Raw genomic sequence first — 135,587 nt, 5'->3', positions numbered from 1 at the left:
CTACTAGTACCTTTAGCAACATTGAAAATGACAGCCTGCACTTTTTCTGATTGACAGTGACAGTGATCACAGGAAAAACTGGGAACAAAACATATTAGTCAATACCAAAGATGGAGGGACGTGATGAATAACAACTTGAACAGCTCAATAGTGTGGGAACACACCCAGCAGAGGAAAACAAAGTGAAGCAGAGTTAGTGCAGCAGATCTACCTCTTGGCGCTTGTGGAGAGCTTGGCAGCTGTCTTGCTTGAGATTTTGGCCTCCTTCTTCTTAGGCTGGGTCTGGTCCCGCTGCTCAGGGCCCGGCTGCTCCGGTGGAGCTGCCTCCCTCTGCTCGGCATCAGAGCTTCCCCCACTGGTGTTGGGGCTATCGTCCGGCCTCGGCTGCACCTCACTGGACATGCTGACACTGCCCACACACATCCGAAAACACACACACAGTTAGAGACGAGGGATTCATTTAAATTGGTTTTCATTTAGCATATGATTTCGGCGTCCTATTAATTATGAAAACAAGATAATTGAGATAAAATAATTCTTAAAAAGTTCCAAAAATGTAGGCTATTTACCCTGTTAAATAATAGTATATCTCCAGATCAACCAAAATAATAATGATTATGAGTTTTACGATAATCAAGCAGCCTTTTGCAAAAGACAATGACACACTCATCTAAAGGTTTTTCTGCACCTTTATTGCTGGGTTGCTCATCTGTAGACTGATAGCTAGAATTCCATTCTAGATTCGTCAGTTAACATTTTTCTTCCTGATTAATTGATGAATTACTTTAAAAGCACTATATATTCTATGGATAAAATTATAAAATAACATCTCCTTGGAAATTGAGCAAACTCAATCAGCTGATAAGGATGATGGTTGAAAGACCCAGAAAACGCTCATAATCAGACCAAGAGTTGGATTGTTTGTTGGTCAAGAATGAACTTTTGTTCTCAATTTATGAATTATTTTGTGTTTATGTCAGAAAATAGTGAAATGTCTGTGTCCTACAACAACAATGAAACACCCCCGCATTCCAAATATCGCGATAGACCATACTATCCTCCTACTGCAAAGACGACTCATCCAAATCCCTTGGCTCACCATTTTCTCCAGCTTTAAACCTGAAATATTGCAAAATTGGCGGGCTGTCATTCTTCTTAGAAACTACGTCTATGTCTGCAAGACAATGCTGTAACAGCTACTCCATAAACAATACTGTGAAAAATAATGCAAATGACAGCAAATACGGCAATATTCGATAATACTGAATATTGGCCCAACCCTAACTGAAGTGTCCTTGGGCAAGAGACTGAACCCCAAATTTGCTGTTCCATTGTTGTGTGTGCGTGTGTGTGTGTGTATAGCTGTGCATAGAAACATTGTGGGGCTTTGCCATATAGCTACTGCTGAACAGATACACCCTGCGAGAGGTGATATGAATGTAGTCAATACACCAGAACTACCAGCACTATATAAATCCAAGTCCTTTTACTATTTGTGTCTTTGTCATTTAGATAAATGTTGGGGTTTTCCATGAATGAAGAAAAAGCTTCATTAAATGAAGTCATTGTTTGGTCTTTTAAACGTCAGAACATAATGAAAAACAGCAAATTCTCCCATTTGAGAGAACTGAACCATTAGTTGAAGAGAAATTAATACTATGTTTATGAGACTGCTTAAGGCTACAGTGATTCTGAGGCAGGCTATTGAATGTACAAGCCCTGTAATGGGCAAAGAAGCTGACTCTGCAGGGATAACTGGGGAGGATAACTGCACTGTTCTGGAAGAACACAGACATACATTGTGCAGGGATGTGAATAAAGGAACTGACTGCTTTAGAGAGACTGACTCACATTGTTAAAGGAAAGACAAGAAATTCACCAGTCTATGGAGCCCTTATACTTTAGTATAGACAAGAATCATTTTCAAATGAACTTAAAGTTATAGGCCTACACTCTATTCAGTTTTTGTTTTTTTAACACATATTTTTCCTTTTGGGAGAGGGACTGATGCTACGTGTGTTTCTCAATTTGTATATATATATATATATATATATATATATATATATATTATATATATATATATATATATATATCTATATATATACATAGCATATATATATATATATATATATATATATATTTATGTGATTTGGCCTTATAATGTCAGGTAGGACTTATTTTAGATGGGTGGGTTAGGTGGATGGATGGATAGGTGGTGACTGTCAACTGTCTTTGTCCAGAAAGCTACATAGTGGTGCTTTAAGAAAGACCAAATAAGTTTGCAATTAGTAGCCTAGTCAACAAAAAAATCGTTAAATGGTTGCAGCTCTATTGGGTATCTCCCTGCAGAGATATTCAGAGCCACAGAGGGAGAAAGGTTAAAGGGATAGTTCGAGTTTTTTGAAGTACACTTGAACTGATATAGATTTTTTTAGGTGGGCCTTGTTTTAGGTGGTTAAAATTCGCTCGCATCTGGACTCCATTCACTGCAGTACAAAGCTGAGCGTCTGGGCTGGAGCAGCTCTCTGCTTCTCCAAACTGAGGCTGCGCTGATCGTCAATTACAGCGGGGAACAGACCGACTATAGATATGTACTTTATATGATCCCACTTCAATAAACTCTAACTATCCCTTTAAATACAGACCTCCGATCAGCTCTTTCAACGTCTGCTGGTTCGCAAGCATCCAGTCTCAATACTAAAAGACACCTACAAGGTCATTTTCACTAAATCCAATTCCTCTGTCACTGTGCATGTGTGCATGTGTGTGTGTGTGTGAGTGTGTGAGTGCATGTGTGTCGAACTCAAGGTGAATGCCTCTATTTACATTACCTGCTTCGGTATGAAAAATGTATGATACAGATGAATGAGTGTGAGGGCTTTTTTGCTGCACAGCTGAGCTGAAATGAATATCAAATTGGACAGAAGTAAAGACAGATTGTTCAATAAACATGACAGCGGCTTTGGCAAGCTTACTCGGCTTTTGACATTTGACAAACAGCCACTGCATGCAGGCTATCTGATGCAATTAACTGCATTTGGTGGTGAGCTGATATGGGAGATAATTGGGGGATTAGATGGGTTAGGGTGATAGGGGGGCATCATTTCAAAAGGTTATAACAGGTACATGCTCTGATGAATGGAATCCTCTAAGGGTAAGCTGTTATTATTATGATGTGAATACCAAAAGGATGTGCGACCTGATGTCGGGGGAGAACACAGACGACAGTAAAACTTGCTGACTGAGCAGCAAATATACTGCTCTTGCCACAAGAGTCTGGGCATTTGCTTATTTCCCTTCAGGCGTAAAACTGTTACAACATCCTCAACCATTACTATGAGCATAGGTGAAGCTTTCCAAACTGAGCAGGCCTATAGAAAATCACACCTCAGAGAGAACCCACGTTTCCAACACATGTCTTCCCCTCATGTGTGTGTCCCTGTGTGTGTGTGTTATATGTCCAGTTCACTTTTGACGGACAAAAAGGTAAACACTCGTCGAAAATGACCTTTTCTGACCTCAAGTTGAATGTTTTAAACAAACCAGCTCTTAAATAGCGTCATCTTAACTTTTACATATAGTTCTTTTCACCTTTATGCACAGGAATTCCAGTGGTAAAGGTTGTGACTATCATGCAAGCTATTAAGTTACAGAAGTTTCCATTTTACTGGACTTAGGTGCTGTTTGGTGCAATGGGTGTACGCCGAATGAAACGGTGGCTGTTGAGGATTTTAAAAGGTGTTTAACAGCATCCAGGTGAAGTATGTGTACGCGACTAAAGAGGACTAGGTTTTAAATTGCTAATATTCTGGACGGGTTTCGGGGAGACGCTCTCGATATTCAGCACCGTGCTAAAGAGGCACGTATCGGGCTTGTTGAGGAGCCCCCCGAGCACTCTCCGCCCCGGTCCCCCCCATGCTCAACATGAAGACAGCCTCGGCACGAGACATCTTGATGCAGATAGGACGTCATGAAGCTCAACGGCACACTTGTCCGACCCAATGTCGGAGCTCTCACTGACCACTGCCTAATCTGCTCCAGTACAAAAGACAGAATGGACGCCCCCCTCTCTCCCCCCAACCACCTCCACCGCCCCCTCCCTCCAGAAGATAACGTAATAAACCTTTGTTCAATTCGTAGAGTTGATTTTACAGATGGACACCGGCGACTCACCTTTATAAGCAGGCTGGACGCACGGCGGCAGGAGAGATATGTTGTAATTTCCACTGTATATTCCGTATTCTGTAGCACTGCTCGTCTGCTGCTTCCCGTTCGTTGCTTTGACTGACTGACTGCTGGAGAATGTGCCAAACCGAGGCCGTCAAGAGGCGGCTGGAGCTACACGCGTCGTTTCCGTTGTTAGCTGACAAAATAAAAGCCTAAACGAGCGCGCCCCCACTTGTTTGTTTTTCGAGAGAAGCGCGATTGAGGTGACACATTACAAATAAAGACAGACTACAGAAGAGAACACTAAAGCATTTTGACAATCTGCAAAAGGCTGCAGTGTTTTAAACTCCCTTTTACCTCACTAAACTATTATTTGCTATTTGCTCAATGGAAAACTTAGGTATATGGCAAAAGTAATTTAATTTCTAATGCAGATTATATATCTTTTGAATGACATTTTCACAACTGAATTTGTCATTTCTCGTTATGAATACCGACAAATAAGACCGACATTCAACTGTTTGGTTGTCTGAATAGTTGCCTATTTGATAATCGCGAATTTGTATTTATTTATATTTTAGTGCAACAAATAGCATATCATAACACACTCTAGTATCATATACTGTCATCAAACGCATGTCTTTTATGTTTAGGCAGTGAATCCTTAGTTCCGATGTTTTCTTTTGTTTGCCGTAACTTGACAGATCAGACCGCCTCCGTGCGCGCCCCCACGCGTGTCCGTGCAGATTGTGCTCTCTGAAGCGTTATGGCAAGCCTTGGTGGTAGTGTAGAGACGACAAAGGATGTGCGAAAGAGAGGAACACAGTGAGGGCTGTCAATCCATTTTGTTTGAAAAGTCTGCAACATAATAGACTCAATTTCCTGCATGTTTAGAATTTAAAAACTCACATGGACGGAGTCCTATTCAGTAATGGAGCTGTTGGTGATGTCTGTGCTTGGTGACCTACAACTGTACGAAGACAAGCTGCTCTATTCATGTAAACAGTCATGAACAATATTTAATTTACTTTAATTAATAACATTATTACATTAATTTAATAATACCTCAGGAAGACTTAAAGATTTCGATTAACCTTATATAAATAACTTAATGAAGCCGATATGTCCTCCACATTGTATCATTCAAGTTATCTCTTGTCACAGGTGTCGTGTAAACTAATTCATAAACATTTTCGACACGCTAAGGATCCATGGTACCATGGTTTGTGGCGAACAAGTGATAAGCAAACAAGTCACCACTGCGGAACCATTAATTTCCTCGATGTTTCTCTACGTGGAGTACAGTGACGGACGTCCGCCACTCGGACATGCGCCGTTGAAAACAAACGTATACTGCACGGCGGGGGCGGCTCGATTTTTATGCTAAGCAGTTAGATTTTTTTGTCGTTTCTTGTCTTTACTAAACGTCCGACACATTATTTAACTATGGAGACTATTTTAGAGCAGCAGCGTCGCTATCATGAAGAGAAAGAGAGGCTAATGGATGCTAAAACAAAAGAAATGTTGCACAAGAAGTCCACGGTAGGCTGTTCGCTCTATGTTAGCATAAGCATTACTGCTAATCAGAACCAGAAATATCTGCAAATTAACTTTAAAATGTATATTGTTTCTTTTGCTGACAGCTACGAGATCAGATCAACTCCGACCACCGAACAAGAGCGATGTTGGACGTAAGTATGACTTTTGGTTTGTTTAAACAAGTGGAAATGGCAGGCTAAAATTAGCTCTTCATGAAGGCACATAGGTAACCATTCCTCAAGCAACAATGAACATGTTGGCTCAATGATATCATTTCTGAGTCAAAATTTCTGCCGTTGTTTACCTTAGCCACTCACTGATGTCAAAGTGTTACAAATCTAACATTACATTTGTGTAGTTGGGACTATTATCCAAAGAAACTTACAATAACTGCCTTTAACCATATGTATACTAGAGGTGGTTAATCAGCCCAATTTCCCGATACGATTCCGATTATTGAAGTCTCGATTGGATTACAAATTGATTTTCGATTAGTAATGATTTTCGATTCGATTTTCGATTATTAACTATTATTGATCTTCCATTTAACATCAGTCAGCTGCTGAATTATTTTACTTCTCTTTTGAGTAACACCTCACAGCACCTTCAATATTGTATAGTGTAACTGTAATATCAAAATTATTATTTTTTATTGTGTTTTTAAATGTAGTCTTTCACTGTTAAAAGAAAGTTGCCAAGCTCAGCAGCCGGAATCATGTTAGAAGCATTGTCGGTGATGAGAACCAGGTCAAGTTTCTATATTCCCCACTCGTCTGCCATTGCTTTGAGAAACTCACACATAGCTTTCGTCTGAAGTACGTAGGACATTAGCTTCCATTAACTGCTGACATAATGAGCTGTAACAGTCACATATGAGACTGTAGACTGTCTGGATGTCCAGGCATCGCACGTTATTGCTACCCGATGAGCAGAGTTGAGGGACTCTTGCACGGAAAGTTTTGTATCCTTGTAAAGATTTTGAATCGTTTTAAGCGTGAAAAAGCTCCGGGATGGAATAACATATCTTGGCTCCAGACTGTGGACCATGTAGCGGAAGCCAGTAAGATGAGGACTTCGGTTTGTATTATAGTTTTAAAAATAAAAATTTTAATCGATCTTTGGAAATTCAATAGTCGACACATAATCACATAATAGTCAATATTATAATAGATTTTTTTTCACCACCCCTAATGTATACAACTCAAGAATTCCAACAATCGGCCAAGTCAAACTTGAAAAATCTACTCCATCAACTATGCTGAACTTGTTCAATTGCTGTAGAAATTATGGACGATAGAGAGTTGTGTGCTGAATGTTCCAGCCGACCCCACTAAAGCCATGACACTATGAGTAAAAGACCTGCAAGGGTACTTGTGAATTTATTTACATTATGTTCTATTATCTTATGAGATATTACATTAACCTGTAGATTTTGCAGGGGGAATTCTTAGTGGCACTTTATCCTCAAGAGTGTTAGTTGCAGAGAAATGTTGCTACATTTTTCATCTTTAGTTCCTAAGCAGCTCCTTAACACCACCGAAATATGACCAATATACAACGGTGCCAGTTGGCAACCAGTCCAGATATAAAAGCTAAAATTGTGAACATGTATATCTATTTTGTAGAACACTCAGACACTACACAAGTGCTCTTCAATAAAACGTTGTAGCAAAACAGCAACATGCTGTTAGATGCCCTTCTCCTGTTTAGAGAGAAGCGCAGTAGTCAGTTTGGTCTGTTCGATGAAACATTTTCTCCATGTCAAAGTAAGGTAAGCAGGTCTGAGTTCAGTAAGTTATACAAATGTGTTTAATGTTCAATGTGAAAACAAATAAAGGCTGACAGTCTGTCTATCTTTTGACAGAGGTATATGGAAGTGAGCGCAAATCTCCGAGATTCCTATGAAGACAAAGATGGGTAAGGCTGTGCTCCTCTAACCTGATCATGGTACTTTGACTTGTTAAACACAACACCTGTTTAGTATTAACCGTTTTTTTATCAACTTGGTGATACATGAACAGGATATTGAAACCATTATTTTTAGGTAAAAATGCTAAATACTTGCGCTACCTGATTTTATGTTTGTTGTGGATAATGCATTGAGAATCGTGACCTAACATGTGACCTTGAACAAGAAAATCTTTTTCATTCTGACAGAATGAGAAGGGATGAACTTGCTGCCATCTCAGGACCAAATGAGTTTGCGGAGTTCTACAACAGACTGAAACAGATAAAGGAGTTTCACAGAAAGCATCCGAATGAGGTAGTTAAACTATCACTTATTGACAGTAAACGGTCAAATTAGAATGTCTAACAGAATAACAACAATAATGCTGTCACTTTTTTTTTTTTCTTTTTTTTTTTTTGTAGATTTCCATTCCCATGTCTGCAGAGTTTGAGGAGCTGATGAAGGCCAGAGACAACCCCAGCGAGGAGGCTCAGAGTAGGTCTAATTGCACTTTAAACATTTACAGTGTCTTCTAAATAGGCTGTCTTACAATGCACAATAACCTAGGCAGTCAATCTTTGTCATGGCATACCTCAGCATACCTCACTCTGAAGCATCCTGATGGATATTCTAAACTGGGGGGTTTATCAGCTGCCCCCTTTTAAAACCAAGATTTTCCAGACCAGCAGTGAAAGTTTTAAGAATAGAACCATTTAAGCCATTTCAGCCTTGATATCTCTAAGATAAGACCAATTCATTTGCTCAGATAAGTTGTCGGTATCACTGAAAACTGTGGTCAAATACCTGAAATACCTGCTATTAGAGATCATACATTTAGCCTGTATGACATTCTAGCAGGACAATATATAAGAAAATCATAGAATCAAATGGAACATTGTCATTTGAGTGAAAATTATGTATGGTATGATAAAATTGAATTTTCTTTTTGTGTAGAAAACTATTTTGTTAACAACATGGGCCTCTTTTTCAAACTTTGTGAAAGTCAACCATTATGAATGTGATGATACACAAGTCATGTAGTTGTCAACACAGTGATGGAGCAACATTATCATTCACTTTGAGTCACGTTTCAATTTACCCTATTATGTCTGTTTTCCACCAACTCCTGAGGCAATTATATCGCTCTTTAGCTGATCACTGCTTGACCATATTCACTATATATTGGTGAAATAAGTGTAAAAAAAAAAAGGGGAGAGCTGTAGAATGAGGATATCTGTATGTTGATCACTACGAGAGACCCCTTTCACATTCGTCACATTTTTTGTCATTTTTATTTCATACGCTGTTACAAAAATACTGTTTATAGCTGCTTTAATGTAAGATTTTACATGCAAAAATGATCTCCTCATTTAATAGTTGATTAAGGTCTCTGTAGAACTTGTGGTTCTCACTTGTGAGCAGAATATCCATGCCAGGATCTTGCTGGAATAGTGACTTTGTGATTTCCCTCCAGTTTACTGCTGAGGATCCTTTCAAATACCAGTTTGCTCTGTCACAGGTTAAATGACCTCCATATGGATCTGCCCTGGTTAAAAGTAGACTAGTTAAGACTGGTGCTCTCTGACTAATTTGGTAAACTGTTAGACAAGCGTCAGGTCTGTATTGGACATTTAAGTGAAATCTGTTTGTCTTCCACAGACTTAGTGGAGTTCACTGATGAGGAAGGATACGGCCGCTACCTCGACCTCCATGATTGCTACCTAAAGTACATCAACCTGAAGGGAGCTGAGGTAATGATCCTGTTAAAGGCTGCGTAATTCAAACTGAACCTTCAAGCTGAATGAGTCTTTTATTAACCACAATCTATACTCTTCCTCTACAGAAACTGGAGTACATTACCTACCTGTCTTCATTCGACCAGCTGTTTGACATCCCCAAGGACAGGAAGAATGCTGAATACAAAAAGTAGGTCCATTAGGATCATTTCCATCACGACTCTCTGCTAACATCCATATAAAACATAAACGCTTAAAGTAGGACATGCACCAATCAGTGACTCGTGTCAAGTGGTTGTAACACAATGATCGTTGTTTTTTATGAATAAATAGATGAATAAAACCTATAAATGTGCAGATTGTTTATGTCCTGTGCTATTGTACCAACATGTGACATGAATGGTGGTTTGTGCAGGTATTTGGAGATGCTGCTGGAGTACCTGCAGGACTACACAGACCGGGTCAAACCTCTGTTGGACCAGAATGATCTCTATGGCAAAGTGTTGTTAGACTTTGAGAAGAAGTGGGACGTGGGGACATTTCCAGGCTGGCCCGTAAGTTCTCTTGCTACGTTATTTATATAGTATGATAGTTGGTATTTTAGATGTACATTGCATGTAACCTGTGTGTAACCTGTTTTTATTGCAGAAAGAGACGAGCAGTGCTTTGACACATGCTGGAGCTCATCTGGACCTCTCTGCTTTCTCCTCCTGGGAGGTAACACTCTCAGTGCTCATGCTTAAAGGTTCTATAGTTTAATATTGATAGTAAATCTGCTCATTCATACTTCTACTGATGTGTTTTTCTTATTCCTTTCCACAGGAGTTGGCCTCTTTGGGTCTGGACAGATTGAAGTCTGCCCTCATGGCATTGGGACTGAAATGTGGAGGGTGAGCAAGTTTGCATGCAGAAACAATAACGGACGTCTTTTGGAAATAATAATGAAGCTATCACAAAACCCACACAATCCAATTGAAGCTTAGGTTAAAAGAATGGGAAACTCAACTGTAAAAGCTGTGGGTAGAGATTCTCTAAATCCACAGTTCAGGTCAGATCTTGATATTTTGTTTTGTTTTTAATATGGTGAGGTGGTTGCAGTTCCAGAAGATGGGATAACGACATTAGACCGTGGATGTAAAATCGAAACTTCATGCTAGCTTTCAGAATTGTTAATTCCATTCAATTCAAAATATTTTATTTGTCCCTGGGGGGCAATGCAAGGCCCGTGGAGTAGTTGTACACAGAAACAAACAAGTCACACACCCCCTACTTAATTACTTTACTTAGTGCTCTATCACAGAAAGTCCCATTATTGTTCCCAAGCAGTAGTCCCTGTCCACTGAGAAGTTTTTGCTCTTGAGGCACTCTGTTCTGATGGTCCCCCAGTTCACAGCTGAAGGGTTTTTTTTGTTGTTCTTTATGCTTATTTATAAAATGCATTGTTTTTCTAGTCGAAAGTGAAATGAGCTTATCCTTATAACATTGACACTTTTTAGCTCTTAGTTGCTGAAGTATTAGTATTAGTGTACATATAGTAATATGTTTGCTGGCTTAAGAGCAGGCTGTTCTGTCTCAAGATGTTGCCTGAATAGGGGTGCCACAATTCTCCATATCCACAGCCTAATTTGACTTTTGATTTTAGATCATTTTCAGCATTGACGTCATGCTTTTGTTAGACTTTCATGCCCTACAATTGTCATTTACATTTTTATGAGGTGCACTGGAATTCACCATGGCGTCCCTGACAAAGTCCCGTGCCATAGAAAGTGATGTATATTTAGATAGTTTGACACCTGCACCTGAATATACCACGAAGTGCCTCTGCGCGTGTTAAATTCCGACAAAGGCAGACAACACAGGAGAGAGGCATAAATAAATGTATGGAGAGAAAAGACACCAAAGCACAACAGGGTCACTCAGCAGAGTTTTTTTATTCTCTGTAACTGTCAGTGTGGCGATGAATCGTTTGAGATTTACCCACCTAACGGAACATTCTGCCATCATTTGGTGCTTGTCTTACCAAACATTTATAGTATTTATAGAAGCTGTGTACTAGAGAAAATGAGACGCATTATGTATCTTAGGGATGCACCGATCCACATTTTTTCTCTTCTGATCTGATCCCGATACCTGAATTTGGATATCTGCCGATACCGATACCATTCGGATACCAGAGCTCTGTTTGCTTTAATATTGTTATTACTGTTGATTTTATATGAGGCTGAAATAAACTCCTCTCTACAGGAGAGTATGACATTGGGCAGACATCTGAAGTCTACATATCTGTAGTAAAGCTCAGGGGTGGAGCTCCTTTTAACTTCTCAGCTAACTTGGTTGCCACTCGGTTGTATAGTTAAGGTAGCGCATTCTTTAATAAGTATCTCCTGGATGGTAAACTATACCGTGGCTGCAAACGTTCAATCAGGCTGCGAAATCCGGCGTTTTCCACCACTGATAACGGTTGGTAGTCGATTACGAATCCCTTTGGCTTTCACTTTGTCTGCTGGGAGTTTACTTGCTTTTGGAATGACGCCAGAAGTGATTCCTGACGGCTCCTTTCGTCTTTCTGCCGCCTGGCTAAAAATTCCTCGTGCTCTTTCATGTGGTGCTTTTTTAAATGTTTAATTGCGTTAGTGGTGTTGTACATCGCGAGGGAGCTTCCGCCTCTCTGAATAACGGCTGTGCAAACATTATATTTTGCTGTCTTGCTTGGCGGTGTTTCCAGTGTAAAACATTTCCACAAAGCGGACATGTTGGCCACAGTGCTGCTCAATGCTAGCCTGCTAGCTGGCTGCAAACTGTGGAATGGATTTCCTGAATATCGGCATGTCTCATTGAACTCCAGCAGTTAATATCGCCACAATGTCAATGACAGGGCAACAAGCCACATTTAAACCACATTCATCCATGGATAGGAATGCTGTAAATCTTGCATTATACTTTGTTCTCAACGTAACTAACAATTAATTGATCAATAGAAATTACTTGCAGTTGAGTCCTGATGCAGATCAAAATCCAAACTTTGGTAAGCCCTGCAAAAAAGTGATTTTTCTGAAACATCTCTGAATTACCTTCGTACCAGTTGCTTGTTTGTTGTCCGGAAGTGCAGCTGCAGGCTACCAGTAAGCTAGCTGTGTCCTCCAGTTTTTGAATCGTTGATGCTGCATTTGATTTCAGTAGTTGAAATTGAAGGCTTGTTTTAATCCATTCTCGACTTAAAATAGAAATTCGTGACACCTCTACACCTAAGTTTACTGGACACTATTGCATCCCCCATGCTGCCATCTCCAATCCATAGATACCACAAGCCAAGTAGCAATTATTATTTAGTCTGATATTGGTTCTTTTGGACAGCTCAGGTTTTGTTTCTTATACTGTGTTGATGGCCGAGTTTGACACCAAATCTTTTACCACTTGTCATTTAATTTTCTGACTTTGTGTGTGCATAAAAAAACACAGCTGTCATTAAGACTGCAGGCAAGGACTCGGGATTGTAATAAATATTGTTAATGTGTATTAACTGCACCGTCAGAATGTGCACGACAATTTCTCACTAAGGTAGGACAACTGACTGACTTAATGTATACTGGGCAGGACTCTGGAGGAGAGAGCCCAGAGACTCTTCAGCACAAAAGGCAAATCCCTGGAATCACTGGACCCTTCACTGTTTGCCAAGAATCCCAAAGCCAAAGGCCCTAAAAAGTAAGTGGGTGTTTAAAATTCAGTGTAATGCTGACAGTGTCTTATGATAGGGCTCATTACATAATTCATAACAATTTCCATCCATCACTTTTGCAGAGACACAGAGCGTAACAAGGAAATTGCCTTCCTAGAGGCTCAAGTCTATGAATATGTGGAGATCCTTGGGGTGAGTCAGTATATTATCAGGCTAACTCTGCTGTTGGAGTCAGAAATGAAGGCTTAGCGCCAAGTGTTACCTAGCTAACTGGTGAGAGATGTATGATGTTAATGACAGCTGCTGATGTTGTCATGGTAACAGGAGCAGAGGCAGTTGACTCACGAGAACGTCCAGAGGAAACAGGCCCGGACCGGAGAGGAGCGCGAGGAAGAGGAGGAGGAGCAGCTCAGTGAGAGTGAGAGCGAAGATGAAGATAATGAGATCATCTACAACCCCAAGAACCTGCCGCTGGGTTGGGACGGCAAGGTGAGGACAACATGTACAAGACTATCAGTAGCTCTGCACAATATAACACAAATACAACATGTACAATATGAGGAAGAAAATAAACATTTGGAGTGACCTCCGGGACGAGCCCTTTTTATCTCCAGACGTAAATCGTGATTCCTGTCTGTTTCCTAAACCCTGCAGTCACACATTTGCGTAACAACAACTAGTTAATCAAAGGACTAGGTGGCTACCACCCTCCACAAAAATCAGACTTGTTTCCTACATCAGATCTGAAATATGGCATGTCGGTACTTTTCATTCATATGTGATCAGATTGCACTTTTTTGTGTCTAGACAAGACAAAACCAACATATCTACATGGCTAGTTGAGGTAACGACATAGGCATCAGCACACAGTTGTGGAGCACACAGTTTATCTCAGTGTGACTGCTGTTCTGTGTTTTCTTCCATACCACTACGCCAGAAATGTGGTTTGGATTCGATTTACAAAAAATGGATTTCATGTGGTTATATGTGAATTGAAAACGGTGTTTAACGAGCTCAGAGGGTTGCTATAAAAGGTCATGAATATGATCAGGTGGGGTTTTTTAGTTGTATTTTGAGTGTTTTAACACCTGCCTAAAATCTTAATTTTGCTGACTTCAAGTGGTGTACCCTGATGAGGATGATGTCATCAGGGTTATCTCTGGTTAGGCTCAGAGAACACAAATGTGTAACAAAGAAGCTGCGTTGCGTTGTCAGGACATGGAGCTTGAAAGATATCTTGCAGGAAGGTTCTAGAAAAATCACGAAATGAATTGCATCATGGGGTGTGAAGGTTCCAGTATAAATTGGAGCCTCACTCACATCAGAGACTAAATGTGGTAATGTCCACAGGATCTGTCATTTCCACACTTTCCATTCATTGTTAATGTATCCAACTTTGCAATGCATTCTGGTAGCGTTGCGTTTCGAGAGACGGGGTGTTGCCCTTGCCCACTCCTTATTTGCATAAAATTGAGGTCTAGGTAATATGATGCAAGTCAGGGGCGGCCAGATCAACTCCTGTAAAACTACAAAGAATAACTATTGTGGAGTTAAAATGACAGGTTTGGAAACATGTTTTTGTTAAACTATTTTCCTAATATAAGAGAGTTTCTAGACGAAACAGAATGTTGGCCTGTTTGAAATCCAGGAGCAGACAGCCCAAGAGTGCCGTTTACCCCAGCAGCTGCAGCCAGAAGGTGATGCAGGAAGTGTCCTAGAGTGCTGCTGGGGAGCAGTGTAGCCACTTACTTCAAAAAGCACCCCAGTGGACCATAAAAGTCATGCTAGCTCTGTATCTGCTGGTTTGATTCTGACATTTGAATGTCTCTAGAGTTTTAAATCACTGGGCCTCTTTGGGCCTCTATCTACCAGATATATTTAAGATACTGTAAAATTCTGGCATTACACTCTTCTGTTTGTATTCTCAGCACATGTCTGAACTGTTTTTTTTTATGTTGTTTTCTTCCGTCCAGCCGATTCCATACTGGCTCTATAAGCTCCACGGGCTGAACATCAACTACAACTGTGAGATCTGTGGAAACTACACCTACAGGGGACCCAAAGCCTTCCAGAGGCACTTTGCAGTATGTTTTGATTTGATATAACGAGTGTCTATTATAAAGGCATTGTTATTACATTGAATCTTCTGACAGATTTTCCACTGTCAGCTCATCAGACTTAACAAAATACATCAACATTGTACAGAAATTATAACATGAAGTGTGTACGTGTGCAGCTGTAGTATACTTTGTGCTGTATTTCTGTAGGAATGGAGGCATGCTCATGGTATGCGCTGTCTTGGAATCCCCAACACTGCTCACTTCGCCAACGTCACACAGATTGAGGACGCTGTCTCTTGTAAGAGTCTTGGGCTTGTTATGGACATCTGGATTTTGAAGAAGTTTTAGAAGTTGGTCGAACTCAATGCTTCTTGTTTATTTGTCACTGCAGTGTGGGCAAAGCTGAAGTCCCAGAAGGCATCAGAGCGCTGGCAGCCAGACACAGAGGTAAGTCCACATGGATGGTACCAGGATAACGGATTGGTGAATAATGTCTTCTTAGTTAGAATTTACTCAAAACTTGCTAAATTGTGTTTTCAGGAAGAGTACGAGGACTCGAGTGGCAATGTGGTCAACAAGAAGACCTATGAGGATCTGAAGAGACAAGGCTTGTTGTAGATTGAGGAGAGTGTGAGTGAGTCACACAGAAGACATGGAAAAACATCTGATGAGCATCCTTTAAGATTAGCTATATTTTTTATCACCCACTTTTCTTTTTATTTGTATGTAGTAATGTTTTACAGGCTGTGCCCCACCCTCCATTCCTGCCTTTGATAACTTTGTAATGTGGCGAAGATTGATCATTATAATAAACTGAGTACTTTTGTCACCATGCTGCTTGTGTTCATCTTCTGTTTGCTCACTGTGAGTTTCTATCAGTGTTGGAACTTTACAGCAGCCCTGCACCGACGTGTGTGTGTGTGTGTGTGTGTGCTTTGATTTATTGTTGTAGTTGACTCGTAAGCACATTTTAACTCTCTCTTTATGTTGGCCAGTTTACTTCTGTGCTTTTATGGCAGCATTAAACGCAAGTAATGCATTAAAATGTGCATTTCTCATAATAGGAAAAACCTGCTGTTGCCATAGAGCCTTGTTTGTCAAAATATGACCAAATATAATGCAATGTGGAAAATTTGAAGGTGGTGAATAATGGATTTAGATTTATGTTTTTAAATGTAATTGTTCCTGCAGGGCTTCTCACAGACATCACAGGACTGATGCCAAGAATGTGAAGCTGGTCTTGCAAAAGAGAAAGATATTAAATACTTGTAAGCATTTTCCACTTTTTCTAGGATACATGATTCAGCATCACTTGATAGTAACTGATTTATTGCAACTTATGCAGAGTTAACGCCAAACATGAGGGTGTAATAACCCTTCTCACAGCTGGAAGTGTCCTGAATATTTATCAGATTGCCTTAGAAAACAGCTTATAAATGAAATAAGTTTCATTTAAGACAAGATGCTGAAAACTCACTTCTAGTATGATTTAAGACTGATAAGTGGGGTTGTATGATAAACAGCCCAAATTACAAAGATGAATGAAAGAAACAGTTCACCCAAAAATAACTATTCAGTTTATATCTACTCACCCCCATGCTAGTGAAAGTTTGTTGCAGTTTGGTAGTCCATAAAGCGTTTGTGGAGCTTTAACAGCAAACCAGCATATCAGGCATTCTCCTAAACAACTGAAGAAGATGGTGACTTGTTTTAAAACATAAAAAGACAACAAAAATGAAAACAAAACTAGACAATTGCTCCATACAGCTTTTCTTGTGCTCCAGAAGCCTGAGATCACAAATGAATCTGGAAAGAAGTTATTTATTTACACCCCTTTTTTTTAACTGAATTCTTTACTGTAGCTGCTAAGCTAAAAAAAAGTTAGCACACACCTGTTGGAAGTGGTGACCATGCCTCCAAGGTTCATCCAGGATATAAATAAAAAATAACTTCTTTTTTTACACTTAAAGGCAAATAACCAGCAACTTCAATTTGTAGAGAGAATGCTGCAACACTGTTTTGCTGTGAAACTCAAGAAATTATTTGTGACTAGGATACTTCACCTGACTCTCTGTTGGCATGGGGGTGAGTAGATAATGACTGAATGAATGTAAATTTTTCGGGGCCAAGGTTTTCATATCCTCGCTTTTGGGAAGCTGGAATCATTAAATGTTTGGTATTTCATACTGCAGATACCATAAAGGATCAATCAAAATTAAATACATTTTTGCCAGTCGTTATACTGGATATCATTTCTCAAGTACTTGCTCTCAAGAGTTTGGAATGATTTTCACGAGGTTTTGCAATGAGATCAAGTAAATGTTAGAAAGCTGTCAGACAGATGATCTGGATATTGAATATTTCAGGTATTGAACATTAGCACAATATGCGGCAAACACCTTTATTTTTCATGTATTATATCAAACTCATCATCACTCTTTATCACAATACAGGGAGCTTGCAGATGAAGTGACAGGCTCATTACCTGCTCCCACAGCTGCTGTAGTAGAAGAGAATCGAAAGGAGCTCCTTGTCTGTGTGATTCAGTCAGTTTCCGGTTAGTCTGGAGTGGAATGACTGATTGGTTTCATGTCTAATTTTGAAGCAGGAAGTCAATGGCACCTTTTACTTAAAGAGGACTCATTTTTTCTGCTGGCTATATTCAACAATAATGACTGTATTACTTGCAAGCAGTCGCTGCATAAATTAAATAGGATGACGTGACTTTCATGCGACAGAAGCTCTGATGTGTTTGTTATGTATGACTCCAACTAAGCTCTGTCACATGATTAATATCAACAGAGGGAGCTGAAATGATATTGGGGAGCTCTGCACGGATTCAGCCAGCACAGTCTCTAACCTGAACATGACGACAGTATGCATGGTGGAGTCTTCATATATTTGTTATTTGTTAATATATTTGTACAACACACAGGGATGTACAGTGAAAAAGTTGTAGTCCCTTTATGCTACACAAAACTACCTTTTATGGTGGTGTTGAGGATCACTTCAGGAGTTTCAGCCTGAGGAAAGAAGCTGCTCCGTAGTCTGGTGGCATGGCAGCAAATACTTGTGCATCTTTTGGCAGATGGCAGCAGGGTGACAACGTTACAACCACAGATAGTCTTCCTCAGGTGAAGATGAGTGTCGAACACTATTCAGACACTGTGGTGTGATGACATGTGATTCATCATTTGTAGCAGACAATATAAACATGAGAACAATATACTTATTAACTCTTTCATTGAGGGTAGTCACACAATTTAAATACAGGTATCATTTATATATTTAGGATAATGATGGGTCAATACAGAATATAGTACTGGCCTTTATAAAGCTATTCAATTTCAAACATGTGGTTTCATAGAGTCAGTTAAAATCCCTTAAGTAATTTCAACATTAAACACAATCCCTAAGTTTTTTGTTTTACAGCTCATCAAAGCCTGCAGGTGGTGCTGCTTTACCATGATTTTCTTTTTAAAACATATGATAGATAGATGATGTTTCAGTGTAACACGGACAAAAGAGAACATGCATTTGAGAAGCGCCATTTTGTTAGATTAGATTAGATTAGATAGATTTTATTTATACCACAACAGGGAAATTTAGACAGGTAAAAAAAAAAAAAACAAAGTAAAACAAATGCGCACTAAGAAGGAAAAATTCATCGAAAAAATAAGATATTTACAAAAAACAAAGTGAGTGGAAAGTGATTGTTCAGGTAGTGCTTGAGTTACACAGTCGGATGGCTGTAGGAACGGTTCGAAATACACAGCGGCTTTCGGGGGAGCCCTATTTTCCAGTGCGCACCACTACTAAACATCTCACACACACACACACACACAGTGACGGACTGGGAACAAAAGACGGCCCTGGCATTTTCACCCACCAGCGGCCCACCAGCAGCGGCGGGGGGGCGGGGTACGTAAATAACACGAACTTTTGATAGTTCGCCACCGGGCGCATCGCCGGACACAGGCGTTTTAGAGAATAACTCCACAATATTTGCGCTTTTCCCACTTTCAGCCAATAAAGCCTTATGCTTCTTCTCTCTCTTGTTTCTGCTCCACCCTTTTCTACTCGGTTTTCTCCCTCCTCAATCCATTTTATTGCATTCCGTGTTGTTGACCTGCTCGCACTACCTATCATTCAATTGTCATTTGACCTATCATCTCATCAGGTCAACGATCGCGAGAAAGTCCACTGACGACCGAAAAACATCCAAAAAAACCTTATAATAGATTAGAGATTAGATAAATTTAGGCTATTTGTCCTTTACAGGAAAAATAAAAAACGTCATTATTATTATTTAGTTTAGTAGGCCTATTATTTGTCAGAGTTAACAGGCCGTTTTGTTTGTTTGTTTGCTTTTTTCCCTCTTTTTTGTGGCCGCCTTCAGCTCCGCTTTATTTTTTATTATTTTCATTTATTCATTTATTGATTTGGCCAATGGCCAGTCCGTCCCTGCCTATATCGGTCTGGACATGGAACAACAGGCGATTATAAGCAAGAGAAAAAAAAAAAAAAAACTGTGACGGCTGCGCAGAGGCCGGCGGCCGTCCTGCTGCACCGGCCGTTCTGGTATTCTCCAGAACGTCCAGATGGCCAGTCCGCCCCTGTTCCTGTCCCTGTCCGTGCTGCGACATTGTTAATGAATGAAAACAGTAAGAACAAAAAAATAACAGTTGCTACAGCTACAATATAACCCCTGTTGTAGTAACGACTGTGCTTCTCCTTCAAGTCACAATATCTGCTGTGAAATAGTAAAGTTATTTTTTTCACCATGCACCATAGTGATGTAACGTTGATTCAGGAAGTGTCTTATTAAGGTCCAGCTGGATTAAAAAGCTGGAAATGTAACTTTAACTTAGTTTCAGATGCAGGTTTCTCAGATTTGGAAACAGTGCCATCACCAACTAAAAACACAACCATCCCTTTCGTCAAAGGGCAATTTACTCAAGAGATGTCAACACTGTATGTGACGTCACTGGTCACAAACTCTCTGGCTGTCACCCGTTTCCGTAGTGTAGTGGTTATCACGTTCGCTTCACACGCGCGCACGGAAACAACGTTTTTTTGTTTAGTACATCTTTAATTGTGATGAAACACACTATACTGTACGTTGAGATTATTAAAAGGAGAAAAATATAGCGACACTTGCCACTTTACAAGGACAGATGACTCCTCTGAAAGACCTATTGTCTTGTTGCCTCAAATATATGGTACCTTATAAAAAAAACTTGTGACATACTCATATGTGTACACCAAATGCCAAATGTTATTGGTAGCTTATATTTCTCTGCATATTTAGCATTTTTAATACGAAAATATAATTAAGAACCTTATATGTATTAGTTCAATGGTGATCAGAGAAACAGATAATACAAATCAACATTGAATACAAATCAGGAATTATGACTTATTTAGGAGAAATAAAATTATCAAAATTATTCAGGCTGAGAGATTTTAAGGGCTTTCAGGTCTGTTCCTTTTTATTAAGTCTTTTTATTGTGTCTTTCACAGTAAGATGGTTTCTGGCACAATTTTGAACTGAGTTAAAAAAAATGGTACCGGGTTCTAACCACAAATAGAATACAATCCATCCTCATTTGGTTTACATGAACGTCCTCAGTACTTATCAGCTGGGCTGATGCACCACCATCTTGTGTGAAGTTTAACATCACAGCTTGTAGTGGAAGCACTGGAAAGGGTTGAATGTTATTAACAACAATGTGCCTTAGATTGAATGTTTTTTGTGTTCAACCATGACATTTTGACCAGGGGGTGGCGCAAGAGACACAGGCAGATAGGGATGAAAAATATTAGAATCTGAGTATTGGTTGAGATATTTTGCTGGTCTGGACTGAGGTGAAATTACCGACAGAGATTATTATTGCATGCTTAACTGAATCCTGAGGCCTCCCTGCTACCAAAGTGAAACAATATCAGTGCCAGCAGCCATGTATGGGAAGTACAGCTAATTGATGATGAAATAATGCATTATTAAGCTCTCAGTATTCACCCAAAGTTGGATGACATTACCTCACTAACTATGCAGTGAAAAGAGCAATCCTTGTGTTCTATGAGTAAAACCACTTCCTCCCTGTCACTGATATGTTGTTCAGAGTTTGTCTGACAAAAATTGATTCTGCTGTAGACACGAGCAGCATCTCACCCCTGAGAGGCACAGCACAGTCTGTTCAGCTCTGTTCAGTAGTCCCGGGGTGCTCCTGCTGCAGCTGGACAAAAACTGATCTTAGATTGACCAGGAAAGGTAATTTTTGACCTTGGATTTTATAGTTTTGATCAAATAATCTTTATTCAGCTTTGAATCACATTTCACAGTCTATGAGGGGCAAATTGTTCAGTTGTGATATACAGTATGCGTTGGGGATCTTCTGTTTAATGTCAAGTGCTTAGATGGGTTACAAGTTTACTTACATGGAATGGTCAAAAAGTCTACATCCCTCAGGGAATTCCTACTTTATATACCTTCTTCTTTCCCACTCAAATGTCTTTTGCATTATACTGTAGATCTTTTATTTGTAACTTGTTCACCAGATCAGTGACTGTAATAACAATCTCTAAAATCAGAAAATACTATGTGACTTAAACTGTATAAACAAGTGTCTAAAGCTCTACTGGTGGCTTTGTTAGGCTGTTCTTAAGCACAGTGCCAAGCTATCATCCACATACTGTTGAAAGCCACTACACTGCTGGAATGGATGTTTACCATGGGCACCATCTTAAGTAAATTTGTTAGCATATGCTAACATTTGCTTATAAACACAAGTCCAGCTGAGGATGATGGGAATGTCATTTGTGTTGCAGGTATGCCAGTATTGGGCAAATTAAAATATTAAACTAATGATGCACTAGATAAAAAGTTAAAGGATCACCAATATCTGTACATAGTGGCAACAGTTGGAGCAACAGCTAATTGTTGCTGTTCAGGCACATACCTTTGGCATGTTTACTACAGTCGTGGTCATAGTATTTTATTATGTTGTGTTTCAGCAGTCGTTTTAGTCTCTTGCAAGGGTCCATATTCTGAAGTTTTTCTCACACGGAGAATTCTAAGAGAAACACTTCGTAACAATCACAAACTGTAGATAAGCTTTGATTAGCTGCTCCAAGTGCGACAATTGTAAATGGGCTGCCAGCAGCCAGGTACTAACTGTCATTTTCATAGGCACAAACATTTAAGCGTAGCCTTAGGTTGTTTTCACAGTAGGTACGATTGTTTTGTACCATTGCCAAGCCCACTCTCCCTCGTCTGTCAGCTTTTACATTAGTAAGTGCCTTGAGTACGCTCGCATGTGTCCACCTAGTTGGTTTGCAATCCGCCAATAAACACAAAGAAGAACAAGCCAACACCTGTATAGCGGTCGTGTTTTTATGGATCCCATTCAACTTCTCATGCAACCCACCTTGGAAATATGTTTTCAGTGTTTTTTTTTAAACTGTTTTGCACGTAAAATATTAACTTATTCAGCCTCTCTCCCAGTCTTCTGCTTCTCCTCTTGGGGTCACTTATCCTCTGGAGTCACTCTTCACAGTGAAAGTGTCTCCGGGCTCATAAAGGTAGAGGGATCAGGAGGGCTGCTGCCGGGCTCCCGGCCGCTGCTCCGTGATCCGATCTTTCCCCTCTACCTAACAAACCCAGAGACACTGCAGCTGGTGTATTTTATGACATTTCTTTTTTTTATGACAATGACAGTTAAGCTTGTTCTATATTGGTAAAAGACAGAAACCTAAAACCTGAATTTTTCTGTATAGTACGGAAAATAGGAGTAAAAAAATCTATCTTCACGTTTTATGAGTTTATTTTGTTTACTTATTAGACCTAGAAGTGCACTCGCTTTTATATCTCCCAGCTGACACTATGGGGGCTATCAGACCTGGCCTGTTAACGCACGTATTACAAGAAGTCTTTAACGTAATGTTAACACTGTTGTTTCTTCACACTGAATGTTTTAACCTAAAAATCTGGCCATAGCTTACAAATTGCTCCTTTAAACAAACCCCAAGGTTAGCTACATGTAATTCGGCAGCGACAAACTGTAAATTAGTACCAACTCTTTTCCTCACGGTTCACTGGTTGACTACCAAATTTAATCTGGTCATGTGTGCACACAATCAATAAGGAAATATTTTGAACATTTTCTGGCATAGTCATTTTGGTTTTATCCTCCAAAAATGGTTTAGTTCATGTGGCTAAACTTGGATTATGTAAAAGCTGTTGAATGTTGCCCTGTTGGACTTTGCTGTATAGATGGCATTACTGTATGTTCATCAATCCCAGCCTCGGCGAGTGCAATGTTACCATAACTGAAAGCAATGATGGCCAAAACTTTGAAAACAAGACCCAAGTTGTAATAAACCAGAAATATCCCTTAAGTTACTGTAGAGGTTTATACAGATTTCATCTTCTTTGGACAACTAAAACTAACTAAAATATACTTGTGTGATTTTAGTTTAAAAGCCCTGAATGGCTTATTATTGCACAGTGTGGACTAAAGTGAACCACATACACAATGTAAACAAAGGAACCTAACATAACCCTAACTCACTGTGATTCAGCACACCCAAAATTTAGGCCAGCTGGAGCAGCTCTCAGCAGCTTCTACCTCTGACTCATCTTTTTGTATTCTGCTCACACTGATTAATTCACCAACCACACACAAATGTAGCTTCGACACAAGACTCTGCCTGAAGGCCATGACAGAAGTACCACCTTTCCAAGATCCAGAGGTGTTGCTGATGTCTAATCTTTCTTGGAAGTCACTTGTCTTGTACAGTGACACCATTGATTCACCAACAATAAACAGACACACATTTTAATTTGTCCTCAAACAAATACAGGAAAAAACAGTCTGTCATCATAAGAAAATAAGAAAAAAACCCTACAGAGCAGAGTTACTGTACGTAGCCGTACTTCCTTGATGTGGCAAACAGATACTGAACAGAGTTGTTATCAGGAAACCATGATTAGCTATCCATCATTATGACCTTGTAGATTCAAAACATCAGGGACATATCAACCTGTACAAAAATGTTAGTGGTTAAAAACTGCAACGGTAGAGTGAACATTTAGGGAAAATCTGATCATAGGGGCTAAAACCTGGAGAAAAACAGATAGGTGGGTGAACATAAAGATATTGTCTTTTAACAGCATAGACTTAAGGTCATTTCTAGGCAAGGGGAATGAAGCCATGTTCACATCAGCCACTTGTCCTTCTCCTTGTTGAAGTTCTCAGCCCACTGGCGTGTAAGCTCCAAGTAGTGGTCTGGTTGGTTGGGTTGGTAGTCCAGGTACAATCGGGTCACAGTTTTTTTGGGTACAGCCTTCTCTATCTGCGTGCCTTCATGCCACTGGTTAAAGGACGTAATGGTGACGATTTCTGGCCTGACAGACAATGCTGCCTGCAAAGACGTCTCGTAGTAGCGTCCGTTAACCCTGTTCCTGGTGTTGTGGTTGTTCCATGGCCGAACAGCTGTATCCACGTACCCTGGACCAACACTGGGAATAAATAGCAAATTGTTTGCATCGCAGAAGGACTTGATGGCTTTCCAGTTCTGGTGGGATGAGCCAAAGGAGAAACCGTTGGAGGCAAAGTAAGTGTAGATTCCATCAAACCCGCTAGCTTGGATGTCGTGCTTGTGGCGCTCTTCAACTATTAGGGCGACGAAAACGCCGTCGTATGGTGTGCCTCTGATGCTGTGAGAGCCTTTAGTCGTCAGAAGCTCTGCCCAGGACTCTGGTGGCGTAAGGTAGGAGTCATAGACATAAAACAGAGGCAGGACTCGCCCTGTGCTGGACCTGAATCTGTAGAAGGCGCCATGCTTTCCGTATCTGAGAAACATAAGATGAGATGAGGCTGAGTCCTTAAAGCAATATGCACAAAAAAGTATTTTTAAGATACTGCATGAAGATTTTCTGTGATTAGGGTTGCATATACTTCTGCTGCACATGCTAGCTTCTACCGGCCTAATTACTCTTTGTGCTCCTCCTTGTTCCAAGGATAATTGGTAGCTGGCTTTGCTTCGTGGTGTGCTGCCAATGGGTCTTTTTTACTTCTTACTACCACTAAAGGTCGCCAAATGCAGAAGATTAGAAATGTATCAATCCTACACATAGGGGTTTGTTACACATAGAGAAACAGTGTTATCAATTACACATGACCAGGAACAGATAAACAATAAGCATCACTATGAAGTAGTTTTAAATATAGATATCATAATTGGTAGGATATGTGATCATCTCAAATATGGCGACTATCCAACCAGCATATGATTTCACCTTCAAGCTGCAATAATCTGTTTTTTGTTGGGGTTTTTTTGCTTCTTGTGGGCCACAACAAACTGGTATTATTGTATTTTAAAGTTGAACTGGCTAGCATGTCAGAGGAAAGTTGCCTGTAGAGACATCTAGTAAACAAAAAGCAACATTGGGATGCATCTGAAGTTGTGTTTCTGGTGACATGATTAATGTATTCACTCTCATTCTACCTCTTTTTGGCTTTTTAACTGCTAAATGTCTGTGTTTGGTGCTATGCAAACAACATGTATGGGGTTTGGGGAAGCTTGTTTTCTAAAAACAGCTTCCTGTTGTAAGCGGAAATGGGGTTAATGAGTGCAGTGGGTCTCAACCAAAACAATATATTTGAGGGCTGTAAAACCAAAACATTAACATGAACATTAACAATAAAGATGCTGAAATGCTTTGTAGAGCTGAAGGGCCCCACAGGATCCAGTGATAATGCCACAACAAACTCAATTCAAACCGAGTCATTTTAATTACTGTTAATCTAGAAGACATCAATTTTTGCAGCTTTTAGGTCTGTGGCTAAAAGATATTAACTGCAGTAAAAGGCTGCAATCTCTGGATATATCATCATTTTAAATAAGCACAGAAGTGACTACGAGTTTAGCTAAGGAGCCACATGTCAGTGATGGAAAGCCCTGACATTAAGTTCAATTACCATATTTATTAGTACGACTCACAGTCAGTGTGTGGCCAGGCTACAAGCCCAGGCTACCAATCTTTTAGTAAGCAGTATTTACTCAGATTGTTAATTTATCGTCTCAATCTGATTGACGCTAAAATGCCATCAAATGGCACTTTTAACACACCAAATATTTCACAGGTTGAGTTTGAGTCAAACTTTTGGAATATAATTATGCTCTTCTGAAACCATCATCCCTTTTTCTCCCTACATATTTGTTTCATTTCATACAGATGGTTAGCACAGTTTGTTTCCAAAAATACTGGCAGCAATATAAAGTAAACTTCTAAAATCTGGATCTTTACTTACTATCTTTATAAATACAGCTTCAGTGAGCCTATATTCGTGATCCAAGTCACAGCATAAGATCATGGGCTTCTTTTTATTATCAGACTACTACTGAATATCTGATTAGATGAAACACTGTCTGATTAGCCTCGCTCTTAAAGCTAACATATTTTATATGTAGCTGTAGCTATGGAAAAAAGTCAATTATTTAATGTTTTGAGGTAGACCAAGAGTCAGCTACTCTTTGACAGACATTCAGACTGCTTGAAGTAAAAAAAAAAAGGTAGCTGCTGATCCATTACAGCAGGATCACAGGGGAGACATCTATATTTAACAACCACCTTCCCTTATCAGACTTCACGTTTAAACCAGATTGCCAGACTTCTAACGTCAGCAGCCACTGATATGGATAGAAGAGTTCGACCCTGTGGTCAATGAAAGGAAACAGGTCTAGCACAGAGGAAAGTGGCGGCAGAGAAATACAGCTTACTTGTCAATTATGTATTTGATGTTGTCATGCATGCTCTGGTCCGTCCGTCCTTTGTATGGCTGTATGTGAAAGGCCACCTGTGCAAAACACAGTTGAACACTAATGTTAACAGAAAGATTATAAAAGGCACAAGACAAATACAAGCCTGAAAGACAAGGGGTCTGTTGCTCATTATACCAGTGTGTTATCTGTTCTGATGGACAGCCAGTACGAAGGCAACATCTAATTAGTAATCTGTGGACCTCGCTAATTATTTGGTCTGTGAAGCACAGTGTTGATTGAAGTGTAATTTTGTGCCTACTCTGGAGGGGCTTCGGTACAGTGGTTGCATATTTTTGTGTGAATACTCAAATATCAAATTGCTCAACATTGTTACAGCAGCATGTTCATTTAAGGAGCAATCAAAGCTAATCTAATGTCAATTTGAGGGAAAACAGTCCAAGGTTTTAATGAGGAGCCGTGCTTGCAATATTTTATATGTAGCTGTTCTATTTACAATCAGGCAAAAATGATGAGTATTTATATCATATCGGGTATCATATTGCGCTCTGGGCTTAACTCAGGGTTTCCTGTATCATGAAGCCAGCCTGCCCGCATCAGAAAAACGACCATATAGGTTGACTATGATAGCAGCTTAATATGAATCATATTTACATTTCCAGTTAAGCAGTGGACTCTAGTGGCCATAATAAATATAATGGCAGCAAAGGAGGAAGTGAGGGTGACAGAACATGTGACGAAATATTTGTTCATGAAAATCTTGATATTGTTTCGACATGGCTGGCTGGCTTGCTAGTCTTGAACTTAAACATACCACAAAATACATGAATTGTTTGTCAATCAAAAGCAATGTTATGCACATGCATAACTTTAGCTTTCTGTCTAATGTGAGAAATGAAATAGTTTGTCCATTCAGTAATCAATGTACCTTAAAAAGCAGGATCAGAATGTGAGAGGAGGAGGGGAGAATGCCTTTTGGTCGAGGTGTCAGAAAGCCACATGTGGAGCAATTCTCCACATGGGGGGTTACAAGAAGGTAAATAAGATGACATTCACTGTCATAATAAAACATCAAAGGGTCACTTGCCTGGGAAGGGATGATTGATGACTATTGTAAATGAAGCTAACCTCCTCAGTGTTTTGTATCTAAGTCAGTTACATTTGGAGAGCTGGGGGAACGTTCTGGACCTTCCTTCCATGTGGCATCTAATAAAGAGATCTGATTCATACGCTGAAGTCTAAAATTCTTCGGAGACTTAGCAACTCTCAACCTCACAAGGAGAATTTTCCACTACACTAATCATGGAGCCAAAGGGCTGTGAGCTGAGCATACTACTTCATCCCCCCTTTTGTTAAGCCATATCTAAGGTTTGTCCTGTTTACTGGAGTAGTGAAGAATGTTTTCAAAGTTTTCCAAAGATTGTTCCAGCTATTAGTCAAACTCTATTGTGCTGCAAGAAGTCACTGCTTGTTAAAACGTCATGTTTTGACGCTGTTATTCCATCACTGTAGTTCATAATATTATGAGCTGTTTGTTTTTATGACAGAAATTATCTGTTTATTATCTCTCAGAATTACAGTGGCTTGCAAAAGTATTCACCCCCCTTGAATTATTCCACATTTTGTCACGTTTTAACCACAAATGTAAATGTATTTTATTGGGACTTTATGTGATAGACCACACTTTTGAGATTTTTATTTGTAAAGAAAAGTGTAAAACCATGTATCATTTTCCTTCTATTTCACAATTATGCACCACTTTGTGTTGGTCTATCACAGTATTATGGTAGAAAAAATGATGTCTCAATGGAAGCAGACACAAGACTACTGGTAAGTTAAAACTTGGCATGGAGACTGAATCCTGATTCTACAATAGAGGGACACCCTCTGGAATTAAGTCCATAAAAATGAACTTTTTTAAAGTGTCTCCATTTTAGAACAACTAATGTTCCCAATGGACACCTTCAAGTATGCATAAAACATCATAGTTCACTTAATGCCTTGGAAAAGGGGCACACTTCACACATTGCTGTAGAGCTTCTGTCTCCCTGTGTTAAATGTTCAATTATACCTTGTTAGATGTAAAAATATGTCCACAAAGTACTTTAATAGCAAATTTCCTTTTTTCCCCTTTTCTTTAATTGTTTTATGTTTTTAAGAGACACTTTTTTAAGTGGCATAAACATAAAATGTATTCAATCAAATGTTATATGAGCCTAACTTATCATTTAAAATCACTTGGAGCATAAGTTATCGTAGTCAGCAGGGCAGAAGGAGGTGCGTGTTTGAATATCAGTTGGAAATTACTTTAACCAAAGAGCTAGATAATGCTTAACTTATACATTCCTCCCACTGATATAGCAATGCATGTAAGGGAGGTGTGGGTGGTCAACAGTCATCTATTGTTAACTTGACAACTCACTGGGGCTCTGTACTGTGCAATATCCCCTATACTACGCGTACTGTTTTGATCCAGTCACGTTTTAAGGATTTTAATTAAATCTCTCTTGCGACTGAACCCCATCCACATATTTACTCTGAAATATGTCACATTTCTAGAGTTAAGACAATCACTTCTAGTTTTCAAACTGTTAAGTTGAACTTTGATCTACTTGCTAATTTTAACATCTAACTTCATGTCCATATGCCTCAAAATTGTAACAGTTACAATTGACTGTTTAAAAACAGGATCAAAATCAACCAGCACTCTATCTAGCCTACATGAACTTGAATGCCATATGACCACAGATTCAGGTGGGTTATGCTAGTAGCAGCTAGCTGGCTAACCAGGCTACATTAGCTGCTAGTAGTAGCTAATGTAGCCTAGAGCCTCTAGCCTGCAGCAGGAACAAGGAGCAGCTACAAAGGTTTGGTCCAAACCAAAGACTCTCTTCCATGTTCAGACTTCTTCTGTCTTCAGCCTCACCTGAGGCTGTCTCAACTGACATCACTTGAAGATTTTTATCAGACATTACACAGTTTGTTCTGGAAACAGTGAGATTTACTTTATGCAACTTTGCTGTAGTCTCTCTTCTGCATCGTTTACAACAGATTGCACCTTTATTCTTCTTTTGTTTTATTTTCTTCTGCTATCTTTGCAATCATAAATGTTGCATTACTACCAGCAACACCCGTTACCACATATTACTCTCTACAGTTGGCAGAAAAGGGATCATGCCAACGTCATGATCACATCTGTGTCCTCATGCTATTGTGCACGATTATTTTAAAATCCGATTTCAGTGCAGTTATTTTTGCCCTGGTGTCTTTTCCTTCTTACCGGCACAGACGGACTGAATGTGCTCATATTCTTGCATGTACAGCGCAAGATTCTTGTGTATCCCTGACATATTTGGTATAAAAATAATCGTCCATTGGAGAGGTACCATGGTCCATGAGCCATCAGTCATCAAAGAGAAAAGGCAGACAATCAGTGTCCTATTGCTGTGGTATAAAGATAGAAAGAGACAGAATTTGAGACCAAACCTAAATTTAGCCTGCAGGATGCTGAGGAATTCTTGAAAATGGAGCTGAAGGGGAGGAAGAGGAGGATGAGGAGGAGGATGAGGAGGAGAGAACAAGTGTAGCAGATGCTCTCCATCCCCAAAGGCTTGTCCTGTACTGTCACTTCATCTGTCAACACATCTGACACAAGGTGACGTCTATTCCAATGACCCAAGTGTCTCAGAAATCCTTTTTAGCCACCTCCATTTAAAACTTCAAAGAGTATCTAAAAACAATTTATTCAGAGAAACTAAATTGATAATCAAAAAATGAAAACCACCAAAACTTGGGCTGTACGAATTGACATAAAACACAGTTTTGCTCTTTGTCAGGGGCTTAGAGCTGAATGATGGATGCCCAGCTGTCATCAAGGATAAACTATGGTGTGCTTGTTTGCTTCAGTCACAAAGTAAAAAAGGTCTACTGCAGCAAAACGGAAAACAGTAAAGCACTGACAGGGCTGTCGAGGCACAAATACCGAGTGCTCGACGCCCACTCTATCATTCAAAAGAGGCTGCAAGGTCTACCTAAACAGTTTCCATGGTAACGCAGCCATGTTTGGTGCCCGGGATCTGGCTTGTCATCCATCTCGACTGGTTGGAAATCATGAAAGGCCAGCGAGGTAAGATGCTGCTCAATCTGTTCCTGTTTGGCTGAATAGAGCGTGGATGGATGCGAATGAGAATTGCTTTGTGTGCTCAGATTCCCTCAGGCTTTGATGCTGACAGACTCTCATATTTACACTCCGAGCCTCAGGTGTACAGGCGCTGCCGCAGTTTCTACCAATGTTTTGCTTTTCTTCAGTTGATGACAAACACTAACCTGAAGCAATGTTATATCATAATGTTGGTATACGCTACACATTAAATCAGTCAATTATGTGAGCAGAGATGGTGAATTCAAGGGTGTGGATGCAAAATACCAAAGAATGGCCTCAAAGTCTGTGCAACTTTGCTTCTTGAGATCTCAAAATGAAAAAAGTGTGCAATGTTGCCTAAGTTAACACATTTTTGTTATACATTTAAAGTGAATGTTGTCATAATGGGAATCTTATTACGTTACTTTGTTCTCACACAAAAGAAATGGCTATTAACTTCCACAATGGGGGTGTCATGGCTGTTGTGTGAGATTTGAAACGTGTAATTATGGAAGTTTGGGGAAAAAAACTCTTTGGCATAGATTTATATTTTCAAACTGGGAGAGGCTGTTTAACTCCTGTTTGAACTCCTAAAGAACCACAATGAGGTTTTATCTTGGTCATTCATATTCATAATCATATTTATACTACTGATAGATTATCTCACAAATATCAGCCACATGTTTAATATAATGTTAGCAGACAACTACCCGCCTTACACATCATGTAGACACAGAGCAATATTAGACCAACGACCAATATTTTCTAATTTGGCTCTGTTTTGATCTTCACTCCTGAGAGACGTAGACCTTTTAGTTGCTAAAAGCTCCACTATGTTTACCAGCGGGCTGCTGACTTTAACTTTCTGCCGATTAGAGCTGGGCATGACATGTACAGAGTTTAACAGAGCTTTTTTTGCTGAAAGTAGCTGCCTGCTGTTCCTTCAAATCAATGTTGGTGAGAGCAGTGACACCGAACCGAAATAGCGCATTTGCAGCCAAACCAAAACAATGTGCTATAGGAGGCTAAATGTCTGTGGGGCTGAGGATAACTGCAGTGCTGGCTGATAATTATCTGTGTGTTTGTCACTGCAAACAACATCTCCCACATTACACAGTCATTTGACTGACAGCTCATAAATATAGTGGTTTGTGCAGCTTTAATGCTTTTATTGCAAGACTTGAGTACAGTTGCTGCTCATGGGGATGCAGTGGCTGGTAGCTCCGTCAATCTTAGCCACATTTTTTTTTCGACTTTATCCCCGAAACACGTATGACAGAGATACATTCAACAGCACTGGAGAAGGTTGTGCAGATTTTGGATTAAGTGCAGTGGACTTTGAGTTGATCACTGCCCTCAGCATCCTTTAAACCAACCTGACCAGCTGGACCGAGGAGAGTCGGGATAAGAGTTATGCTACACCAGCTTGGACTAAAAGCTACTCCTGGCTTAAAAAAATAAATAAATAAAAAAAATAAAAAAAATTGAAAACAACGAATGGGACTCAACAACACAGTGCAACAATGTGAAATCATGGACTGTTGTGCCCACATTTTTTGCACTCCAGGGGAGGACCATGTTCCAATCTGACAGAGCACAGGAATACAGCATGACGAGGAGCGGCAGACTCTGTGTCATTGATGCTCAGTGCCCAAAAGCAGTCAAAGCTGATGGACAGTGTTTACCTGATGTCAAACTTTTAAGACAAAGAGGCTGACCATATTATCATCACCGCCTTGTTGCTGTTGTCTACATTCAACCTGACGCAAATGTAAAAAATGCACTACAGAATTATTTCCTGGATGTATACATGTTCATATGTATATAAAGAACCGCTTATGTGTTCTATGTTAGTGTAGCGTGTTACAAAATCATTTTGTCATGTTACCATCTGTTGTATATTGTCAAATAAATCACCTGGCCACCTGGTTTTCATTTACCTTGCTGTTACCTTAAATCAAATGTACTTCCAAGTGCATGTTTGAGTGTTTACTATTAAAGGAAGAAAGGATTTTCAGTCTATTCTCATCTTTGGATGTAATTACACAATTGTTTTTAAGAGAACATCTTTATCTTTCAAACAAGAAAGCTTCCTTATAATGGTAAGAGGTTGCAGAGTTTTAGTTCCTCTATTCCTTTTTTGCTGCTAGCAGCCTGACATTAACATTTCACTGAGCAATCAGGGTCAATCTATGTTTAATTAGTGAGGACAGAGCACTGGAGGGGATTATAGATCAGCCCATGTCCTCCTGCATGTCAAATGTGATGGCTCCCTTTTCTATCAGCGACACCAGTAGTCTGGGTTGGATTGCATTTGGAACAACAATCCCTCTTCACGCGTCATTTTGATGTTGAATACCTACAAAGGAACTCATCCTGTGTTAAAAGCACTTTATCATGACATGCAAGGCACACATATATGACTTTTGTTGAGGAAATACACACATACGCAAACACACACGACCGGTCACAAACACAGACTTCAGCCTGGGTTTTGTCAGCAGCAGCTCTGGTGCACCGAAACACTGGAGCATTAGGCCTCAGGTCGGCTGTGAGATACACACTGTTGTGTAAGTCTGACTGAGACACACAGAAAGACCCAGTTCTCAGTCTAAGACTTCCATATAAGGAGCAGCAAAGTAGACTGAGGGAAAGCTCTTCTGTCCTCTGAGTGCTGAATCTACAGCCTGTCTGTGCTCAGCTTGTTTTGCCACTGCTGTCTGAAGCACCTTCACCCTCTCTTGGCTTGATGATATCTGACCCTCTCAGCACTTAAGTAGATATAAGTTTGTTAGATGGAGTGGTGCAGTGAAAAATAACAAACTACCCATAAGCACCTCTAGTCTTTAAAGCAGCTATGGGCTCAGGCCTCTGAAAGTGACACATTTTCTTCTCTCTGCAATGTCCATATTACTGTAAATGTCAGGTTTGAGGTCAGAGCATCAGAATTATAGATGCCACTTGAACCCACTGGGGAGGGAACCAAATTCCTCACTGTCAGGAGCTTAAGTGGACCAGAATGCAATGCAGCTGCAGGACATGCTGCATTTTAACTAAAGGGCATGACACATTTTTTCTCAACTGGAGAAAATGCAGTCTAAAGGACCCATCACACTGGCATTTAAGTTAAAGTTAAATCTGTGTGAATCTTTTACTGTGAGTTCACAGCTCAATCACAATAATGAATGTTGACAATGTATGTATGTTATTGCAAACCACAGACATGTTAATACGTCTTTAGGTCCAATTTAAACTCCATGTTGCGACAACTCTGTACTTATAGTCTTGTTAGGTTAGAATACAAAAACCACTTATGTTAGATAAGCCTGGTGTTTTTTCATTTAAAACACCAGGTTTTTGTTGCCATAAACATGGCTGGAAATGTCTTGATGTTTCGTTAGAAACACCTTTTTGTTGTTTTTTAAACAAAATGGCTGGAAAATGACTGAAGGTCATATAAAAAATATCTGGTTTGCTGCCACTAACATAGCTGAAGATGTTCCCAAATCATATCTGGTTTTGTTGCCACAAACAGTCTGGCTTTTCGCCCGTCTCCTGACATGAAAGTCAGTTCATATACATGTAATGTAAACTTGCTATTGTACAAATGTCACCATGATTAATATGTCACACACAAGTTTGAATGTATCTGTTGTGTGCAGAAATGTTTACTGTCAGAATGTTTCCTCAGGTGACTGGGCTGGAGTTTCAGCTACACTGAACACTTTGCAATGTTGACCAGTAGCTTCAGTACCAGTACTGTCCTGACATCTGAGGGAACAGCTGGTAACTCCAACACACAGTCAGTGTGTTATAGTGCACATGAATAAGTTGGTAAAATATGAAAGGCTTTCATGCCACAAATCAGTGCTCTTCAGGGTGTAAACCTATATCCAATATGAACTTACACTCATGCCAAAAAGACACAATATAATTAGTGGCCATAGGCCATAGCGCTCAATGAAGCAAGCATCCCACAACAGACATGTACATATCACAGAATATGATTATTTTCCAGGACAGAATTGACATGAATCGTCTGCATGCAGCTGTAGATAAATGATGTTCTCATGTTAAACATTTAACTGACACTGGCAAGTCATTCATTCTGTAAATCATCAGAAAGGAAAAACATACCGGTTGTCTCACCAGTTACCTTGATGCTGTGCCTGTGGGCTGCATCCATGACAGCAGGAACCAGGTCCTCGGTGGGCTCCCCGTGGTCGTCTGCCACCCCGGGAGGATACCAGGACAACACCAGCACGCCTACAACACCACAGCATGGGGAGGAAGTTTGAATGTAATGAACGATGTTGGAAGTTGACACACTGTTTTTCGAGGATTGAGGTATATGCAGGAAATAAGATAAGCTTGGATGTTAAGTGTAAAGTAAATTATGACCTCCAGTCAATGTTCCAGTCGAATTTCTAAAGACGTATTAATGAAAAAATATAGTCATCTGAAAATTCTATCTTCAGACGTCTCTCTATTTTGCCTATTTCTCCAGAGATAATTCTCCCGTTTCATCTATCACTGTACATTATTCACATCGATGGAGCTCGTCCCTCCTTCTCATTTCTGCTTTTGTCTCAACAATATTAGTCTTCCATTTAATCTCTTACTCATCCCTGTATCCTAGCAACTATGTCCATATTGGATGACTCCACAGGACAGTTTGCATCCAAAGCCAACATTCAGTGCCAATGCAGCACGTTACGTACAGGGGAGGGGTATTACATTTAATATTATATTGTACTAAGTAGAACCCAGCCACCATGAACTAAATGTTTTGGCTTTATTCGAAGAAAACAGTCACAACTTTTCCCCGCAGCACAGAGTTTAATCATGCTATGTACCGCTACTGTAAGGATGATTGTCATTCGTACAATTTGTACACAAAAGTACAATCATCTGACTTAGACCAAGTGTGTGGACAGTGAGATGAGGCCACTTAGTTCCAGCCGTCTTGATTCTTATCATGGAAATTTGGGGCTTTAGCAACCTGCTGGGTTTTTACATTCGTCCACTTAGGAATTAGGCTAACTAGGTTATGGCTGCTTCAGTCAGCAGTTGCTCTAGTGATGTACCACCCTGTTTGTATTGAGGGCATTCGACAGCTTGCGAATAAACACATTCAAAATCCAGACAATTTTTAAATGTAAAGATTCATTCATTTTTCATGTCAGGGGTGGGGTGGGGGGCCTTTAGGGCTACGGCCCTGCAGGACCGTAAACACTGAACAATAACCACAGGAAAACTGTAGAGCCAGTGTTACAACCAGTACCTGCTGCAGCCGCTTCTATCTGGGACATGTGCGACTCCAGCACCTTTGGGTCCCTGGAACTGTAGGGTCCCAGCTCGGGGTAAAAACTTGAGGCAATATCATCCGGAGGTACGTGCTTTCCTTGGGCATGGCTGGCTGCGATCTTTGGGTCCCAGTGTGGCACCAGCACATGATCCCAGTGAATGTACTTGTTGTCCATGCTGGGAGAGCCGTACCACAAGTAGTAGAAGATGTGCACGTCGTAGAATATGCTGTAATCTCGGTCCGACTTGGTGAAAACCACCTTAGTGTCGCTGCTGCCCATGTGGAACTGGCCCGGCGAGGCCACCACGTCTTTCACGTCCGGCCGCCTCCTGTCGGTTCTCTCTCCGATGAAGTCCATGCCGGGGGCCAGGTCCGAGAAGCCGTCGCTGGGTTTCAGCGTCCTCAGTCCCATCATGGCCCCGAATATGAAGAGGGTGAAGAGGAAGAGGGCCACCAATGCTTTCCTGCGGAGCCGAGTCATCGTCGCTGTCCGTGGTGCCGCAGAGCAGCCGGTCCAGCAGGCGGCGGGGGAACACGGCTTGCTCTCACAGCAGCCGACCGCAGCCCGCGGGTGCAGTCATCGTCTGTCAGCGTCAATCAGGCAGGTGAAGAAAACGCGTTCGGTCACTGGAGCGGCTGGCGCATAATGGAGTCTGTGAAACGCATCATAACCCAAACAATCTCATTTCACTTCCATATGGACGACCTGAAGGATCTCTGTTCAGCAAGCAACATCGCCTCAGCACAGCCATTTTATTTCCACTGAAAAGTGACAGTCACTCAACAGTTCCCTCATGTCGCCTCAGAGACCAGCAGCCAGTGTGGTCACAGTCGAGGCTTTTGTACAGCTCAGAGAAAAAGTCGCTCTGGTGGTCACAGTCTGATTCCACCCAGTGGTCTGTTGGACTGACTGACGGTGTGCTTTCCTTTTTCCATCGAGCCGCAGCCGCTCCTCCCGTCACCCCGTCGTTTCAACCCCGCCTGTCGGCTAGCTGTTTCTGTGCTCTCATCGGGAACAGTCGCATCCTAGAGAAACACTGTTTTTCCTGAGTGTTGCTCACGGACGACGGGACGGAACATTTGTGTGTGTGGCGCTGGCAGGGGGGAGGTGGGATTATCCCCAACCGGAAGCTTATATATGAGGCAGGATTAATGCCACACAGCGGCAGGAGGTGGAGGTGGGGTCTTAGTGTGGCTGTTGGGGGTCAGTCTTATATAAAGAGCATTAGGTTTAGTTTATAGAAACAGCATACTGTGAAAAGTGAAATGGCGAAATCAAACCACATCGTTCTCCTTGCTGATGAATTATTTCAAACACAGGACAAATTAATTGAACCTTTATTTAAATCTCGAAAAATCATTGAGGGCAAGCCCTCATTTTCAATAATGTGGAGAGCACAAATAAAAAACTAAAATATACATTAAAGGCAGATGCTTTTGTCCAAAGCATCTTACAATATTTCAAAGTGATGTAGGCGCGGCTGCCATGTGAGGTGCCAAGCACATCAGGAGCAGTTTGGGGTTCGGTATATTGCCCAAGAACACTCCGACATGCATACCAAGGGAACTGAACCAGCGAGCTTTGGATAACAAGAAGCTGGCTCTACCCCTGAGCTGCAGCATTTTTTTTAACCTCTATTTTGATTTGCCCACATAAATCACATGAAATTTAACATAGTATTACATAATTCTTCCCTTGACCTTAATTGTTGCCACCTGACCTAAGATTAATGTTTTATTTTACCATTTTCGGGAACCTTTTAGTTTAGAGGCCATGATTTACAGTTTTTATTGATTGCTTTGATGCAGCAGTCAACTCAAACTCCACATTTTCAAAACAGTTAACACACAGGCCGAAACAGTGGCACTCATGGTCAAAATGACTCATTTTGTTTGCAAAAGGCTCTAACCGTGCCAAAACATTTAAAATATGCAACAAAAGCTAATTTTGCCTTCAGTCAACACAACTTGCAAACAAGTGTATGAGCTCTTCCAATCAACCATTACACAGTGGACAACAAAATACAGCACTCAGTGCGAATCGGTGCACCATTGCTTGTCATTGTGACCTATTACTCTACGTAGCTTTCATGCCATTTGTTGTCAAATTTGCCGTCTTGCAAAGAATTGAATCCAGAATCAGAAATGCTTTGATGCAATTTTTGATTCCATTGATTCTTTTTTTCGAACTGTGGCTGAAAACTGAAATACTGTAAATATAACACAAAATACATGGAAACCGAAATAAAATCTATTAGAGTATAAGAAAATAAGAAAGCTGGTAGTCTCATAGTTCACAAAACATTTCTGCAGCTTCACAGCAAGCATTTTCCTGAACAACTGACCTGTTTTAAAACATAGAAAAGAAGTTAAAGATATAAAATATACAGTAATAAGTATAACAATCTATTACTGTAGAGTATAAGAAATAGCCACTATTGATACTCAGTCTCTTCTGTCTTGATGATGGGGCCACATGGCCTCATCCACATCACATTCATTATCCTCTCTTGCAATGAACCATGGGAAAAATCTTCTTGCATGCCATCCAACCTTGACATTCCTCTGCACCTATTTCTCACTCTCATCCGCCTTAGACCTCTTCCATCCATGTTGGCAAAGAAAAACACAGCCGCTGCACTTTTTAAGGCCTGCAGACTGATTGCTCATTGAAGATTTGTGTTTAGGCGTGTCAAACAGGTGCTTTAGTGATTTCATACTGATGTAGGTAGTTTCTAATAGTTAGGAACAGATGGTTTCTGTTTGGTTACCATAGCTAAAACAATGGAGTTTGGACTGCTTGAATGACATCCGTGTTAACTGTTCTGCAAAAGGGTGGGGAAAATGTGTCAATCCAATGAGAAAGGGTTAACACATTTGCAAGAGGTGTCTTGTGCTCTGCTGAGACAGTGATGATGAAAACCGAGTGGATTCCAGTTTGTTTAAACAGGTCAAAGCAATCAATAAAAACTGTAAAGCCCACCTCCAATGTATTTTTGTGATAATTCATATTTTTCCAAGTCCTTTCCTGGCAATGTTAATAATAATGATAACAATAATAATAATAATAATAATAATTTTTTTTAAAAGGCGCCTCTCTGGGCACTCGAGGAACACTGTACAATGCATATCTGAAAAGAAACAGTAAAAGAAAAATTGAGAGAAAGAAAAAAAACAGACATGTTGATGTTTGCAAAATATTTTCTGACAAATAACTAAAATTATTTTGCTCATAGTCACCAAATCTAAGTTGTTGCTAATATGGAACAATGATATATGGCTATAGTAGAATCTGGGAGTCCTAGAAAAGGCATTGTAAAAGCGCTTTGCTTCATTAAGAGGTGTTGTCTAGTAGCAGTAGGTGTACAGTACAGGTCACAGTTTGACCATGAAGAAACTCTGCAGCTCCTCAATGTACAAGGAGAACCTCTGTTTAAAGTGAAACTCTCGCCAAAATGCAACTTAGGCTTTTTTTGTGAATATTTATGAGTAAAACCTTCATGTAAAAGCATAATTACAATGAAAGAAGCACTTTTGATGTCAATTTTGTTTTTCGCTAACAACAAAACAATGAATTATGCATTTATATGGAACTAAGCTTTAGGAGCAATCCAACTTAACTCACCTCCTATGTCATATTCGGAGATCGACACTTCTCACTGGCAGGATGGCGGCGAGCGGAGGAAACATCTTGTCATGTCTGTAGATCTGTTTGTTGTTCTTGTTTGGTGTTGTCCTGTGGGTTCTTGTATTTGATTTCCATGTCTTTGTATCTTGTCTTGTGTCTTTTGTTTTTCCATGCCCTCATGTGTCCTTTAAGTTCTCCTGTGTATTTTCCTATGTTCCCTCTGGCTCCCTCTGTCTATTGCTTTGTTCCCTTCATGTTCCCATGTGCTCCTCCCCTTCGTTATCTCACCTGTTGGTCCACCTCACCTGTTCCTCGTCTTGTCATCAGTGTCTGTGTATTTAGTCTCTGGCTGTGTCCAAATTCAGGGGCACCATCCTTCGGAGTGCGTATTTGAAGTGCAATTACGTCACTAAGCCGCGCGAAGCCTGTCCAAATTCAAAGTGTGCTCCAAAAGCTCCCCACAAATGCCTCCTTCTTTTGCCTGTTCCTAGAGGACACACCGCTACTATCCTTCGCGGCTACAAATTGCCCAAGATTCATTGCGCGCCTAAAGAGAAGAAATAAATAAATAAATAATGGCGACCTCAAGTGGCGCAGATCTCGCATTCAAGTGTTAGTATTGGGTCTATACTCCGTTTTTAGTCATTTGAGCGTCAAACGCCAGATGTTAAACTTCAAGGGACCTTAAAACCTCAAAATATCAGTTAAAATACGTTGGTAATGCTCAACTTAATGCCTTTTACTTTCAACCATTAGACGTTCAGAGGTTGACTTATATCGTATATCGTATTGTGACTGCGGAGATGTTATAGACTCGTTTTACTTCGTGTACATAAATGGACCAAGATGAACAGATTTAGATCAGGCTGTGATCCGTGTAAAGTCTAGTTAAACGTTGGAATAAAGAGCAATGTTTATGATTATTATCCTTATGATTATATTATTTTGCTGTATTAGAACTCTTTGGTGTGTTTCACATTCCATCGTGTTTTAGGGAGTAAACAGAGAAGCTTCATCACTGTCCGAAGTCAGAACAACATTTGTTCACAGGGCGAAACATTCCGCCGGCTAGACGGGAGTATGGCTATAATAGCCTATATAATAATGAATAATAAATAGCCGATTTGTCAGTCCTGATGTCACTTTTTGTAAATCTTTGCATCCCTGTGTTAATGTGATCTTGAGTTAACCTTTTCTCTTGCTTCGAGGAGGGAGGATGAAGAAGGACATGAGGCTGCAGAGAGGATGGAGAGGCTCTTCTCTGCTCCAGAGGACAATCCTTACATTATTTCTGTTATTTAGTTAAATGTATGAGTTATTTTTAAATTATTTGTTCATAATTGTTCATTTTATATAATTCATGAAATAAAATATTGTTTTATTGTTACACATTGTCTATTCCATTCGGTATTTAAAGCTTAAGTACAATTTATAACAGCAAACGGCATCAAGTGCTACTTTTCAGGGACAACAAGGGATTGAATGTTTTCTTTTATTATTAAGGTCTTAACATTTACGACTATTTACAAAATTACAGCATAAATAACTATTTACAGATTATTATTAACTATTAACAAAAATAATTATTATTAAAAACAATATTAAAACAGTAACAGATGATGGACAGTAAAAGGGCTGAGCAGGAGTCCCTGCAGTGCTGCTGGGCTGGATGGTGTCAGTGGGACATCATCTGGGTCGGTACTCAGGGTGTTTGGGGGTCCAGTCTCCTCTGTCCACCACATCCTCCATCAACTGGGTCTGCAGTTCTGACTCCATCCACGGCTGCCATGTCACTAAGAATGTTTTAAGAAAGAGGCAAGAATTATAATTTCATACTCTAATTATAATAATAATAATCATAATAAATTACAACAAACAAAACTATCTACCAAACATTTTAAATACAATGCCTTTAAAATATAAATTAAAACCATATGTGGCGATCAGCAGTTTAAATGTCAGCATTAACGTAATGTATCGGTATGTTAATGAGCCCATACTGTTAGCTAGCTAATAATGATAATAATGATAACATTACTGTAGGTTCAATAACAGGTTTACCTCTCCACGGTCCTCTCAGCCCGAGATAAACCAGAGCCGCTTCTCCTCTTCCTCCACAAGCACGAGGATTAAAAAGGAAATCAGGAATTCCTGAAGCTCAAACATATCTGACAGTCAAACTTTTCAAACTACTCTTCTTGTCACTTTCGCGGACCTTACCTCACCAGAAATAGTGAGGTGCGGGTCGGGGCGGGAACATCTGGTGACGCCACCAGGAAATGCTGCGAAGGGTAGACCGTCCAATTTCACAACAGGCTGACGCTGCCTGCAGGTCTCTCTGAAGGACCCTGCCTTTGCTGGCGGCGAAGGATGGGTCCTTGAAGGATGCTGCCCCTGAATTTGGACACAGCCACAGTGTTCCCTTCACTCCTTGTCTGGTCATTGTTCTTGTCAGCCTCTGTCTCGTCCATGCTCCCGTCCATGTGCCTGCTCCTGTCTGTTCCTTGTTCCCCACGGTATGTGTTCTTTGGATTTTGATTTCTGGTTTTCTGATGTTTGAGTTGAACTTTGATTTTTTCTTTGTACTTTGTCTTGCCTTTTAGTTGCTACTTTGCCTTGCTGTTTTTGGTTGCTACTTTGCCTCTTGCCCCCGTTTTGTCTGCTTCCGTTTTTTGTCTTAAGCTTTAAAATAAAGCTCGCTTTTTGTTTCCCCATATCCTTGCCTCTCGTGTAACTGCATTTGGGTCCACCTCCCCCTTTCCATAGTCTTCCCTTTAACCCCCCGCCTGACACATCTGCTAACGTTGTGAGTCATCCAAAAACTTTCTTTTTAGTAAACTCTGTGTACACAAAGAATGTTCACAATGCTCGTGTTCATGTGTAGAGACCCTGGTGATACTATGAGCAGACTTTCATGTTGTGTCAAGTCTTCTTAGTGTTTTAAAAAATAGCGATTCTCGAGTCTCCCATTTTTAGTCTTGTCTCAGAGGATAAAGTAAGAGAGTGCCTCTCCTCCCTGTCAGTAAATAAGGCCACTGGCGTGGACCTTATCCCCCCCAGGTTTCTCAGGGATAGTGCTGAGGTTACATCTACTATCCTCACCCATGTCATTAATCTGTCCATAAGTCAGGGTGTTTACCCAAATGACATGAAAAATGCTAGGGTTGTTCCTCTTTTCAAGAAAAATAGCAGAGCGGATGTTGGGAATTATAGGCCAGTCTCTATCCTGTCAACCATTTCAAAGATTTTTGAGCGTCTTGTGTATGAACAGGTTGAGGAATATCTTATCAGGCATGATATATTATATGAGCTCCAGTCTGGTTTTAGAGCTGCACACTCCACTGACACCTGTCTCATCCATCTTTTTGACTATGTGCGTCAGAATCTAGATCAGGGGAACTATGTTGGCATGCTTCTTCTTGACCTACAAAAAGCGTTCGATACTGTGAACCATGATATTTTAACTTCTAAATTACAGTGCATGGGTTTTAGCAATTTAGCTCTCAAGTGGTTCTCGTCTTACTTAACAGATAGAACACAGGTGTGCGATGTTGAGGGGACCCTTTCCGAACCTCAGAGTATAGTATGTGGGGTGCCGCAAGGCTCTATCCTGGGGCCCCTGTTATTTTTACTGTACATTAATGACATGTCAGCTGTGGTTCATTGCAAATTGTTGTTGTATGCTGATGATTCTGCTTTACTTGTCCCGGGGTGTAATGTTAGTGACATTGAAAATACTCTTGGTGCTGAGCTTGAATCTGTCAATCAGTGGCTCATAGTCAATAAGCTCTCTATGCATCTGGGCAAGACCGAATCAATTTTGTTTGGTACTAAAAGGAAGTTGGTAAAATCAAATGTGTTAAAAGTGATGTGTAATGGGTCTGAAATTGTGTCTAGATCAAATGTCACATATCTGGGTCTTACTTTGGATCAATCACTTACGGGTGAATCCATTGCAGCCAAAATTTTGGACAAATGTGCCTGTAAATTGAAGTTTTTATATCGTAAGACAAGGTTTTTAGATTGTACTGTAAAGAAATTATTGGCTATGACATTGATTCAATGTCACATTGATTTTGCTTGCTCTGCATGGTTTTCTGGGTTGACTGTGAAACTTAAAAACAAATTCAAAGTGCTACAAAACAATGTTATTAGGTACCTGTTAAATGCACCCCCTCGTACACATATTGGTAGGGAGGAGTTTAATAAAGCTGGCCTACTACCTGTTCATCTTAGAGTTGAGCAACTTAAGTTGAACCATATGTTTAACATTGTTAATGGTAAGGCCCCCAACTACTTAAATGCCAACATAAACATGGTCCACACACAGCATAAGCATAACACCAGGGCTAGCATTCGTTCCTGCATAGTACCTAAAGTGAAAAATGCAGGTAAACATTCTTTCTTCTATACTGGGATCATGGTATGGAATGGCTTACCTACTGCTACTCAACTCGCATCATCTAGCGGAATTTTTAAAGGACAGGTTAAGCAGATTTTATGGAATAAGATATTTTAGATAGTTTTCAACTCTATTTTGCGTTTCTTATTTCTTTGTTTTCTGTGTTGTCTGCCTCTTGTTTTAGTTGTTTTATGTGTAACACCAAGGACCATGCTGGAAATAAGTTGTACACTTTTGCATGTCATCCTTTTGGATTACCGTTTTATTGTGTTTTCGATCCATAAATAAATCAATCAATCAAAAAAAAATTTAAAATGAGTTTGACCCGAAAACAAAAATACGGTAAATCTTAAAAGTGCCTTTTCCGTCGTAATTATGCTTTTACATGAAGGTTTACCTCATATACATTCACAAAAAAAGCATAGGTTGTATTTTGGCAAGAGTTTCACCTAAATTGAAAGCCATCACTATCCCTACTAATATTGATGCCATTGCTTATCCATGCTAATGATGTTAATCTTGCTCATGTGTTCATGAGCAGAGTATGGCAATGAGGGATGCATTGCACCCAGTGAAGGGTTCAAATGCTGAATAATCAGTATTAACCAAAGTATTGTGTTTAATTCCCATGGTATTACCGACCAAACCTCTTTATTCTGCATTAATAACCCAATACAAGAAAATCTATTCAATTATACTATTAAAACTTGTCATAATACTGATTTAACTGTTTTTACTGTTGTTATTTCTAAGGGAATTCTTCACATTACTATGTTATTGACAGCCTGCAAATTAAAGGGTTACCCTAGTTTTTCATTTTCAGGAATTTCTTTGGAAATTTCCTGAAAAAAACCCAAACATTAGTTACAGCTAGTCATACAGAAAAAACACTTTTTATTTTGCCCACTTGCAAATATTCAAAGAACTGAAATGGAGCTTTTCATTAAAGTAACTGAAAGTGTTGGCGGTAGGGTGTGTTTTTGTTACTAATTGCTTTTCAATTCATTAAGTCCAAACTAAATGTTAGCAAACTCTTTGCCTCACTGCCCAACAACAGGGTTAGCAGAACAGGCAAATTGTGAAACTTATGACTAAAAGCCTTAAGACAGTTCAGCGCTAATTTATATTGGCTTTTTAAACCTTAATTGCAGGCTTCCCCTTTAAGAGTATACAGTTTACAAAATTACCACTGTGTGCGATATGTGGAGGTGTAGCCCCGTCAGTTATGTTTCCCTAAAAAGCATTTTGATGAAGCAAAGTTGCTGAATGATTGTAATTCTTTGAGACACAGTTTTATGCAATGATACACAACCAACTGGCTGCGCTTGTCTCTGCTGCAGGTTGGTTATATACCAGCCAAAGAAAAATGCAGTCCTCTAGACAGCATCTCTCCGTGATGTGCTATGCCCTTGTTGGATGGGACAAAAGAACAGCTGCAAAAACAGAAAACCCTGAAAGAAATGATATCAACAGGGAAGAAACAAAAACAGACGAAAAGAAGGCAAGAGACTCTGAGGAAGTACAGCGCTGAAGCAACGCTCAGCACCTGAAAGACTGCAACTCAGGTGAAAAATAATATGTAGTGGAGGAAGAAGAAAGACCTTCAGACAGATTATGAGGAGCTGCAAGTGGCACACACTGTATAATCAAAGAGGCGTTCCAAGTTCCCAACTGCGCTCCAGAGGCAGAAGGACAAACATAAGCTTCTTCAAGACGAACAGGATAGGATCATCAAGTCAAACAATGAGATCAGCCTCAGGTATGAAGCTGATGTTATTGATCTCAGACAGCAGGCTAACACCATTTAGCAGGAGCTGGAGGAGGAAATGCAGCAGGAGACACTATTTGAGAAGCCAGTGTGAGGAGCTGGAGGTGGCACATGCACACAGCCAGAACAAGTTCACAGCTGACCTGCAGATGAAGCACCAGGAGCACCCGCTTCTCCAAGACAAACTGGAGAGGATCAGTGTGTCACACAATGATATCAGCCAAAGGTATGAAACTGATGTCATCACTGTCAGACGGCAGGCCTCCCTCTGTCACAGGATGACTGAGGAAATCAATAATCTCCAGCAAAACATCTTGGAGAAGGAAGGATGTTATGAGAGAAAGCTGGAGGAGCTGAAAACTCAGCTTAATGTTCAGATCTCACTCAACCTTCAGCTATCCACAGAGCTTCAGGCTGAGAGAGAATACTCAGATGGGGAGGTGGTAGACATGTGGGGAAAAGTCAAGTAAGCAGCATGAATCACTCCCTAATGCACCTTCCATAACTCCCCTGAAAGGAGCTGAAGTCCCCGAGGAGAAGCTGCATGCTGCAGCAGAAGTCCATTCCTACTGCACTGGACCCCAGACTCCTGGAGCAGGCTCAAGTCTCTGAGGGGAATCACCCAGACACAACAACAAAGACTCCCTCTATCTGATAAAGAACCTGTCACATTCTGGGATTGAGGAAACCAAAGTAAAAGAAGTCGGCCGGCTTCCAATCAGACCAACTCAAGTTATCACATATGCATTCACATCATCACAGTATAGACAGAAATTCTTAGGACCTCTGTACTGCAGACAGCCAGTAGATACTATGACAAGAAAAAATGCCTGCTTTGATGAAGTTTCTATTACGGTTTTTGCCTAATGCTTGAACGCTAAAAGTGGTTGCTATGCCCAAAGCATCACAACCTCTAACTTTGATGACCATGCCCTAAACAAAAGCGCCAACCCTGTAAACACAATATATATATGCTTTGCACTGTGTTTGAAATTCTCCAACACACTTCTTGCAAAACACTACACACTGTTTTTTACATAAGACACATTGTTCAAAAAGGAAATCTCATGCAATCATTGGGAAAACACATCTATTTAAAATACAAAACACAACTAAAATTAGAAAAGCACACAGACTCACACACATAAAAATCTAATTGTAGACCAATCAGTCTAAGCCAAAGCACTACAAATACACCTGATGTGAGCTCAGCTCCTTTGTGCCAACTTTGGAAACATGGAGGCAGAAAGAGGAAGAGGGAGAGTAAGAGCAGCAGCAGGACGAGGAAGAGGATGAAGAAGGAGAGCAGGCAACAGTGATACTGCATCACCACTCCATCCTCGGTCCCTACAACACAGCCCTCATTATTCGCTTTCTGGACACACTTCATGACACAGTAGTCCAGGACAGGCCACAGCCCCAGTTTGTTGTCATCTGGGATAATGTCAGTTTCCATCAGGCTGCTCTGGTCCGGGACTGGTTCACCAACCATAATAGATTTATTGCACTCAACTTGCCACCATACACCTAATTTTTGAATCCAGTTGAGGAGTTATTTTCAGCATGGCGCTGGAAAGTTTATGACTGTCAGCCACATGCCCACATGCCTCTTCTACAAGCCATGGAAGAGGCATGCAGCGACACTGAGGTGAGGTCCATACAGGGTTGGATATGTCATGCAAGGGCGATATTTCCCCTGTTGCTTGGCAAGGGAGGACATTGCCTGTGATGTGGATGAGGTGATGTGGCCAAATGCCAACAGGAGACAGGATCCATAGCCTAAATGTCTTCCAATCATTCCCTTACAACACTGTGTTTTGTATAAAATTCTAGTTGTACCATGTCTTTGTGTTTGTTTGTTTTTTTATCTTTGCAAAAACATGAAAAAATTATAAATTTTGAAGTGTTTCCATTTTGTTTTCATGTGTATAGATCAACTGCAGTGGATCAATCTTTCACAAAAAAAAAATAAAAATCTGTATGAGACTTTTAAAGTCAAAAACCATCCAAAGTACTGAATACAGCTGTGTTTTGCATAAAGCACGTCTGTGTGTTGTTGCTGCTAGGAAAGCGTCATTCAAAGGTGCATGTGTTTAACGTTTTGATGCTAAAAACAGTTTTGAAATGGGATTGTTAGGTTCTGTTTCAAGAGTTTCATTTTGCCGTATAAGTTAGGAGTTTATCTCCATGTGCTGTGTCTTACTTGGCCTGTGTGTTAAGTTATGACACAGTGAGCCAAAGTCTGTTTACAAATATTTATGTCATGTGAGGGCGGGCATGGTTGGGCAGTGTCTGACTGTCACCTCTCCCAGCAGCACACATATCTTGTTGAAGTCGCCATAGTATGGGGAGTTAATTGGGAAAATTAGATGTCAACCAAAATCTTGATGTCCCAATCATGTGTGGGCCAGATTTGGGCAACAACAATTTTACCATCTGCGGTGGCGTGCGCAGACTTTTTGAAGGGCAGGGGCGAAAAGAAGGGCACTTTAGCGCGTGCTTTGGCTCCCAAGAGGGCAGTTTATCTTGTTTTAACCAGCCAAGGGGGCAGTTTACTGTGTTTTGCCAACCAAGAGGGCACTTTGGCATGCTTTTTTGGCTCTCAGGAGGGCACTTTAGCGCGCGTTTTTCAACAATTGGGCCACGAGGGGGGGTGACTGCCCCCCCCCCGTGCACATCACTGATCATATGGGATTTGTCTTTTCCGACGTCTGCAAGGGTTAAAAGAAGATCATTCCACCTAGCTGGTGCCCTTCTGTGTGGAGTTTGAATGTCCTCCCCATGCCTGTGTGGGTTTACCCCAGGTGCTTTGGTTTCCATCCACAATTTTAAAAACATACAAGTAATTGTTAAATGTATGAATTTTAATTAGAAAGGTGCCCCTCAAGTGGTATTTCATTGTTTGCAGTGTCAACATGGTTTGTCAAATAGCCTGATCAAGGAGGACATGAAATGAATCCAATAATGAAAACTAATTGGCAAAAAAAACTCTGTACTTAGGCACAGCTGTGTATTGAACAAATTGCTCAATATCAGCATGCTAACATGCTCAGAAGGAGAAGGCTAAAATGTTAATGCAAATTTAAGTTTATTATGTTAAACGGCTTAATTTAGTGTTTACAGTTTTTCTCGATTGTTTACACACATTTTCTGAAAGCATGCCTCATGATCTCAGAACTCTACACACAAATCAAAAATCACACACACAATGGGCAAAACCCCTCAATTCTCCTGCAAAATGAAACTTTACATTCAAAACAATGTTATTTCTTCTCAAAATGGTATTTTGTTTTCAAATGACACACACAAACCATCAAATGAATAGACATTTATAAGAACCAGTTGAACACTGATGTGCTCAGTGTAAAACACTATGATGAATGGACAACACTTCTTCTTCATTCATCATAATGACTTAGGTCTTTTTTGTTCAGTTACACTTACTACAGTCAGTACATACACAAGTGTGTTGTAAAATATTTGAGAATATTGTTTTTATAGTCAGAACACACAAATACGCGTAACAGTTTTTATTGATTGCTTTGACCTGCTTAAACAAACTGGGATCCACTCGGTTTTCATCATCACTGTCTCAGCAGAGCACAAGACACCTCTTGCAAATGTGTTAACCCTTTCTCATTGAATTGACACATTTTCCCCACCCTTTTGCAGAACAGTTAACACAGATGTCATTCAAGCGGTCCAAACTCCATTGTTTTAGCTATGGTAACCAAACAGAAACCATTTGTTCCTAACTATTAGAAACTACCTACATCAGTATGAAATCACTAAAGCACCTGTTTGACACTCCTAAACACAAATCGTCAATGAGCAATCAGTCTGCAGGCCTTAAAAAGTGCAGCGGCTGTGTTGTTCTTTGCCAACATGGATTGAAGAGGTCTAAGGCAGATGAGAGTGAGAAATAGGTGCAGAGGAATGTCAAGGTTGGATGGCATGCAAGAAGATTTTTCCCTTGGTTGATTGCAAGAGAGGATAATGAATGTGATGTGGATGAGGCCATGTGGCCCCATCGTCAAGACAGAAGAGACTGAGTATCAATAGTGGCTATTTCTTATACTCTACAGTAATAGATTGTTACACTTTACTGTAATATTTTATATCTTTAACTTCTTTTCTGTTTTAAAACAGGTCAGTTGTTCAGGAAAATGCTTGCTGTGAAGCTACAGAAATGTTTTGTGAACTATGAGACTACCAGCGTTCTTATTTTCTTATTTTGTGCAATATTTACAGTATTTCAGTTTTCAGCCACAGTTAAAAAAAAAGAATCAATGGAATCAAAAAATGCATCAAAGAATTTCTGATTCTGGATTCAATTCTTTGCAAGAAGGCAAATTTGACAACAAATGGCACTGGCATGAAAGCTACGTAGAGTAATAGGCCTCAATGACAAGTGCTGTATTTTGTATTTTGTTGTCCACTGTGTAATGGTTGATTGGAAGAGCTCATACACTTGTTTGCAAGTTGTGTTATTTGAAGGCAAAATTAGCTTTTGTTGCATATTTTAAATGTTTTGGCACGGTTAGAGCCTTTTGCAAACAAAATGAGTCATTTTGACACACAATGGGCAAAACCCCTCAATTCTCCTGCAAAATGAAACTTTACATTCAAAACAATGTTATTTCTTCTCAAAATGATATTTTGTTTTCAAATGACACACACAAACCATCATATGAATAGACATTTATAAGAACCAGTTGAACACTGATGTGCTCAATGTAAAACACTATGCTGAATGGAAAACACTTCTTCATTCATCATAATGACTTAGGCCTTTTTTTGTTCAGTGTTACACTTACTACAGACAGTACATACATGAGTGTGTTGTAAAATATTTGAGAATATTGTTTTTATACTCAGAACACACAAATACACAGTAACAAACATTTTTATTCCCCCCCCCAAAAAAAATCCCAACCAACACAAAGTTCCACATATAGTGGTCTACATACAAAACAGAGGAATTTACTGTATACAGTTACTATAAAAAACAAACCAAAAAAAAAAACCCAACTATGCTGCATCCTCTCTTCTGTTTCGGTCTGGCCACAGCACCTCATCCACCTCACAAGCAATGTTTTCCCTGGCCAAGCATCTGGGGAAATATCCCCTAGCATGGCGAATCCAGCCATGAAGAGCATCAACTGCTATATCTTCACATGCTTCTTCCATAGCTTGGAGAAGGGGTATATGCGTTTGTGGATTTCGGTCATAAACTTTCCATCTCCAAGCAGAAAAAAAATCCTCAATTGGATTAAGGAATGGAGAATATGGAGGGAGATAGACAACTATAAAGCGTGGGTGGGCAGTGAAACAGTTACGAACCAGAGCAGCCCAGTGGAAACTTACGATGTCCCAAATGACAACATACCTGAGCTGTTCTGGGCCGTGTATCTGATCTGGTGGAATGAGTGTGTTGTGTAGGGTGTCCAGGAATGTGATCAGATGGGCAGTGTTGTAGGGGCCAAGGGTAGCATGGTGATGGATGACGCCGTGGTGGGTAATCGCTGCACACATTGTGATGTTCCCTCCGCGCTGGCCAGGAACTTCAACAATGGCACGCTGGCCGATGACATTCCTTCCCCTCCTTCGTCTCTTCGTGAGGTTGAATCCAACCTCATCAATGAAGATGAACTGGTGCTCCACTGCAGCCACCTCTAGCTCAAGGACTCTCTGAAACACACATGACAATATCAGAAATAGACATGGAGTGATCACGAATGTGAAGCACAATCATTATGATTACAATACTGAAATATGTATATTTTATACAGTGTTGAGAGTATGCATCAATTGTGGGATTGTATAGGACTCACTTGCACATAGTTATATCGCAATTCTTTGACTCTTTCTGAATTGCGTTCAAATGGCACCCTGTAGACCTGCTTCATCCTCAGATTATTTCTGTGCAAGACACGGTCCAATGTTGATAAGCTTACCCTATCAATATTTTGAAATATCTCATTGTTTTCTATTATTTTTCTTTGTATTTGCCGTAATGTTATGGCGTTCATTTCTAGGACCAAATTCAGGATTTCAGTTTCCTGTTCAGGAGACAGAAGACGTTCCCGACCACCTTTTGTTGGTAATCTTTCAGTTCTGCAATACAAATAGTAAAATACTGTAAATACTGTGTAGGAATACAAGGTAGGAATACTATTCCCAAATACTTGAAACATACTTCATTTTTACAGTCAACCGAACAGTCCACAGGCAATACTGTACTACTGTACTCATTGAGTACTGTGTTGATATGCAGTACTGCAATTTTCTAGTGAGAGTAGATTTCTTACCTATTCTCATTTCGGAAAGTCCAGATGATAGATGCAGTGTACCTGCTCACATTTGGCTGTACTCTTTGCCCAGTCTCCCTCATTGTTAGACCATGGTTGACCGCATGGTCAACCAAAGTGGCTCGGATCTCATCAGAGATTACGGTCCTTGGCCTTCCTCATCCTCGTCCTCGTCCTCATCCTCCTCCTCCTCTTATTCTCACTCCTCTGGCTCTGGCTCTGCCTCTGTTTCCAATGTTGGCATCCATTGCTCCAAAACAGAAGAGCTCACCTGTTGGCCTTTTATGCTAAAGCTCTGATTGCTAATTGTAAAACTGTGTGACAGGTGTTTGCCCATGTGATGAGTCAGTGTGCATAGTAGGGCAATTCACTTTAGAATTTTGAATGACAGTGTGTTCCTTGTGAAAACAAGAGATTTTCTCCATGAAAATTGTGCCAAATGCAGAGAATTGTGTGTAGTGTTTTGAAAAAAGTGTTTTTTAGAACTGCAATTTGAGTGTAAGCAGGAATTGTGCTTGTAGTTTAGCAGAATTGGCTCAGGGGGTTGGTGCATGAGTTACATGTTGTGGTCATTGTGTCTCAAGTACCAGTTTTTGGGTCAATCGAGAAAAACTGTAATGTTAATATTTGGCATCACTGTGGCACTAATCACCCATCATACCTTTAGTTTTTTCTTTTATTAAAAATGTTGTGTGTTTAGTCCCACTCTCTGACTTGCAACTGCAACAACTGGCTGTATCCTGTAGATGCCCATGTTAATTGGATTGCATACAAGTCAAGATCACACATCACATTCTTTCTGTCCTACAACAACGAGATTCAAAGGAATGATACACCACTGTGTTAACATCCTAAAGAAACAAACGGTTGCTTGATTTTCTGTTCGTGTGGCAAACTAAGAGCAGTATTTCCATTTTCTTCCCTATTAGCCAATGTATAATGCACACATCTTCCTTTGGATTATGTATGAATCAGTATGATTTTCTGTTATTGCTTTTATTATAATCGTGGGAAGTCTCAGAGAAAACATGCTTGAGGTGACATCTAGTGGGAAAGATAATAAGTCTTTTGTTATTAGTATTACCTGCAGACTTGGGGTTGTAGGGTGATCGAAAATGATTGAATTTCCATTTTTCGATTCCATTGTGGTTGGATATGCATAACTTATTAACCTCATGCCATCTCTTTCAGTGGCCTTGTGCATTAATCAACAAAAGTATCTTCCTCAAATATATATGATTTATATTCTAAATACATAATCAGTCGACATGAGTTGCTTAAAGCACTGGCTTATGAGAAACTGACCCTAATTCTAGCTTAATTAATTACCACAATAAACTGTTTTATACTAGTGAGTCTATGCTCTTGGTCCCTAGATTAAAATTTTCTTCATTACAGCATGATATTCATTTTGTAAATTATGTTCCCATTTGGAATAAAACAGCCGTTAAATCAGGGTATGATTTGTCGCTACCTTGTGATTGACACGTAGCTGCCATGGCATGTCCTCAGGTTCTCAGGTCAGCTCCACCCTCTTGTCCAAATATGGTCACTATGATTGTGATGGCCATGATACCATACCTGAAGCTTTCCACAAAGTGATATGTGAAGTGGGTTTTGGCTTGGATGTGAGAAATGTGACCGAAGGAAGCCCGGGTGGGAACTGTCCCTGGTGCTGAAAATAGTCCTCTGTTACAGTTTTTCTCAATTGTTTACACACAAAAATGGTTTTTTGAGACACAATGACCACAACATGTAACTCATGCACCAACCCCCTGAACCAATTCTGCTGAACTACATGCACAATTTCTGCTTTACACTCAAATTGCAGTTCTAAAACACACTTTTTTCAAAACACTACACACAATTCTCTGCATTTGGCACAATTTTCATAAAGAAAATCTCTTGTTTTCACAAGGAACACACTGTCATTCAAAATTCTAAAGTGAATTGCCCTACTATGCACACTGACTCATCACATGGGCAAACACCTGGACACCCTACAAACACTCATTCCACCAGATCAGCTCAGGTATGTTGTCATTTGGGACAGCGTAAGTTTCCACTGGGCTGCTCTGGTTCATAACTGGTTCACTGCCCACCCACGCTTTATAGTTGTTTATCTCCCTCTTTTTTTTCTGTTGTTTTGTAGGTAGACTGTATATTGTTGTATATGCACTTTGCGTTGGTTGGGATGTACACTGTGTACATTGTTTTTGTGGGAAAAATACAATTATATGTTACTATGTGTTTGTGTGTGAGTATAAAAACAATATTCTCAAATATTTTACAACACACTTATGTATGTACTGACTGTAGTAAGTGTAACACTTAACAAAAAGTCATTATGATGAATGAAGAAGTGTTTTCCATTCAGCATAGTGTTTTACATTGAGCACATCAGTGTTCAACTGGTTCTAATAAATGTCTATTCATATGATGGTTTATGTGTGAAATTTGAAAACAAAATACCATTTTGAGAAGAAATAACTTTGTTTTGAATGTAAAGTTTCATTTTGCAGGAGAATTGAGGGGTCTGCCCATTGTGTGTGTGTTCTTTTTGATTTGTGTGTAGAGTTCTGAGAGCATGAGGCATGCTTTCAGAAAATGTGTGTAAACAATCGAAAAATTGTAATACAATAAACCAGGCTTGGTGTGACAGAGGCTTCTGATGACTTAATGCATGAATAGAGCAGTGTCTGTTGTTTGCCCTCTCCATTCAACAATGTCTTTACATCTGTAGTTACAGTTTTTGATGAATGCTTACACACATGTTGCAGACTTTGGCTCACTGTGTCATAACTTAACACACAGGTCGAGTAAGACACAGCACATGGAGATAAACTCCTAACTTATACGGCAAAATGAAACTCTTGAAACAGAACCTAACAATCCCATTTCAAAACTGTTTTTAGCATCAAAACATTAAACACATGCACCTTTGAATGACGCTTTCCTAGCAGCAACAACACACAGACGTGCTTTATGCAAAACACGATGGTTCTTTTGTGAAAGATTGATCCACTGCAGTTGATCTATACACATGAAAACAAAATGGAAACACTTCAAAATTTATAATTTTTTCATGTTTTTGCAAAGATAAAAAAACCAGACAAACACAAAGACATGGTACAACTAGAATTTTATACAAAACACAGTGTTGTAAGGGAATGATTGGAAGACATTTAGGCTATGGATCCTGTCTCCTGTTGGCATTTGGCCACATCACCTCATCCACATCATAGGCAATGTCCTCCCTTGCCAAGCAACAGGGGAAATATCGCCCTTGCATGCCATATCCAACCCTGTATGGACCTCACCTCAGTGTCGCTGCATGCCTCTTCCATGGCTTGTAGAAGAGGCATGTGGGCATGTGGCTGACGGTCATAAACTTTCCAGCGCCATGCTGAAAAGAACTCCTCGACTGGATTCAAAAATTAGGTGTATGGTGGCAAGTTGAGTGCAATAAATCTATTATGGTTGGTGAACCAGTCCCGGACCAGAGCAGCCTGATGGAAACTGACATTATCCCAGATGACAACAAACTGGGGCTGTGGCCTGTCCTGGACTACTGTGTCATGAAGTGTGTTCAGAAAGCGAATAATGAGGGCTGTGTTGTAGGGACCGAGGATGGAGTGGTGATGCAGTATCACTGTTGCCTGCTCCCCTTCTTCGTCCTCTTCCTCGTCCTGCTGCTGCTCTTACTCTCCCTCTTCCTCTTTCTGCCTCCATGTTTCCAAAGTTGGCACAAAGGAGCTGAGCTCACATCAGGTGTATTTGTAGTGTTATGGCTTAGACTCGTTGGTCTACAATTAGATTTTTGTGTGTAAGTCTGTGTGCTTTTCCAATTTTAGTTGTGTTTTGTATTTTAAATAGATGTGTTTTCCAAATGATTGCATGAGATTTCCTTTTTGAACAATGTGTCTTATGTAAAAAACAGTGTGTAGTGTTTTGCAAGAAGTGTGTTGGAGAATTTCAAACACAGTGCAAAGCATATATATATTGTGTTTACAGGGTTGGCGCTTTTGTTTAGGGCATGGTCACCAAAGTTAGAGGTTGTGATGCTTTGGGCATAGCAACCACTTTTAGTGTTTAAGCATTAGGCAAAAACTGTAATTGCATCCATTTCTAATTAGGGAGCAAAACCCACTATCAATATGAACTCATACTTTCAACATCAAACTGTCATTTAAGCCATTTCGCATGAACCTTTAATCAGAAGCTCCTTTCATCATCACACGCATAAAAACCAGATTATTTAGATGTACACACAATACGTACTAAAACTCGACACCTCTATCTAAATCTATTTTCAGTCAATGCTGTAAAACAATTAAACATGAAATCCAAAGGCAGACACTGTATGCAATAGATGAGGTCAATTATTGTCAGTCAATCCACATAAAGACTGAAAACAATGTAGTATTGTGTGTGTGGGGAAAAAAAAGCCTTATATATCTTATTTTCCCATTGTTGTTAAAAAAGAATATTGAAACACATCAATGAGCCACACTTGGCGTGGCTTGCACTGGGTGACGTGTTCCCTCATAACCATGGACACAAACGCAGTCCCACATAAACTGTCCTGCTGCTCCACAGATTCATTAGGACGGTCACCAAATGTGGATTAATCAAGTAATAAAGTAATCCCCAACAAATACACTATATACTCCTGTTTAACGTTTGATGCAACAAAACATAGTTGATTTTGGTCTTTTCACGGGATCTGTTGACAATGAGAAAAAATTTGAGCACCAGCCTTGTTTTGTGAAGGGTTTGGAACTGGCTATCACATTGGCGCCACCTGGTGGTATTGTCAAGAGTGACCCTGTGATAGACAATGCATGCGAGCACAGATCTGACCAGGGGAGAGTGAGGTTTATGGGCTGAAAGCAAAACAGAGACTGCACCACTTTTCATCAATATATTTTCATTGTTTTAGAACATTAGAGTCACACATGGAAAGCACACACATTGCTGCTTTGAATATCTACAACACCCACCAAACTGGAATAAAAATTGTGTCAAATTTCTGTTTAATTTGATTGTAAAGTCAATCAAAATAACAGTCCCCATCCAAAAACTAGTCCTATTCATCTGACGGCCAGGTCCCTTTAATAAACAATGCTGCCCTTAGCAGTCTCTGTACCTCCCGTGTTGTGGGACGGAAAATCTGTCACAACATGGCAGCGCATTATAGATTTGTATTGATCAGGTTTATTGATTGATTTGCTATGGAAAAGAGGTGAAAGGTGAGCTGACAGGCTTCCCATGGGATCGCTGCTTATTTCCCCCCCTCTGCCATTCAAAAACGCCCAGGCAGTCATTCCCAAAGTGTGTTTTAAAGTGCACACCACTACATACACAACGTCAATACTGTGGTCCTAACAGTACGTCTATATGTGCGATATATGGAACATTTTAGTGTTGAAGACTTAATTTCTCAGTGACATAACGGGCTGTGTGGGTGTACGTGTGTGTGATGACTGCTGACTGAGCATGTGCCGAGGCTTTGTTCCCACAAGCCCCTCTGGAAGACTCAGGTCACCTTAGGGTGGCCTGTTCTGTCATGCAGCAGCCGGTGGGCTTTTCTTTTTCAATGATGACTTTCAGAGGGCCTCTGGCTACACTATTAAATGCATGAATGGAGGTAGTCATTTGGTTTTCATCAGGGAACAGCTCTCTCTCTCTGTCTCTCTCTCTCTCTTTCACACACACACACACGGGCAAAATGTGAGGATAGTAAGCTGCACTGGTGCGCAGAAGGTCAGAAAAACTGCTGGCTTTAGCTCATTATCTCTGCATTGTACTGATATATATGTGTGTGTGTGCATGTATCAGTGTGCTTGCTGTCACTACAGGAAGCTCCATGACTCAGCAGCAACTAATTACCGATTAATGAGTGCGAGTGAATGGCTACAACGGGCCATCGTATGTCTGTTCACAAATTGTAACAGGTGGACGTGACTCACCTCAGCAGAGACAATGCAGGGAGCTTAACTTCATCTGCAACAAATGTGATTCATCTTGAAAGAATAAGGAACAGGGAGATACCATCTGGTGTCTAAGTTACACCTATCAGTGTCACTAACATAAGCACACTGTTCATTTAGAGAACATTTGTACTGTACACAGTACTGTTGTAGTATATTAGACAAAACAGGCGATGATTGTGATGGACTGAAGAAAATTGTAAACACTAAAACAACAATGCTTTAAAATACAGTTAATAAATCCCTTATTTAGCAGTGAAAACATACCGAATGCCTATATCACAAGGTTCTACTTGAGCCCTGAATTTAAACATTTATTTGAAACATTTCTCTTACTCATTATATCAATGTAAGGTGTCATCAGGGTATATGAGGGGGTTTCAAAAGGCGAAAACCCTTAAACTGAACTCAGCAGACTTAAAGATACCATTCAATTTAAAGATGCTGATTTAACATTTAATGGATTGTAATATTGTTAGGATTATTGAATGGACTTCCTGCAAGGATTTTTTTAAAGGGCTAAAAATTGTTATTCACAAAGATAACATTAGAAATGTAATTTGACCAGTTATATTTTGTCCTAATGTCCAAATTAGGGATTCAACACTAACTAGGAGTTAATAAATGAATACATTAATGATTATATCAATTGGGTGTTTTAAGAATTTACGTGTTGTCATTGGCTAAAAAAACTTCAATTTTATGTGAAAGTAAAAATTAGGGACGGCTTTCATGTTAGGTCATTTTAAACTCATGTAAGATTGATATTACTCAGTGCCACAGTAATTAAAGTTTTTTCCTTGTTTTCTTCAAAACTGACACTTGATTCCTTTGACTTATCTAATTTTTAAAAGCAATGCCATCATGGCCACATTTATACAAATGGAAAAAGCGCATTTTGAGTCAACTAGGCAGAGGGTCTATTCTAAAATCAGTAAAATACCATTATTCTTTTGAACAAGTTAATATTTATTTCCTTTTGGTTAAATTTTTTAAAATTCTAACTGTGAGAATGTCAAGGTTTCACTGCAAAATATTGGAGCAAATTTAATTCTAATTACATTCATGGATTAGGCCTATATATATTAGATAATATTGCTTATGTTGACACACAAGACAGTCCCTGTGTGTGGTGGAGGCTGGCAGTGGGCGGAGTGATATCCTTCTGGACCTTTGGATGAAACGCTGATGCTGTAATGTCCAAAGCTCTAATTGGTCATTTTGGCTCCCTATCTTATTGACCAAGTGTGATTTATCTGTAATTGAAAAATCACGTGGACTTGACCGAAAAGGTAGTGGTGTGTATGTGTGTGCGCGGGGTGCGATGGGGGTTACCAGAGGTAGGAGGGTCAGTGAGGTTCTACATATTGTGTAAGACGAGAGCAGGAGGCAGGGGAAAGGCAGTCTTTCTCCTGGAGGATTGCACACACACACACGGTGACGCACACAGAGAGACCGTGCACGGATATCCAGCATGCTGTTCACTCAGTTCATCTGATATTTTGTGGGCCGGAGCAGTTTCTGCAGGAGGCTGGGGAAACCTCCCACCATGGCAGAAGGTATGAGGAACTTCTTTGCAGATGAAGGAGGTTGAATAGAAAGAGGCCTCTCTCTTTGTCTTTTCCACTCCTTTCTGAGGGGCTGGTTGGTGTGTCTATTCAGAAGAGTGTCTGGGGGAGAAAAGCACGTCTTTGTGGACGTGGAGGTAGGACGGAGGGGTGAGAAGCTGCAGGCAGCAGCTCAGTCCACTTCAAGGCCGGGAAGAAGCAGCAGAGAGCGGCGGGATGGGCTCTGCTTCCAATCACAGTTCCACAGGTAGACCGAGGGAAAAGCATTTACTGAACATATGCTGAGAATCCGCTTCTTACGAGGAACAGATAAAGACCTTTTAAAGATTGGCTTACAGAAAGATTTAGCTGATTATCGATTCTAATATTGGCAAAGGGAAGACACAATTTTATTTTGAAGGCCTTCTGGTCATGGGAGTAGTATTTTAGGACATTTTAGGATCTAAAACAAGAAGAAGAAATTACTTGATTTGCTCTCTGACTGTTGACAAATGCGAGAATATAGACATTATAATACTAATGTAACAAACAAAATATATAACAGGAACGACAATTAGTTCACAAAATGTAGTAATGTATCATAAATGATGAACGCACACTTTATACAGTCGTGATTTGTTTTTTAACCACTTTATTGTCATTAATTGACTTGATTTCCGCAGCACCAAAGTTTTATCATGTTGATCGTGTTTTATCAGTTTCAGGTGTAATTATGTGACCTCGTATCAGTAGGAGAAATGAATAGTAATAGAGTGGAAAGAGAAAAGCGAAAGGAAGGAAGGTGAAAAAATGAATAGATAAATAAATAAAATAATCGATGAAGTCATTTTTTTAAAATTTTTTTTTCCAGAATTATTCAGGTTGGCTTGTGTGAATACTTGTTGTTTTTGTTGGTTGGACAAAGACTTTTAAGTATGGCATCATGATCTATGGGAGATTGTAATGGGCATTACTCACTGTTTTTTATGCCGTTTTGTAGTTGATGAGTGAAAATAATCTATCGATTAATTGATGATAAAATCATCCATTTGTACCCCTGTTGTAATGTATTTCCCACACGCCTTATCTGAGAAAATATATAACTTTAATATTAACAGTATTGTTGTACGGGCCTTGCTGTCTTTGTGTATTTTGCTGGTAGTCATGACACAACACTTCATACACATCAGGCCCTCTAACCATCACTGCCTGTATGTGTGTGTCCCGTGCAGGAGGCTGTGCTCACAGACAGGAGGAGGGCTCCGCCGCGGATCTGTGCCGGGGCAGCGGGGTCTGCAAGTGGTTCAACATGCGGATGGGCTTTGGCTTCCTGTCCATGAGCAGCAGGGACGGAGCTGTGCTGGAGGAGCCGCTCGACGTGTTCGTCCACCAGGTGAGAGGATGCCGAGAGGTGCTGCACTGCACTGAGTGCGCAAGAGTTGAATATGATAGCTTACATATAAACAGTCCAGACTTTTATTGGCTTGGGTGGCATTGATTTACATTTCTGTATCCAAACACAATGTCTGACAGTTTTACTTACAAGTAAGAACAAATAGGCTACATTTCAAAGTTATCTATCACAACACAACAGTGGCGCCTTTCAGATAAAGATTCTGAACGTTAGTAGTTTCTACAGAGCACATTTAAACTACAGTCAGAATATCAAGTACTGACAAAACTAAAATAAATAAGCCTGTGTGGACAAAATAATGAACTGAAAAAAATATACAGTGCTTCAAATTCAGATGGCTGATGACTGACGAATGTGACTTCAGAAAGTTAGGTTTTTAAGAATTCTTTGTCAGTCCAATACGGCATCTGTCTTTACACCACTGTAATCTTTAAGGGACCATTACAGGTACAAAAATGACAAAAGGTTATACTTGCGTCTGCAATACTTTCTGGTAATCAGGCTGAAGTTACACAAATACCAGATTTATTACACTATTAGCAACTCATGTGCATTCATCATACATGAGAATAATATAAGAAGTTTAAAGCTTGGCTTAGCTGAAGGTTATCACATATTCTGGCCCAGTCTTTGTTTCAAACATATCATATCAATATCATTTTTAACATGTAATTTTACGTTTACATTACATGAACTGACTTTCATGTCAGTAGGTGGAGGGCGCGACAGCATAGGGCATTTCAGCATTTTGTAAGTGTGAACCCATTTGGTATGGAATACAGGATATTTTCCAGCCATTATTGCGGTGACCAAAACAGGTTCTTCAAGCCAAAACATGGTCTTTTCCTCACTCGTACCTGTGCCTAAGCCTTTCAAGACCGCAAGCAAGCAAGTGGTTTGCAGAAACCTACATGGCTATTATTATTCTGGTGATAGGGTTGCAGCCATATTCAGCATGTGTAAGAATTCCGTTTATTCATTAAAACCAAATGCATCTATGGGATTCAGTAAGGGGATATCTTTCATGTAAAGCTTAAACTCACTTTTTAAGAAATATGACAAGCATCTGTGATTGTAGCTTCTCAACTGTGTAGCTGAACTGTTTTTTTTCTATATATTTCTTTTTTTTAGAAAAATGTGTTGGCCATTTTTCTAAATTGTTTCAGTTGACAAACCAGGCAAAACTCTCTTGAATAAAGTCCGGCCGTATGCTTTAAAAACAGCTTGTAAGAAGACATCTGTTGTGTTTTTGTGTAAAATTACCTGAAGATTAACACATCTTAAAGTCAATCATGCATGATTTTTGTTCTGACACTCCCTCATTGTCTTCAACTCATGGACAGATATTTGCTGTGGAACCTCAAAGGTGTGTGTGTGTGTGTGTGTGTGTGTGTGTGTGTGGGGGGGGGGGGGGTTTAAAGGGGTTAGAGGCTAAAGCACAGAAAACAAGGCTCATTCCTCTCCCCATCCAGCCCTGCTTCCTGTTATAAAGTCATTTAAGCATCAGGGAGCCCACCCAACCCTGAGTTTCAGTCCCGCCTCCCATGTGGACCCTTTTGGCAGAGACCTCTTCTCAGATTACCTTTCTCTATGTTGTAAATTTGATGAAAGGCAGGGGACAAAGGCATGTACATGCCGAATTGGTGCCTTGAGCTTTGATCAAATGGGAGATTGTAGTATGTATTTTTATAATGACCAACATATAAATAATTTGGAGACAAATCTGTAATAAATGTAAATGTAAGATTCTGGTAACTGCTGACACAGTGTGCTGTCATCTCCTCCTGACTGCCTCAGACTGCCACACCAACCCAGTTCAATAACTCTGTGTCTTATAGCCTCACTGTGATGATTCGCACCAATGACAAAAAGGGCTTGTGTCCACATAACCTTTATTTTTTGGCAGAAAAGTGCTGGCAGTGGTCTTCGGTTTTTGTGGTGAGAGAAAAAGGTGCTGTGTGTTAGTTTCAATTGACATGCGCTAACACTGTTTGTAACAGAGGGGGCTAACAACTTGTAAGTGATTTAAGCACAATCTGCAACATTTCAGTGTCCAGCAGATCTGGTCCCGAATGAGCATTACAGTCTCTGTTATGCTATTTTCTGTCTGATAAAGCTCAGAATAGACAGACACAGCCAGAACAAGCTTCTATTTTCTTGGTTACCCAGCCTATTCACCAGTATATAATGTGGGGGTTAAGGTTTTAGCAAATCACAGATATGTCCAACTTCAACATTGGGATAGGCTACATACGATACTGACATTTGTACAAAATGGTGGTGAGGAATTCTTTGGAGACATGCAAGGGGAGGAGGGTTGTTTGAGAGCATTGATGTTTTAACAGGGCTGTAAACATGACTGGATTTTTAGGAGAAGGCTGAGGATTCCCCGATGGAGAGCTTCTCATTTATGTTTGTGCATCATTTATAGTGATTATTTCAAGTGTGCAGTCAATTATTTAGTAAGCTGCACCTTTGTCTTGATCAAAAATGGAATTGGCTCATTTAAAGCGCAGACATCTACAAATGTTACCCCTAAACAGCTGTATTTATCTCGTAACAAGCTGCTAAAATAACACTTAAACCTACGATACATGATTTTTTTGAACTTGGGGACAGGTTAGGTGAACACAACATTAACATATCAACTAACAACGGTTATTATTTTCACATAAATGCACACAGTACATTTTCACTTTGTACACATGTGTCAAATTTGTGTCCACCTGATGAATTTAAGTCTAATATTTACGCTCACTTAGCTCAGTATTTAGTCTCCATCACGGAAAACATCTTGCTCTTTTGCTACTAAATGCTTCACTGTGATCACAAGCTTTTCTCAAGCTGTGGATCAAAATCAACACAACCTCATACCAAAGTGAATGAATATCTAAATTGCCAGCAACTCCGAATATGACATATATCACCAATGCCAAATCAATAAGATCATTGCAGTGTAATATTGACACACGCACCGGATCTTCGTCGTACTCTTGCTTTTTGGTTTTGGCAAGAAAACTTCTTGGTCAGATTTAGAAAAACACACAGTTTGACTTAAAATAACGTTACATTACTTGTGTCACTTTAGCTACAAACCTATCTATGTTACATAGTAACTTATGTTCATGCGTAACTTCACTACACAGGTAAGTTAAAATAACTCACTGGTTTTACATTGGACATAAAGAGCGGTCTCCTGAATAGAAGTCCTATGCTTGTTTAACCTGACTGTCCAACTCTGACCTCCTTCCGATACAAATTTTTTGCTCTTTATACTACTTCTCCTCACTTATTCCTTTTCAGCAGTAATAAAGACTACGGCCGCTAAATGTCGTGGCCTAACAAGAAGCACCAATATAGGGCATTGTAAGCTTCTTTCATAGTCGACCTATAGTTCACAGTGGTTGACGAACGGCTGACCAAAACAGTCAAGTTGTGGAATTGAAATGTTTTTGATAATAAATCTCAAACAGCTCATGAGAATCCCAGATAAATCTGTTGCATTCTGTGACAACTGTCTAACCCCAATGAACCCCGCTCTCTCTCATTAACAGAGCAAACTGCACATGGAGGGCTTCCGCAGCCTCAGGGAGGGTGAAGATCTAGAGTTCACATTTAAGAAATCATCTAAAGGGCTGGAGTCTGTCTGGGTTACTGGGCCAAATGGAGCACCATGTCTGGGCAACGAGAGAAGGCCAAAGAGCACCCAGAAACGTCGCTCAAGGGGTGATAGGTAGGTCCAGTCAGATACACAGGCTAATCAATGACATGAACGGTTTAACATTTTGAGAAATATGCTTTCTCAGTAAAATGAGATTATCAATAATCTTACGTATGAGCAGACCTAGAGTCAGGACTTAGTTAGCAGAGTTAAAGAAAAGAAGTGGGGGTCAAAAGCTATCCTGGTATTGTAAACATATGCCTGCTAGCTCCTCTAAAGCTAACTTATTAAAATGTCATATAATGTTTGTTTAACATGTACACATATAGACGGGTAGAAATGACTGTTGCTCACTTTAGGAGGAGTTGCATGATGGAACTATTTCTTGATCACTAACAGTTTGCCAGATACAGTTGGTTAACACAGGTTCTGATTTGTAAAGGCCCAGTGTTATTTTACTGTGATGGCATTACATTTTCCCCAGCGAACAGTTTCAATATGCCATGAATGATCAATTTTACCTTTGTGTGCAGATTAAACAAAGAGATACAACAATTTAAGTTTTGATCTTTAGGGGTGTTCTAGACAGTTGCTTTTGCACTTTAGAAGGAGCCTGGCTGCCTGTTTCTTTCTGCTTCCAGGACGTGTCCGACGTCAAGTCAGGACCTGTTCCTGACTTGAGTGCCATAGCAAAGTCGTATCAATCTTCTCACCTCATTCTCAGAAAAAGAACAATAAACTGTATCTCTCAGAAGATAGCCTCATATTTTGGGTCCAAGACATTAACACAATGTTATTGTCTTGAACCCACATTTGACTCCTTCTGGCAGTGACAATAATAACACAAATACTGTCAATTATGATTCTTTCTATCATGAATTTTTGATCCATGGAGGTTCCATATATCTAATAAAATTTTCCTAGAGCTGAGAAAAGCGAATCTCTACTGCATATATTCAGCAGGCCACAAAACCAAGAAGTAAACCTGGAAGCTAGAAAACTTTGTTGGCGTATGCACTAGATGATTACTATTACTTGGACTGAATAGGGGCCATCTTTGCATACGCTACTAGGTCTATATTATATCTACTGTGGCAGTGCATACAAATTGGCGCAGATGGCTCCAGATTTAAAAAGTATCCAGTATTCTGTAAAATACAACAAGATTTATCTTGGGATGACAAGCTTAATCAGCATTGAGGAAACTAGTTAAAAAGATTTAATGGAACAGATGTTCATTTATATGTTGAAGGCCTGCACTGCAGGTTTAAGAAATACAAGATTTTCACCACTGTACCACAATGCTACTTATTGTGTAAAGTTACAGGTTTTATACAAAAAAGTACTTTATTTGATCTCTTGAATAGTAAAGGTGAGAGTGATTGTTCAAGATTCCTGTCTGTTGTATTGAAACTATGTAGCTTCTAGAGAATGTGCAGAAAGTATCGAGTGTGCAAAGGAAACATGAAGTGGCTTTGCTGAAAATACAGGAACAATGTTATAAATGATTTGCTTACTATGGTTGAATGACGAATGTTCACTATCGTAAATTAACTGAAGTGGTGAAAATGTTACTTTTCAACTTTATTGTGAATCTCCATCCAATCAGTTTTATTTTCACATTTACAATCATACATAGTTCAACATCTAGTGAAATTGTTATAGGTGCCGGCTCCAACACAAGTAAAAATGAAATGAAATAAAGATGTATCTAACTTGTAAAAGAATCTAGCGTATAGAGTAGATAAAAGAAAATGGAAATTGGCTATCCTGCAAATGTGTTTATTTATTGATATCAATTGTTTAAGATTAACCTTTAAGTAAATAAAGGAACTGGAATATTACTTTGGCAATTGAAGATGGTTTTTGTTTGCCTCAGACTCACATTGACAAAAAGGACCTGATGAAGAGAGAGATATTTGTAGTGTTCATATCTGCAAGTGATGCCAGTCTGTATTGCCAACTTGTTAAGTTCTGTTTAAAGCCAGGGGCCTTGAACAGAACTGAGCTGAACTGAACTGAACTAAGCATTCAAACAGAAGGTATTTTGCTTTTTGTGGAGCAGCAGGCTGAGCTGGATCAATACATAGTTTGATCTCAGAAAACCCCCAACGTTCTGCTTTTTGGTCTCTGTATATCTCTTTGTTATCAAATGCAAACTCAACAGCTATAGATTAACCTACAAATGAATGCTACTGAGGAAACTGTAATTTATTTGCAATTGCTCCATTTGTCTTTGAGGCTCGTTTGGGTAATTAAGATCCAGTGAGACTATTAATTTGATAGCATCTTGTAGATATGAGCATATTTATCATGGCTGGCAGTGATAAAATGGATCCCACATCTTCCTGTCTTTAAATACCTGCTGGGTTTGATTACATTCAGATGTTTCTCCTCTCTGTTTCAATACTTGAATGTTCCAATTGAGAGGAAAGAAGCTGGATTTGCAGATTGGAGGCCATTAAGATCTGACAAAGTTATTAATGCGATAACATCTTATTACGTTGGACTTCATTAATCATGGTGCATGGACCAGTGATAAAAATAATCCCACCACTTCCTGTTCTTAAGTATCCGCCATAGGTTTGATTGCATTCACATGTTCCCTCTTTTCTCCCAAACATAAATGTAGTATTCAGAGTGAGGACGGATCCTATCCATTTAATTGATAACAGATGTAGGCGGTCAGAGGTCACCATCACCATGGCAACAATGGGATGTGGTGTGCAAATTAGGTGGAGGGACGGTGGTTGAGCGAGTGGGGGTCAAGGTTCAGAGGTCACAGTAGGCCACGTGGCCACGCTGATCAATACTGAGCACTGATGGGGGGCTGGGAGGAAGAGAGGAAGGAAGTGGTGGTTAGCTGAGAGGTGATCCAGGGCTTACTCTTATTTCATCACTCTGTATCTCACAGACGGAACTTGACCGTTTTAAAAGACATTTATTCTGAATTTTTTTCTAATCATCAACAAATTCCACGAAAAGACAGAACATTGCAATTAATGGATCTACCAAGACATACTGTGTGTGAATCAAAGGCTGATATATCGTCTTCCTTTGTGCCATAGTGCTGCATTGTTGTCAAAAAAGATATAAAAAAACACATGTTACACTGGCTGTAGTTTATTTTGTTTCGATCCGACATACACTGTTCTGCTGCCCCATATACTAACCAGAGCACTGATTGTATGTTGATAATAAGAATAAAGTTAAGAATGGTCCGCAATAAACGCACTGTTTCCATGATTAAGTGACACTAAAAACTACATTGAACGGCTGTTTTAGGAAGTTACTGTGCCTACAATTTATAAATGAAACTATATATTGCTGTAGACCTCCCATCTTGTCTCCCAGTGTTTAAGCATTTTTTTTGTTGCGACCAACAACTTCACTTTTAAATTCAGTGTTAGCACCTTCATCAGCAGGAACCAGTAGGCCATAGACAAACAGGGTCGAGTCGTTGGAAAGTATTAAAGCTGGTGTTTGAAAAAAAAAAAGGTCAAATCTGCTGTTGCAACTGCACAGGCCTGCAACAAGCCCATCCAACACTTTCATTTGGCCAGTATAAAATTATTGCACGACCCACCTGTGTGCATTCTACCCGTGCATTCATTATTTTGTGATGTTTATGAAGGGTCTCTGTCATCCAGGTCATGGTAATTCGAAGTGCTGTATTGTAGGCAACTGGACTTGTTTCATTTTCACAAGTAGTTTCACCTCTCATCCAAGAGGCTTCTAACTAGCTGGAAGGAAGTTGGCAGGTTTTTAAACTCTGTGTGGGAGTGTCCTTACAGAGTCACCAAGGACACCTGTGAGCTCAGAGTTTGTTGGTCGTCAAACCGGCTTTCATGTTGTTTATATTCCTAATGATAATGTTAGGTGATTTGTGAGTGAGTCTTGAGGTAGTTTGATATGGTAAGTGATGACAACTATGTGCTGCATTCAAAGTACACAGGCCCTGAGCCTCTCATTCAGCAGCTAACCCAGGAATGTTAGCACATAGCACACCTATGTGTAAGGAGTAACGAGGTATCCTTTTCAGACTGAGGTAAAATCGTGATGACTATTTTGCTCGTGTTTATATGACTGTGGCATATGAGTTGTTTAATTATATTTTCATTAGACCATAAAACCCAAGTGAGCTTGTGGACCTAGCAAACTAGCCGCTAACTTAGCCAGTGTTTTTGTAGTAAAAGGCTGTGGAGGGAGGCTTCGGAAGGATCAGTTTGGGATTTTTTTTGGTTGGATACTTTAGGAGATGGAAAAATATGTTGTTGGTTTTGTTTTTGAAATAAGGGTTGTTGACAATAACATAAACATTGTGAGCAGCAAGTGACATGGTGGCAAGTGAGTTAACCCCTGAAACAGATACCTATGTATTCTTTTTATAAAACTGAAGCACACTGTTCTTAAACAGAAGGCCACACGGTCTTCAGCTGAAATGAAAACATGAAAGCAAATCATAGCAGATTTAGTTAGTGTGTGTTTGGTCTCCTGCAAGCACCTCCTTGTCTATTTCACCATCGCAGTTATAAGGTCGAAGCATGATCGTAATATTTCAGAGGTCTTAAAAGAAGTCTTTGTATATTTGGACAGGCGATGTTGCCTTCCCTGGAGATGGAGAGCAGAGGGCCCATAGAAAATCAGGCTGTCAATGTAGAAATAATCAATAGATTTTGCCTGCCTGTTTAAGTGACTGCTGTCTCTTTGTGTCACAGTGCACAGTGCTAAAGCCTCACTGGCCTTATTTATTCTGCTCTAATGAATTCCCCAACAGGATTTCACTTAGCTACTGATCATTAGCTTGCTCGGCATAGATTTACTGCGAACAATACACACATAACTACGAGATCAAAGCAGCCTGTTTAGCAACAACTCTTGTGTGTGGAGACTCATAGCAGTGGCAAGATTAGTGCTGAATGATAATTTTATGCTATCATCCAGTAACTTTAAGTGGAATCCTGTTGGTGAAAGGTAGTTGTTGTGTAACATATTTCTGTTTAAATGACAGATTGCTTGTGAATTTAAATTAGAATCAGTTTTATTGTTGGGAAGGCCTTTTTTACAGCAGGCAAGTCAGCTTGCAATAGCAGCAGAAGCACAGGTTTTATTGATATTGTTAATGATGGTTTTGTTGTTGATGAATTGATGAATTTCTGCCAGATCAGTAGTCATCTGATGAGCAGTTTGAGGGGACTAATGAAGATGCCTGATTAAATGCCTGGACATTTAATAATGCCTAATGGATCCCAAGATACACTATCTATTATTAACTCTTGTGAGCCTGTTTTAATATTGGTGGAGTATTGAACATATTATGGTAAATTGTTGTCTTGTGTCTGAAATGGACTCTCTACAAAAAGTTCAGTTGAATAGCTGAACATTCTTAACAGCTCATCAACAGTTTTTAATTGAAAAATCTTGAATCTCTTAAAAAGCCAGTATTGTTAATTTCAAGCATTTTACTAGCAAAGGATGTCTTCTACTTCACTGAAAAGTGTATTCTCTGTGTTAAGTTACCACGTCACACTTGTGTAATTGTATATTGGACTATAATTGCCTTCCAAACTGTGATGTCATAAAATCCTGCTGGAAAATCCATGTTTTAATGTGAGATTATGCGAGCACAGAGGAACTTTCCATCTGCACATAAAGCACTGTGCACACTGAAGCTCGTCACAGTGAGGTAAAAAGACGAAAAAGAATGTTTTTAGATCAGGGTGACCTTAGACACAGTGCAAAACCAGCATCCACCTTATTATCTTGGTAGTGGAAAAACCAAGCCAAGCTGTCAAAGAATCCCTGATACCTACCCCAGAGGAACAGAGATCAATTTGGACAAATCCCGTAACAGCTGTTCACCACTGGGACTCCACTAAATGTGGTTTCATGGTGGCAGGTCCTGGGTAAAACCCAATCCCCTCATTTGTCGTTTCCTTGCTCTGTGCTGTAACTGAAAGTCGTTGTTCATTTCTATCAATGAACACAGAGGCAAATGATGACTAAATGATATAAATTCAAGTTGTGGGCTCACAAAAAAATTCTAGAGAAAGTGTAATGTGAATAACAGAAGCTTCGTTTGCACGACAATTAATAATAACGATATCAGCAGCAGGTGCATCACATCCCGACTAATATGCCTTACGAGTGATTAAAATTGCGACAATTACATAGGCGCTGAGCTTGCACAAACTGCCAAACAAAACAGTCAAGCAGATGCAGATCCCAGCAGTCAGAGTTTCTCCAGAGATGAGCCGTTGGAAAAAAGATCATCCAGGAAAAAACTGCTTGCCGTCTGCTTTGAAGTTATTTAAACTTGTAAAAAGCGCAGGACTGGTTATATTCTAGGGCACAGTCAGCAGGTGAAATAATGCAGAGTCATAAGGATAATTGCAAAAGAGATCAAATCTTTATTTTAACCCATCCAAAAATCCAAGAAGAGAAGTAGTTTGGGGAGTGTAATTAAGTAGTTACCTGTGGAAGATAATATGGTACAGTTCTACTTTAAATTACCTATAAATAAACAGTCATCCTCCATATTTTACAAGATAGTTGCTAATGCAATGCATGGCAATTGTGAGAATCTTAGACTAATGTGGCAGAGGGATTTGAATGTGAACATTGACGAGGACTCGTGGGCAAAGATAATTTCCAGTCCAGGCTGGTTCACAAGAGAAGCTAGAGGCAAATTTACACTATAAGATACTTAATTGTTATTACTTTTACAGCTGTCCGGCTTCATGAAATGGGCTTGCTAGAAAATAATTTGTGCTGGAATTGTAAAGGGCAGGTTTGCAACTTTATCCATGTAATGTGGGCCTGCCCTCTGGTTCTGCCATTCTGGAAGGAAATAATTAAAGCAATACAGGAGTGGCTGGGCACACCTGTGCCTGGATCAATTCAGCTTTGCCTCTTGGGGGACAGGTTGCATTTACCCACAATATCTAGGCATTTACCCGAGGTCTAGCAGGCTTTATTTCAGCTGCTAGGATTATCCTCTGCCATTGGAAATGTCAAGTCAGACCAGAATGTAGAGAGTGGGCTTATTGACAGAGATTCATCATTTCAGTTAATGTGAGTTAACCTACACAACCATAAAAAAATCATTTCTGCTTGTCTGGAGCAAGTTGTTGTCTTTTAGTAAGCTGTGGGATAGAAGCCTGACATTATATTTTGGAGAAATATATTTGCCTTTGGATATATGTGTCTCTTTGATTTCTTGAGTATTTCATTTTCTGTTAATTGTCATAATGTAAGGTCAGTCTCTCTCTTTTATTTATTTATTTATTTGGACTTTTCTTTAGTTGCTGAGTTAGATTCCTAGAGTGGGTTAATGGATGACTCATAAATCATTAATGCTATGGGCAGTGTAAAGATGATGCTTTTGCTTCTGTCTTGTCTGTGCGGTCTGATTTTTGTTGGTTTTCTTTTGTATCTATTTTTTTTTATACTCCATACTTGACATGTGTTAATGTTCATGTTGATTGAAAAACAATCATCAACAACAAAAATCCCTACATGCATTTTTGGCAAGGGACTGTGTGCAGACAAATTCATCTAAAGTCTCTTAAGCTCTTAAAGCTGACTGACAGCTGCAACCGTCATCAGAAATTTTGCTTCACGTGACGCTTCAGAGGAAAACACGTATCATTTCACTTCAACATATTTCCCTGTTTCCTCCCTCCTGCTATGGTTTCGTCGCACCTCTCCACGAATCCTCATTGGGAAAGACTAAGACACAAGTATAACCTGCAAGTGCGGTAAATGTATTTCAATTTTGGTGAAATGGGATGCACCCACCGTGTGTTAAGAGACAGGGGGGGATCTGAACTAATGCTGGAGTGTGCTGCCCTCTGGTGGTTGAATGTCAAATGAAGTGAGCTACTTGTCATATTGAAGATGATAAGAAAAAGCATTTTCTTTGGACTTCAAAATGTTTCTCAATTTCTTGAGCACATTTTCTAAAGCGTTGAGGTAGTTCTTAAAACATGAAAAGCAATCACTGAGTGCATCACTGCTGCCACAGTAACATGTCCCTTTGTCATAGCTTAGACCAGTCCTTCCCAAATGGTGTGCTGTATCTGCTGACTGCTTGTCCAGTAACTGAACTCAGCTCTGCCCTCTGTGGTGTGAATGTGTTATGAGAAATGATAGCTGCCCCTGTTAACTACAAGTACAAAAGTACTTAAATCAATATTGATTCAATTACCAAAATTTAAAGTACCCACTGCAGAAAGAAAGAATAATTTATGTTATAGTTATTGATGCATTGATGCAACTTTAATGTTGAAACTAATAAAGGTGGTTTTACAAAGTACAATAAGTAACTAATTACACGGTACAGTACTTCCGTAAATGTACTAAGTTACTTTCCACCAGTGACTAAAAGCATGAATGTGTTGGAGGAACAATGGTTTTCATTTGGCAGTTGTGCTAAAGTAACTGAGCAAAACTGTACTAGCCGCCTTTCAAGTAATTCATTCTCTTCTATCCATTCTAGATGCTACAACTGTGGAGGTACTGGCCATCATGCTAAAGAGTGTCAGCTGCCCCCTCAGCCCAAAAAGTGCCATTTCTGTCAGAGTGTTTCCCACATGGTGGCTAGCTGTCCACTCAAAGCACAGCAGCAGCAGCAGCAGCATTCGTCTCCGGGCTCTCAGGGACCAGCTACCTCGCGGAGGGATGAGGAAGAGGGGCAAAGCCAGACCACCCTCTCCAAACACTTTGAGTGAATGACTAAGGGAAACTGTGAGGTTATTCACTGGAACACTGCTTGCAGAAAGAGCTACCTCAGGTTTTATTTATTGAGTGATAAAATAGGAGTCATCACCATGGTACTGATGTGATGTGCTTGTTCAGTAGAGCGCTGGCAGTCATGTCCACTTTAAAATGTATTAATTTTTCTTTTTCTGTTGTTTTTTTCTGCCTTGGATAAGTGTCTTAACTTTAGTCAAACAATCAGACTTCAGCCATGTAGTAGCCACACATATCAAATCCTTGTTTGGACTCATCTGACATGATGTGTGCCTCCATTAGCTGAGCCTTTTAAAATAGTTTGAATGCAAACATCTTGCTGGTTTACAACTTTCCGAAGCATTGTACACATTCAGGGTGTACGGAAACTTCTGAGTGGCCTGAAACACCAGAATGGGGTTGATTGATAAATGGGTTTGGAGATATTTGACACACTGGATTTACTGAATTATAGCACCCTTCTTTGTCAGATCATAACAAATATAATAGGTGCAGGAAAGCAGCAGGTGTTATAGGTAGTATGCAACATTAACTTAAGTAGCCTGAAAATTTGAAAGGGGATTTCTGTTTTTTTTAAAACTTGGGCCCTGTGTTTGTTTTGTTGTGTAAATGATTTATACTCACCAAAAGTATTGGAATTGATCCAAAAGATCAATTAATTTGGCTGTCGCACACAGCTGCAACGTAGTCCTTTGGGGTTCCTCCCACTGTCAAAATTAGTTGTGGCCAAAAGTGCTTGCTTTTTGCAAATGACAGGCTGAGGTTATTATTCTGAGTGTCCGACAACATTATGGTAACGATTCCTACATAGATGGACTTTTTTGTTATGAAAAAAAAAACGATTTTTGTGACCAGAAACACAGGTTTAACTCGTGGAGTAGGCTCACTCAGGAGATATGAGTTGTTGCAGAGTTGCAGAATACAACAGTGTAAACATGAATCAAAGTTGGGAGGAGGAGTTTGAAGTTTACCTGGATAAACTGCCAGCAATAATTTGTATACAAAGACATTTGACAATCTAGTTGAAGCAACAACTGTTACAACTCATTGGATTTCAGAACGAGACTTCTCCCTGAACTAAACTTGGGTTTTTGGTTATAAGAAGGGTCTAATTACTAAACAGAAAGGTCTCTCTCTGTAGGAATCTTTTCTGTAATGTTGTCAGACACTTAGAATACCAACCTCAGCCTGTCAGTGACAAAAACACTTTTAGTGGACATACATTAACTATAAAAAGTGTTCAACCCCTTGAATGTTTTCCCTTTTTTATGAATGGAATCATGGTGAATATAATTGGCTTTATTGGCAAATGCCCAAAAAGAAAGAAACTCCTTAATGTCAAAGAGAAAACAGATTGCTACAAAGTAATGTCAATTAATCAAAATTGAATTATGTAAAATAAGTGATTGTATAAGTACTCACCCCCTTTAAAGTGACTGACCTAATTCAACAGAGGTCCAGCCAATTGGTGCTAGTAGTCTCCCTATTAGTAAAATGGAGATCACTGAGTGCAGTGAATGTGTCTCAAGTGAGTATAAAGATACCTGTGTCTGAAGGTCCATTCACTGGTTAATCAGTACTCCTGGCTACAATTACACCATGAAGACAAAAGACCACTCCAAGCAACTCCATCAAGAGGTACAAGTCAGTGGATGGATACAAAAACATTTCCAAGTCACTGTGTCAGTGGAGTCAAAAGCTTCAGTAACTTAGCTGGGAGAGAATATGAATTCAACAACTGCTGCCCTGGTCAATTGGAAGAAGGTTCTTTGGTCTGCTGAGACCAAAATTGAGCTTTTTGGCCACCAGACAAGACGCTGTGTTTGGCAAACACCAAACACTGCACATCACAACAAACACACCATCCCCACTGTGAAGCATGGTGGTGGCAGCATCATCCCCTGGGGATTCTTCTCAGCAGCAGGCCCTGGAAGACTTGTAAAGGTAGAGGTTAAAATGAAAACAGCAAAATATTTTAAAAATCATGGAGGACAATCTGTTTCAGTCAGCAAGAGGACAATGACTTGGGAGGAGATTTATTTTCCAGCAAAACAATGACCCAAAGCACAAAGCAAAAGCTACACAGAAATGGTTAAAAGACAACAAGGTGAATGTTCTGGAGTGGCTAAGTCAAAGCCCAGACCTCAATCCAAAAGAGAATTTGTGGCTGGACTTGAAAAGGGCTGTTCACACCCAATCCTTGTAAACCTGACAGAGCTTGAGCAGCTTTGCAGAGAAGAATGCTGTTAAATTGCGGTTTCCAAATGTACAGGCCTGATTGAGATTGTCTGGATATCTCTCAATCAGTCAAATCACTGGCTGGACCTCTGCTTTGATTGTGACCAAAGGTGCATCTGCTAAATACTTTAAGGGGGTGAATACTTATACCATCACGTATTGTACATAACACATTTGTTATTAATTGGCATCACTTCATAGCAATTTGTTTTCACTTTGTCATTTTGTATTTTTTTTTTTTTGTCAAAAAAGAAAGGGGAAAACATCCAAGGGGGTGAATGCTTTTTATAGGCACTGTAACTTTGACAGAGGGAGTGTCCTCAAAGTATTAGCTTGCGGCTGATTTTTTTTTAACATTTTGACTTTTTCTCAAAATATTTCAACCTTATTTTTCAATAGAAAAGTGCCCCCAATACTTTACTGTTGTAAATGAATGGCCAAAATAGCATTATTGTTAAGTTTTAGATTTTAAAATGATAATAAAAAAAAATACATACTTACCTTGAAACATGACGTAAACAATCCAATGTGTGAATGCAAGAGAAAAACATATCCTGGGCTGCCAAATACTTTGTTCTAACTATTTGTGTCTGCCCTCACGAAAACAATTTCAGGTATCATACTGAGTTGTGAATGTCATAAGTGCCAAAACCCTCACTTCTCAATAGGGTTGATGAGAGCTGCTTTCAGGTGCCATTCCACTCAAAACATTACTTCACGATGTACTTGTGAAAAATAATTTTACTTTTCCCAATTACTGGGAAAGTAAATGTCCTCATTACCAAAATGCCATTTCATTATTTGAACTTATATGCAAGACTAGCATTGATTGTATGACAGACCTTGTCTGCAAAACAGGGAAAATCCAAAGGGAATGTTCAGACTCATATATATCAGGGATTTTTTTCAAATAAAAAATATCTGCTGTAGATGAAGCAGAAGGAAGAAGTTGAGATGTAGAAATCTTTGTTGCCATTTTCTAATTTTTGGTTTTTGCCGTCATTCATTTTGGTGGATGGCTAAATGTATATAGATTTTATCTTTCTCATACTGACTATTTATTCAGAGTTGTTCTCCCTGAAGGGCAGACAGCTCTAATTGTTTCCTTTGAGCCTGTGCTGCGATTCAGAAAGATACTAAAGAAAAAAAAACATGCTGTGCAGTATTTTTCATTGTTTTTCTTCAATGTAATTATTTTACTGTTAAATGGTTTAATGACAGTGTAATTTTGTGAGTCTTTAATTTAACTGTATTCTCACTTTGCAGAAAAAACACAGCAGTCCAGTGTTTATATGTGGAGTAGCATAGAATGTATATAGCATCCTTATTATGAACTCAGGGAGAAGGTTTGTTGATGTAGTTTCTTTTAGGATGTATTTATGTGTTTTATTATGGTGCAAGACTCAGGAAATCGAACTGCCAAACGAGCCATGAGCTACCTTTGTCATTTTCTGCCACACAAAACAGAGCAGCCAATACTGTGGTTACCTTGAATGACTTCAAGGAACCATCCATTCTAAACACCTTTAACATTATGTATCTCTTAGCATGATGTGCATTGCATTTTTTGGGTGGGATCTTTCCATGCTATTGTATTTGAAATGTGGATAGTGGGGAAACACAGACCATGTGATTTCCCAAAATGTTGAACTTTTCCTTAAAATGTATACCTTTCTTCTTGCTTGTCATCTGGTGACAAAGCAGGTTGACAAAATATTGACTATATAATATTGAAATATCAGTTAAAATGGTTGATTACAAAATAAGCTCTGGAATACACTGAACATCAGATTGATACACACAAATGTGCATATCAAAAAAACAAGGCTATTTAAGTAAACCAAATGTTTATTTCTCAATCATTGGCACTGACATATTTACTTGTAATAGTCCTGCTCTGATGAATAAGCTACCAAATTGGTATTCAGAGATGACAAAGCAGATATCCACTGACATTTTTCTTAAAACAAAGCAAGCATGGCACTATATTTTAAAGTAAATTGTTTTTATTGTACATAACCCAAGTTTTTATTCTAATTTTGTACGTGTCTTGATATAGTCTCATGTTAATGATGTATCTGCATGTTATTGACTAGACTCATAGAGTAGATTCTTCATGTAAAAGGGGACTGGGAAATTAGCCCACTGATTGCACAACACAGAGGTTTAAAGGCATCAGTACTGATCATCATTAAGGATCAATAGGCCTATATTATGTGCTTGAGCTCACCATAATGGCGACCATACTGCAGTGCAATGGGGTCTAATCTACCATGTTTAATACTCTAATCCCAAGACCAAGTCCCAGTGTCTTGTTTCTTGTAATTTGCTTATTTATGTATGTGTGACCAAGACAGAACTCGTCTTGTCAGAAATCTATACAAGTCTACCTCAGGTGTGATTTTTGACAGCTTGAGAACAGCATGTTCAAACAACTGTTTTGTATGTACTGTAAAATTAGTTGTTTGTTATGTTTTCCGTAGTATTTATTACTTTGTTTTTTCACATTTCTGTCTTTTTTGGTGTGTTGTTTGCTACCTCACAGTACTTATTCTGATATTTCTATGCTATCTTTATGCCTGTTGTTGCTGCCAATATAACAAGAGATCCTGTACTTAAGACTAAACGGGTGCTTTTGAGTGAAGGCTTGGCCTTGTTTCAAGAAGATTCAGACACACACAAAAAAATGTTAAATATGCAGATAAGATGTTTACTTGCACTCTTCAAACAAACACCCATATCTTTACAAACCAGAGCAGACACACCCACCATTTCTTTCTTTCTGGGAACTCATTTCCAACACCCAGGTCCACCCTCACATCACTATGCAGTCAAGGAATGTTTGGTTCAAACATGTTCATGTTGACTGGGTATAAATGTACTCATCGCTCAGGGTTGTCCTGAACACCTACTATAGCCTTACTTAACTCAGTAATTCAATGTGTCTTTGAATGTGGCTTATCTCCCCACTGTGCTTGATCTTCAGCCTGCAACTGAAATAATTTGTGCTGCAATACAATGGGAAATAAAGAAGTAACTTGAAGATTTGTGTTTCTTGTATTTACATGTAATGCTGATGTTTTGGGGGGGGGGGGGGGGGGGGGGGGGGGGGGGTACTGTTGAGGTCCAAAGCAGTGTGTGGGTGGCTGGCTTGTGCCAAGCAGGACCCAAGGTTTCCCAGCATTTTGGGAGAATCCATCAAACTGTTTTGAGGGACTTCAAGCTCTGTTGCACATACTTAAAATAGGTTAGCCATAGTCTTGCTACCGTTGCTTTGAATGATTGAAACATCAGTTGGAGTCAATGTACATCTTTTACTCTTACACAAAGCTGCAAGATAATGTAATGCAAATACTTCTGAAACTATAGCGAAAGAGAGACTGGATAGAGTGGTGACAGAAACAATACCATAAACATACATTTATAGAAATTCTATTGACTTGGCCTTCTGCATAATGTCAACAAACTTCGCATTAATTTAAAAAAATGTCTAATTCCAAGCTTTAGGGAGAAGTTGCAAGGCCGATACATGAAATTGCATAGGTGACATCAAAAGTGACAGTCAGGGTTTCAGGGGGTACAGGAGGGTGCCCGTCTGACTGAAAAATTATGGGGACTACGTCAAGTTATCCAGATTTGGCGTTGCGAAAGACCGGAAGTGCAGTGGTTTTCCTTATGTATAATGTAGTTTATGAATTTCTCATCTTCGTGTGAAAATAAAAAGGTTTCAGTGAAATTATAACGTGATGGGCTAACATGTAAATCAACATTTAGCCACGCATGTGATAATATTTATCGTTAATGGAGTATGTGATTCTGTAAAAGAACAGGCCTGGCATCAACGTTTGATATACTTATAGATCCTGCGATATGATCAGATTCAGTTCAGTGTACTGGGACTTTTACATTACCTGACACAATCATATTTTCCACATTCACGATCATTTATTTGCCCGCATGCTATCATTTTATCATCATATAATTTTTCTTTGTAAAAAAAAACATTTCCTGAAGTAGTCCTTTATTATTGGAAAGTTGATTATGGCCACTGTGCCATGATTACTTCATTACTGAAGTAAAACATAATTAGCTTAAATGCATTTGAAAGGACCGTCAGTTTTTGATATCGAAGAAATTGAAATATGTTATAATTAATACAGCCATGTTCATATTACCAGGTACTGACTGTTTCATTGTTCTTTGCAAGCGGAGTTTTATTTTGAAATGTACAGCAGGAAGTCATGTAATTTGGACACCTCTGCGCAGCACTGCACAGCAGCTGCACGCTCTCACGTCCAGTGTTTGACAAAACCTCCTTGGTTTGACTGTGCGAGCAGAACGTGTGCGGCGGTAATGGCTGCCAGGGAGAGTGAAGAAGACAACAAATGAACCCCTGAGAAACGATTCAAAGGTGAGACTGAAAACATGACAACCGGCAGCATATCAGCTGCAGCCTTTTTTACATTTAGAACATTGTCTTGTCCGCTGTGGCTACTTGTCTACTTGGCTCGCAGGTGTGTAGCCTAACGTATGTGTTGAGAGGAATCTTACATTTCTGGATGGCACACGCACATACAACACACACAAGACAATAAACTGTCAATACCTTGTGCTCGTCATGCACGCCTCCCCATGCCCCAGCATTCTTACGATTTAAGAGCAGCAGACTTGTTTGAGGTTGGAATTGTATAACCTAGATGCAGACATCCATTTCGATTGTGCTGGCGAGAGCTGGACTCTTTGTTAGCTGGTGTTAACGTGATTAAGCTAACGTTAGCTAACCAACAACATCGTTAGCTGACGGTGGCCAGGCCACATAGCTGTTAGCTTGTTAGCCAATCAGGCAAGTGGTTGTCTAATTAGCCCGTTAGCATGCTTGCTATCATTCTTTCTGTCAAGGAGACTTTCACTTAAGACTCATCGCGGATGTATCTTTAACAATGTCAAATATGTAGAGTCAAATGAAGTTTTATCATATGTTCACAAAATTGCCAAGTACAGGCAGGTGTTGAGATTGAATACTGTCACTGACTTGTCCAGTTGTCTCGAGTATGGTAACGTAAGGGTTACATAAGTAATTTGAGTTTTGTTGCAGTGCTTACTGGGAGATGGAAAAGGGTTTGGTATACAGCTCAATGGATTTTTGGCAAATTTTAATAGTTTCTTCTTGAAAACAAGAGTTAACTACTACGAGCAATGTGACTAAAGAGGTCCTCTGAGTAAACTCGTCGATAGTTGAGCTTATATTTAATGTAACCAGCAGATGTAAATTATACATCCCATATCCATGTTTTATGTCAGTGAACTGGCCAGACCGACACATGGATATCTAGATTTTTGTTAGGAATTCACAATGTTAATTTTATTCTGATGACTGATAATTACCCCCCTCTTGCAACTGATAACCCAAAGAACAAATGGGTAATTTTTCTACACATTTTTCCAGTTCCAAATGTGTGGTTTTATGTGCACCTGAGGGTATAAAAGCCTACTTTTTCTGTCCTTGAAGGCCTTGAGAATTTAATATAATTGACAGGTCTGGTTTGATAGATTATGTCAAAGCATTTATTCTAATTCTAAAATCAAATTTTCAAAAGGCAGACCTTTTCTTTGTGAGTGATGTCAGTTAAATGGAAAGAACTTTGGAATATGAAATCATTCATCTTGACTCACTACATCATGTCATCAAACTGATCAGACTCGGTGGACTAATGTCAGAAGTCCATGTGTCTGTGGTAAAACCTATGTTGATTATTTTGCCTTTTTATAGTGTGACAAGGATAACTGATGCTGCTTTGTATTCCTTCAGTTCTCTTTTGTGGTGATGACAACTTTTTCAGTGACTTATAAGTTTTGTTGTGTTAAAATAATAAAACAATTGAGAATTATAACCTGCTCACTAAATGATGAATTGATTAGTCATTATAATTACTGACATGTAGTTAGTTGATTTAGAAAAGATTCATTAGTTGTAGCCCATAAATCCTTTTAAAGATGTCTAACCATAATCTTTTCACATTTACTCTTTACAAAACTGACCTGATTATGAAAATGATCAGTGGGTGCAGCTCAGTTGCTTTTTTCTGGTCTGGCAGGTATATCTGGATTTTGTTACATAATAAGGATGACTAAAACTGATGGTATCATTTGACGTCATCTGGTGAAATGTGCCTTTGCCACACTTACTATTTTTTAAAGTGCCATGATCTGCATATGCAGGGGATTGCAGTCACAACACCCCGACAAGGTAATATAAAAACCATGTAACAGATACCAGTTGGTGAAACTTGGTCAAACGTCATTTGAAAACATTGGCATAGTTTTGTGACTCTAATCAGCTGGTTAGCGCTGGTGTCACACACAAAATCGGAAAAACACCAGTTGTCTTCTAAAAGTCTCCAGCGATGTCACGCTATCACACACTTCTGTAAGCCTTTGTCACCATTTCCGGTTCCAAGTTCATCCAGTTCTGCTGGACCCGAACTCTGCGCCGCCTCTGCAGTCTCGCAGTCAAGCAACATTCAAACCATCTTTGACTCAACTCAGACGTTGAAAGCGGAGGTGCTTTGGATTTTGAACAGCGTTGCTAAACATTTTGGCACCAGATTTGGATCTAAAAAGTTGTACCTCTCTCTCCTCCAGTTTGATGCGAGGGGAGGTCTGTGACAGCCCCAACTGTCCTTTCCCCTCCTGCAGTTACTCATCTTCCACTGTTGAATAAACTGAGTGGAACTTCACTCTCTCTCGCGCACGCACACACACACACCAGGGTTATTATAGTTGAGTAAATTAAATTCCCAGATAAAAACTAAACTAAAACTACTTAATCACTTGTTAAACAAATTAAAACTAAGGTGAAATAAAAAACAAACTCAAAAACTAATTAAATTTTAAATTCTGTAATAACCCTGACACACACTCACTCACACTATTCTTCATTGAGTTGCTCTGTGAATGGCAACAAATTTCATTATTTTTTTAAGTAATTCTGGGACCGCATTTTTCCTTACTTTTTTGTACGTCGTGTAGGTCTTAAATTTAGTTCAAAATGGTCTTAAAAAGGACTTAAATTTGACTTGTTCAAATCCGCAGAAACTCTGTCTAATATACAGTTCAATTCAGGGAAAAAGAACATTCATTATCTATCAGAAACCCCCCAGCATACCAATTGAGTGGCCATTGTCGGGGAGCAGCTCAACCTGTTGGGTCCAGTGACACCCATGTGAAAACTTCAGAGATTATCAGGGTTTATTAGGGAGTTTGATATCAAGCTAGAAAAAGTTGTCTTAAATATCAAGAGTAAATTTGTGGCTGAGAAAATAAGGTAATTGATTTTGTGGTTGGGGAAAGAAGTCGGGACACATGATCAAAAAGGTAGCAAAAGGAAAGTAATCTTACCTCTCAAAGGTTGATTTCCAGTATATAGGTACTAGGGATTCTAGACCAGGGTGAAATACCAAATGCAGTCAATAATTTTAAACCAGACCTTGTTTGCCTTTTCTGTCCACACACCTGTTGTTGTCCATTCTCATCTTTTTAATGTGTTTTTTTTTTGTTTGAAAGTAACACAAACATATTATACAGTAGGGGTGACACGATTCTCCAAATCCTCGATTCGTTTACATTTTTCGATTCTAAGGTCACGGTTCGATTCTCGATTATTACATTTACTTTTTTTAAAGCACAGGTTGCTATGCCATTTTTAGTAGGGGTGGGAGAAATAATCAATTCTTAGATGCATCGTGACGCGGGCGTGGACGATTCTGAATTGATTTACAAAAGTCAAAAATCGATTTTCTAAATGTTATTTGACAACGTAATGTTGACTGAACGCAAGAGGCGGAACTCGTAATTGCGGAAGTGCAGTGCCGGGACAGTCGATGGTGCACACATAACAAAAACATGAGATGGCTCAGCGCAATATTCAACCAGCAGTCTCTGCTTAAACAGCAAGCGTGTGGAAGCATGGCTGTAGTTGCTTCCAACCAGAGGACCATCGAGCAAGCAATATCAAATTTCCCACCCAACTGGGAAAGAGCAAAGCTAATTACAAACTCTACCGCAACTTTGACTGCCAAGGACTTGCGTCTGTATTCAGTCGCGCTTTGTTGCTCACCGCATTTTAACACATTTCAATGTGTTGAAATGCGAGCGGCATAAAGTAGCATAGCATTGGGATATTCCCCGTAACAGGAGGATTTTGTGATGAGAGAAGTCTTATTCTTATCTTTGACTGAGAGCAGCTTTTTCTTTAATGACACAGAGAAGAAAAATTAATCTGTTTATTTATTTTTATTGTTAATGACCAAAAGTAGCCATGTTTTAGTATGAGAGTTGATACATAGGTCCGTAATGTGTTGAAATGCAAGCTGCATTGATTATTGCATTGAAAGCTTTTTTATTTTTTATATAGGCTACAGTATACTGTTTTTCTCTCAGGGATAAGCTCATTGGCTGTAACAGGAGGATTCTGTGTTCAAGTCAAATCTATTTGTGACAAAGAAAAGCCTTTTCTTTAATAAAATATTAAAATGATTAAATATTAATTAAATATTAAGTTAATTAATCTGTTGATTTTCTTTAATGATCACCACAAAAGTAGGAAGTGATTAGCAAACTCAGATTGTATTGTTGTTGTTGATAATAATAATAATAATAATAATATTATTATTATTATTATTATTATTATTATTATTATTATTATAAATCATGCATGGAAATGCACACAAAACAATTGTTGCATCAAGATGCATCGAGAATCGGTTTAGAATCGAATCGTTGATCTCTGAATCAGACTCAAATCGAATCGTTAGATGCCAAGAGATTCCCACCCCTAATTTTTAGACTAGACTTTTATGCAATATGAAATCTGACCTTTGTTCGCGATGTCCCACACTACATTGTCAAATTTAAAACGTTTATTAACAACACAATGTAACAATAACGTATATCTTCAGTCAATTGGAAACTTCAACAAAATAACCTGCCATCTAGTTTCTGCAGAGCTTGCAAACTGTGTTTGCGAACACTGTCAACATAACTCACTGGAAATCCAAAATACTTCCACACCGGCGACTTCAGTGAAAGAGGAGGGGGTTCAAGTTCTGTCGATGGGTCTCCTGCATCTGCAGTTGCCATTGTTGTACAAGTGGCGTAGCCCCTTTCAAGAATGGGGTGGTGCGTAAAGTGTGTGTGCGTGAGGTGCGTAAGGTGCTCAAACGATTTATTGTGCAGCCCTAATGCGGACAGTGAATGAATGGGAGAGGAAGGAGAAGCGAAAGGAGTAGCAGGAGTAGCGACAGCAATAAAGTGTACAATATAGTCTGCAGTTTGGCTGTGAATAAAGGCGACAGCTAGATACAGCAAAGCTCCCTGGTATTATTTCCTGACCAGCTTAACACGTGAAAGGAGTTCACCCCGAAGGTAAACACAAACTTCGGCCCTGGAGGAAATCATCTCCCCTGTGCTTCCCGACCACGGTCCAGGAGGCGAACAGGAATGGTGTAACACCATGCTATCGTTTGACTGGCTGTAGCTAATAGCTACTGGCTTAGCTAGTAGCTAAGTTGGAGAAGGTTGACTCGCAGCACTGCAACACGTGTGTTTTTTTTATGCTTCGCAAGCCGACCGGATGTGACATGGGGGCATGGCAGCATCGACAATTCCATTTTTAAATTTGAAGTTCGAGATTGTGACTTGATTTCGGTTGATTTCGATTTGAAATCGTGACACCCTTATTATACAGTGAGTGAGACAGGCAAATGACAAAATGAGAGGGGTGCTATGATTCTCCCATAGACGGTAACCGAGGGGCAGGCACGAGATCTGACTGTCAATGGATCAGATTCAAAACACAGACATGGCAGCAACACCTAACCTATCCTTTTAAGACTTGTTTGTTTTAAACTAGTGTGTATCAATCCTGGTCCCAGGGCTTCCCTGCCCTGCATGTTTTAGATGTTTCCCTGCCTCAACACACCTGAATGGGTTGTTATCCAGCTTCAGCAGAGCTTGATAACGAGCTGATCATTTGAATCAGATGTGGTCTAAAACAAGCTGTTAAGGGAGACCACAGGACCAGAATTGGAAAAACACTGTTTTAAACGGCTAACATTTCAAGTCTTTCTGATGTGTAATGAACTGACGTATGGCGGTGTCTATGGTGAGACATCTTGATGGACAATTGCAGGGATTCAGATCAAGTCCGTCTTCCCTTGCTAGGTATTGTCGAACATACATTCCTGTGCCAGGCTCAAAAGGGTCTTCTGCTCCACACCAGAAGTCTGTACTTCTGTAACTATGTTCAGCCTTAAGGGGCGTTCAGACCGAACGCGATAGACGCGAATGGAGCGGCTTCGCGATTCAGGCGATGGCGGCGCAAATGGAGCGTCTGGCGCGGCGCGAATGAAGCGTCTGGAGCATCTTGCGCGGCGCGAATGAAGCGTCTGAAGCGTCGCGAATAAAGTTGAAAATATCCAACTTTTCAAGCGGCATCACGCCGCGACATCCAATCAGCGACGAGTTCAAGCCGACGACGTCACTTCCATCACGTACGGTTGTTTACGGTTGCTCAGAGCAACGATGGAGGAGAAGCTAGTTGTAGCTGTGTGTGGGCACCCGGTGCTGTACGACACCGCAACTCACCTCAGACAGATGGACAGGCGCTCCGCAGCTGAGATGGAGTGCCTGTAGTTGGTGTCCAGGCGGGAGATCCTGGCACCGACCCGAGCTAACAGGTCCTCGAACTGGGCTCCGGTCAGCCTGAGGTACCGATGGAACCGGTCGTCATCCAGACGGAGCTCCTGGAGGAGACAGTGAAATTCCCCCAGCTCCGTGTGTCTCCGGAGGACTTCATGAATCCAGACACGACGGCGGGTGGTTTTCCGGCGTTTCTGGGACAGCAGGTACAGTGCAGCAACGGTGGTGATATCAGCCATAATAGACGTGGAAAGACAGCGGGTTGAAAAACACCGGTTCAAAAATGAGCGGGCAAGCGCGAATGACGCGAATAGTCCAAAATGATCACGCGGCGCGAATGGAGCGTCTGGCGCGGTGCGAATTAAGCGTCTGAAGCGATTGTATTCGTGTCTGTCGCGTTTGGTCTGAACGCCCTATTAGAAGCTTGAAACAATGTTGGCTGGCTAACTGTATTGAGGAAGCTAGGCTAAGAAAATGCATATAACAATGGCAAGACAGACAGGAACATTCTAACAGCGGAATGCTGCAACCGATGTAACCAGGCGTCTTGGGTTAGCAGGTTTAATAAGAAACTAATAAATGGGACATGGAGATCTAACAGTGGTTATTGAAGCAACGAACTTCTTTTCTTAACCAACCCTGCGTTCTTTGCCCACAGTGAGGACTAGGATGGTAAGCAGTCAGCCGAAGTACGAGCTGATCCAGGAGGTGGGGCGCGGCAGTTACGGCGTTGTCTATGAGGCAGTAGTGAAGCGCACTGGAGCCCGGGTGGCAGTGAAGAAGATCCGCTGCCACTCTCCAGAGAATGTGGAGCTGGCCCTGCGGGAGTTCTGGGCCCTCAGCAGCATCCAAAGCCAGCACCCAAACGTCATCCATCTGGAGGAGTGTATCCTGCAGCGTGACCAGCTGGCCCAGAGGATGAACCACGGCTCCAGCTCCCCACTCTACCTGGAGGTGAGGTTACAGAATTCACTGGAGCAGGGTTAGGGCTGTACATTGTAATTTAACAGTAATTCTGCATTGATGGTACCTTCATATCAAAAAGTAAAGACTGTAGACACAAGCTTTAAAATCCTGTTGTTAACACCACAGATCTAAGAGGATCTTGATTACTTCATTTATTAGATCAGACAACTTGCTAAATGTTAACTTTTTGTAAAGTTTTATTGCTGTAAGTGCATACCCAACGCTTCCTGCAGCTTCTTCAGCATAAAAGCCTACCAGGAAAGACCATTAATTAAGACTAACTGTGAATGGTTTTGCAAGAAATATCACTGGGGGTAGCTTGGCTTAGGTTATACATGCCTGAAGTGAGGGTTGAAGCTATTCCAAAGGTGCTTTTCAACATCATTTTTCGCTTTTTTTTTATAGAAGTTAGTTGTTGTTTAACGTGTGGGCTGAAGCCTCATGAAGATATCTTCATGTATACTATGGTGGCTGCACCTCTAATCCTAGGGCCCTATGATTTCCGCGATCACGGAATGGCGGAATAGGCCGATTAAAACGGAATCTATTGTTAAATGCGGAATATCGTGGAATTTGACAAAATTTCACTGAAATGCTGTTTTCGTGTGGAAGAGGAACGTATGTCTGAGGAAAACTGCACCCGCCCACGAAAACTGAGAGACTCGACATTAACCCCTCAGTACAGAGCCGAGCAGCTCCCGAACGACTTGTATGTGTCAGGTGAACTGTTGTTTTGCAAAGAAGCAGACCTGAGAAATCATAATTAAAGTTGTAATGCGAGAGAGTTAGCAACCTGCCCGCTTCATATTATCGGTATATCGCCAGAGTGACTAACTGCTGCTAACAGTAGCTGCTGTTAGCTAGCTAGCCCCGTTAGCCACAGCCCTGTTAGCTGACTCTGCCTGGGCTGGGAGCTCAGAGGACAGGGGGAGGGTTGGTGTTTCCACTGCTAGCTGGTTAGTATGTTATTGACATAATGTCACAAGTATAATTTCTCATTTTGTAGGTCATCTTTGCTGATTTTTTGAATATTTACAACTTAAATTTTCAGAACAATTTTGGTATGAAAACATTTACTGGATCTGCCTGAGAGCTGACCATGTTTTTATTCAATGAAACCCAAATTAAACTCATAAAAACACAAAATATACTACTGTATGAAGACATGATGAAATCAGATGTTTTTGATGCACTTTAGTGTACTCTACGGTACAGTATTGAGGAAATGTGTTTGTCACCTCAATAAATTTAAGGTAATTTCTATTTAATTTGTGTACATCTTGTCATTTACATTAAAGAAACACTGTTTTAGTGGTAAAATAAGAGTAAAAGGTAAAAAAAACTGGATTCCCAAAAATTTAAACGGAAAAAACGGAATTTGGGAAAAAATAAAACGGAAATTGGGAAAAAATAAAACAGATTTCATAGGGCCCTATAATCCCCATTGCTTTCTTTCTTTAGGGAGCAAACAGTATATTTGGGTAGATGCTTGTTAGAAATGAAATGTAACTCACTCAGTTCTAAAGGCCAGAAATTGATTGACCAATTCAAAAGTTGGAATGCATATTGTTGTTCACATCACAGCATTTTCAAACAAATGACCAGCAGAGTTAGTCCTACATGCCAGCTGATGTCTAGAATTTGATTAAAGTATATCTCCATCAATATTATGGCCCTTGGCGCTTAGAATTTTCTGCTGAAACTTCAATAATGGACAACTGTGACTGAATTAAACACGGCAGGTTAGTGGCAGCTGCTGCCACTATCCAAGCTTCCTCTTGCTACAGAGTTACGAAGTCGGTCCTGCAAGCACTCATTTCAGCAGGAGAAATCCTGCAGCATGTGCTCCCTCTGCCCTGGTGCATGGCTGCAGCCCTCTGCTGTAACCTGTAATGATCACAGACAAGCTCCAAGTACTCCAGTCTATAGCTTTTCAAAACACTGTCAGTTCCCACATTGCAAGGGGGGTCTACTATAGGTGTTCTACATGTGGTTACTGACAGTTTTGAGTGTGAAATACTTGCACACTCAAGATCACCCTCAGTTTACCCATCTGTCAAAATGATCGACAGACTTCAAATTCTTCAGTCATTATTGAAGAAATTCAACCATTAACAGAAAATCTGTTACAGCATCCTCTGGTATGAGGAGCATATTTACTTTGTGATTGATTTTGGTCTGGCACGAATCCAGTTCATAATGTAACCCTTTGGACAAGTGAAGATCGAGTGGTGCCTCAAGGCAGTAGCATGAAAAATTGGAGAAATGGCAGTTGGATTTTATTTGGACACACATTTGTTATTTTCCTATCCCTGGACTAGGGCTGCACCACATTGGGGGGGAAAAAGTGACTCATGGCGTTATAAATGGGGACTAATTGTATAAGCAAACCAGTGTTTCCTCTACATTCATTTAGGAGTGGCGGCCCGCCACTCCTAAATCCTCCAAATTTCAATTTATTTTTTTTTGTCGCAAATACACCACCGCCGCATCATATGTCCACCTTCACAGCAGAGTCCTGCACTGGGTTGGGTGTCGCGAGTGCTGAGGTAAACTAGATAACTATCTTGCTCAGTATCTACTCTCTTACCCCAAGAACTTACTGGTGCCATTGGCGTTAATTACTCGCGAGAGCGCAGCCTTGAAAGTGACATCACGTCAAGCACCCAGGCACCAGGTCGGAGAGTCAGAGGAGTGTCATCTTGAAAATAGGGCAACGACTCACTGGAGAAAAGGTAGACTTATTAGCTTAAGAAACTTATAATACATTTTATAAGTTCAATAGACATTCGCAGAATATTGATGGCCAGCTAAGGTTACGTAACATATCGGTAGCTTAATTAATTGGGCCCGGTGCCAACTCAACTCAGTGTCGCTAACATGGGTAAACTAGTTGATAGCATTAAGCGAATATATACACGCCACGATGTAACTGCTGACTGCATTTTCAGATGAGCTTGTTCAAATATTTCTCAAAAAAGAGAAAGACACCTGATGAAGATGACGCTAGACAGGTATCATTAGCCTTTTACTGACTCACATGATGATGGTTAGGAAAAAAAATTGTTTACACTTGTAATTAGATGTGATGTGAGTGTAAATTATCTAACGTGGAACAAAGTGAAGGAGAGCAGAGTACAGCAGGGGGAGAGCCGAGTGATGGTGCAGGAGAGAGAGATGAGAGTAGAGGAGAAAAACCTAAAGGGAAGCACAGGCTATCAGACTGGGACCCAAAATTAAATTATATTTAAATTAAATAAAAATACATTTATTTTGTTGTTGTATTTTTTGTTATTTTTAATTTTTACATTCTGCCTTTAATAAGCCATTTTCCATGCCAGCCATTCAATAAAAAGGGGGATTATGCTGGGCATAAAAATAAAATCTGCAAGTCAAGTGTCATTTGTTTACGCTGCCACGGCTCCCCGGAGAGCCTGCCCCCGCTGCTGAAAAAAATCCTAGAGGAAACACTGCAAACACTAGCCGTTTTTATACTGGACAGGAAGCAGTCTTTTTTGCGGCTAGGTCCGCGGATTTAGACAGAAGACGTACCTCGGAGGGCACACTTTTTTCCACCTCCATTGCTATGTAAATCCGAGCCGTCAATGTGCTGACAATTTTGAGAGATGGGTGGAGGTGTTGATAACGTGTAGAGCTGTCCAAAACAATTATTTTTCAAACGATTGATCTAGCGATTATTTTTTCGATTAGTCGACTAATCTAACCATTAATTTAACGTTACATGACCAAACAAAAGTAACCTAGTAACTGTCATTGGTAACTTGTATCAGGAAAAAAATACTGCAGTTGTAGGCGGAGAAGCATCTGTCCTCCCGCCTGTCCTACCGACTCTTCGTCACATTTCTGCACGAAAAACAGCGTCTGTCACCGGCAAAAACCTTTAACTCACTCAAGTGGTTGTGTTGATAGAAATCACCACGATGGTCAGCCCTCCCGACCGAGACCTCAGTGAACTTTCCCCCAGAAAACAGCCTCCGTCCCCGCAAGTGACAGAGTCGAGCAGCGACCTGTTTACTGATGGCGACTATGTAATAATGTAATTTAGCGTGAAAAACGTAACCTTTCACCTTCCAGGATGTTTAGGGGGCCGGGTTCTCAATCACTACACATTATAAACGGTCCGCGAGTTTAGATTGATGGGGGGACACCTGGGAAACACCCTCACGTCATCATCGTGACGGTACACGTCATGATGATGACGTTGGGGTGTTTACCGGCCCCCTAAACATCCTGGAAGGTGAAGGAGTTACGTTTTTCGCGCTCCTCTTCAGGAGCGGCAGCGCAGCTTTCTGTGTGCTTTCTGTGTGCTTTCTGTGTGAATTACATGGCGGTTCGTCTTTATTCCAGCGGTGCTTCGCACTGTGTGAATGACCAACGGCGGAGAATTGATGAACCGCCGCTGCGGCGTTAATGCAGCATCTCTGTGTGAGAAGGGCTATTCTCAGCCTCCGCGGGTCCTACCACTTCCTGTTTGGGACGCCGTGTCGACACAAATTATTCATGTCGACGGATTTATGTCGTCGATTATGTCGACACGTCGTTCCAGCCCTAATAATGTGCATTGTTGTGTGACCCACAGCCGGGAAGTTTTAAAACGAGGAAACAGCTGATCACAGCAGTCAGTCCATCACTTCATCCGCAGACGTCAAGATGAGCAACTGGACAGCCGCTGAGATCAGGGAGAGGCTAGCGTCTCCTCAGTCTCTGTAGCTGTCTTCGTTGTCTACAATGGTCACTACTTTCAAATTAAAAGCCCCCGGCTAAGAACCCAGTTCTAAACTCCAATGGGGTGCTATGTAAAGCTCTTTATTTGGAGACAAATTTGACCTGCTTCACTGTTCGAAACTTTGTGCTTCACGTCACGTCATATGTTTAAGCCTACCTCAGTGGCGTCCAAGTGGCTGCTTTTTGGAAAAGCAGGAATACTAAACCTCTTGTTTAGATAGACAAGGCAGCACATTACAGTCTGTACCTTGCTGCAGATGCGCCACCTTTTCGATCTTAAAGGGGCTACTTGCTGGTTGTCTTATTTAATCTGATGTAATTAGACATGGTTTATAAATTGACCATTGGTCACACTACCAGACTTCAAGGGTCAGTGTCCTGCCTGTTTTCTTTCTAGTCTGATAGATATAAAGTAACATTTGCATAGATACAAAGTGGTTGTGGCTCAGGAAGGAACGGTACACTGTCAGTAACTAGGTAATTACAGTGAACAGAAATATATGGTTTGGATACCAGATAAGTGTGTAACCTCATCCAGAATGTAACCAAAACAAAACAGTGCTCCTGCCGCTGTCCAGGCTGCCAATATATGCTGTAGGCAAACACTGAATAGATCAGACGGTAATAAAGTGAAAATATCACTGTGTTGTTGTCTGACCAGACACAACACCTGTGGCTTTTGGATATCAGACTTGTACAACATAACAACGACATAACATTTGTATAAACTACTGTACATTTTACCATATGAGGCAGCTGGATTCCCAAGATCACGCTATCATGTGATCTAAAAGATTTGCTTGTGCCCAAACACTCAGTAGTATAACCAATCAGCATTCGATGAGGAACCATGTGCAGCTCTGTGATGGACAGATCGTTAGTCCAGTCACCTACTAGGCATTTTTTTTATGCCTGCCCTTTTCCAAACAGTTGCTAAATGTGAAAGTTAAGTTAGTTTGTTAATATCTTTAAACTGAGTATTTGCTGGCAAGATGTAGGGCCAATCATTCCTCATCATTCCTGACCAGAAGTCACAGAGAAGATGACTTCAGATGGAGACAACAGCCAGGACAGGAGTCCAGCTATAATTGACATTTTAGCAGGCATTTGACTGACAGTTGTTGGTTGGCTACATGTCCCTGTGTCTTAGTATTGACACTACATAACACTATAATTTGTGCAATGAATTGGAAGCCTGTTATGATACACAAAGAGTATCATAATATCCCAAGACATTTCGTAGATTATAAAAGGAATGTCTATTTCTCAATCCACTACCAACCACCGTTGACATATTGCTGTCACAATGCTTCTGACAAAGATGACATGTCAGATTTTTCTGTGACAATGTAAAATGAAGTTAAACATAGAGGTCAGTTATTTTTCCTGCATCGTAAGATAAGATATCAGCAGCAAGCTAGTTTGTGCGAAGTCCTATTATAGTTATTGGTGTTGGGGACAGACTATCAGCACAAATATTGGCACTTGGAATAAAAAATAAGCATTTAATCTTGTATCCCTCTGTGTGCTGCTGATGTGTATTAACAGAAGAGCTGGAAATTTTTGTTGGATCTGTGTTGTCCCTGGCCTCCGTGTCCCGACACTCTCATGAATGTGTTGTCAGGTTGAGGGGGGAGTGGGGGGACTCCCCTCCCCAGTCAACCTGTCTACAGCCTGTCATGTTGCAGTGCCTCCCCGTTGTCTGACGGCGGGCACACAGGCACTCTGCCTGTGCCTGATTATAGTCTCTCAGCGGCACGCAGCCTATTGTCAGACTATCCATTCGTTTTTTCTGCAGCGCTAGCATTGGACACATTCCCAGAATCCCTTTATTCCAGCTCCTATTTATTGCTCTGTAATGTTCCAGTATGTGCTTACAGAAGAACAAATGATAATGGGGCAGAATTATCTGACTGCGCCAACTGTGGGATAATTTGCATCAATTCTTTTTGGGTAGTGGATTCTTTGGCTAGTGGCATGGCAGACAATTTGCAGCTGTTTGTTTCCACTAGGGTTTCCACTTGAAATGACCTGCTACACACATTCAGTAGTATTTGACAGTATTTATGTTGCACATATGTATATATTTTTCCTGTATGTATATTGTAATTGATCATTTTTCCCTGGTTTGAGTTGAAATTTGTCCTGAACATCCAAAAGACCCTAAGGAAATTTAGCAACATTCATGCATTCAAATAGTTGTTGCTGACTGGTTACATTAATCATATTATTAACAGGATGTATTTATTTATTTTCTTTACCCAAAACAAAAATGTATATCTCCTGTAGTTTTCACTTTCTGTCAACCAAATGTTTATTCTGTGTGGTGTTAATGTAGTTCTGTCATATCTAGTTATTTGGTCCTGCATAAAAAATGAGTGCAACAGGTCCTGTTACAGTATCTCACAAAAGTGACTACACCCCTCACATTTTTGTAAATGTTTTATTATATCTTTTCATTCGACAACACTGAAGAAATTACACTTTGCTACACTGAAAAGTGGTCAGTGTACAGCTTGTATAACAGTGTAAATTTGCTGCCCTAACTCAACACACAGCCATTAATGTCTTAACCGCTGGCAACAAAATTGATACGGTGGTATCAATTAACGGTTTAACAGGACAGGTTCCACTCAGAACACGCCTCGCCATGGTCGACCAAAGAAGTTGAGTGCACATACTCAGTGTCATATCCAGAGGTTGTCTTTGGAAAATAGACATATGAGTGCTGCCAGCATTGCTGCAGAGTTTGAAGGGGTGGGGCGTCAGCCTGTCAGTGCTCAGACCATACGCCGCACACTGCATCAAATTGGTCTGCATGGCTGTCGTCCCAGAAGGAAGCCTCTTCTAAAGATGATGCGCAAGAAAGGCCGCAAACAGTTTGCTGAAGACAAGCAGACTAAGGACATGGATTACTGGAACCATGTCCTGTGGTCTGATGAGACCAAGATAAACATATTTGGTTCAGACGGTGTCAAGCGTGTGTGGCAGTAACCAGGTGAGTGTGTCTTGCCCACAGTCAAGCATGGTGGTGGGATTGTCATGGTCTGGAGCTGCATGAGTGCTGGAGAGCAGTCTGGGGAGTTACAGTTCTTTGAGGGAACCATGAATGCCAACATGTACTGTTACATACTGAAGCAGAGCATGATCCCCTCCCTTCGGAAACTGGGCCACAGGGCAGTATTCCAACATGATAACGACCCAAAAACACACCTCCAAGACGAGCACTGCCTTGCTTAAGAAGCTGAGGGTAAAGATGATGGACTGGCCAAGCATGTCTAAACCCTATTGAGCATCTGTGGGGTATCCTCAAACGGAAGGTGGAGGAGCTCAAGGTCTCTTCCACTCCTCCATGATGACATCACGGAGCTGATGGATGTCAGAGGATTTCAGTGGCAACCTGTGAAGCTCTGGTGAACTCCATGCCCAAGAGGGTTAAGGCAGTGCTGGAAAATAATGGTTGCCACACAAAATATTGACACTTTGAGCACAATTTGGACACTTAGGGGTGTACTAACGTTTGTTGCCAGCGGTTTAGACATTGATAGCTGTGTGTTGAGTTAGGACAGCAAATTTACACTGTTATACAAGCTGTACACTCACTACTTTACATTATATCAAAGTGTAATTTCTTCAGTGTTGTCCTATGAAAAGATATAAAATATCTGCAGAAATTTTAGGGGGGTACTCACTGTTGAGATACTGTAAGCTTTAGGTCATTTTGACTGTAAATTTCTCCAAGATTCTCCAGATTTCTCCAACATTCAAAGAGGTTTAATTACGCCATCATCTATACTTTTTTAATATTAACCACTGTTTTGTGCTTTTCACTAGCTGTAATATTAGATTCAGTGGATTTATTTCTTCAGGAGATATTTGTTAGTGTTAACGTGAAGGTTTTTTTTTTTGGATCTGTCTGATACCTAGTGAGCTCATTTTTCATTGGGTTCTGGAAATGTGCAAATTATAGCAAGTACATAGGCTTTTTTGTGACAGCACTGCTCACTTCAAAATGAATATATTATGATTGCACTTTTTAAATAATTTGGGTTATTTTGCTATCCGTTTTTCAGTAATACTGTTTCACGTGGGATTATTGCAGATTTACTGTGCTGTTTCAATTAAACTTATATCAAAAATTAGCTCAAATGGTTTAAAATGGTGAAATACTGTATGTGCATTGAGCTAAGGAACTAGGATTAATATTTTGTCCAGAGACACAGAACAGGATGACAAGCAAGGAATTACAAACTGTAACTTGCACATTTCTGGAACACAATGAAAAACAGGCTCCATAGGTACAGACAAATGGATAACCTTGAAGTCAACACAGTCCAAATATCTACAGATGAAATAAAACCATTTAATTGATATTACAGCCAATGAAAATGTGCTTGATTTAATGTTGCCAAAGTCATGCAACGTTTCTGAATATTGTATTGTATAAGATGCTTCTATGAAGTAGGAGGGCCCTATTTCTAATAAACCTATTATATGGTATCAGGTTAGTGCATAGACTTGTGTAGATTTCGCAGATATCAATTCTAGCATTTTCGGCAGTATTGGAAGTATGGTGGGGCCAATGAACAATGCCATAGTCAGTATTATTTTATTTTCCCAACAACCCAATTTTTTTATTCATCCTCTATTTTAATTGCTGTCACCGGTTACATACCAGCCAATACTTGTGTATAATACTGTGTTCTCTGATGCTTCATATTCGGCTGACAAACCAGCTGTATTCATCTCTTGCATTTTGATTGGCTTGTTTTCAATATAAACAACATACCACAGTAACCACGGGAACTACATGGAGGGACATGATACAGGATGATGTGAATGATAATGTGAAGGAAAAGGTTATTGGAGGTTTTAGCAGTGCAGATTTAGTGGCCTTTAGGACAGATTGCTGGACCTCCAGAGCAACACAGAGCTAGGTGACCATCACAGTACACTACATTAATGATGACTGGGAAATTGAAAATCCATTCCTTCAAACTTGCCCCATCTATGAAGCTCACAGAAGTGAACATTTGGCAAAAGTCCTGAAGGATGTAGTCGTAGATTGCACACTGCAAAGAAAGAGTCATTACATGGCAGGTGCCCTCTATGACTTCACTTCTTTTGTTCACAGTTAGTTTCCAATTGACTGGTGAAACAAGTTATTGTTGCATTTTATATTGTTAACACATTATTTAAATTTGACAATAAGGCCTGAGTATGGTACATTGCAAACGGATAATGGAGATTATATCACTCATGTAGACCATTATTTGAAATAAGAATTAAAAAAAGTGTAAGAGTTTCCATGGCATAAAACCAATGATCCTAGACTAGACTAGTCTAGTAATGGCATAGCCATCAGTGCTAAAAGCAAAAAAAAAATAGAGAATCAAATCGTAACCCTAAAATCGAAATTCAAATCCAATCGAGGATTTGGATATTTGTGACCCCTAGTGATGACGAGATTAAACCACAGTTCTGCAGTGCGAGGAGACAGAGGCAGTGTGTGTTTTCTGACTGTGGTTACAGGTTGGTTGATTCAGAGGTACCGTGGTGGAGTTTCACCGGTACCCGCAGATTAAAAACACAGACCATCAATGTTGCCAGGTGGCTGTAACTGTTGCAACAGCTCGCTAGCTAAAAGCACCTTAACCCTTCAACTAGAGTTTATCTGCTGTCACTAGCCCTTTTTACACAGCATCTCCGCATTATCTCCGGAGCGGTGGTTCACCAATTCTCCGCCGATGGTGATTCACACAGAGCGAAGCATCTCCGCCTTCACGTGTGTAATTCACACAGAAAGCCGGCGCTGCGGCTCCTAAAGAGGCGTGACGGTACACGTCATGTTGATGACGTCGGTGTCTCCCCAGGTGTTCCCCCTGTTAATCCAAACCTGCGGATAGTTTATAATCATATGGATGCTGTTATAATGTGTAGTGATTGAGATCCTGACCCACCAAACATCCTGGAAAGTGACAAAGTTAAGTTTTTCACGCTAAATTACATAATTATACATAATCACCATAAGTAAACAGGACGCTGTCTGACTCTGTCACTCACGGGGACTGAGGCTGTTTCCGGGGGAAAATTCCCTGAAGTCTCGGTCCGGAGGGCTGACTGTCGTGGTAATTTATTTACGTCACAAACACTCGGTGAGTTAAAGTTTTTTGCCGATGACAGACGCTGTTTTTTGAGCAGAAATGTGAGGAAGAGTCGGGAGGACAGGCGGAGGACGGACAGGAGGATAGACGCTTCTCCACGTACAGCTGTGGTATTTTTTTTCCTCATATAAGTTGCCAAAGACAGTTACAGTTACTACGTTACTTTTGTTCGGTCCTGTAACGTTGCTTTGTGGGACATTTCTCTGTATTTAGTTGAGTGAAGGACTTGTGCAGTTATCAGACTAGTCAGACTGACACGCCCCCGCTCCGAGCCTCTGGGTTATCCGTTCACACTGGGACGGCTCACCAATAATGCGGCCCTGATACTACCTCCAGAGGCGGATCAGCGCCGGAGCGAAATTTCCCCCCTCTCCGCATCTGAAACTTTCACACAGAGGAGGGTGCGGAGAATTGGCGCAGGATCCCCGCATGCAAACGGCAGTGTTAAAGAGGCTAGTGATTACACTTCAGCACACATTTTGGGCGAAATTCACTTAAACTTGGACGATTTTAGTTCCCGTCAGTGCTTGAACTTTATCTGACTCTCTTGAACTTCTTCCATCTCCTGAACTTCTTCCATTTTAACTGCCATTTCACATTCTTGCATTAATTCAACTATTTAAAAATTGATATTTAATAAAGTTATTCTACTGCTACTACTAACATACCTGATGCTTTTCTGTGTTTAATAGAAAACATAATTTAGCTAATTCCAGAAGCACATCCCATTTAATCTTAATTTTATGTGAGATTGATGAAGCCTTAGAGGTTTGTGGTCCACTGTCGAAAAGAGAGACTTAATGAACTCACTTCCTGCAGCAGGCATAAAAGATGAGAGGCCTCTCACACCCTGCAGAGCTGTTACCCACTGTATCAATAATCATTTAAGCAAGACCTCACCATAGTGATATAATTGTTTTGGTTATGCTTACTGCAGCCATGTCTGTTGGGGTTTGAGGTAAATGTTTTGCTTTGCTCTATTTCCTTTAAGTACAAATGTCAGTTTGTTCAGTGGCTGGTTTAGTACTTTTGGATGTAGATATTATTTATTTCATTTGTGATCAGCTGAAGTTTTATTTCTGCTAGTGTTAAAAGGATATTCCAGCGTAAATTTAATCCATGGTCTAACACACTGTGACACCGAGTAAGACCCTCCCTCGAGAGATGAAGTTTTCCGACCGCTAGCTTATGTAGTTTTAGCAATCTCAGATAACAATACACTGCGGTCTATGCCTCCAGCAAGAAACCGCCATCAAAAAGCCACCCATAGCCACAAATAATGCTCAGAACAGCACCAAACTTGAGCAACAGTACAAATAGGGTCCCAGCTAGGGATGTAACGGTATGAAAATTTCACACCGCGGTAATAGTGACCAAAATTATCACGGTTATCGGTATACCGCGGTATTTTTTAAAATGTCTTCAAAATGTTAAAAAAAACACTGATAAATTGAAATAATTTCATCAAGATTTATATTTGAATATATTTATCGGAGAGTACTCCTGGAGCCCCGCCCATCATCAAGGCATTTTTTGAATTTCCAGCTTAGAGCACGTCATCCAAAACTGAGGGGTTTAGTTGCTCTTTAAATAATTATAAAAGAATGTATCAAAACTGTGCAAAATAGGTCATTGGCTTTTTGTGATGAGGCAGCCTGTTTTTGAAACGTGTTCTTTAATGTCTGCGTTACAGAGGTAGAATGAGTTGTAGTGGCAGCAGCACTCGACTGGCCAGCAGACCCTCTCTGTGAAAAAAATTAATAGAAAATGTCATTATTAATTATTACTGTCATTGTTAATTAATACTAAGGGTGCAACCAACAGATCACAAAACTCCACAATTTAGATCATATCACTTTTGTGAGGAACAGGTTGGATAATTTTTTAGATCAAAACAAAAAGGACTATTGTTGTTAAATGAATTATGAATACTCTATTTTGGCTCCTATTTCTATCTAGACACATGTTATATTCACCATTTTATATTATTCTTTATATATAGTCTATTCTACAAATAATCCACAAGTGTTATATATTTCTGATATTATATATTGGCTGTCTGTCTCTCTGTCTGCCTGCTCGTCTGTTGTCAATGGACTCGGTCAATCTGATTGGTCAGATGGTTGCTGAGCCGCAGGTAGACGCTGCTCAGGTGAACAGAGCTGAGATGAAAGTCAGTCATCTCAGTCAGTTTGTGTTCACTAACTCAGTCTACCCAGTACGTGTTTGTGTCAAATCCTTCTCACTGGAGCTCTGCATCAATATTTGGGGAATTATTAGGTCGACTTTAAAAAGTGAAATCTACAGTTAATAAGCGGTTCAGATAACGTGCCAAATCACGGATCAATTTCGTTCAGTTATACCACTATCTGGTCAGTTTACATTAGTGACAACAGCAAATTAGACAGAGAAAACTCGACATGCACATACATCATGCACACAAGCTTGAGGTTAATTTACCTTGCATTTGCTGAACAGTTGCAGGTGATGGTCGTAAAGTGAAAGTAAGTAAATTGGATGTGTTGCCGCCCTTCGCAATAACTTTCTTCTCGCAGCTCCTGCAGACAGGGCTGCCATCCTCGACCAGCTGTCCTGAGCATTCTTATAACAACCACAATACACCCAGACTGCAGATTTGGTTCTCTTTGAAGGCGAAAAAATGCCGTGAGGACCGCTACTATCACGTCCTCCCTCCGCCATGTCTTCTTCACAACATAACAAGCGCACGTTGCATGCTGCACATGCGCCGCGAGTTTTCCACACCGTGGTTATCGACCGCGGCGGTTACCATGGTAATTAAAACTTAAACGGTAACCTTCACCGTTGGGAATTTTACCATGGTTTACCGTGACACCGGTAACCGTTACATCCCTAGTCCCAGCACATAGTTAGAGGCATCAAACATCTGCTAGCTTTGCTCGATTCTATTGAAAAGACAACACAACTCACCACTCTCTTGCAGCAGCTTGCTTGTTGTGGGGAAACCCTGACGCAGTAGAGTTCCGCACCTCAAGGATGAAAACGTATGATTATTACTCCATGGAAATGCAATCAAAGTTTGTATGTGTCTTCCCTACCAGTTTATAACAGTTATTATCAAGAGCTGATAGGGAAAAGAACAGAATTAAGCATGTCTAACTGCACTCGGTAATCGACTCGTCAGGGCTTCCCCACAACGAGCAAGCTGCTGCAGGAGAGTGGTAAGTTGCGTTGTCTTTTCAATAGAAATCCAGCTAAGCTAGCAGATGTTTCATGCCTCGAACTATGAGCTGGGACCCTGTTTGTACTGTTGCTGAAGTTTGGTGCTGTTCTGAGCAATTGTTTGTGGCTATGAGGGGCTTTTTGATGGCAATTTCTTGGTGGAGGCATAGACTGCAGTGTATTGTTATCGTGCGGTCTTTTCTGAGATTGCTAAAAATACTAGCGGTCGGAAAACTTGATCTCTCGAGGGGGGGTCTTACTCGGTGTCACGTTGTTAGACCATAGATTAAATTTACACCAGAATTACCCCTTCAATGAATAATGCGAAAAAATAAAAAAATTCAGATTCTGGCACATCCCTACTTGTGCAGCATGCAGAGGCTGGCTGTACCTTCAGTGGTCTATTGTTGACTTAAGTTTTTCTCTTATGTGTTTCTACTGTAGTTGGTGGAGACGTCTCTGAAAGGAGAGATCACATTCGACCCGTGCTGTGCCTACTACTTGTGGTTCGTCACAGACTTCTGCGACGGTGGCGACATGAACGCCTACCTGCTGTCCCGCAAACCCAGTCGCAAGACCAACACCAGCTTTATGCTGCAGCTGGGCAGTGCCCTGGCCTTCCTGCACCGCAACCAGATCATACACCGTGACCTCAAACCAGACAACATCCTCATTTCCCAGGCCTGCACGCCGGCCGGTTCGTCTGAGCCAACCCTCAAAGTGGCCGACTTTGGCCTCAGCAAGGTCTGCTCCACCTCTGGTCTCAACCCTGAGGAGCCAGCCAGCGTCAACAAATGCTTCCTGTCCACAGCTTGCGGAACAGACTTCTACATGGCCCCGGAGGTCTGGGAGGGTCACTACACGGCCAAGGCAGATATTTTTGCCTTAGGGGTGATTATCTGGGCCATGGTGGAGCGCATCACCTTTGTGGACGTGGAGACTCAGAAGGAGCTGCTCGGGAGCTACGTGCAGCAGGGCACAGAGATTGTACCCTTGGGCGAGGCCCTGTTGGAGAACCCAAAGATGGAGCTGCTGATCCCCGCCAGGAAGAAGAGCATGAACAGCCACATGAAGCAGCTGATTAGGGAGATGTTGTCGGCCAACCCCCAGGAACGGCCTGACGCCTTTGAGCTGGAGCTCAGACTGGTTCGTATCGCCTGCAGAGAGCTGGACTGGGACACGTAATGAATGAATCAACAGCACCACAGACTCAGCTGATCAAGCACATGTGCACATCTCATCAGCTACTTTTAACTAGTTGGTCACATAACGGGGGATTATTGTTTTTTTAAAACTAGGGAACAATAATTAGAATAGTCATTGTCTGTATCATGGCTTAAACCATATCCACTGTCCAAGCACATCCAGTCCTCTACTAGCTGTGTCTTTATATTGAAGGGGAGAGGTGTGACACTCACCGCTGCTGCTGCTCCAAACTGCGGCTTAGTCTCAGGCTAATCACATCAAAGCTTCCACTTCCCCTGTAAAGAATCACTCGAGCGTGTTGGAAAGGCAAAGTGACCCCAAAAATCCTGGATTCAATTAAAAGTGAAAGTCAAAAAGTTTGTCTACAAATACCATCTTGGACTTGGTGCTAATTGTTACTAAATGCAATATGAGACGTTATCCTGTGATCATTACAGTGTACATTCATCCAAAGGGCCAATATTAAAACACAATCACCTCAGTATGTGGAATGTTTTGAAGCATTTGTGGCTTTGACAGAAACTGACTTACAAACTGACATCAGCCTGGTACATGATCACCAGCATGAATATTGTCAAGATTTGATTCTGTTTTGGCATCCAATGCTAATATGCCCTGAATGCTCAGGTAATAAAAACATTCAGCATGATGGTATTTGTAGACAAATTATCTGTTATAAAGGTTAGTGTTGCTCAGTAGTCTTGGAGGGGAAGATTACCAAACTTTGGTGCTTGAAGATAAACTTTTTTCCCTCTGAAGTCTGCTTCGTTGGTTGTGTGGGTGGGGTACTTTTTTCTTTTTTTTATCAGTGAGTGTCCAGCCAGCAGGTGCTTGTGGTTGCTGTTCTTTTCTCTTCCTGCCATTACATATTTCAAGACAATTTGATTTGTTCCAGACACACCCCAGACCAGTGTAACGGAATGTATAAGGATCAAGACAGGTCACCATTATTTGTATAGAGCCTTAAACACAAAAAAATCATTTTTGATGACAAAGCACTTCATGGCTATCAAGCAAAAGAGCCAATGGGATAATTCTGGTTTACTTTAATGCAATGTGGTTCTTATTTTCCATCATTCATGTTGGTAATAATAACACTGTACTCACCAAGTAAATAGACTGCTCAAGAAATGTACCACCCTATTTTTTAGGTTATTTCTTAAACATTTGACTCTGGGTTACTAGGTAGGCGATTTTGGCTTTTGGCTATGCTAAGATTTGACGCATCTAACCATTAACTGAAAGAAGACTCAATTAAAAAATAATCATTAGTTGTAGCCCTAAAACATACACAATGCTGTTCAGATGTTCAAAATAGCTCTTATGTTGGTAGTACATATAATCTAACTTGGACACACACCAAAAAAGGTTAAATTTAAGCTTCATTGTAACTGTGAACAAATATATCGTCTACACAAATAGAAATGTCTTTGCCAGAGGAAACTGCTTCTAATCTGATAAATTGCCTCCAGTGACGTCACTCAGTGGCCAAGTTGCACAGTAGGTAATGTAGGCACCAGGTTTTTTTAAAAAGAATAAGAATACTTGGAATATAATAGGCGATATCACTGATCATTTGATTTGATCATTTTTAAATGGTCCATAATGAATCCAACAGTATTCTTGGAGTGCAATGCTAGACTAGTGAGCTGCTGTCCAAAACCTGGTGCCTACATGACCCACAGTGCGGCTTAGCCACTGGTGACGTCACTGGAGACAATTTATCAAATTACATGTAGCTTCCTTTGGAGCCACAAAAAGCTTTTTCATATATGGAGTAGTACTCCTAAGACCTATAACCACTGTCTTAATATGTAAAATTGGTGGAGCTAACCTTTAAACTCAGATATTGGAGCATCTGCGACTGGTGCTACACTGGCTGACATGCATTAGATGTTGCCTGAACAAGACTTTTTTGATGGTACTTGGAAACCCTTAAAATACTGTAGTTGGCTAAAAGCATTGCAAGCTCGTTAAGGCTATAAATGCAGTGGAATTTATAGCCATGTGTCGATGGTACATACTTGTCCCAATTGGAAAATAAAAAAAAAAAAAAGTTTGAAATGTAATATGCTAACTTGTGGATAGGGATCCACAATATTATCAGTAATATCTGCGACATTTGGGTTTTCTGCTATGTGGAATTGACAACAGATAACTTTCAGGGGTTTATAGTAGATGGAAGTCATCATGGTTACAACCACTGAGTGGCAGAAAGATGCAACATTGTTAATATTAATCAGTATTTGTAATGTGCACATTGCGTTGTCGATGCTGAAACATTATATTGTGGAGCCATACTCTTGGCCTTAGATATAATGCTTTGCACTACTGTGTGTAATAGTTGAAAGAGAAAAGGTTTTTCTTTTTTTTTATTGTTATTATTATTTAATTAGTCTATAAAATGTTGAAATGTGGGGAGAAAATCACAATTTCCTAGAGCCTGAAAATGAATGTCTTCAATCTACTTTAATCCAACAGTCCAAAACCTAAAGGCTCTTTGTTTTGTATCATAAATTACAAAGAAACTGTTAATTATTGCCTTTAAAAAGCTGGAGCCAGCAAATGTGTGACATTTTTGCTTTAAAAAAGGACTAAAATGAAAAGCAATTATCAAAATAGTCGGCAACTTTTCATTAAGTTGTGCTCACTCAGTTGTTCTTGTTTCTATGTCCAGTATTTAACATCCAAATAAAGTGGTTTGGTTAATATGGATGAACTGTTGGGTTGTTTCCAGCCTGTCTGATGACATTGGACTTGTAGCAGTGCTGTTGTGTTCCCAGAAATTAGCTGTTATTTTAGTGAGTACAGTGGTGTCAGCCAATAGAAACAATGATCACACTTATAAAAATCAACCCCAAGTTGTAATAAACCAGAATTATCTCTGAACAAGAAAGTCCCAATAACCAAGCACACTACACTAAAGAGGCTGGCCTCCATTCAAAAGTATTTGTGGAGAGACTCCCACAAACAAATCCACTCTTGAGAGAGATCTCTGTGTTGCCTAAACATGGATTGAATGATCTGAAGGGTAAGCTGCATGTATTACAAAAGCAGGGACATGAATATTCACATCCAAGTCCATTTGGACAATAGACCTGAATGAGTAAAAGGGGCGAGGGATTCAGTGAATCTCACTGAATGCACTTTGATTTTGTTGTTTATATTTATTCCTCTTGACTACCTGCTGCATTATATTGAGGAGCTCTGTGAGGCTGGATTCAGTGTGATAACTGTGTCAGTATTTGTTTACCAGACGAATACAATGTCAGCCAATAGTCTACTTATGTATGCAGTGCCTCTCACCTTCAGGGAAGAAGCGAGAGAAGACACCAGCACACACAATCCTCCACGAGCCAGAGGATCCCTGCCTTTTTTTTTTCTTTCTCTGATACATAATACTGTTGTGTTTAACTTGATCTCCTCTCGCTGTGTCACTGCTGCTCCTTTCCTTTGGCTCTGGATCTTACAGTAATCCCTTTCTTCATGCTTCCGACAGGCTAATTCTAAGCCTATTAAGTTGTTGCAGCACTTGGCAGAGGATCATGCTCGGGACCCCTTTTGCCTTTCAGGTCATACATAATTTGTGCACTTTTACAGGAACCTATAAAACCAAACAATCCTGGCGTCTTCACTGCTCTCAAACTAGCAGAAAATCATATTTTCTCTGACTTGTTGCCAATATTTATCTGCTATATGGCCTTTAATCCCCTTAGCTGCAATAGTTTTATTTCCTGTCATGATGCGATTGAGATTTGCCTTATTTCTGAAACTCACTGTTTTCTTTTTGACACTAGAGTGGCCTCAGTGATATTGCACTCAAACACAGAATTGGCAGTTGTGCTTGAGATGCCACCACGTTTCACCAACTCTCAGCGTGGTGCTTTGGTATAAAAAGCAATACCACTAATCAGTATTAAAACGCCTGTCTGTACTGCAGGACATCTACGCTGCTTTGGACAATGTTGATTTGCTTCAAGAATATGGTATTTTTGGCTTTCTGTTCACGAGCATCAAAGTTTGGACTCAAGTATGCCACCCATATCCTCGGAGCTCTACGCAGAGGATGATGGGTGGAGTAATTCCGGACAGATTTCTTCCTTCAACCTCTCTAGACTAGAAAAGGAGGAGGAAGACGACCGGCTTCTTGTAAAGTTTGAGACGTTTGCCAAACAAATGCTAGGTCTGGGGGTATTAAGAGATTTCACCCTTTGATTTTCTTGTATTAAATTCCTTTGCACATGTGTAAATACTGTATAGGATCAACAGGGGATGAACAAGGTTGATGTATATTTGACTGGATGTGCTCTGTTTTCAAGAGCCTGAACTTGTTTGACATGTAAATTGCTGTGATGGATTCAATTTTACTTCAGCTCTTAATTCAGCATCAGTTTACTTCAATCATGGAAAAGATGTGATATATTTACAGGTCAATACCATTGGTGTGCTAGTGATAATTGTATGTTTTTCATTGACCTGTTATGTGATTTTGTGTAAGCAAAGCTGGCATACAACGTGGGTCATCTTTTTGTCTGGTACTGGGCTGTTTGCAGATGGAACTCTGGGAAATCAGTCAGACATCATCACTCTACTAGCCCTGATCCAGGACCACCATACTACTTTGCTTTCTTCCGGTACTTGGACATTTCAGTCTGAGTGGCTCATAAAATTTGTTTTGGAAAGAGTATTGAAAATCAGAAGTAACTAGATGGACAATTAGGCATATTGATATGTCCCCAGTGAAATATGCTGGACATTGTTATTGTGTTGGAGCAGGGGGTAGTGTGTTGCCTCAAAGCAGCAGCCAGGCAAGACTTGCTCATTATCACACCTCTGTAGTCATCGCTGGTTCTTGCTGTCTCTCTGATGGCATTATTCGACTGTCTAAAACGGTCTACCATTACCAGCGAAGGGAGGCAGATCAACTCTTACATCCCTGCAGGATGAGCATCCAATGTATATCCTTGTGGCAGGTTTGATAGGGTCTTTGTCTCCACACCATATGTCTGTAACTAAGCCGTGTTTAGACTCAGAAGATTGAAACAAAGATGGACGACTAGATACACTGAGGAAGCTTGGCTAGGCGTCTTGGAATTTGCATAACTGGGCAGGTTTAATAAGAATGCATTGTCTATCGGCCCAACCCAGCCAGATGGTTGGCAGGCTTTTGAGTGAGCGCACACAAAAACAAACCTTACTTCCCACTGTTGCTGTGATATTTTGGCTATTTTGCACCTGAATAAACAAATGTTGCCACCTTAAAGCACGCTTTCTGTAACAAATGTTATGAGCTGCTTTGTGACTGAAGTATCGTAACTTGTAGGAGATACCGATGCAGGACTGTGATACCTAACAAGTGCTGGGTCAGGGCCACACTTAACAAAAAAAATGTCCTGTGGCAGATGAAGAATACACTTGGAACATGTCAGATAAAATCTGCACTCACAGCCAGGCAAACTTCTGCTCTCTCTTTTGTATGAACAATTTTTTGCTCTTATGTCATTGTATGATATTTTGAAGAGATTAAATGAAGTTTATCAAAAGTGGTGGGGATACCTGTCAATCACTGTTGAATTGATGGATTTTAAATAAAAAGAATCGAAACAAATGAATTGCTGTAAAGAAATGGAGCATTTCGTCCTCAGCTCATTGTCTTTTTTTTCCCCCTGCGCTGCACCAGAGGTAGCTTGATTGCTGTAATTCAGTTCACCTGATAACCTGGGCACACATGCAAAGTTAGCCTTACTCACCTTCCAGCCTGACTGTTTATGTGCTGGCTTCTGATGGTCCTGTAGCCTCAGGTTTCTGGGTAAACATTACTGAAGAATACACGTAGCTGCTTTTGGGACAGCTAAATGCAAGTTGTGTGATGTGGAACCAAGGTAAGTTAGCAAATATTTAAGTCGGCCTAACAAAAAAGCTTTGACCAGTCGCTTTTATTTCTTGACACAGTTTACATCTTCTGCTTCTACACAGCTTGTAGGCAGTCCCTTGGTGGGATGACCAGCCAAAAAACGGTGACATCTAAGGTGTGTCCATCTTCTTTTGATAACTGAAATATTGTTAAGGATGTGAAGAACATGTGTTCAGCTGAAATGGATTCCTTCACCCTGGTCTCTCCACAGAGGGCAACCCTCCAGATTTTGCCCTGCACTGTGTCTCAGCTGCTGTCTGCTCCTCAGGTCAGCAACGATACCTTTGCAATTTGTGACTGGGAACTGAACCAGGTATGAGAGGCAGTTCTACATGAGTGTGTGTCACTATTTAGTTATGCACAGGGCGGAGGTATGGACTCATGTTATGAATCTGGTGATAATGGACATGACAACATAAAAAAAAGACTAGCCAGCTGACTGCAGAGGGACAATGACATGGCCAGAGTTATAGTTTAATATATTTAGAAACAAAAAAGTGATTATCATAAACAACTTGAGACATTATGTCAAAAGATATTCTGTGTTGCAGAGATTTCTACTATAGTTAGCATGCTAACCAGCTAGCCCCAATCTGTCCTAATCCTTTATAGCTCTTTGTACGGCAGGAGGTGGCAGTCTGATAGCCTCCACAGTTTAAGATGGGAGTTGTATGTCAGTTGTGAGTTCACTAGGTTTCTCAAGCTTATAAAAACCTATTTTAGTGTAATAGATTAAAAAACAGTTAAATACAACCATACACCTGAATTACATTTTCTCTCTTACCTTACTGAGAGGAGCTTAAATACTTAATTAATCAATTGTAAAACACACCTCATTCACACTTGACATAAACAAAATAAAACGGTTACGGAGTCTCTTAAGGGTCATGGTGAGATCGCAGGCAGTCCGCCTGTTCACTCTTCCTAACGAGCCCAGAGACGCAGTCTGATAGTGAAGAGTGGCTTCAGAGGATGAGCAGCGAAGACTGTGGGAGAGGCCGAAGAGGGCCATGTGTTTGATCCATAAGAACATGGCTCAGAAGGAAAAAAGTATTGTGAGGGATCCAAAAACATTTGTGAGGAGACACAAAAGTAGTCCTTCAGGGGGCTCTGTAGAAAATAGTAACACCTTTGAAACTAATTTTGCCTGCTGCTGAAGCCTGACTATCTCCTCTCCTGCTTCATGCCTCTCCAGTCCCTGCCATGTATAGTCGTCGTCCCCAAGAAGATCAGTCCTGGTCGGATGGCAACTCCCAATGAATTATGTAGAAGAACTACATAGCAGATGCAGAGATTGCACCCATGTAAAACTAATGAGAATTACTCGCCTACCACATATACCAAGATGGTTTTTTGTGTTTGCTTTCTGGTTATGTGGTCCATTGAATTGGTGCCCGGTTAGGGAACATAGAATTTTCCAATCAGCATACTAAATATCAAAATGTGCTTATTCATCAGGTAGACGTCAAGCCATTTCACTGAATACATGAAAACTTTGACTTAATTGTTTTAACGGAACATCGAATGGCTTTGGTTGATTAGCCAATAAGACAATCCATCCAATAATTTAGATATTTCACTCAGGACCTAAGTGGTGGACTGACATAAAATTAAGTTGTTTAGTTTTTTTCCCCCCGTACTATTCATCGTTAATCTGATGATAAACAATCATGTTGTGCAAGCAGGATGTGTCCTTTTCAAGTGCATAGGAAAATAACATTACAATTATTTCCATGACAAATTCCATTTGCTACCATTTGACATGATCGCAAGCTCAAAGCACCAACTGAATTGATCTTGAGGTGTTATTGTTTTCTCACCTGCTGTTTCAATCATCAAGACTTAAATGTTTAGGAATTCATGCCCCCAACTTAGGACTTCAAATCCAAGATTTGAGACTTGACTTTGTCTTGTATTAGTTTGCGATGCAAGTTTCAAAGTGTATAAAGTGAGTGTGAAATAATGTCCAGATTGTTATTTTCTTTGTTTTTGTGATGTATTTCTATTGTCGAATTTATGTAGATGTGGCAGCACCAAAAAAAAATAAATCTCATTAATTACATACATTAATTAAATGATGTCTTTCAAAACCTGGCAGTTTAATGGTGCCTGCTTTGCTTCCAGGAGCACTTGGTCTGAGGCTCACTTATTGTGCTTCGTTTTATTTCCCAGTGCTTTGTCTCTTTGCAGGTTTCTGTAGTGGGCATCATCAGAGGATTTGCTCCCTTCGTGACGTACATCCAGTACTCTGTGGATGACATGACTGGCCCAGCTTTAAATGTGAAGCAGTGGGTTTCAGAGGCCAGTATTATCAACGGGCTCTGTCCAGAGCTACACCTGGAAAACAAAATGCACTGTGTTGGTAAATAATGAAATGTGTTTCTCACAGGACTGTGTTCCAATGATGTTTACTTCACCTGGAACATATGTGAGGGTTATTGGAAGTCTGCGCAATTTCAGTGTAAGTAATAGTTCATAGCCTTGAGAGTGAAGTGAGCACTGATAGCTCTTGATTTTTGTAACATTATGAGACTCATTCCTTTTTGATATTGCACTAGGGTCAAAGGTCATTGCTGGCAATGAGTATCCGTTGTATCAAGGACCTTAACGAGATCACATCCAACATGTTGGAAGTGGTACAAGCCCATAAGCAGTTTTTTGGAAAGGTAGGTTTCGACCAGTAACTTAGATCTTTATGAAGAATCTTATGTTACTAACATTCTCATTTGAAATACAGAATTCAACATCATCATGTCAATCATACTTGAGTTTGGATTACTTCAGGTGGACTGTTCCTGCTATAGTCGGTACTTGGTAAATGATGTGTTAATGTGGTTATATAGGTATATGATGTGAATATGAATACCACTGCTACCTCGCTGTCTGGAAGAGTCCTCAGTCAGAGTGGAGGAGGACATGTTGAAGGCACCTTACCAAATGGTTTGTCCACCATCCAAGGCCAGGTTAGTGGGTTTAAGGTTAAGAGGCCTCATTAATAATTGTTTCATACGCACAAAAGAGGTGTACACCACTTCCTAAGCAAAGTTTGGGATTAATAAAAAAACAGCAAGACCTTTTGATTTAAAACTGTGTAAAATGTCCTTTTTAACCTCTTCCTTTTTCATCTTGATGCCATCAGTGTGAAGGAATATTAATTAGGGGCATTTCACCGACTATTAATTTAGCGTGTAAGCACTTTCTGTGTTTCATTCCTATGCCTCCTTTTGACGTGAATCCTGTGCGTTTTATTATTGATGCCTCGGGTCACCCAAATTCATATTTTCAAATGGCACATCTAATCAAACAGACATGGAAGCTGAATTGGTTGTCCATGGTAGCCGTTCCATGTGGCGTAATTTTGTTTTCTTTCAGTTGGACTCAGAGACCATCGTTCTAAATTATTAATGTAAAAGTCATTAATTTAGACAGCTGGATTTTGCAGCTTGCTTGATATTTGTTATTTTGCCCATGTCCTTGTTTCCCAGAAACTCTTCAGCAGAGGTCGAGAGTGCAAAGTTAGAATGATCCATTAAGCCATAATGGCAACCTTAATGGGAAATTCCCCAAGTTTGAAAGAAGCAGAATTTTTAATAGAATAATTAATTTTTAAGAGATTTAGGAAGTTGATTTTTAAAAGTAAATTGTGGGATAATTTGTGTTAATTCGCATTACTTTTTAATGAGTGTTTATTCACCCCAGACAGCCAGATTACTTTACTGTGCATTTCTCATAAGCAAGCGAGCCAGGATGTGTGTTTTGTGTGTTGGAAATTACTGTAACATTACATTCCTAAAGTAAAGTACATTTACCCTCCATCTCCAGTCAGCAGTCAACAGTCACAGGACAATGGAGGTCACCTCCTGGGATCACTGCTGCAGTTAGGGTAATAAACAAGTGAAGATTAAAACACTATTCTGTATTCCAAAAGTTAAAAAGTGATCTCTGAGCTCACCTCTCGTCACTAAATGGCTGCCGATCAGAGCAGAATCTACTATGACTCCGGGTGTTTAGTCCTTCCATACAACACTCTTTTTATCATGGTGGCATGACAAAGAAATAGTTCTTCAGTTAGTAACTACAGTCAGTTCAAGGTGCTATTTGTAAGAAACGAAGATTTTTGAGTCTCATTTCCAACTTGTCAAAAAAGGATTCCCTTACTGTAAACTACTAAATTATATTTGACATTTTAATTAAATTCATAACATTATTTACAAATTAACGCAATATTAAATATTGCTTAATGATGAAGGCAGTTCACAGTGAGTTAATTGTAAGTTACTGTAGTGTCTCTGGAATGGCTGACTGCTGTTGAAGAATTTGGAAAAATGCAACAGATGCATTTGTGAATTGCTATGTGACGACACCACAGGGTTGTAAAGCCATTTGTTTATTTCTGTTAAAGGTGTTGCATGTAATCAGGGGGTTTTCTGTCCATGACAAGGGCATCAGTTTACATGACCTGAAGACAAAGCTCAACTACCTCAGCATGAGAGAAATTAGGTGCCTCTTGACCTCATCATCACACCTCTTGAAATTAAAGATTAAAGATTACTATGTGATTATTCCCATCAGTCCACATACTGCATACTTTTCTCTTTTGTCTCTTTTATTGTACAGAAGTTCCTTGGTGTTGCTGGTAAATGAAGGTCACATAGTCTCTACCCTTGATGAGCATCATTTCAAGGCAACAGAACAGTAGTAGGCTGCCTGGAGCCCAGTGAACCATCAAGACATCACAGCGGATCACAGCTGACCAGGGTGTATACACTCCCCACATTTTCAGGGTCACATAAATCTTTATTGTTTTGGTAAAATTTATTCATTTATTTATTTATTTATTTATTTATGACAATGCACTGTAGCTAATTCTTTGTCAGTCTTGGTTTAAAGATGTTGAAACAGTTACAGGAGTTATAGAGCATCATTTCCTGTAACACATTACTGCATTGATGTATTGCTGGAGCTTCTTAAATATATTTATGTACATTATAACTCTTTATTTCTAGTTTATTTGTGTTCTGAATTGTTGGGTATCCTGCAAATGATGTGATTATTGCTGAATATAAAAAAAATAAGTTTAAAATGTGTCTCCAGCCTTTAAAAAAAAAAACATTTTAATTTAGAATTGCATGTACTCACTTGCCCTGAATTCAAGACGAGTATGAGTGAGAGAAGAATGGCAACAACTCTGTTGACTGTCTGTTCTGGTAAAACAAGTTTGGATGTTGGGTAGACCGTAGGGTTGTCAAAAATATAGTTTTACTGATGTCTATCACAGTAACTTGTAGGGCAGTTAGCAGACGCTTTTGTCAAAGCGACTTAATTCATACACCGATGGTGGTGATTGCCATGCCAGCTGCCAACCAGCACATCAGGGGCAGTTTGGGGTTCAGAATCTTGCCTAAAGAGACTTCGACATGGGGAATCAAACCAGCGACCTTCCGATAGCTAGATGCTGGCTTTACCCCTGAACCACAGCTGTCCCTATTGATCCTGAATATTTGAAATGCATTCAACAACTCATTTTCCGCAGCATCATTATATCAGTACCAGCTGTGCGGTCACATTCAGTCCAGTTAGCTTATTAAGTATGTCAAGTGCAGAGCCTCCGCCACTGCTTTTGGTTGACAAAGTTAATCGCAGCAGTGCTGTTTGGAAATACTTAGCATTTGAGGCAAATGAACAGGGAAAGGCAAAGGATGTGGCAGCACAACAAATTTAGCAAAACACCTGGGGCCCGTTTCAGAAAGCGGGTTTTGTGAAAACTCTGAGTTTATTAACCCTGAGATGAAAGAAACTCTGAGTTTTCAGTTCCAGAAAGAGAGGCAAGTTAAACTCTGGGTCTGTTACTGCGGTAACTTACTCTGTGAACATAACCTGCTCACTGGCAGGTTTACCTGAAGAAACCCTGAGTCTGACGGAGCTGTCTGACAGCGGCTGTCCTTTCCTTCTCAGTCTGATCATGTTGAAACAGAAATAATTCACATAGTTTTATACCAGGAGGAGAATTTAGATTCATTTAGATGAGCTCTCACTCCCTGACGAGGACTGAACCGAACAGTAGACCGCTTCTCATCAGTCCGTCATTTATATTCTCCGGCTGCACAGCGAATATCAGGCTACACGTCATCGCTGACGTGCTCTCAGATCTGAACAGTCCTCTTCAGGTTTTTTTTAATCACTTAGCAGGTTAATCAATCACCTTCCAGCAGCCAGAAAAAGAGAAATAACTCACATTTCATTTGGCTTTCTTTATTTCCCACAGATAACTACAAAAGTAACCATCAGTATAGCCTATTGTATTTTTTCCAACAACATAATTTAAACGTCTGTGTTTCTAGTTTACTGCCACATTGAGTATAAGATGAAATGACTTCTAGTTGAATCTGTAGACAGCAAGTGTGTGTCTGCCTCTAATGTTGGGTCCTGGGGGTGAGTAACGCCCTCAGCCTCTGCTCACCCAGCGACTTGACTCAGCTCCTCTGCCTATGTCGGACGTGCTGGAGTTGGAGGTGAGCACCACTTCATGTTCATCTACTCAGCAGGATGTTAGGACACAGATGTGTGTTAAACAGCATCTGTTGGTGGTAAAAGCTACTACAGGTTAAAATATCCACTGAATAAACTTTTCCTTTCTTTAATATGTGAAATAAAACCAAAGTGAGGAGCCATCATGAGACTGTTTCTATATGTCATTTTCAGCTGATTTAAATAAAATAAAACAGCCTAAAATAAAATGAAACAAAACACTGAACAACATTCAACCACTTCCTCAAAGGCTAATATAAAAGAAAGTGATGTTAAATCCAAAATGACTGCATCTAAAACTGTCAGTGCTTTTTATTAGGGCCGCAGCCGTGTTACTTTTTTTTTTTTCCCCAGAAAATGTCTGCTTCCTGTTTTCTCCCCTGTTGCCATGGTGAATCACTGTATCGGAGCTCCATTGATGATGGCTTTTTGCTAGTTGTCAGGCACGAGGTCAACTCAGAGTTTACATACTCAGAGTTGACTTACCTAACTCAGATCAGCTGTTCTGAAACTGAAAACTCAGAGTTTCACTTCACAGGGTAAGTCAACTCAGAGTTCAGGGTTAAACTCAGAGTTTGTTAAACTTGCTTCCTGAAACAGGCCCCTGGAGGACAAAGGTATTGTATCAATAGGTAATCCAGTATTCTGACCACACTTGTTTTATTGACAAGAACCCTTGTCCATTGTAAACTGCATTAGCTTGTGTAATCGTAATCCTCTCTGGGGAAAAAAGTGTATTATGTCACTTTGAGACCTTTCCAGCATCTCTAGCAAGAACTGTTACGTTTCAAATGCATTGTTTTTGGAATAATTTTGAAACAAACGGCAAAAAAAACCCCCAAAACAATCCCATAATGAACAGCTATTTCTTAATAATCTCTGATCCTCCTCCATCACGTTACAACTTAGGCCCCATCCTAATATACCCCTTGCCCCTCAGTTTTACACCTTCAAGGCAAGGGTTTGTGGTTTGAGCTACATGTGCCTCTGAAAAAAGATTGTCAGAGGCACACGTCAAAACACAGGTTATGAGACCCTTGTCGTTATGTGTTATGGTCCTATCTTTACAACAGGCAAGAAAAAATTATAACTGGTTTGTTGATGTCTCTGTAACGAACTTCCTAGCTAGCTAACATATCATAATAGCTGATCAACTGATGAGAGTCCAGGCGTTTTGTCACAGAATTCTAGTTCTATATTAATTTCAGTGGGGGAAACAAAGCCGCTTTATTGCCTGAGGACAACTAACTCCACACCAAGTACTCCTACTTGCAGGAGTGTTTTCATGGGTGTGGCTCTTTGTGTGAGGAATAATTTTATGTAAGTGGAACAAATACAAATCATTGCAGCAGGTCTTGCTACCTGTGCTGAACTAGTCTGGCAGTTACCAGCAAAACAGTAAGTGAATGACGTTGATCAAGGTTCATTCTCAGTCATCCAGGTCATGGTAATTCTACCAGAGATTCCACCAGATACGTGTCTGCTGCGTTACGGCTCCGACCCGTTTTTTTCTCCGCCATCTGCCACCCGGACTATTATTTGTCCATCCGTCATAAGTGTTTCAGGATTCAAACACTAGAGCTAGTTACAAAACCAAAAGTGGTTAGACAGGAAGTGCTGTTGTTTGCTTTGATATAAACAATCCAGTTGCATAATATTAAATCACCTCCTGCCACCTACCACTTCATTAACTAAAAGAACCTCAAATAACAGCTGTAACAACTTACACAGAAGGCAGCATTTGTTAGTGTATCTCCTTTTTACTGTACATTATCTGAACTGATGGCAGATTCAATGTTTGTTCCATCTGTTTTTGGACCACAAGCTTTATTATTAACACGTGTTTCTACCCAAGTGTTTGTCAGATGACCTAACAGCGCCTCAAGCTCAATTTTTCTTAAAGGGCTGTGTTAAAAAACTTTCTTTCCTCGGAACTTTCTGAAACATGCAGTCAAAGATTCACGGTCACTTTAAGTAATCATTGTGTGAAAGAAAGACATTTTGTACATTTTCACAAACCTTTAATTATGCTATGTTTATACAACTAAGTCCAACAGCATGAATGCTTTTGAGGGCAGACTGTCAAAAAGATTGCGCTGTTGTTCCCATTTGTACGATTCTTCGTAGAGAGACACCAAAGGTACAAAGATAATTCTTGGAGAGGGTTCAGGAAAGTAATGTGGTGCAACCAGTACTATCTGCTTCCTTTATCACTGACTGCTTAACTCATATTTTCAACCTAAGTATTTGTATCGGTATAATCCCAGAAGTCTGGAAAAGGGCTCATTTCGTCCCTCTTTACAAAGAAGGATATACTGCAAGTCTGTCATAAATAACTATCAATCAATTTCCAAACTGCACGGTACCTCAAAGATACTTGAATTCTTACTCAGCTCAGATGTTATTTAACCAAATACTCTATTTTTGAGTCCCTATCAATCTGGATTTAGAACAGAACATAGCACAATCTCTGCTGCCACCCTTGTCTTAAATGATATTGCACTCAATGTTGATAATATGCTGCATTTTGCAACTCTTTACTGTTAATCACGAAATACTTCTTGACAGAGTATAAGATATTGGCCTGAACTCAAACACATTAAGATGGTTTAGTAACTATCCTTCAGACATACAGCGAAGCATAAATGTGGGCAATGTCACATCTGAGTTTCTTACAGTAACTTAGGACATCCCTCAGGGTTCCATATTAGGTCCAGAATTAGTTACCATTTACATTAATAACATTGGCAAGTCGATTAATACCTGTGATTTACATTTTTATGCAGATGATACAATTTTATACAGTTCAGCAAACAATCTACAGTCAGCCATTTATTATCTGCAGCTGCACTTCTTAAAAACATACCAAACTATATTCATATTTTTCTCCAGAAATCAAGGGTCTTCAATTCTGCACTCTAAATGGTATATCTGGATTGATAACAAATTAACAGTCGAGGTCAAAAGTTTACATACACGTAAAAGAACATGTATATCATGGCAGTCTTCAGGTCCAATGATTTCTACAACTGACATGTTTCTGTGATGTGTATGAACATTTTTGACCACGACCTTACCTTTACAATCATAGAGACAGGCAAGATGTAAATTAAAGATTTGTCTTGTTTTTATGTATAGGCACAGATCCTGTTTCCTGTGTTATTGTAGGAGCATAGGCATGCTCCCATCTCTAACCTCAAACATCTAGATGCTGTTTATCACTTAGCCATTAGATTTATCAGTGATGATCCATATGGCACCAATCGTTGTACTAGAAGGTGCACAACAGATGCAATACAGAAGGTACTTGTCTGTCAGATGCGACGGGCACCTTTATTTATTAATCTACAAGGGATTGCTTAAAAATTGCCACCTTACCTATTGTCACTCCTGTTGTTAGGAATGGCTCACACTTTATGTTCCTGCAGGAAACATTGATATTGAAAAGACAGCCTTCAGAGATTTCACCCCATTTTTCTGGAATAATTTACAGAGCAAACTGAAACTAGAGGCTCTGACATGGGGCAATTGAAAAAGCAATTAGCGATAACATTAATTTTAAGAGTAATTGTTTTACATAACATTTTAATTTTTTTATTATTATTGTTTTTATACCTGCACTTAAGACATTTTAGAATGCTAAAATAGATGAACTATTTATGATGTATCTATAAAACTGTAAAGCTGTCTACATGAATCTTTTTGATTTATGCAGATCATCATACATTAACTTAAATATCACAACAATATGGAAGATTTATGAACATTTTAATTACATTTTCAATTATTCAGTCAACATTTCTGTCACTTTTCATGTATACAAAGCCTGCCTGTTCAGAGCAGGCTGATAACTTGGTCACTGTAAATGCTGCTGGCAGCAATACCACCGATTTGCAGACATAGAGAACCCCCGCAGTTCAGGACACCCACTGTTTTAGACATAGGCATCAATCAGTTACCACTTTAAAACTTAGTGAACAACATACAAATGTACACTGCATACATGTACAATTATTGTATGTACAAAATAGGTCAGAATACACTCACCAATCGGAGTGGGAATCACAGGGTACCTCAATATACAATTTGTTATGTGATACATGGCCCACGATATCGATAATATCATACAGGGATTCTGCAACAATTGATATATTGCAAGACAAATAGACAGTATAATGATACTTCACAATATCTGTAGAACTGAAGTAGACAAAATGGCCATAATAAGTGCGGGATTTCTCTGTTTACTGCAATTCAGTTTCACAGAATTTGACACAAACTGCATAAAGTCTTAGCACAGTGTTAGTGTAGTTTACAAACACACTGATTGTGGCTTGTCAATATCCACGGGCCATCACATAAACTGGCACAAGTCCAAACTGTTATAAAACAGCACAGTTTTGCAGCAGAACAAGTTTTTCAGTCTGTAAATTAGATTTACAGAACTACAGAACAAATATCACAACACATTTGTGTAAAATGTTTCTTTAGAAAAGGCAGAGATAAAAATAAAAAGTTGAGTGCAAGCAAAAGTTGTGTATGTAAACCTGCACACATTTTTTGCTTACATGTTTGAAAAGCTTTACAAACTTTTTTGCGCACCTTCAGGAACAACAACTGATCAGCATGCTCATGATTTGATTTAAAGGTGTAGGATGGCGTTGCAAGTAGCTTGGCATGTTTGAGGTGTTACCCATGTACTTCACTTTACCAGAGAGTACTTGCATATTGTGTAGTCTTCAATCGATTCAGTTTGTCCCATTAATGTTATAAAAGCCAAAGTGTGTCCAGACTTTGGACTTAAATGCAGATCTGGCATCCCTTAGCATAACTTTCTTCAAATTGCCGTCTGCCAACTGTAAACTTCCCATTCTTTGGCCAGTTAACTTCCATTCAGGTGTCCCTCATTCATGTGATAAGTGCCACTGCAGGGAGCCATAAAGTCATGAAGCTGGGGTGTCAAATTGGCAGGGAGAGTTGAGAGAGCTTTAGTTTTCTAAATTAAAATATCAATATTTGGCGTATTGCACGAGGAAAGAAGATGATATATTACTGTATCTATATTTTGTCCCATCCTTACTCACCACTGTAAACACTAAATTGTAAATTCAATGTAACTAACGCCTCGTCAGATATAACCAGCATTGCTGAGAGAGAGTGTTACTCTTCACTAATTCATCAGCCAACAAAACAAAACTGTCAGAAATATTCCTATTCTTTCCGAATTCCAGATGTATATGTTATTAAGATGTAAATCAGTGTGGTAATACAAATGAAAACTTCTCAGCTTTTGTTTCCAGTGAAGGAAAGCCTCCACCAGGACTTCACCTGGATTTGATGAAAGGAGACAAGTCAGTGGAGGTGAGCCTAATTGTCTCCTGTTCATCAAACTGTGCTAAGACCTCAGTGACCTCAGCCATGAACTGAGCAGCCTGACCTCAGAGGCAGGACATGTGCTGGGTGCATTCTAGGGCATCAAGGGTGTCAGTCAGAAATACTGAATTAATGTTTTTTACGTGATACAATGATCCAACTAGCATTCCATCTCATAACAACTGAAACCAGAGTAATACATGCAATTCCTGTTTTTTCAGTGACAACGTGTGTTGTGTTGAGCATACACTGAGTGCTGTATGTTTTCTATTTAGGACCATACGCTCTTAAATTGGAATTAACAAAATGGCTTCACTCACAGCAATATAATGCTATAATTGGGGCTAAACCAGTGACTACAGATACTGTTCATCCCCTCATGTTCACCAAATTTGCCAATATAACTCATTAGGAATACTTTTGTGTGAAGAGCATAAACAACCACCAGTAATATAATATTGTATGTCATTTCATTTAGGTTATTGTTTATATTGTTATATTGTACATGTACATATATTGTTTTACTTTCGTTTTAAGTGCTCTTATGTTTCTACATTTAACGGTGCATTCATGATGAGGCATTTTATGCCCACTTGAGGACAGTGAAACAAGCTGTAAACCGAAGATTGACATGTTATTATCTAACAAAATTGTTATTGTGGACACGTTACTAAACAAAGGCCAGCCAACACAGAGCAACATAAGCATTCCTTTGGAGTCACTTCTGTCCACCCTCGCACCAAGTTTCACACACCTCCTGAGAAAAATAATCTGTCTCTTCAGTGCCACTAGTTAGTCTCTTTGGTCGGCTGGTTTCAAGCTGGACAGTTGGCGTACAGTGGGCTTATCCGTGCTTTTTTTAAACAAGCCATTCCTTGTTGCTTGCAATTAAGTTGATTAGAATGAACCGGATTTGCAAAGATTTGGGTCATAAAATCAAAACGATGAGCTGCAAGATGCTAAAGTGCTCTGTACAGCTCAGAGGATCTGCTGAGTTATTTTATAACCGGCACATTTCTCATTCACATCATCACTTTTCTGATTTTCGCTCACTCTTGCTAGACCACTCACTCCTTATGCTCCGCCACTCTGTCTTTTGCTCGACCACACATACTCTACACACAGCACACACATGTAGTTGATTTTTACAAACAAGGAAACTAGATTTATTCAAAAAGGCTGCAGGCAGCAAGACAGAAGACTGCTGAAAAAGCAGGACAGTATGGAACAGTTGTTAAAGTACCATCACCAACCTTTGATGATGGAAATGCAAAAAAACCCAAAACATTCCAAAGTGTAACTAACCAAACTTAACTAAACCCCACTGCTTGGTGGAAGCGGGGCTTATGTACGGGCAAGCGGCACCGGTCTGCTAGCCCTAGTAGTTTCAGGCAGAAGATATATGCCAGCTGTTAGTGTGATAAATTAACAAAATAAACTCAGAAGATGTCAAGAAAGAAAATATTTATACACTTCCTTTCCTCACTAAACAGAAACATGCAACCGTAGACCACACTTCATTCGGATTCAACATAAAATAAATAAAACTCACTGACACAGTCTTAGATTGTCTCTCCATGGTCATTTCTGTTTTGGTCGGAATAAATCCCAAGTCACAGAGTACATGGGAAAATATTCCAACTCTACATACTGTTTTCATCCACGGCTGATGCCCGACCCACTGTCGCCTCTGTCCTGCTGCACATCTCTCCTGTCCCCGCCTGCCATTTCTTGTCATCCCCGCAGTCATAGTCCTGATCGGACCTGCTGTAAATCACCCCCTTATTGTATACCTTATTGTCCAAATGCACTCTGTCGGTCTCAGAGGTCCCAAGTCCCAGCTGAGATGAGTCCCAGTGATCCATAGTTTAAAATCCGTTTCTGAACTTCTGTTGCTGTGCATGTTCATTAGTTTCTCTATTCATCAAATAGATGCACTGTGGTCCTTTTAAGAGGCACACCACTAACAGAAAAAAAAGGAGATAGAAACAATCATATTGGCATTTTTTTTTCTGTCATCTTTATATACAGTATGTCTCATCTGTCTCATTGTTTTGCTCTCAATAAAAAAGTGAATGAAAACAATCTTTGGCTCTGGCTATGGTGCATCTTGTTCAGCACATGGGACTGTGCTGTGATGAATATGCCTGGAACCACACAAGGCCCAGCAGGTTCCATTATACTTCACCATGTCGTTCGGGGCATCTACACAGGTCCACATTCTGAGGGAAAAAAAAAACCAAGACCCAAAGCAGCATGGCAGCAGGGGAGCTGATGGCAGGGGAGGATGAAGAGCTGAAAGGCCTGCTGGGATTTCCTGAAGAGGAGATGGAGATAGGCATGCACGATATCAAGCTTTGTTTGCCTCTCTTGGTTCTCAGCAGGGTGTAAAAACTAAAGTCTGTATTCAAAGAGGTATCCTTCTTTTCTGCGCAAAATACTCCTGAATGTGAGCAGCTCCAAACTCCAGACACATTTTCGGAAGAAAAACTGCATTTCTTGGGATCTGACAAAGCTGATGATTGACAGCTGTAGGGGCATTAATAATTCATAGCCTGTGCTGGTTTTCATTCTAGACAAAAGGAGGTAGCCCCGGAAAGCAAAATCTTAAGTCCATCAACTAAGAACAAAGACTTTCTTGAATCCAATTGTGAATTGAGGCTTTTACGACAACCTGAATATTATTTTATGCCTCTTTGACTCCTATATTCCTCCAAAACATGTGGAGGAAGATTGTCTGACTCTACAAAATCAACAACGCCCACAAACACATCTCAACCATGACCAGGCCAACCAAGACAACCAGAGGCTTATGAAAAGGAGGAGTGTGTTTATCAGCGATTGAAGAGGAAGTCATCAATCCGCATACGGACACAAATAAATATAACACACTGTGCTTTTCCTTTAGCAAAAAGGCGTTTGATTGAATACATCCTTGACAGGAAACTGATCTGTCTTTCCTGTTGTCACAGAGTATGTTGACTCTGCTGGACGCTTCAGGAACCTGATTCAGACAGCAGTTGTTCAAATAAATGTCAGTATGATGCTGTACTTTTACTACAAGTCTCAGTATTATACGATAATACTGTATTTTTTGTTATACAATATGTTTATACATACATGTACTGTATATACAAGTGCATGTTATGACCCTCAGTCCACTCTGTAGCAGAAATGGATAAAGAAAAGGGTCTTTCGAATGGCAAGTTCAACTTCACAGCCCTGCCAGATAGTTCTCTGAAAAAGAACAAAGTTATTTGCATTTACTGTTGAAGTGAACTGAGTTACCACCTGAGTGCGTCGAGTCTCAAATAACACTTGCTGGCCAAGCACACAGCTGATGCAGAGAGCCCTCCTCCTCCTCACAGATCACGCTGTACAGTTTGAAAGTGAGACGTGTGGACAACTCTACATGAGAGAAACTTTCAACAGCGATAGCTAAATGGATGGCCACAACTTGCAGACTGATTAACGTTGTTTAGTTAACCTTTACAAATGTAAAGTTGGACACTACATTGTATTAGTATTACTCAAGAACGTTACATTCAGGTCAGTGTGCCCTTCTGTTGTTGCTTGTTGGGCTTGAGTTTGCCATGTTATGGTTTCAGCATGCAGTACCTTTGAGGTAATTCTGGAGAATATTCTGTACAGTCTTAAGCATTATTTTAGATCACTGGTATGATAATAAATGTACATTTACATAAAGCAAGCCTTATCGTCAACACCCATGTTCATAACTTCATGCAATTTCATGCTAACATGGTTAATGTTTTAGGGTTTCAGCTGCTTATTATCAAACTCTATTCATCATTATAACCTACTCTCCTCACACATCCCCTCTCGAATATAACTGATTCTACCATTTGACTAAATTTTTCCCGACTTGTAAACCCTCAGGTTTTCTTATTTTCTGACGTCCGGCATGCTGCTCTGATTACGTATCCCAAAGAAGCAAGCAGGATGTGGTGATTCATCACTCATTGTCACCTAGCTGAATCAGAAAGATCCTGATGTATCTTGTCTCCTGGCCAGTGTATTTGCTTGATAATGGTGCATGTGCATTTGGTTTTGTAAAGAGCACCTCTGCTTGTGTGCAACTTCCACTCCAGTTATGTTTTTGTTGTGCTTTTTTGAACTAACTTCACAGCAGTGCCAGCAGAAAACATACATTCACTTTCAGGAATGTGTGTTGCCCCTAAACCGATCCAGAGAGTATTTTGATATGACAATTTTTGTCATCAGATTTATTTTGCTTTTATCATGAACAATATGATTTGGCCTATGCCTCTCTGAAAACAACATTGACAGTCTAAGCTTGTGAAAATTTAAGAAATGTTTTAAGTGTGATCTTAAAATATTGCTAAGAATACATTCTCAAACATATCTTTGAAAGCCACATTAAACTAATGTTTGCTTGATGCAGCATTTTGTAAGAAAAAAAAAAGCAACACATCCCAAATGCAAAAATATTGTATGATTTTAAAAGGTACACAATAGAGGACCTTCACCAAACAAACAAACACTGGCCTCGCACCAGGACCTTACATGGCAAAACCTCTGAATGAACCATGCAAGAATAAAAATACTCCAAATCAGCCAATTTTCACATACCCAAGCATTACTAATACATTTTAACGTAATTTTATTTTACAGTAACAATTGGTTTCGCCATCCATTATGTTCCCTCCATCCATCCATCCTAAATATGCTATCTGAGAATCTAAATATTGCCGTCTCATGCCTGTCTTATTTAGAAGCTGACTGGGTTTTTTGCACTCAGTTTTTATCAGGGCATGATAAAACCAAAATCACACTGGATAATATCGACATCTGATTTACCCTGTAGCTAATATTAATTAGCTTGCAAATAGCTTGCTGAGGCCTGTAACTGCTGTTGTTGTAACTGCATTTTTCAGTGTCAATAGTGTAGTGAAACTAAATGTAATATAGTCCATAAATAAGCCAAGAACATATGAACAAATTAAACAGTACTGAATCTTGAGGATTAGAACTAACATACGTACTTGAAGGTGTTATTGATAAGATTCATACACTAAATATGACATTCCATCTCCCCCTACGATTGCATTCATGTCACACCGCTGTTGTTTGAATCTATCTTTATACTAAGTAGAACTCGGCCATTTTTCTGTTTTCTTCCACAAACTGGTAACTACAAAGACTTTTCATCACTGATGAAGCACAGATACACCATGATACCAACAACATTATACAATTGTCTCTCAAACCTTGTAAGCTGGAACGAACCATCTGATTTCTTACACAGAAATTAAACAAAACAATAATTTTGGACCTGACAAAATGTTTAAAAGTGTTAGGGCTCCGGTTTGTCAGGGCCCTAACAGTTATGGTGCGTTCAGACCAAACGCAAAGCCAATATTTGCCTCGCATAACACGCCCTAGTTTGATCGAGGGATTATTAATATCATTTTTATTCGCTTTACTTGGGCTGATGGGCTCAGCATGATGAATTTCACCGCTGAGGCTGACCGGTGCCAAGTTCAATGACCTGTTGGCTCAGATTGGTGCCAGGATTTCCCAGCAAGACACCAACTACAGGCGTTCGGTTACATCTGCAGAGCGCTTGTCCATCTGTCTCAGGCTAGAGGCAGTTTCTTAATAGGTATGTCAAAATCAATAAATGGTAACCGTAACCAACATATAGACTTTGACTGAATTAATCTGTTTTGCCACATTGGTATGAACCCAAAAAAATTAAACAAAAAAACAATTTCATTGTAACGTGACTAAAATAAATTGATCAAAGGTCAGGTCAGGTCTGTCAGCTAGGGGGCAAGCAAACAACTTTTAAAATGCTTGTTCCCTGAATGGAGTTTTGATTGATCAGAGCAAAGCTCTGCTGATACATGTTTCCATGACCGACCAGGTAGTCCCATTTCCTTGTTTCCTTGCTTTCCTCCATGCAAGCTCCCCTATTGTCCTGCCTCAGTACGAGCAGATCTGCTATCGTACAGCTCTGGGTGTTTGCAAATGGCCATGATTATTGATTACAGGAGTTTCATCACACAGTGTCACTCCAAACCTTCGCTTGAGTTCAACTCACGTGAATTTGTGCTACCCAACGCAAATAACTGCGAGTTGGTATCTAATTGTTTCTTGACATTGACCTTGTATGTTGCAAATAATTTACCTAGCATTTGGTCTGAATGACCCATTAGGGCACTGACACACCGGTGCCAATGTTAGCCCTAGTTATTGCGGTGTGTCATCGTTAACATTTGAGGCTTTACCTAATATCTCACTGGATTTACAGTGACACACACTGTATGAGCAGTAGGTGAGCTCTTTCTCTATCTCATTTGCATTCTCCTCAACTCCTTCTGTATGAATTGTTCTTTGTGTGAAGTATACTTGGTCAATAGCTGATTTACTCGTAAAAATAGGAAGAAAATGTCACAAGCCAGGAAAGGAATAGTAGACATACCTGTAATAGTCTGTGACAAGGCTATGAACTGAGGGTGAACACTGACTTCAAAAGATCTCAATAAAGAAACTGGTATTTGTGACAGTGAAATCAATGTTATTTTTCCTTTTCTTTTTCTATTTTTACACCAGCGGCCTACTAAGCAAGCGCTGCTGTCAGATATTTATGAAACAGTTGAGTGAGAGGGCTGTAATTGATATGACTGTTATTAGAATTCATCTTTGCTTGATATTTGTATAATAAACTATAATCCATACCTCTCACTTGGCTGTGTGTGAAATGATGTGGAGCAGGATTAGCAGGTCCCTGGAGAAATCTCCCACTGAGCTTACTTCACTTTCATGTATTCACATTTGTCTGCATGCTGCTAATGGTCCCATCTATGGCTAAATAAAAAAACAGGAGAAACCTTGAGAGTGCTAATTAAGTGATTTTTTTTAAGCAAACTGATTTTGATAGCGTGTCTCTAGCACATGCTAAATGTGTCATAGTCTCCCCATGTTGATGAGAATTTCCTGTGAAGATTCTGAGCACCTATCTGTTCCTTCTGTTTGAATCGTGTCCTGATTGGTGACAGGTTTTGCTTTTGAAATGGCTTGGCTCATCTTTTTTGAGTGCAGTGTGAGGTTTTTTTTTTTCATTGCTGTATTATTTCACATTACTGCTGTACTGCGCTCTCTTTACAGCCATTAATAATTGCCCCCACCACACAATGAAGTGTCTCTGTGCCTGACAATATGCTGCCTGCTGCTAAACAAGACTCCAGACACCCTTCAGCACAGAGGCAGGCAAGACTTATGTTGTTTTTCCACCAGAGGGCAACGTGGGTACTGTAATCCACAAACACCCCCTACGTCTCCTTCACTCCACGCTCCTCTAGATGTAAATGACATTCTTTCTTTATGTCCAGATTTGTTTTGCAATACCACATGCCATTAACAGTCTGGATAGATAGAAGATGGATGGATGAATTACATTTGTTTTAATGGGAAAGCCTCTCTTCTACTCTATGTCTCAGTATGAGACACTGAGGGAAAATAGAAAACTCTAGCTTTATTTCACTTCAGATTTCAAGGATACAAGAAGCTCGCTACATTATCTGCCTACTCTTCTACAGTAGAAGCTGTTATCTGTATTTTGAATGCATTAAATCAAATACAGGCATACATTGTGGCTGTGAGTTAAGCATACATTACATAGTTTCCACCTTTAGGGGTCTCTCCAGCTCTGTGCAGGCCCTGCCGTCTAGCCAGTGCAGATAAATGGCACCTCGTTAATCAAATCTGCATGAGTGCGCTCAGGTTGCCATGGCAATAATTATCAGAGCTGCCTAATTAACTTTCTCAATTGCTTAATGATATACGACCCTCTGAACTCCCTCATTTTTTCCCCTCTAATCCAAGTTGTTGTGTTTTTATTCCTCCATTTTCACTCCCCGGCGTTAACCCGTGACCGCCAAGATAATAGAAATTATAGAGAAATTAAATTCAGCACCACATCATTTCCTGTCGGCCCACACCAGCCTGTTCCCAGGCTGGTGTCAAACTTCTCATGCAGCATGGGCGCACACTACTGAGTGCCGTCGCATGTAGCCGACGTGTGCCTGGGCTGTACAGTGTGTGACTTGCATACTTTGTCTTGTGCAGTGACCTCGTGTGACAGCTGACTGAAGGTTGGGAGCAGCGGTCCTGTCGTCCCTGATCAGCCAGGCGAAACTCTTGAGATACACCCAGACAGGGGGAATCGTACCTGGTGACACCCACCCTGCCATCCCCTGTCACAGTCGACCCCCCTGTACCGTCTACTGCCTTTCTGTGCAGCCTCCTGTCAGCCTGCAGCCCCCTCACTGGCTGCAGTCCACTCCAAATGTTGTTCTCTGTTAGTTTTTCCACATCTTTTACTAAAAACTATAGAAGTTCACAAGATGCAACTGTATTTGGCCAATACTGGCTAGAAAAGTACTGTCTAGTCACTCTCCAACTTTTTTATGGTGTTGTAGTTTCAGAAGCTTGTGCAACCTCTCCATGAATAAACAAGAAGAAGCACCTACAAGAAATGCTAAACTGTGCAGTTTCTTGACCTGAAAATGTTCCAGGTCATGAATATCTGACGAAAATGTAGCCTTTTCTCTTCTAAAACCCTCATTTGTGGAAGTGACACTACCAGAAAAATCAGCCATAGTTTGCATCCTATCTACTACCAAATGTGAACTTTCTTTTAAGCCTGCCCACAATCATTCCTTAACATTAATGGGTTCAGTTTACCAGACCTTTAATGGGTAAGTTTACCCAAAAATGAAAATTCTGTCAGGAGAAGTTTCGTAGTCTACAAAACTTTTCCGGAGATTCACAGCAAAACAGTGTTGCATCGTTCTCCTAATAAAACTGATGTAGATGTGGACTTGTTTTTTCACGCACGCACACACACACACGTGCACACACACACACACACACACACACACACACACACACACACACACACACACACACACACACAAACAAAACCACATAAAATGGCTCCATACAGCCAATTCAAGTCTTCGGAAGCCCGAGATCCTTAAGTGAGACTTGGAGAGTGCCGAACGTGCTAAATGGAGCCATTTCATAGTGTTGTTTTGTTTTGGGTTGTTTTTTAAAACAAGTCCCCAGCTACTTGAGTTGTTAAGGTGGATGCTGCAATGCTGTTTTGGACTATAAAACTTCACCCTGCACGTCTGTAATTTTGGTTATCTAACAAGACAAATATAAGAAAATCAATGGAAGCAACTGAGGCAGATATATCTTGACTTTTACTCCTCGCTCTGAGTCACGCACTTTAAATTCTTGATTCTACATTTCCCATCATGCGACTTAATGACAGCTCTGATAAGTTCCAGTTTTTAACAAAACATTTGGCTACATTCCAATACCCACAGTACCATACTATTTATTATGCCAGAAAAGTATTTATTATGTCCCAGTGCGTAGTATGCCTGATGCAGTATGAAATACAAGGATGTCCTAAAACATCCAGTCCCATTTTGCATCATGCAAGCCAGTATGCTTTATTGGCTGACTTGAACCACAATCCTCTGCGAAGAAGAAGATATATCGATAGATCGTGATGAATGAGTGGGCAGCACAGACAGATTTTACTTCATTGACAGGGCTCAGAGCTCCAATGACTGTTTGAACAAGGAGGTCAAAGTTCAGTGTAGGGCAGCTGCAGTACGTACTGAAAGTAAAAAGATGAAGTATACGTTTTTGAACGCAGCCTCTGTTAGAAGTTTTAAGCATGAAGTCTGCGCAGCGAAAACCCTGATGACATCCCTTATAACATCATTAGGGTCAAGAATTAAGTTTGGACTTCAGATTTTGAGCCAACGTGGACAGGAAGTTGTTTATGAAATAAAAAAATGTAAATATGGACAACCATTAATTCATTTAAAACAGGGCAAACGCCATCTGCTGATTAGGATTATGTGATATGATCTAAAACGTCGGAGCAGCTTCTAAATGGACCCCACATTTCCATGATCGAGAATGAGCTTTGAACTTCAGCTTAAAGTGTGGTTCAGGTTCTACAACATGTTGGTAGAACTCCAGATCTGTTCGTGTTGCTCCTCTTTGTGAACCCTCAGTTGGGACGGTCGTGCAGAGGCTGTGTTACACTGAAAAGCGGCTGTCCAGACCCATGCCTGAGGTCTGGGATCAGTGCTGGGTTAGCGGACCGCAAGGCCTGGAAGAGTTCATGTGATTAACTTTCTGCAACCACCATCAGGAAGCTTTATAGGACTGGGTCAAATCAAGCTTTGGCAAAAAAACCCTTACAGTGCGGTTACCACCAATGTCTGCCATATGTCTGGCACCGCCCGTTGACACAGTGTGATACCATTCCACTTTTTATTCCCCACATAACCTAATTTCACAAAATCCTAACCTTCCTCCTTTGCCTCCTCAGAAGACCTACTTGTGCTTTAATTGTACTTGCTCGCTTTGTTGCTTTAAAGCCAGTGGGGAAAAGTGGCAGGGGAAAGATTATCTTTGTAACACCTCTGCACTGCATCACAGTGTATTTTTTTCCTCTTGTGAGTGGATTTCATGGTTGAGAGTGCAATTTCAAATAGGATTAACAGTAGGTGTCGGGTAGTGTTAGCTAAACCTCTTTATGTCAGGTACAGCAGAGAGAAGTCTGTCACTGCGTCTGCCTGAACCCTTTCACCAGTGAACATTGCTTGAGGGGGGATTCTTTAAATATTACTAAAACTCTATTTGTATTCATCAAAGGGCTATGAGGCAGGCAGGCACAACACAATGCTGTGATGTCTACCAATGAAAAGCAGAAGAAAGTATACACGTGCGTGGTATTAGACAACCTCAACATGTACTGCCATATGGGAGCAAAATGCAGCCTTTTGTTTCTCTGGGATAAAAAAATAAATAAAAAATCTAAAAAGTGCTCCGTCTCTTTTCTGTCTCAGTGCCTCTGTGACATTGGGAGGCCACATGGTTGGCTGTGGCCCAGACCCACAGAGAGGATGCATTCCTGGGATGGCCATTGGCAATGTATGAGCTGAGATGCCCGACCCTCCGCTACCACAGTTTCCGCACACAGCAGTGAGTCCTGCTTGAAAACAACAGTTTCAGCAGGCTTATGTAACTGGGGTTGGTTGTGAAGAAAAGGGAGGGCTGGAGGGAGGGATTATGGACCGATGGAGAGAAAAAAAAGAGGGGAGGTTGTTTAAGGCTGAGCATTGAAACAAAGTAGAGTACAGTAATTGACTTGCCTAAAGCTATTGTCTAGCTCAGAGATTGTCAACTAAGTGCAAAAGAGGACAAACACTATGCAGGTTTCATTTTGAAAACATTTCAGTCATTAGTCCTTATTCTTTAGTTGAACATATGCTAATTAGTTACTTGCGCTGCTGTAAACTTTGAAATAACAGAAGCAACATTTTTTTGCCACATTTTTGCTAATTTGTATTCAACCTTAAAGGGCAATTTGTAAGATATGGCCTAGTTCATTCAAAATGTGAACCTTATCGATGGAATGTGAAGAAATAAAAATGTTGTGGTCATGTCAAAGATGTTAGTAGATGTTAGCATGCTAACCAGCTAGCCCAGGTCTATCCTGTGTCCTACAACCAGGGAATAGGCTGACAGATCCAAGGGTTATCTCCACGTCTGCTATATCCTACTATAAATAAGCTAAATGAAATTAACTCACAAAATGTCAAAATGTCAAATGTTTTACACCTATTTTCCTTACTAAACAGAAAAATAAAACTGTACACCATCTGAATTGAGTTTCTCTGACTGAACTCAGACACCCTAAAATGCCTCAATAATTTATTGTAAAACAAACGTTATTCAAACTCAACATAAACAAAATAAAACTCACTGAAACAGTCTTCCTTTGTCATTACGCAATCACCTCTGTTAGGTTAAAATAAATCCTCAATGTACAAAGCAAGATGTAACAAATATTCCATCTCAACGCACCGCTTGATGCCTGACTAATTGCCTCACAGCTGTTTGAGCAACTTACTACTGCTACAGCCAAAGAGTATAGTGAGCAGTTAGTGGTTATGCTGCAAACTGGTCAATAATGACTCTTTCTATTATGAATTTTGATCCATGGAGGTTTTACATTTGTAAAGCCTTTCTTAAATTCAAGGAAAGGAAAAGTAAACAGTGGATTAAACCTATAGCTAGAAACTTTTTTGTTGTATGTACCAGGCAAGTATTGGACTAAATAGATGTCATCTTTGGATCTATTATGTCTATGGGTGAACATATTAACTTTATAATGTGATAATATATTGGAGTTGTGTTTACAGCTCTTTCCCCTCCCCCCTTGTGTCCAAATACTGCTAGAAGACAGAATTTGGGTTTATTCAATTTTTTCTATGGTAATTAGAGTTTTGTTATAATAAGTTAAGCTTTAACTTAAAAAAGGTTCAATTTCCTTTGTGTTGGGTTGGTATGAATAATTCCGTGGGCAATGGTAGAGACTCAGCTTTATGATTAAATACAGAGAAACAGGTGAGTCAAAACCTCATGGTGCAACCATCTCTTTCTTTCTGTTTGCCTCATTATGAGCACAGAGGAGCATATACCAACTTTCCTGATTGGAGGCGTCAGTGGCAGCAGTCAGTGTTACTCAACAGTTGAAAGCCTCAGGGTTTCCCAAGGCAGGGAGTGGCACCCTCTCCACCAGTAAACACATCAATAATCCTGCAGGTTGACTGACTGGCTCACTGGATAAGGCATGAAAATGAAGGAGGGAGACCTGTGGAGAAGAGGCAATTAGTGTTCACTCTAAGGTGTGCGGGAATTCGGCGTGGTTAGTGGTGTAGTGTTAAAAAGGAGAGTAAACCCTGCTGGTGATCAGGCTAATGTGAAGAAAAAAAAATCAATTACTTTGTCAGAGAGGAGTGAATGTAACCTTTTTATGAACCCATTTCCATGTACTGTAACTTTTATAAACTGTACACCACTTACCATACGATTTCCATGTATTCAAAGGAACAGTCAAACATTTTGGAATATACACTTCTTGTCATCTTTGAGATCAGTCTGATTGAAATCTGTGCGTCTAGTGCGCACAGGCTCTCGGATGTTTTTAGTCCTAGTTTTGCACTAAAACAATACTTAAACTTCAAAGTTAAAAGTGTAAAAATATGCCTTCAACAACTCCAAAGCTTTCCTTCTCATGCAATGTGCAAACAGAAATGTAAAAACAAGACTTTGTGGTTTATGCATTTCACAACAAGTCTCCATACCTAAATGACAAAGTAGGTCATGTCAGTTGCAAAACAACCCACAAAAATGTTGGCTACATAATCTGTCACCTTCATGGTTAAAGATGCATTGATTGATTTTTTTAGCTACTTGGGGACAGAGAAACAAAGTTAGAGTTTGGGTTGACTTTGATACTAACAATGACATATTATCACATTATAAAATTGTTTGGGTGAATGTGTTTAACGTATTTTTTCCGGCCACCTGATAGTGTGTCACCGACTTTTTCTGCTTACTGTTTGGTGCTGGTTAGGTGATTTGATGAGATTTTTTTCAAAGCTTTTCTGATGAAACCAGTTGCGTGCAACTGGAAAGCTTGATGCCAAGTGGTCAGACTGAACCAACACAATAAAATTAAAGACCATGAAACCAAAACAATCAGCTAAAAGTTGGTAAAAATCCTTTGAAGAGCTGAGGGGAAATGCCAAGTTGGGTGATAATATTCTGTGGGTTTGTCACTATGAGTAGCTCCTTTCAAGTAACTGTTATGACCCTAGAGGTCAAATGTTTCTATTTGTCTGTTTTTAATATCCCTCTTTTACCTGTGTGAGTATGTGTGTGAGACTGGTTGCAGGTGTGTCTGATTGTAGGTTGCCCTGTGGAGCTGATTGGCTGCTTTCCTGGAGATATAAGTTTAAAGGCCGGCTCCTCCCAGTTTCTGTGGGCTCTCTCCTCAATTGTTCCAGACTGCCAGCATGCATGTTTGTGTACAATCCATGTTTGTTAATAAAACCATTTAAAAATGCTATTGCTGCTGGTGCTTGGAGGATGGGGAAGGGGGGGAGTCTCACATTCTTGTTGCACCAGGGTTTCCCCTAGGCCCTGGTCTTAACATAACACATACTCATTTCATCCTCTTTTTATATGGAAATATTACTGCAGCTTTAAACACACAGTTTGTCATTCCAATTTTCTGTCATAACAATGAAAACTAAATTTGACGATGGTGTGTTACCTGGGATCATGGGAGTTGTTTTCTTCATTGTCGAAAAGCCACCATTGCTGATCGGATGTGACCCAGGCAGAAATGTTCACAGATGAGGTAATGTTTTAAAGTTGGATTCACCTTGTGATTAGTCTTATTCATCAACTTACTTCCTTACTCTCGGACCTTCTCCCTGTAGCAACAGGCAACCAAATTAATGACACTGTTAGCTTAAATACCTTAATCACAGACTTCTTGGGTCTGGTTTGAACATTGTTGGAAACATTTGGGATAATGTACAAACACAACTCAGTAGAATATATAAAAAAGAGGGTCTAGTCGTTTTTAATGATGATGATTAATTCATTTTAATTTGGAAATGTCACATATCATATATTTAAGGCTTGGTTAAGCCTAAAACTAAAACTTCTTTATGGGTCAGGAAAGATTGTGATCATCCTCAAAAGAAGCCAAGAGTTCAAAGTTGGTATTCTTTGTTGGTCCAACCATTCACCACAAATGCCACCATTGCCATAATTT

General features: G+C 40.1%; 6 protein-coding genes across 11 annotated transcripts in view; 4 read left to right on the top strand and 2 right to left on the bottom strand.

Annotated features, from left to right (window-relative positions):
• LOC115579309 (ubiquitin-conjugating enzyme E2 E2-like) overlaps nt 1–4,339 on the bottom strand; it is an 88,222-nt gene extending 83,883 nt beyond the window's left edge. Inside the window, exons 1-2 of the mRNA XM_030412819.1 lie at nt 4,174–4,339; nt 212–409 (exon numbers count right to left, since the gene is read on the bottom strand). Of these exons, the coding sequence (XP_030268679.1) occupies nt 212–402 (191 nt within the window). The 5' untranslated portion in view covers nt 403–409; nt 4,174–4,339. The remainder of the gene's footprint in view (nt 1–211; nt 410–4,173) is intronic.
• A 1,117-nt stretch (nt 4,340–5,456) lies between these two features.
• Nucleotides 5,457–15,960, top strand: sf3a3 (splicing factor 3a, subunit 3). Its single transcript, XM_030412898.1, has 17 exons — nt 5,457–5,709; nt 5,811–5,858; nt 7,571–7,623; nt 7,864–7,969; nt 8,077–8,149; nt 9,314–9,405; nt 9,498–9,580; nt 9,806–9,944; nt 10,039–10,107; nt 10,213–10,280; nt 12,985–13,092; nt 13,189–13,258; nt 13,391–13,555; nt 15,040–15,150; nt 15,334–15,424; nt 15,518–15,573; nt 15,667–15,960. The coding sequence occupies exons 1-17, from the start codon at nt 5,614–5,616 to the stop codon at nt 15,742–15,744; spliced, it is 1,506 nt and encodes a 501-aa protein (XP_030268758.1). The 5' UTR covers nt 5,457–5,613; the 3' UTR covers nt 15,745–15,960.
• A 7,990-nt stretch (nt 15,961–23,950) lies between these two features.
• Nucleotides 23,951–37,490, bottom strand: maneal (mannosidase endo-alpha like). Its single transcript, XM_030412371.1, has 4 exons — nt 36,339–37,490; nt 35,211–35,320; nt 26,914–26,990; nt 23,951–24,982 (listed from the first exon to the last, which is right to left on the bottom strand). Exons 1-4 carry the CDS (start codon nt 36,841–36,843, stop codon nt 24,346–24,348), a joined length of 1,329 nt encoding a protein of 442 aa, XP_030268231.1. The 5' UTR covers nt 36,844–37,490; the 3' UTR covers nt 23,951–24,345.
• A 22,383-nt stretch (nt 37,491–59,873) lies between these two features.
• Nucleotides 59,874–78,403, top strand: LOC115578492 (protein lin-28 homolog A-like). 2 transcript variants are annotated; one of them, XM_030411476.1, is made up of 4 exons: nt 59,874–60,023; nt 61,244–61,404; nt 64,980–65,158; nt 73,587–78,403. In XM_030411476.1, the coding sequence occupies exons 1-4, from the start codon at nt 60,014–60,016 to the stop codon at nt 73,816–73,818; spliced, it is 582 nt and encodes a 193-aa protein (XP_030267336.1). In that variant the 5' UTR covers nt 59,874–60,013; the 3' UTR covers nt 73,819–78,403. The 2 variants fall into 2 exon arrangements, with proteins under 2 accessions (XP_030267336.1, XP_030267335.1); XM_030411475.1 differs by lacking the exon at nt 59,874–60,023 and adding an exon at nt 60,194–60,279.
• A 1,931-nt stretch (nt 78,404–80,334) lies between these two features.
• Nucleotides 80,335–108,681, top strand: pdik1l (PDLIM1 interacting kinase 1 like). The gene is made up of 3 exons (XM_030412284.1): nt 80,335–80,489; nt 87,435–87,730; nt 102,298–108,681. The coding sequence occupies exons 2-3, from the start codon at nt 87,446–87,448 to the stop codon at nt 103,036–103,038; spliced, it is 1,026 nt and encodes a 341-aa protein (XP_030268144.1). The 5' UTR covers nt 80,335–80,489; nt 87,435–87,445; the 3' UTR covers nt 103,039–108,681.
• A 95-nt stretch (nt 108,682–108,776) lies between these two features.
• On the top strand, nt 108,777–114,056 carry LOC115578930 (replication protein A 32 kDa subunit-like). Of its 5 annotated transcripts, none has more exons than XM_030412287.1 (9): nt 108,777–108,941; nt 109,036–109,088; nt 109,242–109,286; nt 111,164–111,274; nt 111,363–111,434; nt 111,532–111,639; nt 111,817–111,936; nt 113,376–113,473; nt 113,591–114,056. In XM_030412287.1, exons 1-9 carry the CDS (start codon nt 108,929–108,931, stop codon nt 113,670–113,672), a joined length of 702 nt encoding a protein of 233 aa, XP_030268147.1. In that variant the 5' UTR covers nt 108,777–108,928; the 3' UTR covers nt 113,673–114,056. The 5 variants fall into 5 exon arrangements, with proteins under 5 accessions (XP_030268147.1, XP_030268146.1, XP_030268145.1 ...); XM_030412286.1 differs by lacking the exon at nt 109,242–109,286 and adding an exon at nt 109,185–109,241; XM_030412285.1 differs by having other exon boundaries at nt 109,185–109,286.
• Nucleotides 114,057–135,587: the final 21,531 nt, after the last annotated feature.

The sequence above is a fragment of the Sparus aurata genome, chromosome 3 (genome assembly GCF_900880675.1).
Source record: "Sparus aurata chromosome 3, fSpaAur1.1, whole genome shotgun sequence".
Classification (NCBI taxonomy): Eukaryota; Metazoa; Chordata; class Actinopteri; order Spariformes; family Sparidae; genus Sparus; species Sparus aurata.
Note: the sequence above shows the minus strand (reverse complement) of the source record. Positions and strands in the feature narration are given on the sequence as shown.

Excerpts from the sequence above, each read along its gene's own strand:
- sf3a3 (XM_030412898.1), top strand. The coding sequence starts at position 5,614 with ATGGAGACTATTTTAGAGCAGCAGCGTCGCTATCATGAAGAGAAAGAG. Across the intron at positions 7,970-8,076 it reads ACAGAAAGCATCCGAATGAG|ATTTCCATTCCCATGTCTGC; the intron begins GTAGTTAAACTA and ends TTTTTTTTGTAG. Across the intron at positions 15,151-15,333 it reads CCTTCCAGAGGCACTTTGCA|GAATGGAGGCATGCTCATGG; the intron begins GTATGTTTTGAT and ends GTATTTCTGTAG.
- maneal (XM_030412371.1), bottom strand. The coding sequence starts at position 36,843 with ATGACTCGGCTCCGCAGGAAAGCATTGGTGGCCCTCTTCCTCTTCACC. Across the intron at positions 35,321-36,338 it reads GATAGAAGCGGCTGCAGCAG|GCGTGCTGGTGTTGTCCTGG; the intron begins GTACTGGTTGTA and ends GTGGTGTTGTAG. Across the intron at positions 26,991-35,210 it reads CCCACAGGCACAGCATCAAG|GTGGCCTTTCACATACAGCC; the intron begins GTAACTGGTGAG and ends TGTTTTGCACAG.
- LOC115578492 (XM_030411475.1), top strand. The coding sequence starts at position 60,249 with ATGGGCTCTGCTTCCAATCACAGTTCCACAG. Across the intron at positions 61,405-64,979 it reads TCGACGTGTTCGTCCACCAG|AGCAAACTGCACATGGAGGG; the intron begins GTGAGAGGATGC and ends TCTCATTAACAG. Across the intron at positions 65,159-73,586 it reads CGTCGCTCAAGGGGTGATAG|ATGCTACAACTGTGGAGGTA; the intron begins GTAGGTCCAGTC and ends TATCCATTCTAG.
- pdik1l (XM_030412284.1), top strand. The coding sequence starts at position 87,446 with ATGGTAAGCAGTCAGCCGAAGTACGAGCTGATCCAGGAGGTGGGGCGC. Across the intron at positions 87,731-102,297 it reads GCTCCCCACTCTACCTGGAG|TTGGTGGAGACGTCTCTGAA; the intron begins GTGAGGTTACAG and ends TTTCTACTGTAG.
- LOC115578930 (XM_030412285.1), top strand. Across the intron at positions 109,287-111,163 it reads GTGACTGGGAACTGAACCAG|GTTTCTGTAGTGGGCATCAT; the intron begins GTATGAGAGGCA and ends GTCTCTTTGCAG. Across the intron at positions 111,640-111,816 it reads ATAAGCAGTTTTTTGGAAAG|GTATATGATGTGAATATGAA; the intron begins GTAGGTTTCGAC and ends GTGGTTATATAG.